We start from the raw sequence: 143,823 nt of genomic DNA, 5'->3' as shown, positions 1-143,823 counted from the left end.
TTCAAGCGCCTTACATTCATTGCCCTCCTTTGAGAACCTAGTGCCGCTGCTGATCTACAGGAGGCAGAGCTCAGTGACGTGAGTGACGGGGCGTGCATCCGGAGTGACGGGGTGTGCGTCGTGAGTGACGGGGTGTGCATCAGGAGTACAGGGCGTGCATCAGGAGTGATGGGCGTGTGCATCGTGAGTGACGGGGTGTGCATCGTGAGTGACGGGGTGTGCATCGTGAGTGACGGGGTGTGCATCGTGAGTGACAGGGCGTGCATCAGGAGTGATGGGCGTGTGCATCGTGAGTGACGGGGTCTGCATCAGGAGTGACGGGGTGTGCGTTGTGAGTGACGGGGTGTGCATCAGGAGTACAGGGCGTGCATCAGGAGTGATGGGCGTGTGCATCGTGAGTGATGGGGTGTGCATCGTGAGTGACAGGGTGAGTATCAGGAGTGACGGGCTTGTGCTCAGTCGCTCAGCCGTGTCCGACTCTTGGCGACCATTTGGACTGTAGCCCATCAGGCTCCTCTATCCATGGGATTCTCCAGGCAGGAACACTGGAGTGGGTTGCCATGTCTTCCTCCAAGGGATCTTCCCGATCTAGGGATGGAACCCGGGTCTCCTGTGCTGTAGGCAGATTCCAGCGCTGTGAGGGGTGGGGTGGCTGTAAACGCAGGTGAAGCCGGGCTCCTCTGCTATGGCTCACTTCCAGAGGGCACTCCAGTCCCTAACAGGCCACAGACAGTCCTGGTCTATGGCCGGGGGGTTGGGAACCACTGCTCTAAGCCAATCTTCAAGTTCCTTAAGTTCAAAGTGCAATAAAATGAACTACACTTGACCCCTTCTGAACGGCTCAGGTCCACTTATATTTGACTTTTTTCAATATAAATACTTCAGCACTACACAAGTCATGGTGAGTTGAATCTGCGGGTGGGGAACCAGAGATACAGAGAAAGTCTGACTGTAAAGTCACACTCGATTTTCGACTGTGCAGAGGGTGGTTGCTCTAACCCCCACATTGTTCAAGGGTCAACTGTATTTCTCCTTGTTCTATTCTGCACCTCTAAATTCCGTATCTCATATTTACTTTACTGTAGATTGGCCTTTGGTTCCACCAGCTGACTTTTTACGTTTAGTTTGCATACTGCATTAACACTGGCAAAGCAAATTCAGAAAAGCTACTCAATATTGATTTAATATGTTTTTATGACCAAGGCAACAGCAAGCCTATAGGAGTCTGGAAGGGCAGTCTGTTGCAGATAAAAGGCAAATATATCAAACCATTTGAAAGAACTGCAATTTCCTACAACTTACCTAAAGCTCACTGCCTAGTAAATTGCTTTTAGGGTCCCAGCTTTTAATGATTGGATGAGAGCTTTGTAATTAGCATATTTAGTCTAGGTAGATGAGCATAACTGAAAAGCTTAAAGCACTTTCCTTCTTAATTAAGCATTCCTCATTACGTCCTTAACTCTCCTTCCCACCCGCCCATGCTCACAGCTGGCAGAACAGTGCACTGTGATTTATCTTCCCATCAAAATGATTACAGATTCAGAACGAGTGGAGTTCAAATTAAGTTTTCAAAACCACATGACAAGGAACACTGGTTTAAAAGTTAATGGAGAAAGTGACCGTTCTATCTTGTCAAAACATAAACACTTCTTAGAAATTAATTAGCTTTTCCCCTGCAGAAGGGAAAAATCATTTGTCTCCTTGCTTGTTTGCAAAAGTTATCACACTTTGATACTCTTACATACATGATTCTGTTTTGCATTGGTCTCACCCCGACACTTGCTAACCCTCTAAATTACTCATTGGAGACACCGTTAAACTGAGGTCTAGCATTTTGCTTAACTCTCAGCTCTAGCGCTTTCTTGCTGAATCATCTATGGCCAGTTAGCTTACACGCTCTGTTCCTCAGTTTTCCCATCTGTAAGAAGAGGATAACAAGCATATCTTCTACACAGAGTAGCTATAAAGCTTAAGACACATATATATGTAATATATATTAATATATATCCCTGATACACATAAGCACGTGGAAGAGTCTTTGGCAGATAATAAATGCCATGTAAGTAGGTGACGCTAGTGGTGAGGAACGCCCTGCCCATGCAGGGTATATTAGAGACGTGGGTGTGATCCCTGGGTTGGGAAGAGCCCTGGAGGAGGGCATGGCAACCCACTCCAGTATTCTTGCCTGGAGAATCCCACGGACAGAGGAGCCCAGCGGACTATGGTCCATGGGGGCACAAAGAGCTGGCCATGACTGAAGCAACTTAGCACGCACACACAAGTATTATTACTATCACACCTACCATCGCCGCAGAGAACAGGGATAGTCCATGGGATTCCTTAAATGCTCCTTTACAAACCACTTTCTTGCTAAGTTTCTTTGGAATTAACCTATAGAAGAAACATAAGGTGGATTTTGGGTGTTGTGCCTAGAATGTCATAATTACGGCTGCATGGCAAATGTCAAGATAAGAGATTTACACATAAACATTTAAAAACAAGTAATGATTTTAAAAGTTATAGTAGGAAACCTCAGGATGATGAATGATTTACATATAGTTAATTATCTTCAAATTAGGAATGTGCTGAGACAACTTATGGCATGTTTTCTCTGTGTTGAATCAAGAATAATATTGTAAAACAAAAAGAATAATACCGTAAAAAGACACACGCCGGAACTTCCCTGGAAGCCCAGTGGCTATGACGCTGCACGTGCAAGGCAGGGGCACGAGTCTGACCCCTGGTGCCGTGACCCCATGTGCCATGTGGCCAAAAAATAAAATTTAATAAAAAAAAAGATACATGTAAAATGTCAGTCCCATCTCATCTGGTGTGACAGTCATGCTGTTATCAAGCTGATGATAAATATCACTGCATTCTTTGGCCAATCCAAAAAGAGGGCAAAAAGCTTACTTGAAAAGTTTTCATACTTTGTCTTTCATCACTCTGATGTGTCATCCAAATGCATTTGTGTAATAGTTTTACTGAGATATAATTCATACACCACATAATTCACCCACAGAGTGTACACAATTCAGTGGTTTTAAGCATATACACAGTGATGTTACCATTACCGCAGTCAAGTTGGAAACACTTCATCAGCACCCAGAGAAGCTCTACACCATCAGCAACCAGCCTCCCGCCCCCCCCCGCCCCCGGCGCCACTTTCTGCCTCCACAGACCCGCCTATTTTGGACGCGTCACGTCAGAGGCCTCAGAGGACGTGTCCTTCTGTGTCCTCTTTCACTTAGCATAAGTCAAAGTCCCTCCATGCTGTGGCTTTCATCAGTACTCCATTCCTTCTTATAGCCGAACAACACTTCTCGTACAGACACATCACACATAATTGACCCATCCATCAGCTGACAGACACTTGAGTTGTTCCTGGTTTTGACTACCAGGAAAAATGCTGCTCTGAAAACCTGTGTACAAATTTTTATACAGACGTGTGTTTTCATTTCTTTTGAATATATACCTAGGAGTAAAATTGCTGGGTCACATGGTAATCTATGTTCAGTCTTTAAGGAAATGCCAGAATGATTTCCAAAGTGGCTGCAACATTTTCTCTTTCTACCAGCAGTGTATAAGGGTGCCAATTTCCCCAAAACCTTACCAACACTTATTATCTGTCTCTCTGATCATAGCCATCCTGGGGATATGAAGTGATATCCAAATACATTTTTAATACACAAAAACATGGGGCTTCCCTGGTGGTTCAGTGGTAAAGAATCCTCCTGCCAATGCAGGAGATGCAGGTTCGATCCCTGGTCGGGGAAGATCCCACACACCACAGAGCAACTAAGCCCGTGTGCTACAAGTACTGAAGCCCATGCACTGCAACCAGAGAAGCCCCCACAGTGAGAAGCCTGCTCACAGCAACCAGAGAAAAGCCCACACAGCAAGGAAGACCTAGCACAGCCAAAAAGGAATACATATGTTAAAAAAAAATTTTTTTAAACAAACCCTACTCTTGTTAAGGTCATCACTCAAAAAAAAAAAAAAAGATATAAAAACATGCAAATACATTGGGCAAGGAAGTAAATCTTTTAGGATAAGGAAAAGCGCAAAGAGATTAGGAAAATGATTCCACAGTCAGGCTAGAAAAGAAAGCAGGATATATCTTTAAATGTTACTCAATTTCATACCCTTATGCAGCCAGCTGGCCTTACCAAAGTGTCAGGATTGTGGAGCCAGCCCCCAATTTCACATCTGGAGCTTATAATAATCACAGCAACCACTACTCTTGATTTATTGATTTATTTTGCAAAGTTCCTTCCCATGTTATGCCCGATTTGATCCAAAGCCACAAGTCTTCCTTGGAAGAGGATTATTATCCCCATTCCGCAGGCACAGTCACTGAGGCCCAGTGAGCAACTGCCTGGTAAACACAGTTAAAGTGAATACCTCATCCACATATGAAGCATCCATATATACACTCAGAACAAACGTTAAATAAAGAGCATCCAGAGAGCTGGACCTGGAAGCCAAATTCTGCATTTCCAGTCCCAATCATAGTGCGTCCTGTCCTCATTACTTATTTGCCGCGTCTTTGATGACCCAGAAAGCAACGGAAAGGAAAGACAAGGAAGACAGCAATTCTGTGTGTGTGTGTGTGTGTGTGAGTGTGTGAAGCATTAGAGGCAGGAAGCCTGGACCTCACAAAGTCCCCACAATCAGCCTGTAAGAGTGATAGTGACAGCAAGGAGCTTTGCATCCCTACTCCCTCGTGCGAGGTTCCTCTGGTAACCAAGAAGCCACTGGTGTGCACGGCCACTTAAATCCCTCAATGCTGAATATCACATTTACAATGGTACATTTAGTTACATACACTACTCATCCAAACATCTGAGGAAGTGCTGTGTACTTGGTACTCAGCACCGTGCTAAGAGGGTGGAGATTTTTAAAAGGCAACGATGACACGTTTCCAAAGTAAAATTAAACAACTAACATTTACTAAGCCTTTTACATGTAGCATCTCCTCATTCAGTCCTCACAAAATCCCTGCAAGACAAGGGAAACTGAGGCCCCGAGAAGTTAAGCAAACTGTCCCCGAGACACAGGATTAATAAATGGTGGAGCTGGAATCAGAAGCCCAGGCAAGCTGGTTCTAAACGGCCTTCTTGACCGCAAGCAGGCCTTCCTGCTAGATCCGGCTCAGCTGGAGGCACGGGGGTGGGGCAAGGCGACCAATAACCTCATTAAGTAAGTGCTAAATGCTCCCTAATACGTGAAGCCCAGAGGAAAGTCATCAGCCCTATGGGGTGCTTATCTTGCCTTTTTACAGGTGAAGAGACAAGCCCAGACAAGTGAGTTCACTTGTCCAAAGTCACAGAACCATCACACTAAGGCTGGCAGGGTGCTGACTGAGTGACAGGTACTGCTCCAAGCACCAACTCATCTATTTAACCCTCATCTCAACACCATGAGGTAGGTTCCATGATTAGCCCTCATTCCTAGTTAAGTAACTTGTCCAAGGTCTCCTTCACCAGTAAAAGTAGCAAACCCAATTCACCGGGCTTTCAAGTTTTCCTCAAAATAACTTAATGTTGACTTTTGGCAACAAAGTAGCTGCGCAGAAGTTCAAACCCAGGTCTACCTAACGGAGCGAGAGAGAGCCCTCTGTCTTCCTACACTAAACCTGCCACAGCGCAGAGGGGTGCAGGGGGAAAGGGGGAAGTGTTCCAGGGACCCCCTAAGGATGGCGCAATCACGCATGTCTGAAGGAGAAGGTGCTTTCTGGAGAGAGGCACCAAGCAATATTTCACTTTTTTTTTTTTTTATTACTTTTTTTCATTATTGAGATGATAGTTTGAGTACCCTTTGGAAAACAATCTTTCATAATGTGATATATTTTTTAAATGTCTTTTTTTATTGTGGTAAAAATCACATAATCTAGAACATACCATTTTAACCATATTTCTTAAAAGGAAGTGAAACGTATCCAATTGAGCTGATAAATTAAAATGTTAGTGTTTCAAATTGAATCAGAAAAGCTTTACTTTTTTTTTTTTTTCAATTAGAAAATCTCTTGATGGAAAAGAAGCTTTTATTCTCTTGAATTTTGGCTATACATTAAAAACCATCAAGGAATAGAAATGTGCAATTTGCCTTTCGTAACGTTAAACTCAATTAATTTTGACCTCCAATATTTGCTTCCTCAATCCAAGCGCAGCAAGCAGAGTGGTTACCAAACCTTTAGGGATCTTTGCAAGGGCGTCTCTCTCTCCTCCGTGTTCTGAAACCAGCGTTTTAGACACCAAAAAGACCCTGGAGACTCAGGCCAATAAGAAGGCAGAGGCGCGCACGCCGTCTGATGGGACTAGCGGCCCATGCAAGTGGCTCTGACGCTGAAGCCAAGGAGTTCTGTTTTTCCTGGCAAACCGATCTATGACCACAAGCCCAGCAGCTGCGGAACCGGTCAGACCGTCAGTACAACCCTCAGAGACGAATCCAAGGACCGCGATGGGATGGGAGTGATGGGGTCTGAGCCCCGGGCCCCGCCTGCGCCGGGCGCGGGGACGCAGTCGGGGCGCCGCCGCCCGGGCCGGTGCGCTCCGCCCGAGGCATGCGCGGGGACCGGGCGGGACCCGAGCCTCCACGGCCCTTGCGGACCCGGGCGCTGACCCACGCGCGCGTGCGGACGCCGGCACAGGCGCGGGGTTTGCAGCCTTCGGTTTGGCCCCATAAGGACCTTTCGGGGGGCGCCGAGGTCAGCTCCGCTTCACGGATGATGACACTGGGGCTCAGGGCAGCGACGCGAAACGTGCACCTTAAGTGACGGCGTCGCGGGCTGGCGGCTTCCACCCGGAGGAGCGCGGCCCCGGGGGGGCCGGCTGCGGGCTGCCACGCGCCCCTCGCGCCCGGGCCGGCAAGACCCCAGCGCCCGGGAAGGGGCGCGCGCGCCCACCGCCCGAGCCTGCCGCCGCTCCGGCTCCCGCCGCCCGAGCCCCCCGCCGCCCCGCGCGCTCCCGGCGCGTCCGAGAGGCGGAGGGCTGCAGGAACCGGGCTGCGGTGAGATCGGCTGCGGGCTGCCCACGCGCCCCTCGCTCCGGCCCGGGGGCCCGGCTGGCAAGACCCGTAGGCGGAAGCCCCCGCGCGCTTATTGCCCGCGGTCCCCGCTCCCGTCGCCCCGCGCGCCCACTGCCCGAGCCCCCCGCACCCACCGCTCTCGCCGCCCGAACTCCTCGCTGCCCCGCGCGTCCGAGACCCCTGGGCGTCTCAGCGGCGCAGGGCTGCAAGAACAGGGCTGCGGTGAGGCGCTGCGGGCTGCCCACGCGCCCCTCGCCCCGGCTGGCAAGATCCCGGAGCCCCCGCGCGCCCATTGCCCCAGCCCCGCGAGCCCGCGCCCGCACGGCCGCAGCGAAGCCGGGGCCAATGGAGCCGCGGGCGCGCGGGCTGGCGGCGCCCCACGAGCCGCGGCACGGCCCCCCGCCTCACCGCAGCTGCTCGCCGGTGACCAGGACCTCCGCCATGCGCTCGAGCTCGCGCTGCCGCGCCCCGCCGTCGCCGCCGCCAACCCCCTCCATGGCCCTCGCCGCGCCTTCAGTCTCCGTGGTCCGCTGTGGGCTCGGCTCGGAGCCCCAGCCTGCCCGCACTGACACCGCCCCCGCCATCTTTGCTGGGGGCGGTGCGGAGCTCACACGCCATTGGCTACCGCGGGGAGGCGGTGGGCGGTGCCCAGAGAGCCCGCCCACATGGGGGCGTGGCCGAGCCCCGCGTGGCCGGGGGCGGGGCCAAGAGGGAAACATCAACACGGGGCGGGGCGGGGCGGTTCTGAGCGCCTGCTGAGGCTGCAGGTCCGGCCCGGAGGCCTCTCCTTGACGCGCACAGCTGGTCTGCGAGGTCCTGGGCACGGGCGGGGAGGCTACTACACACGGGTGCAGGCATTTTTATTATATCGTCCACGTCCCCGACTGCCTGGGTAGAAATAATCATTTCCCTAAGCAGTGAACTGGGAAGGATGTACATACACGTCATTGCAGGGTTTCAAGAGATTAACCAAGCTTCTCGCCCAACCTTCTCACCAAAGACAGTTTACCTACCTTTGCTGTTGCTGTTCAGTCGCTCAGGCGTGTCCGACTCTTCGCGGCCCCATTGACCGCAGCACTCCAGGCCTCCCTGTCCATCACCAACTCCCAGAGTTTACTCAAACTCATGTCCATCGAGTCGGTGATGCCATCCAACCATCTCATCCTCTGTCGCCCCCTTCTCCTGCCTTCAGTCTCCAGCATCAGGGTCTTTTCCAGTGAGTCAGTTCTTCGCATCAGCTGGCCAAACAATTGGAGTTTCAGCTTCAGCATCAGTCCTTCCAATGAATATTCAGGACTGATTTGCTTTAGGATTGACTGGTTGGCTCTCCTTGCAGTCCAAGGGACTCTCAAGAGTCTTCTCCAGCACCATGGGGTCATCAATGAAGAATGCTGGGTTGGAATCAGATGGACTTGAGATCCAGTGGCATACCTATAATTTCCTAACTAAATGTGCTTAATTCCCAGTTTCTTCCTTTACAAAATAAAAATAATTGTGGCTACCACGTTGTTGACATCTGCTGCATTAAAGACGCTTCCGATAGTCGTTACTTCTTTTAATCGCAACAAATGGTAAAATGAGTATTGCCCTCTTTTTACTCAGGAAACAGGCCCAGAGAGATGAGGCAACTTGAGCCTCATTGTCCAAAAACTATGAGGATCATTTAACATAAGCATGGTGCCCAGGGTTAATTAGATCAACAGCTTGCTTTTGCTCCTGTTTTTGTTCTAAAATTGCTACAAAGAATATCAAGAGCTTGCATGGATTTCACCTTCAAACATGCAGTTTCTATCTTGATCCTGTCATTTACTAACTTTGCAACCTTGTGCTAGTTACTTAACTTCTCCAAGACTCCATTTTCCATCAATAAAGCAGGAGTAATTCCTACTTTATAGGGATGTTGTGTGACTTAAGTGAAACAACATTATGTAAAGTTTCCAGGTATATGCCATGTGTTCAATAGCTGTTCTCTTTAACATCATTGTTTTTTGAAATACTTTTATTTATTCCTTATATTTGGGTGAGCTGGATCTTCCTTGCTGCTTGGGCTTTTCTCTAGTTGAGGCCAGTGGGGACTACTCTATTGCAGGGCCTGGGCTTCCCTTTGCGGTGGCTTCTCTTACTGTGGGGCCCGCGCTTTAGGGCCCGCGGGCTTCAGCACAGGCTTAGTTGCTCTGCAGCATGGGGAATCTTCGGAGCAGAGATCAAAGCTGTGTCTCCTGCATTGGCAGGTGGATTCTTAGCCACTGGACCACCAAGGAAGGCCCTCATTATTGCTTTTAATATGAAAGAGAAGATAAAGAAGGAGAAAAAGGTGAAGAAATTCTTGCCAGATACTTTCCATTGTGTTTTTGTTTCCAGACAAATCCATTTTTCTCAAGTTATTTCTAATTAATATTTGATTATTAATAGGTCTTCAATATGAAGAAAAGAGAAAGGCAGAACAGGTCCCACTAAATCTCTTTGATTAATAGTTTTAAGCTTTTTGAAAGTGTAAAATGAAAAAAAATATTTACCTATTCCTAATTATTCATTGTTCAAACAATATTTTGTTTTATCCAAAAGCTCTAACTACATATTGTAAATCATATCACTATTATGATTGTCTTCTGGCTTTTCTCCCTTTAAATCTAGTCATGCTTTCATTTGAATTCAGACAGCTTTCTTCATCTCAAAAGTGAAAATGAAAAAAAATTATGTAAAATATTTTCCTGTTTAATAGTTTGTGATTAAAACTTCATGATAAAAACTTTATCATAAAAGTTTATGATTAAAAAAACTATTTAAAAAACACCTTAACATAAGGGGGCGGGGATCGAGTCAGTAGTATAGCTGATACCACTCCTCCAGTGAGAGGCAGTGTGGAATCTGCTGTTCATGCTCGAGGAGAAGGTTCTGTGTGTGTTTGTGTGTGTAGATGTGAACAGGATGCCAGTGGGCTATTATTGTTTTCATCTTTCTTTTCATGTAGGAAACACACCATGTTCCCCTTGGCTAGAAAACAGACCCTTTCTCCTAAGAGGAAGGTTAGTTAGCTCACCAAAGGACCTGTGTTCAGGGCACGACTGGCCCGGAACAGCATGTGACGTGCTGGTGCCCTGAATGAGAAGAGGGCGCGGACACCGCGATCCACCCCTGACCTCCGAAGGACCGAAGATTCCAGCAGATCGTGGTTTGATTCCTGTTCATTATCTTTTCTAAAATTTGTCTTCCTTTGCAAAACCAGGATAATACCACCGATCCCACGGGATTGCTGGAAGGGTGAAATAAAATGGAATGAGCCCACCTGTCACAGGCAGAATCTGTTAAACCTGAACCTTTTCCTCCTCCTCTCCCTATTCACTTGCACCATGCCTTCTTGCTGTTTCCAAGCTCTGGGACCAGTGCTCCTCAGGCTTTTGGTAGATTTGGATCAGATGTGTGCTTGCACGGGCATATGAGTGTGTGTGTTTTTAATCCATTGAAGACTGGCACTTTGGCAAAAGACAATAAAAATGAATTTTTAAAAACATACAAAGCAGAAGCCCCAATTTTTTACTGTTTGGTGAATGGACAGAAAACTGTCAAATTGCTATAAACATTTCTAAACGATTTCTCTCAATATCTGTGAGTCTCAGTGTCTCTCCATATAGGTAAGGGTTATCAGCTGGCACACCATGCTTTGAATAGTTCTGGAAAAGGGGTGAACAGCAGTGTGAGAAGATGAATAAAGTCTGTGAAAAAATACTGTCGACTATAAACTTAATAACATGTTAGCTACCATTACTGTTTGGAGAAGGAAATGGCAACCCACCCCAGTATTCTTGCCTGGAGAATTCCAAGGACAGAGGAGCCTGGCAGGCTACAGTCCATGGGGTTGCAAAAGAGTCGGACAGGATGGAGCGACTAACACACACACACACACACACACATACACACACACCATTACTGCTATTGCCTCTTCGTATACAACTGTATTATTGCCTCTTGATCTTAAAGATGAACTGAAATCCCACCTTCTTGGTGCCATGTTCCTGCACTCCCCCAGGTGGCTTGTTGTTTCTGTCTACACATTCTCATGGTATACGAAGATGTACATTACTATTAACCATTAATACAAGTCTAGAGCCTCCAGCTGCCACAATTTTTATTCTCTTTCTGGGAATGGAAGTAGATTGATGGCTTAACAATATCCTGTCCAGATCTTTCTGTTGATCCTTTAAAGAAGGGAACTTGTTTTTAAAAATTAAATGTAAAAATAGAAGAAAAATAAATTTTGATGTGTTCATCATTCACACTAGTTTCAATATTTTTGCCACTTTTTTCTACTGATAGAAATAAAACATTACCAATAAATTTGAGGTCCTCCTGTCTCAGCCCAGCTCATCCCCGAGTTCTTGACCTTGTGTCAGAAAGACTCAACCTTGGGATATGCTGCCACCGCGTGGTTTTCCTTTGAAACTACACTAAAGGACACCAGACCACTGACCTAATCAAATCCCTCAGGATTACACACTGGAAGTGACAACTAGATTCAAGGGAGACTACACCTGATAGACAGAGTGCCTGATGAACTAGGCACGGAGGTTCGTGACACTGTACAGGAGGCAGGGACCAAGACCATCCCCAATAAAAAGAAACGCAAAAAGGCAAAACGGTTGTCTGAGGAGGCCTTACAAACAGCTGAGAAAAGGCAAAGGAGAAAAGGAAAGATATACCCATCTGAATTCAGAGTTCCAAAGAATAGCAGGGAGAGACAAGAAAGCCTTCCTCAGTGATCAGTGCAAAGAAATAGAGGAAAACAACAGAATGGGAAAGACTAGAGATCTCTTCAAGAAAATCAGAGATACCAAGGGAACATTTCATGCAAAGATGAGCTCGATAAAGGACAGAAATGGTATAGACCTAACAGAATCAGAAGATATTAAGAAAAGGTGGCAAGAATACACAGAAGAACTGTACAAAAAAGATCTTCATGACACAGATAATCATGATGGTGTAATCACTCACCTAGAGCCAGACATCCTGGAGTGTGAAGTCAAGTGGGCCTTAGGAAGCATCACTATGAACAAAGCTAATGGAGGTGATGGAATTCCAGCTGAGCTATTTCAAATCCTAAAAGATGATGCTGTGAAAGTGCTGCACCCAATATGCCAGCAAATTTGGAAAACTCAGCAGTGGCCCCAGGACAAGAAAAGGTCAGTTTTCATTCCAATCCCAAAGAAAGGCAATGCCAAAGATGCTCAAACTACTGCACAATTGCACTCATCTTACATGCTAGTAAACTGATGCTCAAAATTCTCCAAGCCAGCCTTCAACAGTACATGAACCATGAACTTCCAAATGTTCAAGCTGGATTCAGAGGAACCAGAGATCAAATTGCCAACATCCACCAGATTATCAAAAAAGAGAGAGAGTTCCAGAAAAACATCTACTTTTGCTTTATTGACTATGCCAAAACCTTTGACTGTGTGGATTACAACAAACTGGAAAATTCTTAAAGAGATGGGAATACCAGACCACCTGACCTACCTCCTGAGAAACCTATATGCAGCTCAAGAAGCAACATTTAGAATTGGACATGGAACAACAGACTGGTTCCAAATAGGAAAAGGAGTACTTCAAGGCTGTATATTGTCACCCTGCTTGTTTAACTTATATGCAGATTGCATCATGAGAAACACTAGGCTGGATGAAGCTCTAGCTGGAATCAAGATTGCCAGGAGAAATATCAATAATAACCTCAGATATGCAGATGACGCCACCCTTATGGCAGAAAGTGAAGAAGAACTAAAGAGCCTCTTGATGAAAGTGAAAGAGGAGAATAAAAAGTTGGCTTAAAACTCAACATTCAGAGAACTAAGATCATGGCATCGGGTCCCATCACTTCATGGCAAATAGATGGGGAAACAATGGAAACAGTAGATGACTATTTTTCTGGGCTCCAAAATCATTGCAGATGGTGATTGCAGGCATGAAATTAAAAGACTCTTACTCCTTGGAAGAAAAGCTATGACCAACCTAGACAGCATATTAAAAAGCAGAGACATTACTTTGCCAACAAACGTCCATCGTTTGTTGGCAAAAAGCTATGGTTTTTCCAGTAGTCATGTATGGATGTGAGAGTTGGACTATAAAGAAAGCTGAGCATTGAAAAATTGATGCTTCTGAACTGTGGTGTTGGAGAAGACTCTTGAGAGTCCCTTGGGCTGCAAGGAGATCCAACCAGTCCATTCTGAAGGAGATCAGTCCTGCATATTCATTGGAAGTGAAGAAGAAAAGTTAAAATTTTACCTCCTTCTGCCTCTATAACTCACCTTCCCCTTGCAAAGTCTGGATCACGTAGGTCATGTAGTCTCAGAAAGTGGGGACTTGCAATACTAGAAACTGGAGTTTCTCTCACTCACCCTTGTCCTGCTCTTTGCAATCACCCAGCCCCTGCAAACCTGCTTAATCGTGCCTGTCCAGGCCAGGCATTCCCCTCCCCACCTTGACCACTGTTCCCAGGCACACAAAACCTCTCAGTTTAAACCAGCCTATTAACAGCTAGTGTTGCCCACTACAGTCTGTCTATAAAAACTCTGTAATCCCTTTGTTCAGGGCTCAGAGCTTAGAGTGTTAACTCCTCTGGGCCCACCGGTGTAATAAACCTGAGTTCTCCAACTCTCCGAGTGTGGTGCTTGGTTTCTTGAGCACTGGTTTCTGCAACAGAAGGACTGGTACTGAAGCTGAAACTACAATAGTTTGGCCAGCTGATGCGAAGAACTGACTCATCGGAAAAAACCCTGATGTTGGGAAAGATTGAAGTCAGGAGGAGAAGGGAACGACAGAGGATGAGATGGTTGGACGGCATCACCGACTCAGTGGACATGAGTTTGAGTAAGCCCTGGAGGTTGGTGATGGACAGGGAGGCCTGGTGTACTGCAGTCCATGGGGTCGCAGAGAGTCAGACAAGACTGACTGACTGAACTGAACTGTAGTGAAATGATACTGGGTCTCTGCAGGAAAAGGGCCACTCAAGAAAGCCTTTGGGAAACTTGGGTGGAGGTGGGGGGTGGCGGTGGTTTGTCTCCTTATTGGGCATGTTCTTGGCTTTTGGTGAGCATGGACTAGGGAAGCTAAGTATTCCCATTTTCTTGAGACAACACCTCACCATTAGGGAAATTCTACTTTTAATTCTTTAAGGAAACTCCATATTGTTTTCCATAGGGGCTGCACCAATTTACATTCCCACCAGCAACACAGGAGGTTTCCTTTTCAAGGGTGCGTATTTTAATCCCTATGACAATTACTTTAGAAATGCAAGGAGAAAGGGCTAAAATATCCGCGGATAAATTATAACTAAATTCGTTTTTAAAGATTTCAAGAAATCCACAGGACAGAAAAGGAAGGAAAGAGTTAAAAGAGGTGGAACATGGTGATCACAGCTGGCCCATAAACTACGTCTCCATAAAATTAAAATGACTGAAATCACATTGAGTATGTTCTCCATGTATAAGCCATACCATACAACATTAAAAATGAATAAATACCTGGAAAATCACATATACAAATACAGTGGGGAATACAATGCACTCCTAAATAATTCTTGGATCAAAGAAGTAATCACAAAGAAAATCAGAAAATATTTTGAACTGTGTGATAATGAAAGTTAACTTTTCAAAATGTGTACAATACTGAAGCTAAAGCAGAGCTTTGAGAACAATTTATAGTTTTAAGTGTGTATATTAGTAAAGGAGTCCTAAAATCAATGATAAGAAAATAGAAAAAGAAGAGTAAAGCAAACCCCAAGTAATTAGAAGTTAATACTAAATAAATATTTCTTGTCCTTTTTCCAGTGGGCATAAGGAAACTTTGGGGGGTACTAAGAATGTTCTGTGCATTTTTATTGTGGTGGTGGTTTCACCGGTGTGTAAATTTGTCAAATCGTTAATTTATACACTTTAAATGGATGCAATTTATTTTACTTAAATTATATATCAATAAAGTGAATTTCCCTGGAGAAGGCAATGGCAAACCACCCCAGTATCCTTGCCTGGAAAATCCCATGGGCCGAGGAGCCTGGTGGGCTGCAGTCCATGGGGTCGCAAAGAGTCGGCTCGACTGAGCGACTAACAGAAAGTTGATCTAAAAACAAAAAAGGCCTGAGGCAGGGTGCGTCCTCTAAATTTAGGAAACAGCAGGGCACCTGGGTGAGGGGGGTGGTGTGGAGATTGCATAGGGTCTTATGAGCCTTGAGAAGGACTTTAGGCTGTGGACATAAGTTAAGATCGCGAAGACAAAAGCATTACTTACCACCCTGTTCTGTATGGGTTAAATCATAACCCACTGTGGTTGACGATGGCCAGGGCAACCTGAAAGGAATTCAGGATAAAAAACTCAAGGAGGCAATCTACGCTTTGGATGAGCAGGCCCTTAGATAGTCAGATGCATATCTCAGAAGAATTTCAGTGACCCTAGACTTTTGCGTCTTCGCAGACATAGAAAAGCACTAAGATCATTAACCTGATACTCCTTTGTGTTCTCTGTGATCAGGAGAAGGCTTCTAACAAGACGTATGCAAAACTGTAGACTTCCTTAATGGCTCAGAATCTGCCTGCCAGTGCAGACGTGGGTTCGATTCCTGGGCTGGGAAGACTCCCTGGAGAAGAGAATGGCTTACCCACTCAACTATTCTTTCCTGGAGAATTCCATGGACAGAGGAGCTCGGCAGCTATGGTCCACAAGGTCACAAAGAGTCAGACACGACTGAGCAACTAACGCTAACATTAACTATGCCTGAATGCACGTATTTCCTAGCCAAAAACCAGATACAAACTGGCTTCTCCCCTACCTCCTTTATGTTGAGTGATTAACTCCCAGGCCCTAGTCTTCATAAAGACCCTGATGAAACTAAAATTCACAACTCCACACTGTGTATTTTTAAAATACCAGAATTTATTATTTTTTTTTATTATTTACTTTAATTTTATTTAGATAGCATCACCGACTCAATGGACATGAATTTGAGCAAACTCCTGGAGACAGTGAAGGACAGGGGAGCCTGGCATGCTGTAGCCTACGGGGTCCCAAAGAGTCGGATATGAATTAGCACTGAACAACAATGAAAAGACATTCTGAAAGAGATCAGAAGCCATTATTGATCAGATTATTGCAAGGACGAAGTTGGTGAAGTAAAGTGAAAGTTGCTCAGTCGTGTCCGACTCTGCGATGCCATGGGCTATACAGTCCATGAAATTCTCCAGGCCAGAATACTGGCGTGCGTAGCCTTTCCCTCCTCCAGGATAGTAGAAGATAATGTATATGAGATACACAGCTGAGTGCTTGACTCAGTAAATATTTAATAAATATTTATTCTCTTTTCTAAAGCAAAGGAGAAGAAAATGGCAAATCAGACTGCACTGTGTGACGTGAAACAGTACCTCTATCTAGTGGGGAAATTTTTAACTGCCTACCTAAAAAGTTTAATTAATAAAAGATGTGAGGTTAAACACCTAAGCTACTGTAGCTCCCACAGAATGAAATAAATCTTCTATGAATAATAACTTCCTTATCTGAGTGATTTTTAAGTAAATACAAGCTAAAGTGCTTTGCGAGACATTGCTTTACTCTGTTTCTCGTACCACGTGCAACTCTTTCCTCCAGGGAGGCATATCTGGAAAGGCTTCAGCCTCCAATATGTGGCCAGGTTTCATCTTCAGTCGGGAGAAGGAAACGGCAACCCACTCCAGTGTTCTTGCCTGGAGAATCCCAGGGACGGAGGAGCCTGGTGGGCTGCCGTCTATGGGGTCGCACAGAGTTGGACACGACTTAGCAGCAGCAGCGGCATCTTCAGTCGAATTTTCAGGTGCACATCCCACTCTCGCTGGGTGATCTTGTTATCAAACCGAACTGCTCGCCTGACGTGTAGAAAAGCCAATCCAGTGGCACCAGGCCGTGGTGAAGGAAGGCGAAATGGAGCAGGACCCTGTGGAGCTCCTGGGCAGGGAGGCCTTTCCAACAGGTGCTGACTGGGGATGGGAGCGGATGGAGACGAGAGAACAGCCAAGAAGCAACAGCGCAGCCCTGGGGCAGAGTCCCGGTTCCGCCGCAAGGGATCACCGAATCTCTGGGCTCTTTTACAGAACCGAAACGCCCAAGCAATGGAAGATGTTCGCGTTCTTCACCCCGGAGAAGGCCGCGTCTGCTGTCCTCAAGAGGCGCATCGGGAGCCCACCTGAGGCCAGAGCTGAGCAGTGTGGGCTGAGGGGCCTGGGGCCCGTCCACGGGTCACTCAGAGTCCCGCCCGGCTGAGCGGCAGCGCGCACGCGGGGAAGGTTAGGTCGGCGAGAGTCGCTCAGGCGCGTCCGACTCTGCGATCCCTTGGACTATACAGTCCACGGAATTCTCCAGGCCAGAATACTGGAGTGAGCAGCCTTTCCCTTCTCCAGGGGATCTTCCCCATCCAGGGATCGAACCCAGATCTCTAGCAATGCACGCGGATTCTTTACCAGCTGAACCACCAGGGAAGCCCTTCACGTATTGAAAGATTCATGCAACGATGCGGGCAAAACGCGTATGTCAAGGCCCGCCCGCCGCAGAGCCGACGGCCAGGAGAGCGGGGTCCCCGCGGGAAACGGGGCGCGGGGCGCAGCGGAGGGGCGGGGCCGGACCGCCCAGTCTCCCCCCGCCCCCGGGGTCTCGGGCGCGCCTGTGCCGCCGCCCCGCCCGTCCCTGGCCCGCCCCGCCCGCCCGCCGAGGCCGCGCTTCTCCCGGCGCGCTTTTCCCGCGCCGTTTCCCGCGTCGGGGGCTCGTCTCTGTCGCCCCCCGGCCCCCGGCGGCCATGGAGAGGACCCGCGCCGAGGTGGACGCGACACTGCAGACCGCCAAGCTGGACGCGGCCGAGCTGCTGCCCGCCGCGCACTGCCTGCGCTTCGGGCCCGCGGCCGCCGGCGACGTGTGCCTGCTGGAGCTGGAGCCCGCGCTGTGCGGGCGGCTGCAGGCCGGGCGCAGGTGGGGGGCCACGGGGGAGGGTGCAGAGAGGACCCGGGGGCGGAGGGCGCAGGTCGGGGGACGCCAGGGGGTGCAGAGAGGAGCCGGGGACAGGGGGCGCGCAGAGAGGAGCCCGCGCTGCGCCGGCGACTGCGGGCGGGGAGTCCGGAGAGGAGCCCGCGCGCCCCCTCGCCCCCTCGCCCCCTCGCCCCCTCGCCCGGGACCAGCGGGGCGGCCAGCCCACCCAGCTGGCGGCCCCGCCGCGCTGACCTCGCAGCCCCGCGGGCGGGCGCGAGGCCGGAAGCGGCTCCGCGGAAGTCGGGGGGTGTTCCCGAACCGCGCGCCCGGCCGAGCGCGGAGCGCCCGCGTGTCACCGTGACGCCCGGTGGGAGTGTCAAGATTTACGGAGTTCCTCTCTTCGCCTTCTTAGGTTTATTTTACCCAAGGTGTAGCCAGGACTTTGGGGGAAGTTTAAAACTTTTTTTTTTTTTTTTAACAGATTAGGTTATTGTGGAAGGCCCTCAAAAAAACAAAAACAAAAAAACTCGCTTGGGGTCAAGTACTGAGAATCTGAAGCTGTTTTCTAATGCTAGGCCCGCCACACATTTGCTGCAGGACCATGTGAAAAACATACGGAAGTCCATTCTCTGTCTCAACTTTGTGCAGTCCCGGAAGACGAGGAGTTAGGCGTTCTTGTTTAACTCTCCTCTGCACTGTTGCTCTCTGACACCTGTAGTTATTGTATAGCTGTGGCTCAGGTGGTAAAGAGTCGGCCTGCAATGCAGGAGACCCGGGTCGGGAAGATCTCCTGGAGGAGGGCATGGCAACCCATTCCAGCACTCTTGCCTGGAGAATCCCATGGACAGAGAAGCCTGGTGGGCTCCAGACCATGGAGCCTAGAAGGGTCGGACACAGCTAGAGTGGCTTTCACCTTTGTTATCTTGTAGGCTTTTAAAAATTGGGCGACTTCCCTGGTGGTCCAGTGGCTAAGACTGTGCTTCCAAGGCAGGGGGCCGGGGTTCAATCCCTGATCAGGGAGCTAGATCCTGCATGCTGAGGCTAAGAACTGGTGCAGCTAAATAAATACACTTGTTTTTAAATTATGCTGCCTTTAGACTTTCACTTCTCTTATTTTACTCATCGAACATTATTATAGTCATAGGCTAGTTTTCAGATGCTAGCAGTGAAGGATCTCTCAGGGAACTGAGGGAGAAGCATCACTGTGGGTTTTCATTTCATCTCAGCTGAGTTGGCAGGACTTTGAGAAAAGACTTCAGGTGTGAGCACCTGCTTTTTCCAGTTATAGTTAATCTAGCTGGCAAAAACCAGAATGAAAAGGTGTGTTAATTTTTTTTTTTTTTTTGTGAAGGAAGGGGTTGTTGTTTTAAAATATTTGAAAGCAGAGATGGTACAATGTGGATGTATATGTTAAGAGAAGGTACTTAGGACTATTGGATGTTGTTAGCACCAGAAAGCTTAAAAAAAAACACAAACCTATATTTTCACTTAAATGTAGGATTAGTTTTTCTAAAAAAAATTTCAGTCTTTCAGTTCGGGTTTTTTATTACTTATTTTAAAGAAGTGAATTGGGTACCAGAGGATTAAACATAGGCAAGGAGGACTGCTAGAATCAACTCCGTTTTTGTCATCTCCATTATCTTCATCATTTATTTTTCTTCTTCCCCCTTCTCGCTTTTGACCTTCCCCTCTTCTTCTTTCTTTTTTCTACCTGTGACCCTTTGTCAGAGACATCGTTTAGTTTGTAAACATAGCCATTGCACATTTTCCTTTCAGCACTGAGGCCTTCTTTTCTCAAGGTCCCAGTTTCTTTCGCGTGGGTGATGATTAGGCCAGGATGTGTTCATTTGATGGTGAGGGGTTGCTCAGGCCAAAACAGGAAGGACCACTTGGGTGGGTACCATGGCCAGCAGCATAGTCCTCGTCAGGGAGCTAATTAGTAATGCAGAATCCTATGTCCCATCCCAGACGAATTGCATCCTGACCTGCTTTTTAACAGGGTTCCCTAACACGCACACTCATAAGTTTGAAAAGTATTGCTTTAGCGATTTTAGAAAGTTGTGACATCTTGACTGCAGGCTACGGATCCTCTTCCCAGCGGTTTACACAAAGATGCCATGTGGTAACATTCGGCCTCTGGTTTTTTTTTGGCCCGTGTGGAGTTATTTTTCCTTAGTGAGTCAGTTGGCGCAGTCCTTCCCCTGTGGAGCCCATCGTTGTGGGGAGGTGGGGTGCCTGTGAGAGGAGGGGCCAGACATAGCCTCAAGACTTCATTGTAAATTCTAGAAACCTAGAGGGTTTTGGAACTGTGTGTAATGAGGCTGGGCATTGGTGTCTCAGTAAACCAAGTATTTTCTTGTTTTCCTGCAGTCTAGTGATTCGTGGTGATAAGGATGAGCAGGCGGTTCTGTGCAGTGAAGACAAAACATACGATCTGAAAGTAGCAGACACTTCCAATATGTTGCTTTTTATTCCTGGCTGTAAAATTCCGGAGCAGCTGAAGATGGAAGAAACACACGGTAACATTATTCACACTGAGGTACTGTCTTCTGTTTCCCGACTTAGGTGAAAAAGACAGCATGCCTTCAATTGGAAACTCAGGGTGTGGCCCTTCCCTGGTGGCCCAGTGGTTAAGACTGTGCTCCAGCGCAGGTGGCGTGGGTTCGGTTCCTGGTTGGAGAACTAAGATCTCCCATGCTTGAGGCAAAAAAAAAAAACCCAAAAAACTGGAGGTGTGAAATGTATAATCACAGAGAATCTGAAATTTTCTCTGATGAGACTGGAAATTTCTCAGCATTATTTTCATTTGTTTGGAGTCATGTAAAGTTGTCTCTTATTTTCCCCGTGTGATGTTTAAGTCCTAGATAAGCTGACCATTTTCTGTAATAAAGAAAATTTACTATGAGGCGACTCATTCTAAAAGTTTTGCCTACTTTCAGGGAGTTCTGCTGTGGATAGCTTTTGAAAGGTGATTCCCTCAAACTATAACTAGTGCATTAGGTGACGTAGGGAAATGAAAAAATATGTTTTTGAGGGAAGTGTGTTCCTCACCTTTGAAGTTGGTTTAGTTCATTACTATCCGTGGCCATGTATAACAAATTCTTAATTACTTTGGAGACTACTGACGGCAGATACCAAACATGTTTCTATCCTGGCTCGATAGTTACACACATACAGTCAAAGCACCTTAATTCTATTAGATTAACTTCAAACCAACTACTTCCTAAAAACAGAATTGAAATAGAAATAAGGGAAAATACTGGGACACCTGAGTGGTTCATATGTTGCTAGAACAGAGGAACTGCCAGTAAAGATGATACTTTGACTTTTGTAGAGTTACGTCTTTGATTGTGATGAGCTAGAGATTTTGACTTTCATCCTTTTGGAAAAGATGTTATTTTTTTCATCATGACCTGTCTTGTGGTTGTTTTGGAGAGGATATAAACATCTGTGAGTACCTTTGAGCTCTTCTTACCGGAGTTCTGTGTTCTGGGACCAAGTAAAACTTAACAGAGATCTGCTAGCCAGAGTTTCAGAATCTTTGGGTTGCACTTCAGATGCTTAAAAAGGCTCGGTCAGGAACGCACCTGAGCAGAGCAGGCTGGCATTGATAAATGGCAGTGGGTGCCCAGGCTCGGGGGTGATAGGGAATGGGGGTCTGTGACAGATTGGGGTGCACAGGCCTCAGGCAGGTAGGTAGGCACTTCTTGGCCTTGTGGGAAAGCAGCCCATCATTGCCAGACCTTCTGATTTCTTTTGTCCAAGTGAAGCTTAAAATCTAGTTTTTAGGGGGCAAAATCTCCTTATGTTTCAATGTTGACAACGAATTAAAAGTCCATACTGAGCTTCGTTTTCCCCCTTAACACAAAAGCACACACCAGCGTCTGTGTGTTGGGTCCAGCCCCTTTGTGAGCTGTGCCTGAGCTCAGCAGTCATTCTGTTTTGGTCCTTAAGCTTTGCTGAGACTCCGCGGCACCTCCAGTAGGCTCTGGACCTTGCCTCGTCCATCACGGCTTCTTCTGGTTTGAGAGTGGATGCGCCTCTGACCGTCCGTCTTAGGGCTGCAGTGTATCCCAGAGAGGATCCATTTCCGCCTTTTTCCAGTTCTTTCATGTGAAACAGTTACTGAGTGCCTACTAAGTGCTGGTGTTGATTGGGCAAATCCTGGAGACTGAAGAGAAGGATAACAGCGGTTTACCCGTCATTTAGCCACTATCACCTGATTTGAGTGACAGGCCTCTACTTCTCAAGTCCAGTAAGGAATTAGTTGCTCTTCTACCTAGTGGAAGCTCTTGCATTGAATAGAAGTCTTTCTTTTTTCACATCTGCTTAGTTTTAGCATCATGAGCAACACAGAGCAAGAGTGCTGCCTCTTCACTGTAACATCTATGCATAATTTGAAGACTAGGATAATGCTCTTCTTTACTTTCTGTTTTTCCGCCTAAATGTCTTCTTTCTCTGTGGTTTCTACGTGGTTTGCAGAATTGTCACCTTGCTAGTCATTCTCTTCTGGGCACACTCTTTAAGTTTCCAGAATGCACTTGAGATGTGGAAGGCAGGAGGAGGGGGCGACAAGAACAGATGGTTGGATGGCATCACCAACTCAATGGACATGAATCTGAGCAAACTTCGGGAGATAATGAAGGACAGGGAAGCCTGGTGCGCTGCAGTCCGTGAGGTTGCAGAGAGTCGGATGTGACTTAGCCACTGAACAACAATGACAACAGAAGCTTAATTATCCATTCTCATTATGTTGGCAGTGTCTTCTTGACTGAGATTTAAACAGATGTAACCTGCAGATGGGTAGCCATCTCAAGCAGATGGCTGGATGAGCACTTTCTCAGCAGAAAGCAGAATGCCTTGGCTCCCTTTCTTGCTTCTAATGGAGGACGGATGTGTTGGATGAAATTTTATGTAAACTTTTCTTTTAGAATGGCCCCTAAAAGATTATGATGTATTTTAATCCCTAGATCTTTGGTTTTTCTAACAATTACTGGGAATTAAGAAGATGCAGACCTAAACTAAAGAAGTTAAAGAAACTTTTGATGGAAAATACCTATGAAGGACCTGACAGTGAAAAAGAAAAGGATTCCAGTCACTCAAAAGTAAGACTATTATTTTCATTTTTTAATTGGAATTTTAAAAATAGAGCTATAATGACATTCTTCAATGGTAACATTCTTTTTAAAGTTCATATTATGAAAATTTCAAACATACCCCAAAGCAGAAAGACTCATGTTCACTCTGTTGGCCATTTATCAATATTTTGTCAATCTCATTTCTTCTGTCCCCCTACCGCCTCCCATCATATTTGTATTAGAAGTTCAACTAATTGACCTTTTTGCTTTGTCACGGCTTTATTGAGATCTGATTCATATACCAAGCAATGTGCTTATTTTAAAGGATGTAATTCAGCAGTTTTCAGTGCATTCACAGAGTTGTGCGATCATCAACTTGATGAAGTTTAGAATATTTTTATCACCCCTCCAAGGAAACTCTGTACCCCTTAGCTGTTCCCTCTCAATCCCGCCTTTCTCTCCTCTCTCCCACCTCAGCCCGAGGCTGCCTCTGGGCATTTTGTGTGAATAGAATCAGATAAGTGGCTTTTTCTGGCAGGCGTCTTTGGCCTAGCGTGCAGTTTTCAGGGCCCATCGGTTCCTTTTCGTTGCTGAATGATGCCCTGTCTTATGTGTGCCATATTTTATGCGTCCATTCATCAGCTGATGAACATTTGTGTAGTTGCTACTTTTTGATTGTTGTCAATTACGTGCTTATTGTGAATAACAGTGCTGTGAACACTCATGTTCAAGTGTCTAGTGAACCTGTGCTTTAATTTTTCTTGGAGATACACACACACACGAGTGAAATTGATGGGTCCTGTGGTCACTCTATATGGGCTTTATATAGAATGTTTATACAGAAACCCCTTTGCCAATTTTCAATTGGGTTACTTTATTATTGTTGGAGAGTTTTTTATGTAATCTAAACACAAGCTCTTTGACAGAGAGAATTTGCAAATATTTTCTTCTATTTTATGAGTTATCGTTTCACTTTCTTGACTTTTTTAAAAAAAACTGTGGCAAGTGAAAGTACAGAAGTTTTCGTTTTGATGAAGTGCACATGATGTGTTTGCATTTTAGTGCTTGTGTTTTCAGCATCGTATCTAAAACGATTGCCACATTCAACATCACAAAGATTCGCTCTGTTTTCTTCTAAGATGTTCTCTGACTTTGTCTAGTCATCGTTACACATAAACTAAAGAAATTCAGCTATAAATATTGCCTTATCTGTCCCTATGTTTTATCCCCTCAAAATTCAGTAAGTCTGAAAAAAATTCTTTGTCCTAAAACGCGTTTTTTTGTTTGTTTTTGTTTCAGTATACCACTGAAGATTTGCTTGATCAAATTCAGGCAAGTGAGGAAGAAATAATGACCCAGTTACAAGTTCTCAATGCCTGTGAGATTGGAGGTAGCATTACTTACTGTTATCAATAGTGGTGGGATTGGGCATCGTTTGAGAGAGAGAGGTTTTTGTACATCTCCCTCTGTTTATTGCCGCTGCATGCTGTTTTTTGAGTCCTCTTCTGGTGTTAGAGATGACGATATTTGTGTTTTGGGGAGTGGGGTAGAGACTCCATGTGATCACCTCTAACAAGGATGTCAGTCTCTGACCAGTGACTTGATTCACTCCTTACAGGCCTTTTCCTTTGGAGTACATGGTAATAGAGGAACCACGTTTGATCAGGAAAGGTCTCAGATATCAGGAATCTTTTCCCTTCATTGTCTTTAATAGGTGAGGAAGCCAAGGCCTGGGAAGGGGGACAGACTGGTCCAGGGCCCCATGTCGAGACAGTGACAGGGTGAGGCATCAAACCAGGGACTTGAACTCCTGGCTCAGAATTAACTCACTGAATTTCCAAACTGCTTGGAAGATCTATTTATTCTTGTGATCACTCAGCATGCTTTTGAGTAAGTGTGAAGTAGTTTATATAATAAACCTGTGTAAAAGCAGTAGCAGCAGTAGCCCAGCAGAACCGTCTTCAGTGTTTTTTGACTTTCTTCTGGTCCGGAGTGGGGGAGTGGGAGCTTCCCCCCAACCCCTACCCTCCCCACACGCCACCTCTGGGCCTACATTAACACTTGAGTAGATGTTTGTGTGCATTGCTCAGCCCTCTCAAACTTGCCCAGAGAAGCAGCTTAATTCTGCACCCACGTGTTAGGAAGGAGGAAATTGGCATGGTGTGGTGGATGCACTTTTCAATTTACTCACAGTCTTCCAAGCAAGATGAGCTTCTGTGGTCAATTCTGCTGAGCAAAGCAGCTGCACATGACTTTAGAACTAACTGGAAGCACTTGGTTCTTTGTTGTGGTTCCTTGAGTTTTTAATTGTGGAGGCCTGCTTCTAATTACTATGGTATAGGGATACCATGAGTATTAAGGTTAAGAATAGAAAAATGGATTTAATGCAGCCCTCTGCATTTTTTGTGTATTGCATGTTTTGTTTATTTTGGTGTGTGTGTGGTGGGGTGGGATGCATAGGTGTTTTCCCTACTATTCTTTTTCAGTTTTGCATCACACATTCCATGTTTTAACATTGCTTTTATTCAGAATAAGAATAGGAACATTCTCCCATGGAAATGATGGCTGTGCACTTGACTTGTTTCTCCAGGGATGGTGGCAGTGCCTTTGGCTATAAGATGGCGTTTCATCATCTTTCACAGGGATTGGGAAATATATCTAGACACCCAGCCTTTGTTTCGCTGCTGGTCCGCATCGTACCTGAGTCTGTTATCTCGTGAATGAACTAGACTTCTTTTTTAAAAGCATATTTATTCTTCCATTTGGCTGCCTGGCGTCTTAGTTGCTTGCGGCGTGTGGGTCTTCACTGCATCCTCGGGATCCTTCACTGTGGTGCACTGATTTTCCAGCTGTGCTGCTCGGGCCTCAGCAGTCGGCGCCCACGGGCTCTCTCGCTGTGGCGTGCAGGCTTAGTTGCTTCTCGGCGTGCGGGATCTTAGTTCCCCGACTGGTGATCCAGCCCACATCCCCTGATTGCACAGCATATTCCTGACAACTGGACCACCAGGATAGTCCTTGAGTAGACTTCTTTGTGAGCACGGGAATGGCTCTCCAAGGTGGCTGGCGGGAGGGCATTAACCACGACAGTGCCCTGCTGCAGAGGTCACCGTGTGGAGTATCCAGTCCGCGACCTCAGCTCCTTTGTGTGACCCTCTAAGAAAATGACCGGACCAGCTACCGGTTTCTCCATTTCCATTTAGAGCAACAAGATTATTATGAGATAATTGAGGATTAAAGCACTTGGAAAAAAAAGTCAAAATGTTGGTCATGTGCAAAGTACTCTTTAAAAACCACCTGACCCCCCCGACACAGTTTGCAACGATTGGGAGAAAAGCTGGAACAGAAGCATTGTTTATAAAGAAAGCTAAGACATGTCTCTTTTTTGCAGTGGGCAAGAGTATATTGCTACTATATGAGTCTTATCAGTCAATTCATTTGTTTACATTAAATTCGTTTAAAATGAATGTTCTTCAGTAAATGTAACTTTGGAATTTATAGGTTATTGGAGGATTCTCGAATTTGATTATGAGATGAAACTTCTGAATCATATAACTCAGCTTGTGGATTCTGAATCTTGGTCTTTTAGCAAAGTTCCTTTGAATACATGCCTCCAGGAACTTGGACCATTGGAGCCAGAGTAAGTATTTATTCCGCGTCCTTCCAGATTTTAAGGGAAAGAAAATTATTATCCAGGGTAGGACTAAACTCAGGGCATAGACTGTTTATATTTTAATATCATATAGAAATCTGAAAAATATACAACTAAAAAGGACTTGGGAATTTTGGTCACTGGGAAGAATAAATGTCACTTTTTTTTCCTGCCATTAAAAATATAAAGAAATAATTATATATGTTATTTTATAATAAATGTATGCTCACATGATGTGTATAAAAATATTTAACATGGGGCCTGACATATTGTAGCTTTCCAGTATATTTTAGTTTTTATTTTTTAAAGTTTCTTGGCTATACCACATAGCCTATGGGATCTTAGTTCCCTGACCAGGAATCAAACCTGTGACCAGGGAAGTCCCAGTATTTCAAATTTATATCTTAATTTATAGTTAGCAATAGTGTTTGAAAGTTAATGCATAAAATTGTGAAAACTTTTCAAATAAGTGTTTAAAATTTTTCAGGGAAATGATTGAACACTGTCTTAAATGTTACGGAAAGAAATACACAGAGGAAGGTAAGATTGGGAGAATGTTTTAACAAGTGTTTAACTCTTGGTGTGTTAAACTTGGCATGCCTTTTGAGGTGTCTTCTTGTTAAAACCGAGATCTCCATGAGGGGATGGGAGATGAGTTGTGAGTGTCCTTCTGTGAGTTTGCACTGAGGGAAGGGGGACGGTGTATAATTCAGAAGATAGTGTGCCACCATCTGCTGCCCTTTCCTTAGGCGCAGTTTATTTTGAACTGAGTGCAGATAAGATATGCAGAGCGACAGCACAGATGCTACTTCAGAACGCAGTGAAGTTCAACCTCGCTGAGTTTCAGGAAGTATGGCAACAGAGTGTTCCCGAAGGAATGACAACTAGGCTTGATCAGCTTAAGGTAAGGTGGCGACGTGATTACCTCCATAACTCAGCAGGTTATGAGGCGGAATGAAGCCTGTATTGGAACTGAATTTGGAACTGAACTGGAACTGAATTTATTTTCCTACCTTAGGGGTGCACTCTACATTCAATCCATCACAAAAACCCTTTAAAAAAACAAAACAAAAGCCCACAAAGCCCACTTAATTGAAGTATACTTCACATTTCACAGTCTGCCTGTTTGTAAAGGATTTGTAGCAAATGTAATGAGTTTCCAGCCACCGCAGTCTAGGTTCAGCACATGTGTCACCTCAGTACGATCGCTTGGGCCCATTTACAGTCGGGTTGACGCCTAGGTTTCCCTTGGGCTTCCCTGGTGGCTCAGCTGGTAAAGAACCCGCCTGCAATGCGGGAGACCTGGGTTCCATCCCTGGGTCGGGAAGATCCCCTGGAGAAGGGAAAGGCTACACACTCCAGGATTCCGGCCTGGAGAATCCCATGGCGTCGCAGAGTCGGACACGACTGAGACTTTCACCTCCTAGGTTTCCTGAGATAGTGGGACTTAGAGCAGGTTTGGGCAGCAGACACAATGAGTTCATATATAAGTTCAGCTAAAGAGGTCTGGTGCTTAGACAAGGGATTTGAGGTGAAGTCCAAATAGTACAGTCATTAGCAAGTAGTGGTGGATGGAATCACAGGTTTAGAGGAGGTTACCCAGGACAGTGACAGTGAAACAGTTAGAGGGGTGGTCTGGGGCCCAGGGAATTACATCAGGTCAGGAGAAAAGGCATGAAATCGTGATGCAGGCTTAAAGAGGAAGAGGTGATTGATACTAATGAAGTAAAGGGGGCTAGTGAGACGAGTCCAATAAAGGGCCCATGGGCTTGGTAACGACAGCTCACAGTGAGCTTTAGAACGAGAGCCTTTTCACTAAACTGGTGGCGGTAAGAGCCAGATTCTAGAAGGGAAGGGAAGTGACTGCTCAGAGGTGCTCTCTTTATGAAAAGCCTATTGTAAGCTTCTCAGCTTCATGATGCTGAGGTTTTACATACCTCGGGCTGAGCTCAACATAAGGTAAAAGAATGAGTCACTTTTTTTTTTTTTTTTTTTTAAACATTAAACTATTACTTGAGCTCTCCTTTTTCTCATTTCTTACAGGGTTTGGCCTTGGTAGACAGACAGTCAAGACCAGAAATCATATTTCTGTTGAAAGCAGAAGACTTACCTGAGGGGGATCAGGAACGTTTCAATAGTCTGTTCTCTCTGAGAGAGAAGTGGACAGAAGAAGATATTGCTCCATATATTCAGTAAGTGATTGATTACAGATGGATTTTGAGGATTGCTCTTTTGTAGCAGGTAGCAGAGGGTTTCCGTTTTGTGTTGTTTTGAGTCTTCCCTGATGGCTCTGCTTCCTTCCCAGCGCTCTCAAGTCCTGGCTGGCTCTCCTCTTACCATTCTCCATAAGTACTGATCTGGATGGTGGGGGATGTGTCATCTCTCTGCCTTTCTCCTGTGTCTAGAATCACTTCTCTGCTCTTCTTGCAAACTGCAACTCTTAGAGGAACGGTCTGCTGTGTACCCTCCTGTGACTGTAAGGCAACCACCCCCTCTGATGGCCACCTTCTTTTCTTCCCGCTGCCTTAACATTTGGGGAGAAGTCAGAATTCCTAAGAACAAGTTCACCCTAAAGTCACTACTTGCAAGACTGACCCAAAATGCACTGCTGCTGCTAAGTCGCTTCAGTCGTGTCTGACTCTGTGCAGCCCCATGGACAGCAGCCCGCCAGGCTCCCCCGTCCCTGGGATTCTCCAGGCAAGAACACTGGAGTGGGTTGCCAGTTCCTTCTCCAATGCATGCATGCATGCTAAGTCGCTTCAGTCGTGTCCGACTCTGTGCGACCCCATGGACAGCAGCCCACCAGGCTCCTCTGTCCACAGTATTCTCCAGGCAAGAACACTGCAGTGGGTTGCCATTTCCTTCTCCCAAAATCCACTAACAAACCCCATCACTTCCTCCTTGTGTCCCATGCCTCTTGGGGCCTCTCTCTTCTCTTTACCCAGCCTCAGTTTTCTCATATCTCACGTGGGGTTAAATAATACATGACTCATACTCTCACCATGAAGGTTGGAGATAATACATCCATGTAATGTATCTAGTTCAGTTATGGCTTAGTAGCCTGTCTTTACTCATCTCTCTCCCCAGAATGCATACCCCTCTGTTTGTTGGAAAGGTGGACTTAGGGGAGAGATATAAAGAACGAGTGCTGTGAATATCGTGTTATGTTCCCTAGACTATTTTTGATGTTCATTTTTTTAATTTTGTTCATTAATTTTTTTATCGTTCCCACAGAGATTTGTGTGGAGAGAAGCAAACCATTGGTGCACTGCTCACAAAATATGCTCGATCTTCAATGCAAAATGGTGTTAAAGTTTATAACTCAAGAAGACCCATTTCTTAAAAAGAACAACAGTTTTTTCTTTGGGACTAAAGTTGCTGGATATAAGAAAATGTTTTTTTATGTATTTGTATTTCAGACTTTGAAAAACCCAGTGCTTTGGGGCCTTTTCTCCTCATCTTCAGTATTTTAAAACTACTGCTCTTTTTTCTTAAAGGTGATAGGATATTTTATGTCTTTCAGGATATGTTGTTTCATGTACACAGTGTAAACAAGGACAAAAGTGTTATTTTCTATATTTAGTATATTTTGGTAGTCTATATGAGTTCATGTATACAGTAACAGGTTTGGTTTTTTTATATTGCAAATTGCATTTATTTAATTAGGATTTGGCACTCTAGTCATTAATAAATTTGAAAGTTTTCAGAGAACTAAATAGTAATAGTGTCGTAGAAGAGAATTATTTATTTACTTAAATATCATTTCCCAAGTGAGTTCCCCTCTACTTTTGACCTTCCACCAAAATAGCAAATCACGTGATGCTATCAACTATTTAAAGTAGTTGTTTGTATTGATGAAATGGGCTTGATAATGGCTCCTGTTCACCTGGCTCCTGTAGATATGATTTCAGAAAGACAACAGTGAGTGGTCCTGAAGAGAGATCTTAGTTCCCTGCCCAGGAATCAAATCTGGGTGGCCTGGATAAAAAACCGAGAATCCTAGCTGCTAGTCCACCACCAGGGGCTAGAAAGTGAAACTGAAAGTGTTAGTCGTTTAGTCGAATCCAACTCTTCGAACCCATGGACTGTAGCCCCTCCAGGCTCCTCAGTCCATGGGATTCTCCGGATGAGAACACTGGAGTCGGTTGCCACTCCCTTCTCCAGGAGATCTTCCCAACCCAGGGATTGAACCCAGGTCTCTGGCATTGCAAGTAGATTCTCTACTGTCTGAGCCATGAGGGAAGCACCAGGAGCTAGACCAAGAAGTAAAGTTCCCCTGGCTCTTGCCTCCTTTGAAAACAAAAATGTTTTGAGGAGGCAAAAACTGTAAAAACAGGTACAAAGTTTATTTTCAGAGATACAGCATAACAAGTGGGGGAGCATGGAGAGAAACAGTTTAAGACAGAATAAGGCAGAAATACACACTAGGAAAGAAAGGGTGTGGCCGTCCTCCCTAATGAGTAGGAGCACAGTAAAGATGACTTAAATCACTTCTATAGGACAGTTCTTACTGGTCTTTGTTTTCCTTTGGCCCATCTTCTTCTTTCCCCACATCTGATCTGTTCCAGGATACTCCCTAAGGTCCATGCGCAACTTTTTGCTAAAGATGGATTCCACCACAGAGACTACTGGGGTATTGGTGCCCTGCCTCCCTTTTTTACCTCCAAGGAGCCTTTTTGCACCTGTGTGGTCAGGAAGTTTCCTTGACCTCAGGAATGGTCATCTTATCTCTATTCCAGCAGAGCTCAGCTTCTGCAACTAGCTTTGTCCTTGGAGTGTGGGGAAAACAAAGCTTCAGTTTTTCTCCACTTGACAGATACCAGCTGCCCAGCCCAGGGGCCCCTCTATCTCCTACCTCAGATATGCACTTTGGGATGAAATTTGCTTCCCATTCTTTCTTTAACCCAGTGACATCTTTTTAACCCAATTGCATCTATCATGCTAAATATTCTCCATCTTCCATGCAAAATGGTATTAAAAAGTTTGTAATTCAAGAAGACCCTTTTCAATACTAATCCCCTGTGAAGAATACTAACAATAGTTTATAATCCTATAATGAAGGATACTGACACAGGTAATACTCAAAAACTACAAGTAATTTCTGGTTTTGGAATGCTTGATAAAGTTACTTTACATCTTTATTTTTCTAGTATGTTTTCCTTTAGACCAAAGTTCAAATTAATTTTAGCTAATGAACTTGTCATCAGGACAGTTGGAAGAGTTAAACCTGGTCCAAAGTTAAAAAAAAAAAAGTTAATGGATAATCCACAATTAACCAAGATTCAACTGTCACTGGAATTTACAACCGTTTTATTCCCATGCACATGAAATGCCGCCGCCGCTGCCAAGTCGCTGCAGTCGTGTCCGACTCTGTGCGACCCCACGGACTGCAGCCCACCAGGCTCCCCGGTCCCTGGGATTCTCCAGGCAAGAACGCTGGAGTGGGTTGCCATTTCCTTCTCCGATGCATGAAAGTGGAAAGTGAAAGTGAAGTCACTCAGTCGTGTCTGACTCTTAGGGACCCCATGGACTGTAGCCCACCAGGCTCCTCCATCCATGGGATTTTCCAGGCAAGAGTACTGGAGTGGGGTGCCATTGCCTTCTCCCTCATGAAATGCAGATGATTTCAAAATAGTCCGGTGTTTCAGTAATTCTGCATCTGTATAATCCACTTATTTAATTAATTAATTTTTCAATAAATACCGAGGCAGCGATGCCTAGTGAGGACCTGATTTCGAGTTAGACTCCTTAAGGTGTAATCTCGTCTTTTCCAGCCTAAGTCACAGCTCCGGTGAGTTGAGGGTTCTTTTTACACAGCGCCCGGAGGGACGCCTCCTGGTTTCCTAGGTCTCGGCCCTTGGCGCTTTGAAAACCTCGTCCCCATGCTTTTCAGTGTTTGCGCTACATCTTTATTTCTCTAAAATTTAATGTTTCGCCTTTCCGTCCTGCTGTGTTCGCGTCATCCACAAAATAACTGTCAAGTTTCCACAGCTTCAACGGTTTTCAGCCGCCGTCTGCACTTTAAATGGCAAACGCAAAGCCCGGTGCTCGCCAAGCCCCGCCCACGGACAACAAGACTTCCGGCTGCCGCCTCAGAGCCGCCCTACTTCCGCTGACGTCAGGAGTCAGAGGTTCCGAGAAAGATGTCGGCTAGCCGGCGCCGTTGGGCGCTTCTGTGGGGAGTGTTTCCGTGACAGGCGCTCGACGGAGACGACGGACGAGCCGAGTCCCCAGAGCGAGTGTGAAGGGCGGCCGCGGCGGATCGGGCAGGGCTGGGCGTGGTGCCCAGGGCGCTCCCGCCGCGGGCCGTGACTTTTGGGAGCGTGCGGGAACGGGGAGCGTCGGGTGCCCAAGGCCGGTGATGCCCCGCCGCCGCCCGGGAGGCCGGGAAGCCGAGCTCCGCGGGGCCCCTTTATGCCGCCGACTGGCTCTGACCCCGCCAGAATGAACAGGAAGAAAGGAGACAAGGGCTTTGAAAGCCCAAGGCCGTATAAATTATAAGTATTTTTTTTTCTTTATCTCCCTTTCTTCTGGGGCTTCCCGGGTGGCTCAGACGGTTAAGAATCCGCCTGCAGTGCAGGAGACCCAGGTTCGATCCCTGGATCGGGAAGATGCCCTGGGGGAGGGAAAGGCTACCCACTACAGTATTCTTGCCTGGAGCATCCCATGGACCGAGGAGCCTGGCGGGCTACCGTCCATGGGGTCACCGAATGCACACGGCTGAGCGACTAACACTTCTAGGTTTGGTTTTCGTTAGTTATGATTAATCAGTTTCAGTGATCGCTTGAAGCTGACTTAGTGGGCCTGGAAAGCCTAGTGGGAAACTGGAAGCCGCCCACAGTTTTGTAGGGCGAAAATGTCTTGAATGACAATGTAATTTCAGCAGATTTACTGCCCTTTACAGATTAATGTACCTTTTTCTTAAATTGCATTTTTGTCCAAAAAATTTTATTTTCGTGGCTGTTGCTGAATTTTAAATGAACAAGTTACGCTAATTTCTAGGGTTTTAGCATGAAAGATAAGTATGATTTTGAGCTGCTTGGAACACAGTTCTTGTTTACACTGGGATCGAAATATGCATTATTTAATAATTGAAATATTTTCTTTATTCTTTAATGTACAACCCATCAGGTCGTCTGCATCAACAACATAAACTTCCAGAGAAAATCTGTTGTGGTAAGTATGTTCTCAGCAGTTATAAGAGAGAACAACAGCATGCTTTGCAGTACTCAGAAACTTTCCGCTCCGGGTCATGGGTTTTGAGAATAGATACGAATTAGAATTCAAACTTGTATGACTTCAAGAGCCATGGCCTTACTACTATACTGGCCAACACCTCAGCTCTCCCTTTCCTTTTTTCCTGTTTTCTGATAAAAATTTATTTCTCTTAGTATGTTGTGGAATATGAAAGTCTACATTACCAAACATTTTAGATTTGCGTATGAAACAATAAGTCCACAGTGAGATTTTTTTCTGTGAAAAAATTAAGGTTGATAGACAAACTGACTTATTTAAATTGACTGTTCAGAGGCTGCTATTGTTTTTCTGATTTTTGCGTGACCTTGTTTCCCTGGCATTGCTTTGTAGTAAAGTTCTGGATAAAGGTGTTTGAAACCTAGTAATTGCACACCCCCCCCCCCCCCCCCCGCCAATTTAGATGTAGGGATTGTTATATCCATATGGATTGATAAATCTGCATATATATATCCATATATGATATATATCCAAATATCCGTGTGGATTGATATATTTGTTCTAGGAACGCCGTTGATAGCCTAAGACCCAGGGTTATGAATCTGTGGAGCTCCCTCCTCTTCTATTTTCCGTTTCCTCTTTGTGCCTCTTGTTTGACCACCCTGACCAGCAGCCGGAAGGCTAGTGCCCAGTTAATGCATCTTCTTGGATACAGAGTAGGGTTAGAGGGCAGATTAGGAAGGGCAAAAGGAAGGTATCTACAGCAGTCTAACCCCTTTTGCCCCCAGATCATCCTCTCAACGCTTCTGTTTAGATGACAGTGTTCCCAGCTTAAGGAAGTCCCATCAGCTATTGTAGCATTAGCTATGTTGTGGCATTAGCTAACTACCTGTTTTTGTAAGTAAAGTTTTATTTGAACACAGCTACACCCATTTATTTATAAACTGTCTAAGGCTGCTTTGAAGCTACAATGGCAAAGTGGAATAGCTGTGAAACTGTGAGGCCTGTAATATCTATTTAGTCTCTGGCCCTTTAAGAAAAAGTTAGCTGATCCCTGAAGTAATCCACTTGTGTGAAGAAATGGCGATTTCAGCACTTTTCCCACCTGAAATATTAGCTATCGCCTGTAATGGAAGAAAGGTGGGTAAAAGAATGTGAATATTAGTTATTATAGCCCTTGCTTTCTTCAGTTGATATCAAGGTCAAAGTTGATGTACACAGCTTTCTTCCACCTATTCCAGTTTTCTCTTTCCTTTTGACAGCATTTCTTTTGGTCTGTCATAGACCTTCATTTTGCATCCTTGCTGGTTTTGACTTCATTTGGTTTGTTGCAGTTTGCCATTGATTAGGGCTGTTCGTCAAGAGGACCTCAGAGGCCTTCCATTGAACCCCCTGAATTGCAAATGGAATTCTTGCTTCTGTTGTGTAACAGAATCGCAGTTGCTGCTAGTCTTTCAGCCAGGACAGTGACCCCTTTCTGTGCCTGTTCGTTCAATGGCATGAGGAGCCCGAAGTGGTTTAGTCTCAGCTTCCACTTTAATAAAGCCGTGGCTCTGTGCCCTGGTGGATGCGTTCCTCTTTGACCACTAGGCTTCTGAACGCCCGGAACCTGAAGTCTTCAAGACAGGAAGCAAAATCCTTTCAGTGGCTTTTTGAAGCAGTAGTGAGCATAGTCACTCCTGCTTTTGCCCCTTGGCTCCCAGGTCTGCTTGGCTGTGCAGAGATGACCTAATGTTACAACAGCGGCCACTGGTTTAGGATGGCCTCCTGTCAGAGCTCTCGGTTGGTGCTGTAGCTGAGCCTTCAGCAGTTGATCATGTTGGCCACTTCTGGATGAGAGGAAAAAATTAACTTTGCATGTAAAATTTATGTGTAAATTCTGCCACACTTTTCTATACACATGGAAGTGTGTATGGGATAGTATGTTGACACGGATGGCTTTTTGTAGGTAAATTGTATTAATAGGGAAGGAAAATCTAGAGTATGTGTTTTTATAAGGATAAATTACTGTCTCCCCTCTACAATACCAGCTGTCTAATGTAGTCATTTTACTGCTGAGTGACTGACTAACTGATCCTTCCTGGGAAGATCCCTTGTTAGAAGCTGATTTTGATCCTCTGCTGTGGGGAGGCGGGCACTCAGCACTGATGGTGACCAGATCAGGCTTTGTTGAGGGCAGAGCATGTTGTTGGGTTCCTGTGTGGCCTCTGTTCTTGCCACCGTGACAACTTTGTGTATTAGGGTGGCTAGGGAAAGAGTCTGTGGACATCTGCTGGATAGATAATTTTGCCAGTTGATTTTTGAGGGCCCCCTCCACAGTCCCTGAGGATGCCTCTGTTGGTCATTTATGTGATAACATTTTCATATTATACCTACTCTGAGAGATTCATGTGTACACTTACTTTTCCCATCACCCTCTTATTTTCAGTCCTTTAGTCTTGTTCTTTACACATTCCTAACCAGCTGGCCAACCTAGCACTGCCCCACTCCCTGTAGAAGTGTACGTGGGTCATTTCTGCTTCCGCAAACACTGTGCCACCTGTTGCGTTTGCTGGTGTCCTGCCCACAGCAGGGTTTTCTTGCACTGTTTCATGACTACGCTTCAGTGAGAGTTACCATCCATTTTCAACTGTGCTAGCCTGCTGTACAGACTTATTCATAATTCAGGCTTGTGTTTTGTCTCGTTATTAAACATAGGGAACTCTCCATGAGGTCATGGGTGTGGATTGAGAGGAAGTGGAGATTCGATGGGAGCAAGTCTCTTTGGGTTCTGAGTCAGTGGCGCACGCTGTTTGCTTTTTGTGCCTTAGGAGCCTTCCTGGGCCTGGTCCGGAGGTGGTGTTTCCATTAAAAGGTGGCAAGCTGCTGCACGCACTCAGTTCATGATAGCCATTTCAGGTTAACAAAAACTCCCTGAAATGTTTGGAGTCCCATGGTTATGTGTTCGGTCTCTACTGCAGGGTCTAGTAGCAAAGCAGTAGTTGCTTTGCACATAGAAAATAGTTGCTGGCAGAAGAGGCCCCGGGTTTCCTCTGAAACCGCGGAATGGCAGTGCAGTGTCATCCTGCGGGAGAAAGCCAGAGTCAGTGCAGCATCCCTGTCTGCTGGGCACAGCCCAGTGCTGGTGGCTCCGCTGAGTCATACGGCCTGAGGCGGGCAGCTTGGACCACAGCCTGGACCCACTGCAGAGCTCTTTGTTGTTCTGGACCTCTTCCAGAAGATGACAGTCTTAATGATTGCCTAGTAAGCGATATGCCTGAATGTATAGATTGCTTTCTGAATGCAAAGAAGCCTCCCAGTTTTCCTGCCTTCTTTTTTTCCCCCTCTTGGTGGGAAGTGCAAAGTGCAGTAACTTTCACTGTAGGTTTATTTTTGTGTGCCTCAGACCACTGGAACCTTAGAAGCTCTGTTGATGTGACAGTCCCCCGAACATCCATGAGATTTAACTCTCAGCCTTTGCCATCTGTGTGTTTTCTAGTAAGGCAGATCGAGAACTTGTTCTTCCTTTCTCACCAGGTCCAGGTATTGTAATGTTGTCAGTATAACATACCAGTGTGATTCACTTTGGGCTACCCTGCAGTCAGGACACTTTTGAACTTTGTTTTGACTGAGCAGAGAGTTGAGAGAGTTACTAGATGATAGTGATGGGGTTCTCATGTCTAGAAGACAGCCTGCTTCTGTTTTTTTTTTCCTGATGGGATTTGAGGGGGAGGGAAAAAATTGCTTGATAATTCATGGCAATATTTGCTACCAGGAGCTGTGCTGATTTGCTGCAGTCAGAGTATCACTTCTGCAAACGTGGTTGTGGTTGGCAAGTTTGTGATAGTTCACGATCATTCTGCAAGACCCACTTGGCTTTTGCACTGGCCAAATAGCTGAGTTAAATGAAGGTGGATTAGGCGTCGTCCGCGTCTCTGCGGGCGCTGATCTCTGCCGTTCTCAGAGGTGTCAGGTTGTGTTGAAGGTTGTGCTGAAGGGGGACAGGTGGCCCGTTGGTGTCCACTCAGTCCTTCCACCGTAGACCTCACTCAGAGGGAGGTCAAAGAATGACTGTGAGGTTTGCCAGTTACTCAAATGTATCCTGTATGTTTGGACTGCGTAATAAACACCAGGCCTACCCTGAGAGAGATGTGGGAACCCCTTAAACCCCTTTATTACTTGACCTCCAGAGGTCGCCAGTCTGGGGAATTCCCTAGCAGTTCAGTGGTTAGGACTCTGCCTTGTCGCTGCCAAGGGCCCAGGTTCAATCCCTGGTCAGGGAACTAAGATACCATAAGCTGCACTGCCTGGCAAAAACAACCCCCCTCCATACCCTCCCCCCAACACTCACTCTCTCACACACACACACACCCTGACTTCCAGTCTGCCTAGTGAACTGTTGTAATGTAATGGGACTCCAGGGATTACTGTCAGTTCTGAACCAAAATATAGTTAACTCCAGGAAAGGGCAAAAAATTATTTATTTGAGGTGACATAGAAGTTAAGATTTAAAAGAAAGATAGGAGAGAGTTGAACATGTTTGTAGGTGTGGGGGAAAGTCCTGTGAGAGGAGAGATTATAGTTATAGGAGAAGGTGATTAATAGAGCATGGCTTCTGAGAGCACTACAGAGTGTGGCCTCTAGCAGAGGAGTGGAAGGAACTCTTCAAAACAGGAGGAGGAGATAGGCGCGTGTAGCCAAAGGGCGAGAGACCATAGTTGACACAAGAGTGGTTCAAGGTAAGGATCTTAGACGGCCAAGGAAGATAGCAGCCCTGAAAACACCAGGGAGGGTTTTAGAGAGAGACTGGAGGAGGCCAAGGAGTGAAGTGGGCCATGGGGTCAGCAGGAGGGCTGGCGGGAGCGACAGGCATTGCGGACACTCAGGCTTAAAGTGTCCGCGCCGGGGCCATGCTGAGCGGTGATGGGGGGCCTCCCAGTGTGTGGTCTTGACTGCTGTCCCGGAAGGGCTGTGAAGGTAGGAGCTGAAATGCAGGAACGAGAAGCAGTGTTCCTGCCGGAATCAGCTGTGTCTACATCCATGGCCCAGCGTGACGGCTGAGATGGGTTAATAAGGGAACGTAGGAACTTTCAGTGCATATTGGGGAATTGGGGTGATATTAATGAACAGAGGATGGTGTTCAGTGCGGCGTGAACGCATAGGAGAAGCAGCAGAATCTAAGAAGAATAACAAAAGCTTTCACTGGATGCCAGCTGTGATTTTAAGTGCTTTCCTTGCTTTAAATTGCTCAGTTACAATAACACCAAAAGGTAGGTAGTATTGCTATTCTTGTTTTGCAGATGAGGAAACTGAGGTACGGGCTTCTCAGGTAGCTCAGTAGTATAGAATCCTCCTGTCAGTGCAGGAGACAACAAGAGACGCAGGTTTAATCCCTGGGTCAGGAAGCTCCCGTGTAGTAGGACATGGCAACCCACTGCAGTATTCTTGCCTGGAAAATTCCATGGACAGATGAACCTGGACTTGAGGAGGAGGGACTCTAGGAGGGCGTTGGGGTTGGCTGCTGGGGCGGGAGTGGGAGCAGGAAGAGGGAGCATTTAGGAGCCCTGGAGGCTGCATCCTGCTCCAGCTGGGGCTGCCCTGCCGGAGCTGCGGCTGCAGGGTTGCAGGCCAGGTGCAGATCAGGGTTCTAGGTGGTGTCAGAGACCTGATAACTCAAGGAGGCTGGGCTTTCCCTATCATGACGAAGTATACCATTCACTGTTTTATTACTGTTAACCTTAGTTTAGAAACCCAAAGCTTATTCTTCTGTCTCATGTCACTACTTCTTGACAGCAGTTCCCATAATCTTTTCTGGTTCACTTTTGATGTTATCTCAGTTTTGCTTACAGTCTTTCAGCTAATCCAGGATCATTCATGTCAATTGGTCATGATTGCTGATGAAGGGAATTTAGGTCTTTCTACAGTTGCTCACAGTTTAACACCTTTCAACTCAGAGACTTCATCAATGTTACTGCTTCTGCTTTTTTTGTTCTTATCTGCTTCCAGGCAAGTAGATCTATTCAGATGGTCTAATTTAAAGATGTATGACTGTTATTTGTCAGTTGGGGGAAAGGGGGCTCTACATGGGCTTTTGAGTGGCTGGGCTAAATTTTATCTAAAAAATAATTCTTGCATGTTATTGAAAAGCGTTGCACTGAAGACATTGTGGCATAGTGGGGACCAGTTGCGATCATGTAGATGTGGGTTTGAATCTCAGTTCTCCACGTAATGATTTAATTTTCTTAATCCTTAATCTGTATAAACTAATATTTATCTCTTGAAGTTGTTAATGGGATTAAAATATACAAAAGTATCTGGTGTAATGCGTGACATATCAGTTCAGTTCAGTCGTGTCCCACTCTTTGCGACCCCATGAATCGCAGCACGCCAGGCCTCCCTGTCCATCACCAACTCCCGGAGTTCACTCAGACTCACGTCCATCGAGTCAGTGATGCCATCCAGCCATCTCATCCTCTGTCCTCCCCTTCTCCTCCTGTCCCCAATCCCTCCCAGCATCAGAGTCTTTTCCAATGAGTCAACTCTTCCCATGAGGTGGCCAAAGAATTGGAGTTGGAGTTTGAGGATCAGTCCTTCCAGTGAACACCCAGGAGTGATCTCCTTTAGAATGGACTGGTTGGCTCTCCCTGCAGTCCGAGGGACTCTCAAGAGTCTTCTCCAACACCACAGTTCAAAAGCATCAGTTCTTCGGCACTCAGCTTTCTTCACAGTCCAATTTTCACATCCATACATGACCACTGGAAAAACCATAGCCTTGACTAGACGGACCTTTGTTGGCAAAGTGATGTCTCTGCTTTTTAATATGCTATTTCCTTCCAAGAAGTAAGCATCTTTTAATTTCATGGCTGTAATCACCATCTGCAGTGATTTTGGAGCCCAAAAAAACAAAGTCTGACACTGTTTCCACTGTTCCCCCATCTATTTCCCATGAAGTGATGGGACCAGGTGCCATGATCTTAGTTTTTCACTCTCTTCTTTTACTTTCATCAAGAGGCTTTTCAGTTCCTCTTCACTTTCTGACATAAGAATGGTGCCATCTGCATGTCTGAGGTTATTGATATTTCTCCCGGCAATCTTGATTCCAGCTTGTGCTTCTTCCAGCCCAGTGTTTCTCATGATGTACTCTGCATAGAAGTTAAATGAACAGGGTGACAATATACAGCCTTGACGTACTCCTTTTCCTATTTGGAACCAGTCTGTTGTTGGGTGTCCAGTTCTAACTGTTGCTTCCTGACCTGCATATAGGTTTCTCAGGAGGCAGGTCAGGTGGTCTGGTATTCCCATCTCTTTCAGAATTTTCCACAGTTTATTGTGATCCACACAGTCAAAGGCTTTGGCATAGCCAATAAAGCAGAAATAGATGTTTTTCTGGAACTCTCTTGCTTTTTCCATGATCCAGCGGATGTTGGCAATTTGATCTCTGGTTCCTCTGCCTTTTCTAAAACCAGCTTGAACATCTGGAAGTTCACGGTTCACGTACTGCTGAAGCCTGGCTTGGAGAATTTTGGGCATTATTTTACTAGCATGTGAGATGAGTGCAACTGTGCGGTGGTTTGAGCATTCTTTGGCATTGCCTTTCTTTGGGATTAGAATGAAAACTGACCTTTTCCAGTCCTGTGGTCACTGCTGAGTTTTCCAAATTTGCTGGCATATTGAGTGCAGCACTTTCACAGCATCACCTTTCAGGATTTGAAATAGCTCAACTGCATCTGAATGCCAAGTTCCAAAGAATAGCAAGGAGAGAGAAAAAAGCCTTCCTCAGTGATCAGTGCAAAGACATAGAGGAAAACAACAGAATGGGAAAGACTAGAGATCCCTTCAAGAAAATTAGAGATACCAGGGGAACATTTCATGCAAAGATGGGCTCGATAAAGGACAGAAATGGTATGGACCTAACAGAGGCAGAAGATATTAAGAAGAGGTGGCAAGAATACACAGAAGAACTGTACAAAAAAGATCTTCATGACCAAGATAATCAAAATGGTGTGATCACTGACCTAGAGCCAGACATCCTGGAACGTGAAGTCAAGGGGGCCTTAGAAAGCATCACCACGAACAAAGCAGGTGGAGGGGATGGAATTCCAGTGTAATACATAGTAGTGCTTAATAACAGCCCTTATAATTAAGTGTTGTAATCTTGTTCGCTATGGTTATTCCCTCAGTTGTACTTTAGATATTCCTGGGATTTTCAGCCCTTGAAATGTTACTGTTTCCTGCCCTCCCATATTTTGTGTTTTCAACCCAGAATATTAAACTCACTGGACATAAGATTCCATGTTCCACTGGTCTGTCTTTCGCATTTGATTCAGCGCAGGAGGGTAGTGGACAGTGGATGTCACTGCCTCTTGTGTCTTGTACGTGCTTCAGATCGTTGCTCAGCACCAGGCTGAGGTGGTAGAACTGTGTGGCCTTTGGGAGTGCTTGGTAGAAAATCATCCAGCACTTTGAAGTGTCTGCTGCTCTTGGAGGCTGCAGTGGATTTTTTCCTCCTTGCCTGAGTGTTTCTTGTAACTCTTGTTATATCACGTGTCCTGATTTACCTCCCGTGAGCAGAGATGCATACGTGTTAGCTTTGGTGGTGTAGTTTTTACCCTGTTTTGAGAGGCTGTTTTCTTTCTTTTTTATAAAAAATATTCATGAATTTTTGTCCGCGTCTGGTGTTTGATGGGGCACACAGGATTGTGGTGCCGGGGCTCCTTGCTGGGATCCGGGGGCTCCAAAGTGTATGCACTCAGTAGTTGGAGCTCTCAGACCTTGCTGTCCTGTGGCGTGTGGGGTCTTAGTTCCCCGGCCGGTGATTGAGCCTGAGTCCCCTGCAGTGGGAGGTGGATTGTTAACCTCTGGACCACCTGGGAGGTCGCCAGAGGCAGTTTCCTTTCACTCCCTGAACTGGTTTTGGGTCTCTTTTTGCTCTTGGATTTTTTTCCCCTTACTCCCCGTTGGGTTCCAGTCTATCTATAAATTCTTATATTTGATAATTTTGTATTATATATAAAATTCTTACATTTGAGTCATTTTACTTTTTTTCTAGCATCTGGTTTAATTTTCACTGATAGTGAATGTGAAACACCAGGATGGTAAATTCACACCCATTTAGTCACTCAGACAACCGTACTTGAGGTGAAGTTAGAGCACTTGGATGTGTATACCTATTTGAGATTCTGTCTCTGGAGTGTAGTGTGTGTTTAAGTAGTAGAAATCAAAGAAATGTGTTCTAAAGTATACCAGTATTAATTGTAATGAAATTATCATTCCTTCTCTTTACAGGGATTTGTGGAACTGACTATATTTCCCACAGTTGCAAACTTAAATAGAATCAAGTTGAACAGCAAGCAGTGTAGAATATACCGAGTGAGAATCAATGACTTAGAAGCTGCCTTCATTTATAATGATCCAACCTTGGAAGTTTGTCACAGTGAATCGAAACAGTGAGTCTCACGCTTGTGGACGTTGGTGTTTCTTAAGGGATCAGTACTCCCCTCCTCACTTTCCTAGGTTATTAGATCCTCACTCTCTTAGGTTATTAGATCACCACTCTCTTAGGTTATTAGATCACCACTCTCTTAGGTTATTAGATCACCACTCTCTTAGGTTATTAGATCACCACTCTCTCAGGTTACCATTAGGCTCTGCTCCCGGTTCAGTGTCTGTGATCACGGAGCTTCCGTTGCTTCTGCCGCTTTGCCCGTTTGATCCAGGACACTTCACGGCTCTGCTCAGCATAGTGAGGTACCAACTTTCCTTTATCGGAGAGCTGTAAATAACTTTTCTTAGCCAGTTTTCTACTTTTGTTTTTTAAAAAAATTTTGTTTCGCGGATGTTAATATAATCTTTAATGAATTAGAGGATACTGTAATCTATAGAGGAGAAACTACTTTATTCTACGAAATATTTGACAGCTTTATAAAATATAAAAAGTCTGAAATACCTAATTCCTTCACTTTAAATACTGCATCTGTCTAGGCTGCCTCTGATTTTATCATTAAACACACATTTTTAGTGATCAGCTGTATGTTCTACATTTTTCATTTAAATACTTTGTTATTTTTATGGTCAGGCAATATTCCATTTACTCAGTATACTGTGGATTGTCTGATTATTTTCTAAATTTTTTTTTCTTTTATTTTGAATTATTTCCCTAGGAAAATAGGATAGCTTATTATTCTTATGGCTCTTTTTAACATTTGACTTGATTGTGCGCCAGTAAGATTTATGCTGATTTAAATACTGTCAAGTACATTTGAAGGCAGTTGTTTTTTCAGAGTTTTGATAGCATGCATCGATAGCATTGCATTTTATCATTTGATTCTCAGTATTTGGGGGTAGAGTGCCCTAAACTATAAACTCTTGTTTTTTAGTAAATTATAAGCCCCTTTCGGTCTCGGTGCTATTTTAACCAGTCTAGGGGTGGAGAGCATCTGCGTGCTAGCTCTCTTCACGCCTTGTACAGTGTCGCACAGCTTCCCCAAACCCACCGTCCCGTGTGGTGCTCATCCCCCCGTGTGAAGCAGGAAGGCCTCATATCCCATCTGACTGACCAGCCAGGAGCTGCGCTTCATCCTGTGCTTTCCCCGCCATAACGTCAGTCACGCTCTCTGCCGGTTGCGAGTTGCGTTGTCTGAATGCGCTGCTTCCAGTGAGCTCCCCGAGAGCAAGGGTCAGACTGCAGACCTGCCTGTGCCTTGCTGTCTCCTCAGAGGCTGGCGCACCACCTGGCATTCAGCAGAGATCTGTAGAGTGAATGGATGAATGAATCGCCCCAGGGCCGCAGACCAAGATCCCAGGCCTCGTGTCCTCCCACCCAACCAGGGTTCTTAAAGAACGGTAGGACTCGGAGAGCATCGGAGGCCGCTGAAGCAGGCTGCCCCCGAGATGCTCTCTGCACGGTTTCCACGGGCAGAGCGGGCTCCTGTAGTTGATGTACAGGGTTGTGGTTCAGGGGTACAGCAGAGTGAACCCGTTACCCAGGGATCATCTCTCTCAGTTTCTTTCCCCATGTAGGCTGTTACAGAGTACTGAGGAGAGTTTAGGTCTCTGCACTTGAGGACAGCGTAAGAGCTTCTCCATCTGCTACTCACAAACACAGTGTTTGCACAGCTGCTTTCCCAGTTGTTGCTGCTCAGGTTTCAAAGAAGAAAGTCTGACAGTGCAGTGATGGGAACGGTGGGCTCCAGATCTGTTAAGGAAGCAAGCTCTACTTGGTTAATTTTGAGGTGATGATATCCCCTTAAACTTTTCTCCAGTGATAGAGAAGATGCCTCATCACTTTTAGTATGATAAAGAAAAGGGAGTCATAAAGGAGAGTATTTTCAAAGGTTCATTTGGGAGATTGAAAAGGATAGAATATATTAAACTTGTTTTTTTGAGGTGACGATATCCCCTAAAACTTTTGTCCAGTAATAGGGAAGATGCCTCATCACTTTTAGTGTGATAAAGAAAGAAAAGGGAGTCATAAAGGAGAGTATTTTCGAAGGTTAAGTTGGGAGAGTGGAAAGGATAGAATAAATTTGTCTTTTCAATGGCTCCACCACTCTTAGCCATGGTCACTGAAATACTCAGGGAACCCTGCTTTCCTGCCTGGCTCTAGAGCCCTGTTTACTTTGTAAGAGAGATGCCAGTTTTTGTTGGTGTTTGTTTATTCTCTGACTTGTTCAAAAGAGGGTTTGAGATTGGTTTTAGAATTTTATTCGACAGTAGTTTTTTAAAGTAGCTAATGAAACAATCATGAAGAGTGAAAAAGTACAGGATGGTGTGTACCACACTCAAGTTACTAGAGGAGACCTGTAGGTTTGGTTTTGAGATTTCTGGTTACCATATGAAAGAGGGAAATGCTATTGTTTGTAAGATTCCTAAAACAAGACAGAAGCATACCAGTGGTTCAGAAGAAATACAGCTTAGCAGTTAAGATGTGAAAATGATCTCTTGTAATGATGATATTTATTTTTAAAGAAGACTTTGTTCACAGGTAGTTAAGGTGTGAAAATGATCTCTTGTGATGATGTTATTTATTTTTAAAGAAGACTGTGGGAAGGACAGGTGGTTAAGATCTTTAGCATGTCCCTAGATACTTACAACACCTTTCTTGTTTACAGAGTAACTCTCATTGTTGAATGAAGCAATAAAATTTCTACTAAAGCTGAAGCAGAAACTGAATAGAGTAGATTTGAAATTGAAAATTAAACTTAAAACTCAGTGGTTAAACTTGCTCTTGAGTACATACCAGAATGTCCTAACGTTCAAAGAAATAATATGCTACTTCATCACATTTTCTTCCTATTTGTTTTACAGTTAAGGTGCCAAACCCTTCTATTTTTAATGGCAAGAGTGTGCTTACCTTGGTTGAGATGTAGCGCCTTTGAACTGCAGGGGGAATGTGAGGGAGGGAAGCATTTAGATAAGAGATTAAAAGGCATTTCTTCCTATGTTATCCAAGTCAGCATTAGCTGACACGTTAAATTACCTGTCCTAGCAATTAGAAACCCTGTTGGTTATGTAACGTGTAAGACTTCTCCCCTTCTGTCTCTCTCTGGCTTATTGTCTGCCAGGAAAATAAGCACTTGAAGTTTCTCCAAATATATTTTCTATTTGAACTTATATTGTAGATGTAGTTTGCTTCCATGGATGCTGTGTCTCTTTGGTGGCTTTTTCTTTGTTTTTTGTTTTTGCCAGAGACTGTTTCTGTGCGTGTGTGGCCTGCAGTGGCTGACATGTCCCCTCCTGGTTTTTCCCCTTCCATAGGTAGGCTTTGCTACCTTGAGAAGAGTTTGTTTATTTTACTCAAAAGGTCTCCACTTTGCTGAGTTTCAGGAATCAGTTTAGTTCCTGTCTCCTGTCTTCGTTTCCACTGAGGAGTGACAGTAGAAATAAAGCTGACTGAAGATAGAAGTGATGAGTGAGCGACTGAAGCCTTTTTTAAACTGATGAGAATTGATTTTTTAATTCCGTTTTCTAGATTTTCTAAGTCCTGTATATATTTTTTCAGTCCTGTATTTTTATATAGACATCTGTGTAGAGAGATTTTAAATGTTCCTGTTTTGCTGATATCATATGGTAGAAGTGGTTGATTCCTTTATTGATTGTTTATGGTTAGGTAATATGGATAGTTTTATATTTTAACTCATCCACAGTGCCTGACTGGCAGTTGTTGTAAGAGTATTGCTTGTAATTAAGTTGTCATAGTGGAGAGAACTTTGGGGTTTGTTTAGTCAAAACTTCAAGAGGAATTTTCCCCTATACTGTTCCACCTTCTGTTGAGCTCACTGTTTTTTAAAGCACCCCTTTCATTATTTCTGAATGTTAGAAAGTTATTTATTACATTGAGTTCGTCTGTTTTTCTACAATGTTCAGAAACTTATCCTAATTAAGAACTGTTTTCCTGTGAGTTTTCTCTTTTCCAGTCTGTCGCATGTCAGTACTCTCAGTCATTCCTCATGGAAAAAGGCAAATTTGTGAACCATTCCCTCTGCCGTTCATGAATGCTCTCGTTTGGCCTCGTGTTTTCTTACATGTGGTGACCCTGTGACTAAACAGGGCTCTTCTCATCTGGACTTCCTGTAACCACACATGCATAGCAGTAGAACCGTTTCGTTCTTACCTGTACTCAGTGTTTCTAGTGACTTGAAATTCATTAGGCTTCTCAAATTGTTGTTCGGTTGCTAAGTTGTGTCCAGCTCTTTGCGACCTCGGGGACACCAGGCTCCTCCATCCTCTACTGTTTACGGAGTTTGCTCAGATTCTTGTCCATTGAATTGGTGACGCATCTGACCGTCTTATTCTCTGCCACCTCCTCCTCCTTTTGCCTTTAGTCTGCCCCAGCATCAGGATATTTTCCAGTGAGTCATTTCTTCACATCAGGTGGCCAAAGTATTGGAACTTTAGCTTCAGCAAGAGTCCTTCCAATGAATATTCAGGGTTAATTTCCTTTAGGAGCGATTGATTTTATCTCCTTGCAGTCCAAGGGAATCAAGAGTCTTCTTCCGCACCCCAGTTCGAAAGCATCAATTCTTCGGCATGCATCCCTTTTTATGGACCAGTCTCACATCTGTACATGACTACTGGAAAAGCCATAGCTTTGACTTTACATACCTTTGTCAGCTAAGTGATGTCTCTGCTTTTTAATATGCTGTCTAGGTTTGCCATAGCTTTCCTTCCAAGGAGCAAGCATCTTTTAATTTCATGGCTTCAGTGATTTTAGAGCCAAAGAAAGTAAAAATTTGTCACTGCTTCCACTTTTTCCCCTTCTGCTTGCCATGAAGTGATGGGACTGGATGCCATGATCTTAGTTTTCCGAATGTTGAGTTTCAAGCCAGTTTTTTCACTCTTCTCTTTCACCATCATCGAGAGGCTCTTTGCTTTCTGCCATTAGAGTGGCATCATCTGCAAATCTGAGGTTGTTGATATTTTCCCCAGCAATCTTGATTCCAGTTTGTGCTTCATCCAGTCCAACATTTCTCATGATGTACTCTGCGTATAAGTTAAATAAGCAGGGTGACCATATACAGCCTTGTCATACTCCTTTCCCAGTTTTGAACCAGTCTGCTGTTCCATATCTGGTTCTAATTGTTGGTTCTTGACCTGCATACAGGTTTCTCAGGAGATAGGTGTGATAGTCTGATATTCCTGTCTCTTTAAGAATTTTCCATAATTTGGCAAAGGCTTTCGAATAATCAATGAAGCAGAAGTCAGTGTTTTCTGGAATTCTCTTGCTTTTTCTATGATCCATCCAGTGTAGGTGATTTGATCTTTGGTTCTTCTGCCTGTTGGAAACCCAACTTATACATCTGGAAGTTCTTGGTTCATGTCCTGCTGAAGCCTGACTTGGAGGGTTTTGAGCATCACCTTGCTGGCATATGAAGCAAGCGCGGCTGTACAGTAGTTTGAACACGCTTGGACATTGCCTTTTTGGGGAATAAAGTGGAAACTGGTCTTCTCTAGTTCTGTGGCCACTGCGGAGTTTTCCAAATTTGCTGACGTATCGAGTGCAACACTTTAACAACATTATCTTTTAGGGTTTGAAATAACAGCTGGAATTCTATCACCTCCACTATCTTTGTTCATAGTAATGCTTCCTAAGGCCCATTTGACTTCACACTCCAGGATGTCTGGTTTTAGGTTAGTGACCACACCATCATGATTTAGGACATTTTTTGTATAGCCACTTTAAATTCACTCAGGTTTAAACTTGTTATCAGTGGAATCCCGTAGGCCTTTTCATAGAATACCTTGTTACAGTAGAGTTTTCTCTGAACAGCCTTATTTCATGGCATCATGTCAAATGTTTTTTTGATTATTTTTAAGAAGGCATTTTAATTTTATTTTTTGGTTGTGCCATGCCACGTTCAGGATCTTAGTGTCCTGACCAGGGGTCAGACCTGTGCCCCCTGCATGGGTAGCGTGAAGTCTTAACCACCGGACCACCCGGAACGTCCCTCAGTTTTATTAATTTTGATATTGGTTCTGTTTCTGGAAAATGAATTTTTCTGTCAGTCTTTTATTTGTTTTATTTTGTCTGTGAACTGTCAAAACTAAGGACAGAGGAGAAAATTGAATGCTGACAAGAATATAGCGTAATTGATTTTCAGACACAGTTAATAGAAATGTAAACTGAGATCAGATGTGGTTGTGCTCTGTGACTGAAGAGTCTCACTCACACGCGTATACCCAACATGTCCACCACGAGAAAAACACAGCAGTGTTCTCAACAGCGTCCGTAATCATCAGAGCTGCAAATAACCTGAAAACCTGTCAGCATTAGAATGATAGATTCACTATTGGAACTCTAAAAATAATGAGAGTGAATGAGCAACAGTTAAGTGCAAAGATGTGGATGGATTTCACAAATTTAATGTCGGATAGAACAAGTCGCACACGGAGGAGGGTGTGTTGAGTTGTTGGCCTGCCCCACTGTCGTCAGAACACTGGGCTCCCCGCTGGTGAGAAGCAGAGCCCGGATAGGGAGGACGGGAGGGCTCTGGGGCTGGTGAAAGGCTCGGCCCTTGCTCTGCATTGCTGCTTCCGTTGGTTTTGTGAAAATTCATGGAGCTGAATACTTAGAGCATATACACTTTGCTGATGTAATATATTTTGCTTTCATGAATTTTTTTTTTAATGGAGATAAAGTTTATAAACAGTTGAATCTTAAGTTTTGCAGAATCTGCACATTCAGTTTTAAAAGTACATGTTCTTGAGAAAGAACAAATTATTTTAATTTAATGTAGATATTTATAAATGGTTCTTGGAGAAAATTCGTTTGATTTTACACTAATGTACTTGTTTTTCAATATCCTCTGTAGCATTACTCCTCTTTAAGCTTTGTTTCCCTAAGGAAGCCTGGGTATTGGCACTGTGGTGGTTGTAGGCCAGGGGTATGTTAGTATTTATAGTTATTATCATTCTGGAAATTGAAAACACTTACTATAATCTTGCCTTGTAATTTTTGGCTTTTATTAGGTTATTATGAAAGGAAACATGTTTGATTTGTATTATGAAAGGAAACAGTAAAATCCAAGCCATGAGAAGATTGTTCCTCAAAACTGGTTTTCCAACAGATTCCACTTATAATGACTCACCATTTTATTTGGACCACTTTACCTCTTCTCAGGAAATGAGATTAAGTGAGAATAATTTTCCATTTAAAAAAAAAACAGAGTGCTTTAATATATAATGTTTAAATTTAGCTTTTTTGTAACAATGATTTTTTTTTATTTTTAAATTTAACAAATAAATGGCTTTCAGATTTTGTGTTTTTGAAATTTTATTGAAGAGAAGTTACAACCTGTAGATGTCCGAAGTAGTCTTTAACTAGTAGAGCATGTTGACTAAGTACTGGTAAGGTATTGCTGATGGGGATGCAGAATGGTACAGCTGTTCTGGAAAACAGCTTCAGATCAGATCAGATCAGTCGCTCAGCCGTGTCCGACTCTTTGCGACCCCATGAATCGCAGCACGCCAGGCCTCCCTGTCCATCACCAACTCCCGGAGTTCACTCAGACTCACGTCCATCGAGTCAGTGATGGCCATCCAGCCATCTCATCCTCTGTCGTCCCCTTCTCCTCCTGCCCCCAATCCCTCCCAGCATCAGAGTCTTTTCCAATGAGTCAACTCTTCGCATGAGGTGGCCAAAGTACTGGAGTTTCAGCTTTAGCATCATTCCTTCCAAAGAACACCCAGGGCTGATCTCCTTTAGAATGGACTGGTTGGATCTCCTTGCAGTCCAAGGGACTCTCAAGAGTCTTCTCCAACACCACAGTTCAAAAGCATCAATTCTTCGGTGCTCAGCTTTCTTCACAGTCCAACTCTCACATCCATACATGACCACTGGAAAAACCATAGCCTTGACTAGACGAACCTTTGTTGGCAAAGTAATGTCTCTGCTTTTGAATATGCTATCTAGGTTGGTCATAACTTTCCTTCCAAGGAGTAAGTGTCTTTTAATTTCATGGCTGCATTCACCATCTGTAGTGATTTTGGAGCCCAGAAAAATAAAGTCTGACACTGTTTCCACTGTTTCCCCATTTATTTCCCATGAAGTGATGGGACCAGATGCCATGATCTTCGTTTTCTGAATGTTGAGCTTTAAGCCAACTTTTTCACTCTCCACTTTCACTTTCATCAAGAGGCTTTTGAGTTCCTCTTCACTTTCTGCCATAAGGGTGGTGTCATCTGCATATCTGAGGTTATTGATATTTCTCCCGGCAATCTTGATTCCAGCTTGTGTTTCTTCCAGTCCAGCGTTTCTCATGATGTACTCTGCATAGAAGTTAAATAAACAGGGTGACAATATACAGCCTTGACGTACTCCTTTTCCTATTTGGAACCAGTCTGTTGTTCCATGTCCAGTTCTAACTGTTGCTTCCTGACCTGCATATAGGTTTCTCAAGAGGCAGGTCAGGTGGTCTGGTATTCCCATCTCTTTCAGAGTTTTCCACAGTTTATTGTGATCCACACAGTCAAAAGCTTTGGCATAGTCAATAAAGCAGAAATAGATGTTTTTCTGGAACTCTCTTGCTTTTTCCACGATCCAGCGGATGTTGGCAGTTTGATCTCTGGTTCCTCTGCCTTTTCTAAAACCAGCTTGAACATCAGGAAGTTCACGGTTCACATATTGCTGAAGCCTGGCTTGGAGAATTTTAAGCAACACTTTAATAGCGTGTGAGATGAGTGCAATTGTGCGGTAGTTTGAGCATTCTTTAGCATTGCCTTTCTTTGGGATTAGAATGAAAACTGACCTTTTCTTGTCCTGGGGCCACTGCTGAGTTTTCCAAATTTGCTGGCATATTGAGTGCAGCACTTTCACAGCATCATCTTTCAGGATTCGGAATAGCTCAACTGGAATTCTGTCACCTCCACTAGCTTTGTTCGTAGTGATGCTTTCTAAGGCCCACTTGACTTCACATTCCAGGATGTCTGGCTCTAGGTCAGTGATCACACCATCGTGATTATCTGGGTCGTGAAGATGTTTTTTGTACAGTTCTTCTGTGTATTCTTGCCACCTCATCTTAATATCTTCTGTTCTTTTAGGTCCATACCATTTCTGTCCTTTATTGAGCCCATCTTTGCATGAAATGTTCCTTTGGTGTCTCTGATTTTCTTGAAAAGATCCCTAGTCTTTCCCATTCTGTTGTTTTCCTCTATTTCTTTGCATTGATCGCTGAAGAAGGCTTTCTTATCTCTTCTTGCTATTCTTTGGAGCTCTGCATTCAGATGTTTATATCTTTCCTTTTCTCCTTTGCTTTTCACTTCTCTTCTTTTCTCAGCTATTTGTAAGGCCTCCCCAGACAGCCATTTTGCTTTTTTGCATTTCTTTTCCATGGGGATGGTCTTGATCCCTGTCTCCTATACAATGTCATGAACCTCATTCCATAGCTCATCAGGCTCTCTATCTATCAGATCTAGGCCCTTGTATCTATTTCTCACTTCCACTGTATAATCATAAGGGATTTGATTTAGGTCATACCTGAATGGTCTAGTGGTTTTCCCTACTTTCTTCAATTTAAGTCTGAATTTGGCAATAAGGAGTTCATGGTCTGAGCCACAGTCAGCGCCTGGTCTTGTTTTTGCTGACTGTATAGAGCTTTTCCATCTTTGGCTGCAAAGAATATAATCAATCTGATTTTGGTGTTGACCATCTGGTGATGTCCATGTATAGAGTCTTCTCTTGTGTTGTTGGAAGAGGGTGTTTGCTATGACCAGCGCATTTTCTTGGCAAAACTCTATTAGTCTTTGCCTGCTTCATTCCGTATTCCAAGGCCAAATTTGCCTGTTACTCCAGGTGTTTCTTGACTTCCTACTTTTGCATTCCAGTCCCCTATAATGAAAAGGACATCTTTTTTGGGTGTTAGTTCTAAAAGGTCTTGTAGGTCTTCATAGAACCGTTCAACTTCAGCTTCTTCAGCGTTACTGGTTGGGGCATAGACTTGGATTACTGTGATATTGAATGGTTTGCCTTGGAAACGAACAGAGATCATTCTGTCGTTTTTGAGATTGCATCCAAGTACTGCATTTCGGACTCTTTTGTTGACCATGATGGCTACTCCATTTCTTCTAAGGGATTCCTGCCCACAGTAGTAGATATAATGGTCATCTGAGTTAAATTCACCCATTCCAGTCCATTTGAGTTCGCTGATTCCTAGAATGTCGACATTCACTCTTGCCATCTCTTGTTTGACCACTTCCAATTTGCCTTGATTCATGGACCTGTCATTCGAGGTTCCTATGCAATATTGCTCTTTACAGCATCGGACCTTGCTTCTATCACCAGTCACATCCACAGCTGGATATTCTTTTTGCTTTGGCTCCATCGCTTCATTCTTTCTGGAGTTATTTCTCCACTGATCTCCAGTAGCATATTGGGTACCTACTGACCTGGGGAGTTCCTCTTTCAGTATCCTGTCATTTTGCCTTTTCATACTGTTCATGGGGTTCTCAAGGCAAGAGTACGGAAGTGGTTTGCCATTCCCTTCTCCAGTGGACCACATTCTGTCAGATTTCTCCACCATGACCCGCCCATCTCGGGTTGCCCCACGGGCATGGCTTAGTTTCATTGAGTTAGACAAGGCTGTGGTCCTAGTGTGATTAGATTGACCCACGCCCAAGGTAAGAGAAACCCAAGTAAGACGGTAGGTGTTGCAAGAGGGCATCAGGGGGCAGACACACTGAAACCATACTCACAGGAAAACAGCTTAGCAGACTCTTATAAAGCTGAGCTTATAGTTGCCATATGACTCAGCAGTCCCACACTTGGCTGTTGGTACTGCAGAAATGAAAATTAAATTCACATAAAAACTGATACACGGTTGTTTGTAGCAGCTTTATTCCTAATAGCCAAAAACTGGAAAGAACCCAGCTGTCTTTCAGTGGAGGAGTAAACAAACAATAAACAATCTGTGGTACAGTCTGTACGGTGGAATACTGTTCATTATAATAAGGGACAGACTGCCGGTACATGTACACCTTAGATGAATTTCAAAGACATAGTGAGATAAAAGCCAGCCTCAAAAATGCATCCTTATGATTCCATGTGTTTGGCACAAGGGGCTCGGGGATGGCGGAGCTGTCCCGTATCCCACTCGTGGTAGCGGCTACACACACTGACATTCACAGCGCTACATACCAAAGGGAGAAAGTTACTTTTACTGCGTGATAATTAAAAGAGAAAGACGGTATGTCAAAAAACATATATTTCTTTTTTATTGTGGTCCTGGAGTTTTTATGCCATTTATTTCACACATTTATCTAACAGAAAGGCAGTGTTAAAAGTACCAAGAAATTGGCTTAACTGCTTTCAGAACCTTGTATTTTGTAGTTTTTAGAGCCGTGGTTGGTGTTACGTCCTTCCTGGTTAGTGTAGAGCTGCAGGTGGGGGACGAATGGCCTCTGTCATGTTGCGGGGGTGTAATGTTTTCTTTAATGGCTCGTCCTGGTTTATTTTCCCTACAGTCATTCTGTAGAGGACATGAAACTTGTCTTCTCACAGGTTAAAGATGTGTTCAGTTGGTGAGATGTCACCGACTGTCCTTGGTGGCTTCATCTCAGGGCATGACGACTGGCGTGCAGGTCACAGCAGCGTGTCTCACAGAATCGCGTCTGATCTTCCTTTCTTGCTCTCGCCGTTCCTTGCCCTCTTTCTTTGTTCCATTTCTTCTGTGTTACTTTCGCTGGTTGCAGTGAGGAAATGTGATCTGTGTGTGTATGAATGTATATGTATATGAGTTACTTTATGGAAAAGATAGAAAATCAGATGAGAACAGTGTTTTCATACTTCCATAAGTCTTCTGTTTATGGCTTTCATCCAGTGGGAGATAAGGCCAAGTGCCCACTGAACAGGTGCTCAGCAGGAAAGACCCTGCAGTGCAGGAGGTGTGGGCGTGACCCCTGGGCCGGGAAGACCCCCTGGAGGAGGGCATGGCAGCCCCCCGAGCTATTCCAGCCTGGAGAATCCCCTGGAGGAGGGCATGGCAGCTCCCCAAGCTATTCCAGCCTGGAGAACCCCCTGGAGGAGGGCATGGCAGCCCCCCGAGCTATTCCAGCCTGGAGAATCCCCATGGAGGAGGGCATGGCAGCCTCTCGAGGTATTCCAGTCTGGAGAATCCCCTGGAGGAGGGCATGGCAGCCTCCTCGAGCTATTCCAGTCTGGAGAATCCCCATGGACAGAGGAGCCTGGTGGGCTGTCCCCACAGAGAGTGGGACACGGCTGAGCTACTAAGCCTACCTATTGAAAGTCCCCTGGCATTTAGAGGATGTAACGGTGAACCACACAAATGCTCCCCTCCTTCATTGAGCTTATGTTGTCATGTACTCTGGAGTGAGGAGGAGCAGTGTTATATTTTGAGGAATTAATCTTGACTCGTTTTAAACATCTTGAATTTCTGTCAGATTATAAAGCTTGTTGAATCCATTCAAACTTTTGCCAGATAGATAATACTTATTTTTCAGTCCTACTGTATTCTTCACACTTGTATCAGGGAATTGTAGTGGCTTTGGCATTCTAAAATTGATGAAGGATGTGATAGTCATAATAAGCACACAGCATTGGTGAACAGACTGTTAATAGACACATACGCCACTGCGCTTGTTGTTCACTCCGTCGTGTCCGACTCTTTGCGACCCCATGGACAGCAGCATCCAGGCCTCCCTGTCCATCACCAACTCCCGGAGCTTACTCACACTCATGACCATCGAGTCAGTGATGCCATCCAACCATCTCTTCCTCTCTCATCCCCTTCTCCTCCTCAGTCTTTCTCAGCACCAGAGTCTTTTCCAGTGAGTCAGCTCTTTGCATCAGGTGGCCAAAGTGTTGGAGCGTTAGCATCAGTCCTTTCAGTGAATATTCAGGGTTGAATTCCTTTAGGTTTGACTGGTTTGGCCTTCTTAGACAAGTTTTTGTCTTGGGCAATAAATCTACAGTTAACTTGGCTAAAAAGCATTCCTGTGATTTATGTAAGATGATATAATGCTTATAAACAAGTGGTGCCAAGTATTTAAGAAAACATTTGGTGAAATACGTGTCTTATTGTTAAGCCTGGCTTTCTCTCTTCTTTCCCCTCTCCCCAGGAGAAATCTCAATTACTTTTCCAATGCTTATGCGGCTGCGGTTAGTGCTGTGGATCCTGACGCAGGGAATGGGGAGCTGTGCATTAAGGTTCCGTCAGAGTTGTGGAAACACGTCGATGGTAAAATATCAAGAACATATTGACTGTACAGTTAAATTATGTTGGTTTCAGTAACTAAAAGCTTTTCATGAAAGTTTATGGTATTGAAATTATAATCAGCTGAGATTCACAGGAGTTGAAGGTTTTTTCCTTAAAGATAACTGGCTAATAGGAAAACAGCAATCAACAAAAAGCAGCTCATTTCAATGTAGTTTTTAAAGTGAAAGTTATTTTAAAAAACAAATGGATGGAATACTTTGTCAAGATTTCAGAACTCATATGATACTAAGTCAGTTTAGAATTACAGAGTTTTGTAAAAGGAAGGATCCTAGAAAATCATCTTATTCAGTTTCTTCCTTTCGCAGAAAAGCAATCTGAAGTCTAAAGACAGTAAGTGACCTGCTGAATGTGACTGATGAGGAGAGGAGCCAAGGCTAGAACCTGGGGTTTCTAACACCCACTCTGCACACTTTTATTATTTCTAATTCTTTCTTTTCCTGTATAAAGTTACAGCTATTTTAATTATTATACATCTCTGCCTACCTTTATTTTGCTGTATAAAATTAAAATAAGGAAGTAAAGTACTTTGTTTTTGCCTTTTTGGGATAGTTTGTGTGTGTGTAGTTGGGGGAGGAGTTTATTTTTTAGAGATATTGCCTAATTTAGGGGAAAGGCATGGAAGGTCATCATTGTATATTCAGGGGTTGGAAAAAGTCCATATTGTCATGTTGGGGGAAATGAAAAGAAACATTTTTTTTTAATCTTGTGAATGATGGATATGTGTGTGTGTGTGTGTTCAGTCGTGTCCGACTCTTTACAACCCATGGACGGAAGCCCACCAGGCTCCTCTGTCTGGGATTTTCCAGACAAGAGTACTGGAGTGAGTTGCCTGTTTCCTCCTCCAGGGGATCTTCCCGACCCAAGGACTGAACCCGAGTCTTCTGTGTCTCCTGCACTGGCAGGCGGATTCTTTACCACTAAGCCACCTAGGAAGCAGCCTTGGGAATGCAGTGCATATTTATTGCTTAGAAATAAAGCATAATGAATAATGCTGCATAATGTCAGTTCTTGGGTGATCCTTCCCACCTACCCCACTCCCTGCTCCCACTCCTCAAAAGTCACAAGCAGGATTAGCAGGATATGTGGGAGCCTAGTAAGTGAACAGACTTGAAAAGTAAGTTTTGAATGGGGTCTGGAAGGCCGTCAGTGTCCTAGGTGGTCGTTTTGAACTTTTTTTTTTTTGGCAGTATAGCACTGCCAGAAATGTTGAGAGGAGAATATGGTATGATCTGTGTTTTGAGAGCCCACAGCTAGCAGTGAGTAGAATTGAGTGGAGATAAGGACACCAATCCCTAGGGGCTCAGCTGGTGAAGAACCCGCCTGCAATGCGGGAGACCTGGGTTCAGTCCCTGGGTTGGGAAGATCCCCTGGAGAAGGGAATGGCTACTCACTCCAGGATTCTGGCCTGGAGAATTCTGTGGACTGTAGTCCCTGGGGCTGCACAGAGTCGGACAGGCCTGAGCGACTTCACGCTTGCTCTAAGGACACCAGGAGAAGCAGGTTGCTGAGCTCCTGCAGGCAGAGATGGTAGCAGCCTGCATGGGGTTAGACAGTGTGGTGTTTTTAGGTAAAACTCAAGCTTCGATTCCCACTTTCTGTTCAGTGTAAGTCTTTACCCTTATTATGTCGACTGCTGTTACCTAATATATATTTATATGTCTGTGTATGTATTTATTTGTTGCAGAGTTAAAGGTCCTAAAGATACACATCAATTTTTCTTTGGATCAGCCAAAAGGAGGTCTGCATTTTGTGGTACCCAGTGTAGAGGGAAGCATGGCAGAGAGAGGTGCTCATGTGTTCTCTTGTGGGTATCAAAATTCCACAAGGTAGATTACCCATTCTTATGTATCACAGTTGATTGCATGTTTTCAGTTGTATTTTTCTCTGTACGTGTGTGTATGCAGTACAGGTATTCCATGTCGGATGAGAATTGTGAACCCGGGCCGCAGCCGCTTTCCCCTGCTGGATCTTGCCCCTTTGATGGCTCTTCCTCAGCCCTGTCCTCCCTCCGCTCCTCTTCAAGTCTGCTCTTCTAAAGTCATCTCAGTTCTTTTATTCTTTAAACTTTTGTATTGAAGTAAAACAACATACAGAAAATTAATGAATTGTAAATAGAAAGCTTGGTACCTTTTCAGACTGAACAGATTCCTGTAATTCACACTCACACCGAGAAGAAGAACGGTAGCGTTATTAGCACTGCAGTCCCCACGCCTACCCACTTCCACTCACTGCTTCTCCTGATGGCCTGAGAAATAACCTCCATCCTGAGCTCCAAAATGCCGTAGACTAGTTGCACCTGGTTTTGAACTTCAGTAGTGGAAGCACACGTATGTGCTCTGCATACCCGCCTTTCTTGTGCAACTGTGGAGTGAGATGCGCCTGCATTGTTCCACCCAACTGTAGTGCATTCTCGGAGCTCGGTAGTTAACCACGCTATTGAAATACTCTGTTTTTTCCTCAGACTGTTAACTCCTCCAAGCCAGGGATATTGTCTTATCCTTTTTATTTCAGTAACAAGTTCAGACCCTGGTACACAGTAAAACCTGATCTGAGTAGAACATTGACTAGAAATTTAATGTCTGGCTTTATCAGTGCTGTTTAAATTTATACAGTGCATCACATATTCCAGAGAAGCAGTTTCCTGATGTATGGAATGGATTCTGAATATTGTATTTTTTAAAACTTGATTGTAAGCATTTTTCGTTCCCAAAAATGAATGCTACATAAAAACTGAATATATAAGTAAAATTATTTTTAATTAAAAAATCAGAAACTCAGACTTAGTTACTTCTTTTTGGGGTTTAAACTGGAGGTACCACATGATGTATTTTATTAATATTGCCAAGTAATGTTTGGAGACAGGGCTGTATCTTAAATCACATTCTTTTAGGTTGCTCAGTAGAAAGCATTAGTGTGCAGAGATCTAAAAAAAAATTTTTGTATGCATTCTGTAAATGTTAAAATAACTTCTATGTGGGAGGAACAATGTAGGTTACATTTTCAACATTTTCTGTACTGTTGATCTTTGTTCTAGATTTTGGTTCCCATGTGTTGATTCATACTCTGAATTATGTACATGGAAGTTAGAGTTTACAGTGGATGCCGCCATGGTGGCGGTTTCCAATGGAGATTTGGTGGAGACTGTGTATACCCATGACATGAGGAAAAAGACCTTCCATTACATGCTTACCATTCCAACATCTGCATCAAACATCTCCTTGGCCATTGGACCTTTTGAAATCCTCGTAGATCCATATATGCATGAGGTAAACTGGGGCTTCTTGCTCCCTTCTCTCCTACTCTTTCAAGCCTGATCAGGGGAACATGAACAAAATACCAAGTTTTTCTTAATTCTTTTTTCAGCTACGACAGCTCTCACTAGAGAGAAAGGTTTTTTAATCTGAAATGTGTAATGACAATAAACTCTTCATAAATTTTCGTATTTTTTTCATCAGAGGGCTTAGTGTTCCAAAAGAGCTTCAAGTAACTTGGTTAGTTACTTGGTTAATATTGGTTTATTTCTATAACTGATTTTTTGTGGAACTTCTTTGAGTTTATGAATGTTCTAGTTCCCTCTCCAGAACCTGAAATATTGCAGTTTCAGAATTAAAAAGCAAGATTTATTCTAACTTCAGCAAATGTAGAGGGAAGAGAAAGGTTAAGGCAGGCAGGATTGGAGCCTGGGTCAGTGAGCTCACTGAGGTTTCCTGCAGTTCCCTCCACATGTCTGATCCTAAATCAGGGACCAGTTGATAAGCCCTGTCGTGCTGTTAGGCCTCCTTAAACATCACGTTTCTGTTGGGTATAAAGTGATTCGTTGGTTATTGACCCTCGTAGTCTCCGTGTAGGTTTAAAGTAACATTTGAATAAATCCCTTAATTCACAAGGTTTATAAAATCACTTATGGAAAATATTCAAGATATTTTATGAATGGTTTGCTTTTGGTGTCTTAACAATGACTCTTAAAAGTATTCACTGCTAAGATGCAGTGAATTTTACCATTTTTGGTAAATGATCAACTTTAAAATCAAAATTTGATTAGTACCTGGTTCATATTTTGGAAGAATTTTTCATTTCCCACTGAACCACTGGATGGGAAAAACATAAATGTCAGTCAAGAAATATTTTTCTTGAATACTTAAAGTCGGTGACTTAGTCTTTCCCTCTTAAATAAAGTTTCTCTTGTATTAGTAGATTTGCTATCCTGTAGCTTTGTTTAAAAGCGAGTCTTTTTTGATGAATAGTGTTTTCTCTTTTGTCTGTGCACCAATAAGAGTGCTCGTCACAGTGCAGTTTGGGCCCTGACACTAGTAATCCACACACGCTCGTCCTTCACTTACGGTCGTCTCTAGTCTGTTCTTTCATAATGTTGCTAGAAGAGTAGTTTTTTATTGTATGTTAGAAGCTTTCCTTGCCTCCACATCCTGCAGTCATCAGATCTCTTTAGCATGGCTTTCAAGAGCATCTAGAATTTGACCCTAATAGTCCTTTCTAGCTTTTTCCTCATTTCTTTTCTATTTATGTTTGTTCAACATAGTTTACTTATATTTTTTTCAACCAAACCATATTTTGTCCTGTCTTTGACTCCATTTGCAATGTCCTCTTTTTCTGTCCATACCTGTCAAACTTTTGTCCAGTTCAAAAAGATTAGCTGAGATCTAGTCTTCTTCATAAAGCCTTTCTGGAGCATTTTGGTCAGAGTGCCTACATGCTCAGTTGCTCAGTCTTGTCCAGTTGTTTGCGACCCCATGGTCTGTAGCCCACCAGGCTCCTCTGTCCATGGGAGTCCCTTGGCGAGAATCCTGGAGTGGGTTGCCGTGCCCTCCTCCAGGGGGTCTTTCTGATCCAGGGAGCAAACCCCCGTCTCCTGCGCTGGCAGGCCTTCTTTACCCCCGCGCCACCTGGGAAGCCTGCTGGTCAGAGTGATGATGTCGCCTTTGACGTTACTCTTACGGCACAAAGTCATAACAAGGGGCAGTGAAGCAGTAGGTGATATATGAGTGTTTGTGTCCAAAGTGGGATGTAGTGGAAGAAAGTCTGAATTATTATTTCTATTGCTGGCATTTCTTATCTCCTCACTACCAATAAGCCTTCCCTGCAGCCTTCATATTGTTCTTTGTATGTGCTGAAGATGGTCAGCTTTTAATTATGTAAGATAGTACTGTGATGTGCAATATTCACTAGGTTAGGTTTATGAGTAAAAGGCAAGTTTATAGTAAGTCTTAGAAGTTTAGATTATTTTTGTTTTGTATGCATATGTAGGAGAAACTTTTAATTTGTAACCAAAGTTATATTTTCATTGGATCTAACCTAAGCATTTCATAGACATAAAATCTATCATGAATATTCTGATGCATTGAATATTTCATAAACATAATAATAGTAGTCACTAATTTCATACCAGTGTTTTATCTCAGTGCCATGGATTTGTTGTAAAAATGAGGGGAGGGGAGGGACTTAAATGCGGCTTCATTTGTAATTGAGATATTTAGGAAATTTAAGATATAAGTTAACTCTTTATTTAATGATCTTCCCTGCTTTTTGTTTTTAGGTTACTCATTTTTGTTTACCTCAACTTCTTCCATTGCTTAAACATACCACATCATATCTTCATGAAGTTTTTGAATTTTATGAAGAAATTCTTACATGTCGATACCCATATTCCTGTTTTAAGACTGTATTCATTGATGAAGCTTATGTTGAAGTGGCTGCGTATGCTTCCATGAGCATTTTTAGGTCTGTATCCAAATTTGAAATGACTAAATTAGGTTCATGATGTGAAGGTTATTGTGATCATTTTTAAGATGCATTTTGAACTTTTTCCCTTCAGTTTAGCTATGAATGGCTTTGTAGAAATTCTGTGTTTTCAAAATGTTTAAATGTAGAAAAGCATAAAGAAAATTTCAAAATAGCCCAAGAGAGTCAATATATTATCTTTATCCAGAATTATCTGCTACTAATACTTTATGTATTTGTTTTAGTCTCTTTTCTGCTTATGCACTTAAACAAATATACAAAGTACTATATGGATATTTAGTGGAGTTTTTGTCCTAGCACCATATAAAAATTTCCTAATATCATCAGAAATTTGTATATAAAAAAATGAGGAAAAAACTTTATTTTCTTTTTTCTCTTACCCACTTTATCTCCCTCCCTTCTTTTATTCCTTGAAAAGTTCACAGTTTGGAAGTTTTATGTCTCAGGATCGGTATTTTTTTTTTCTGCATCTATTTTCTCTTCTGTAAAATGGACATAGTAGTAGTGTTCCTGCATTCTTCAGAGTGGTTAGAAGATCTGATGGGTCAGGGTATTTGAAAGTAAATATTATAGGACAAAAGTTAATAGTATTATTAGGAAAAGATTTTTGAAATTAGAAGACCCCCCTTGTAAAATTACTAGTCTCTGATGAACATATCAATTTCTGATTGCTGCTGCAACTGCCTAGCCCCCAAAAAGAATATTCATATTTTTCATGGAAATTGGTGGGGAACATTACAGCCCGTACTTCAAACAAAAGTTACTAAAATATGGATTTCAGCTAAAATTTGAAAAGATGTGAAAGCTCTTGGGGAGAGTATTCTGTTTTTTCTCTGTTATGTCTTAGTTGAATTCCATCATTTTAAAAGTGTGATTATTTTATTTTGATTGAAGAGTTATTTATTTCTTGGTTATAATTAGCTGTCTGCTCTTTGAAATTCCAGCACGAATCTGCTGCACAGTGCTATGATTATAGATGAGACACCTTTGACCAGAAGGTGTTTAGCCCAGTCTTTGGCCCAGCAGTTTTTTGGATGTTTCATATCCAGAATGTCTTGGTGAGTAATTTCAAAGTTCACAACTCCTGAGAATAATCAGAAAAGTTTATTTTTATTTTCTTTTCCTGCAGCATAAGTTGAACTTTGTTCTAACTGCAGATAATTAACAGACACTATTCTGTATATGTTTAAAGGAAAAAAATGAGTATAAATTTTATCCTAAATTTTTGGCCATTTCCTCAATATGTCAGTATAATCAGTTCTGTAATTTTCAATAAGGTAAGAATTTTGATAGTAGCAGTTCCTTAAAGAATTGAATACATACTGTGGATACGAGGACTTGAGTGTGCAGAGAACAGCGGTTAGGGTCTGATGCCGGCCTCAGTGCCCTAGCTGTTCCTACGGTGAAGCAGTGACCCTCCACAGTGCTGACAGTGCTGTAGGGGTTCCTGTGAGTGCCTGGTTTTGAACTAATTTACTTGAAAAATGTGAGAAATAAAATACTTTTTGTTTTCTTTCTGATTAACCTGAGGTAAATTTGAAGAAACAGACAAATTCCCTTAAGATTATAACCTACGATTATAACATATATTGATAGTATATAAGTCTTGATTTCTTTTTGTTTTTTCTTTCTGGAGGGTGAAGGACAGAGGGTAAGGCCTCTTAATTTATTATTTCCTAAGACACATAGTTTCGCTAAAGAATAGTCTCTGAAACATGTAGGCAGAATATTTGAATGAATGAATAGATAAACATGAATATATACCTGAATGAACAGTGTCATTGTCTTTCCTCTTAAGAAACTAAGAAATAAGTGATTAAACTTCAGGTCTTAGGGTGCCACTATAATTATGCGCGGGGCTGGCAGTGCTGGAGTGTGGGCGTTGCAGAGCTGAGCCGTGTGGTCCTGGCTGTGTGCCTGTGGTTGCCCAGAAGTGGGCGGTGTGGGTGGGCCTGGGGGAGGAGTTCTGCCAGAGGGAGCCCAGAGCAGGAGCCCCGAGACACGCGGGGGGCAGCCAGAGGGAGTGGGGGACCAAACAGTTTCAGGACTTTCATCTTCTTTAAACAGGCAGAGAAGTACTTGCTATGCTTGCTCTGTTACCCTCTTTGGCCTTATCGGAAGAATTCTTATTATTAAAATAATAAAATTTATTATATTTTATTTATATTAAAATAAATAATATATTGTTATTTGGCTTTTTGCTTAGGTCTGATGAATGGGTATTGAAAGGAATTTCTGGTTATATTTATGGTCTTTGGATGAAAAAAACTTTTGGTGTTAATGAATACCGCCACTGGATTAAAGAGGTAAAAGCAGCTGGATCCATTTATCTACATAGAAGTCAATAAGACATGTTCGTGTTCTCCAGATTTTCCTTTATTTTTAGTAACTATAAAATACTTACTGTTAATTGAAAGCCCCTGATTTTTTCTGAAAAAAATGAGAATCGTTTTATAGAGACTTATCTATTTTATCTAGTTTCTGTTGCTGTTGTTGGCCTCCAAAGACTTTTGCTAAGAATGAGAATAAGTAAGCTCCTTAAACATCAATTCAGCTATTAGATATATTCCTGCTCCTCACAGTAATTATTTTTAATGTAGTTCTGTGGCATTAATGTAATTTCTAAGGGCTTCCTAGGTGGTGCCAGAGGTAAAGAATCCTCTTGCCAGTGCAGGAGACACAAGCGATGCAGGTTCAATCCCTGGGTCGTCAGGAAGATCCCCTGAAGTAGAGAATGGCAGCCCAGTCCAGTATCCTTGCCTGGAAAATTCCTTGGACAGAGGAGCCGTACTTTCTAAATTTGTTTAGACTTAGAACCCAGATTCTGGAGCCAGTTTGCTTTCACTTTTATTCACTCCCAAGCTTTATGATTGGGGCTAATCTCTCCAAGCCTCTTGTATCAGGAGAGTAAGCAGTGGCAGCGCCCACACTGCGGGCAGGGCCTGCAGCACCCGGGTCGGAGGAGTACGCCCCGTACGCTGCCTAGTCCTGCAGGGCATTCAAGTTCTCTGTTGTTTCTGCATCTTTTCCCATTATTTAAAGATTTTGGCCAAACCAAAAAATCCATTGTATTTTGCCCAGCCCATTCTGTTCATATGTGTTTAATTATCCTGCTTATCTTCTCCCTTCTCAGTTGGAAAAAGTTTAGCCTTTAATACCCTCATTAGATGGGCCCTTTTTATTCTCCCTCTTTTCTCATTTTATGTACCTTGGTCATCTAAACCTGAACTCCAGTAAGTGAAAAAGTAATTGTCAAAACTCAAACACTGAGAATTAAGAAACAATCCATGTATCTACAACTGGACAAGTCCATTTTTGAGTTCAGAAACTGTTAATCAAGGGGGAAATGTGACATACAGCATTTATGGTATTCCAGGTACTGTTACAAACATTTTATAAGTAATAACCATCTTAAACTCCTAACTACTCTGTCATTATTTGCATTTTACAGAGAAGGAAACTGAGGCCCAGCGGACTTGCTTGGCTAAGGTTGCATAGCTAGCGAGCAGTAGATCCAGGCTCCAGACCTGGCCTTTCACTGCTTCACTGGTTTTTGCCACTTCTCTGTCCTGCTTGTGTGCTCTCTGAACCAGTCGTGGATTTTCAGCACAGTTATGGTGTCTTTCTTTTCCACTGAAACTTTTTTTTTTTCATTTTGACCTGTGTCATATTAGAGAAAAATAGAGTTTTAAAATCATAGATTCCTGATATAATTTTATCCTTATCCGTTTTTACTTGCTTAAATCCTCCACCAGAAGCAAAATACAGAGAAGGAAGAGAGAAACTTGGAGAATGGGTCAGAGAGGTTGGGAAGAGCCACTAGGAAATGTGACTGGGCTGCCGGCCGCCCTGCGGTCCCACAGGAGACATGGCTATGTGGCTCCATCTCAGCCAGCTGTGCAGTCTGCTTCGTTTATGAGAACACAACTACTCTCCAGATACATTTCATTTACTTTCGGAAATTTATGTTCTGATTCCAGGAAATTAGAAATCACAGTTTAGGTCTAAAGTTTAATATGGAAAATAATTTTCATTGGCCTCTGTTTTTACATCCTTAGGAGCTGGACAAAATAGTGGCGTATGAACTAAAAACTGGTGGAGTTTTATTACATCCTATATTTGGTGGAGGAAAAGAGAAGGATAAGTATGTTTATTGTTCAGAGATGATATTACAAACCTTGCTTTATGAGATTAGTCTTAGAATCACTTTTGTGCATAATGAGGCCCATACAGGCCACAGAAGTAGTCTATCCTGAGACCACAGATACCAGTAATATTCTCATTACTCCTTTCATTACTGTTGCATGAGGTGGCTGTAGATGGATTTAAACATTTAAAAAAACCTTTACATTAAAAAAAGAATTTTAAAAAGACAGTGCTTTTTTTTTCATGTTAATTTCCTAATGCTAATATTAATATATCATACTGTTCTCATAGAAATTTAAAAATATTGGAACAAGCATTTTGCTTATGTATCACTGATTAATTTTTTAAGTCTAAGTAGGTGGTTTCATCATCAACACAGCCTGCCTGTACCTGTTTATCTAAATGGCCAACTATCTAGACGTTTATTTGCTCTTCCCTTTTATTTCCTTCTCTTGTTTCTGTCTCTTAAGTCACTGTAAAGGAAATAGCCATTATTGCGACATAATGGTGCTAGCAGGAATTCTTCTTTGTCCTAGGATCCATGAGTTCACTAACAGAATATGAACTGAATTGGATGGGAAATTTTTTCTGTATTTTTACTATTAACTGGAATTTTATGTTTCCTTTAATTATAAATGTAGATAACAGTGCTGTGACTTTGCCAATGTAGAAATCATGAATGTCATCCTATCACATTTTAAGTGTTAGCAGATATCTTGAGATATGTTTTACTCTCAATACGTTAAAATTGCAACAGTAGGCCACTGCTGCTGCTAAGTCACTTCCTAGATCTTGCTATTTGATGCGTTAGTAAACTAGCACATATATTGGTGATGTCATAGTTTTAAAAAATATTTTGATAGCTGTTTCTCATTATAGTTGGTTTCCTTTGTAAACTTGTATATTTTCTGTGCGTTTACAAGCAGTTTTTCTCTTGTGGTCTGTAGGATTGATGAGGCTACCCAAGTGTCTAAAAGTACAACAAAGGCTAAGCGACTGGAATTTGTTCTCCAGGAGTCTTTTCTTTTGTTGAAGCATGGTCACGGAGATAAGATTAAGTCAGTGGGAAGGCATAGGAGTTTGGAGTTAGACAAACTTGGATTTTTATAGTTACTGATTTTTGTGAGCTAAAAAAATTATATAGCCTTTCTAAGTGTGTGTGTATTTTAATGTGTCAAACAGTGATGATCTGCCTTAATCATAAGGGTTACTTGAGATAAAGCTTTAAACATAGTATGCACTCATCCAAATATTAGTTCCTTTCACTTTGTTCTCTTGACCGCCTGCTATCTGGCAGTTTCCTGGCTGTAATTAGAGCCTTCCCATTGTGTGCAAGTATTATTTACACTGAATGTTTTTACGTTGTTTTGCCTGTTTATTTAGTTCTGTCTGTATGTTTGATTTTCAAAATTTATGTGTAAAAATAGCAGATGAATGCATGTTCTTTGAGGAGATGCAAAACAGTACAATTTAGAAGCTTGTGGAATAAAAAGGAAAAGATTTTGTTTAGCCCTCTTTTACCACGTCTCACTCCTACCACTTCCTCTCCTTGGAGATAACCATGATTATAAATTTGGTATATTGTCTTCCAGACCTCTTTTTTTTTTTGGCTTTTGTGTGTATATGGCAGTCACAAAATACACTTTAAGTATGCGTGTTACTGTACGCTCCTCTTTTTAAGAAGTCAGTTGTGTCTGTATCCTGGCGAGCAGTCCGCAGCTGTACACGAGCTTTGTTGTTGTTGCTCAGTGGGGTAGTTGTGTCCGACTCGTTGCGATCCTGTGTGCTACACACCAGGCTCCATGGGGTTCTCCAAGGCAAGAATCCTGGAGTGGGTTGCCATTTCCTTCTCCAGTGGATCTTCTGGACCAGGGATTGAACCCACTTTTCCTGCATTGGCAGGTGGATTTTCTACCACTGAGCCACCTGGGAAGCCATACATGAATTTACTTTGTTCTGTTTGCATGCTGTATGTACTATTCCATTATACCTTGGAGTTTATGTAACCCTTTTCATATTGCTATGCATAAGCTCAGAAGTAATAAGTTTAAAGGTAATTTTTCAAATATCAATTTAACAAATATTTTAAATTTCAAAATGCTGTATTTTTTAAGGAAGTGTAATGACTCCCTGGTGGCTCAGATGATAAAGCATCTACCTGCAACGAGGGAGACCCGGGTTTGATCCCTGGGTTGGGAAGATCCTCTGGAGAAGGAAATGGCAACCCCTCCAGTGTTCTTGCCTGGAGAATCCCATGGACGGAAGAGCCTAGTGGGCTACAGTCCATGGGGTTGCAAAGAGTCGGACACGACTGAGCGACTTCACTTCACTTCTTTCACTTTAAATGACTATTCTTACATATTGATTGTGAGACAATAACTTGGTAACACTAATTTTGAAGGGTAATTTGTTGGTACCAATCGAAATTCTAAAATGGGTTCAATTTCTGTTATCATATAGAAATTATTCTTCTAGATATTTGCCATAGAGAAGTACTTCCATATGTATTAAAAGTTAGTCACTGTAGCAGTATTTGAAATAGTAAAAAAGTGTAAACACTTCAGATTTTCATGTATGTCATAAGTCTTTCTGCTGACTGTGCCTTTCGTTTACTGATAATCTCTTTCATCATGTTAGAATTTTTCATTTTTACATGGTCAATCTGGTCTTTAAGTCCTCTGGATTTTATATTTTTCCTTATGAAGATTTTCCCCATCGCAAGATTATGAAAAGAAAAATTTTTCCTTAATTTTTTTTAGTACTTTTATCATTGTTTTTGTTTTAGATATGTGGCCCATCTTGAGTGGTTCTTTGTGTATGCTTTAACCTGGGGATATTGATTGGATTTGCATTGACTGTAGGAATGAATTTGGAGAGCATTGAATTATTTACACTAGGATGTTTCCATTTATTCAAATTTTCATTTATGTCCTTTCATAAAACTTTCTAATTTATTTATAGTTAAGTTTATTTTTAGATGTTTCCTAGTCTTCATTGGTCTCATACTAAGTAAATTTCTCAGGTATTCCCATGAAGTTTTTGACTTAGTGTCTTGATGTAGCCATGAAATGTATTATTTATTTCATTCAGATTTGTTACAAAACCTGTCTCCTCAGCCCAGCGCCCCACCCACACTTCTCCATAAAGCACCCGCACACGCTGTCCTGGGAGTACTACACTATGTTCCAGTGCAAAGCTCACCTCGTGATGAGACTGATTGAAAATAGGATCAGTATGGAATTTATGTTACAAGTAAGTAGTAAAAACTTGATAATTGTAAAGAAAGGTCTTTTCTATATGCATATAATCTGAATACTATTCTGTAGAATAGGAATCAGGGCATCTGGCTTTATAGGTGGAGTTGTTACTATTAGCTATTTGTCCAGTAAGTAAACTGTTCTTTTTTTAAAAAAATTTATTTATTGAAGGATAATTGCTTTACAGAATTTTGTTGTTTTCTGTCAAACCTACACATGAATCAGCCATAGGTACACATACCTCCCCTCCCTCTTGAACCTCTCTCTCTTCTCCCGCCCCATCCCACCCCTCTAGGTGATGCAGAGCCCCTGTTTGAGTTTCCTGAGCCATACAGCAAATTCCTGTTGCCCGTCTATTTTACATATGGCAATGGAAGTTTCCATGTGCTCTCTCCGTACATCTCAGCCTGTCCTCCCCTCTCTCATGTCCATAAGTCTGTTCTCTATGTCTATTTCTTCACTGCTGCCCTGTAAATAAATTCTTCAATACTATATTCCAAGATTCTGTATATATGTGTTAGAATACAATATTTATCTTTCTCTTTCTGACTCACTTCACTCTGTATAGTAGGTTCTAGGTTCATCCGCCTCATTAGAACTGGCTCAAATGTGTTCTTTTTTATGGCTGAGTAATATTCCGTTGTGTATATGTACCACAACTTCTTTATCCATTCATCTGTTGATGGACATCTAGGTTGATTCCATGTTCTAGTTGTTGTAAATAGTGCTGCAGTGAACGATGGGATACATGTGTCTCTTTCAGTTTTGGTTTCCTCAGGGTACATGCCTAGGAGTGGGATTGCCGGGTCATGTGGTGGTTTTATTCCTAGTTTTTAAGGAATCCCCAGACCGTCTTCCACAGTGGCTGTATCAGTTTACATTCCCACCAACAGTGCAAGGGTGTTCCCTTTCCTCCACACCCTTTCCAGCATGTATTGTTTGTAGACTTTTTGATAAGGACCTTTCTAACAGGTGTGAGATGATACCTCACTGCAGTTTTGACTTGCATTTCTCTAATAATGAGTGATGTTGAGCACCTCTTCATGTGTTGGTCAGCCATCTCTATGTCGTCTTTGGAGAAATGTCTGTTTAGGTCTTTTCCCCACTTTTTGATTGGGTTTTTTGTTTTCTGATATTGAGTTGTGTGAGCTGCTTGTATATTTTGGACATTAATCCTTTGTCAGTTGTTTCATTTGCTATTATTTTCTCTCCTTCTGAGGGTTGTCTTTTCTCCTTGCTTACCGTTTCCTTTGCTGTGCAAAAGCTTTTAAGTTTAATCAGGTCCAACTTGTTTACTTTTGTTTTTATTTCTGTTACTCTAGGAGGTGGGTCATAGAGGATCTTGCTTTGATTTATGTCATGGAGTGTTCTGCCTGTTTTCCTCTAAGACTTTTAGAGTTTCTGGTCTTATATTTAGGTCTTTAATCCATTTTGAGTTTATCTTTGTGTATGGTGTTAGGAAGTGTTATAGTTTCATTCTTTTACATGTAACTGTCCAGTTTTCCCAGCACCATTTATTGAAGCCGCTGTCTTTGTGCCATTGTATATTCTTACCTCCTTTGTCAAAAATAAGGTACCCATAGGTGTATGGAGAAGGCAATGGCACCCCACTCCAGTACTCTGCCTGGGAAATCCCATGGACGCAGGAGCCTGCTAGGCTGCAGTCCATGGGGTTGCTAAGAGTCGGACACAACTGAGCGACTTCACTTTCACTTTTCACTCTCATGGATTGGAGAAGGAAATGGCAACCTACTCCAGTGTTCTTGCCTAGAGAATCCCAGGGATGGGGGAGCCTGGTGGGCTGCCGTGTCTGGGGTCGCACAGAGTCGGACACGATTGAAGCAACTTGGCGGTAGCATAGGTGCAGCGGTTTATTTCTGGGCTTTCTGTGTTGTTGCATTGGTCTGTATTTCTGTTTTTGTGCCAGTTTTCCTGTTCTTTTTGTTTGTGTTTCCCCAGATACAGAGTGGGCATCAATACTTGACCCACACAATGCAGGATTCTTATGAAGATAAAATTAAAGTGTGAGGTTAAAAGTAAAACTTTTATGCTAGGATTTTGTTTGGCATTATTTAGAATGTTAAAGATGAAGTGCCCCATTTAGAGATATTTTCAGCAGGAAAAAGCAAATTTATCTAAAAGATGTTTATTTTTTCTGTTGCTAAGTTCTCCCTTATGTTTAAGCAAGTTTTAGTGGAACTTGCTGAGATGTTCTAGTTGAGGTAATAGAAACCACTTGTATTATAAATGCTTAGCCATTTTTTTTCCATTGGTAATATTCTTAGAGGTAAATGAAAAATAACTTTTTAGTAATCTTTTTGAAAAAACATTTTAAATTTGCCTCAAAATTAAGTTTCTTGAATCCTCTATCCTTCACCTTGCCTTTGAAGAACAAAAATATCAAGTGAGAGGTGGTCTGTAAAGAGCCAGTCCACTCTTAGAGTGGCGTAAATCCACACCAGCGTTCTCAACTTCTTACAGCTCACGGCACAGTACATTATAAATGTATATTAATATAGTTCCTAAAAACACAGTGTCACTGTCTGGCCAGGACATCATTAAAATTCAGTTATGTTTAGAAGAATAGTTTTGTAGTCTGGCTGTTTAAATATTCTCATGCTTTACTGCTCATAGTTTTTAACTAAAAACAGTCTTTGAAGTAAGATGTGAAGTTGTTGTCTTCTATGATTGTCTATAAGAAACTTACATTGCAAAGTGGGAATAGGACAGGATTGAAAGCGATGTATAATTGTGTTACACAGATATACTAAATGATACTTTCTTACAGGTTTTCAATAAACTGCTAAGTTTGGCTAGTACTGCTTCATCTCAGAAGTTCCAGTCACATATGTGGAGTCAAATGTTGGTTTCCACATCTGGATTTTTGAAATCCATCTCGAACGTCTCTGGCAAAGACATCCAGCCTTTAATAAAGCAGTGGGTGTATCCTTTTCTGTAGTAGTTGAGCAAAGGAGGGAAGACTGTTTGTATAAGGGGAAGAAGGAAGAGCTTTGGGGGATAAAAGGAGGCAATTAATGGTAGATGTTGCCAGGAACTGTAAATCATTTCCTCTGAGGTGCCAACCAGTCACTGAGGCGCACACGTCCATACACATCTGTATTCGTGAAGTTTCGCTTCCTTTAAAGTGCCTCTTAGTGTGTGAGTGCAGCAGTAGGCTTGATGATCAGGGAGGTAAATACGCGCCAGACAGGCCTGTGGGGCCACTTGTAAGATGCAGTGGTCTCATGACTTCCCACGTGGCTGGGGTTGGCGCAGCCTGCATGGTATCTGGGAACTTTTCGGTTGTTACATTTTTTCATTTCAAAGCACTTTCTATATTAATAACCCTGTAGAGTGGTTTTGCTTCTTTCAAAAAAACTAATTCCTTCATGTTTCAGGATCTTTTTTTTTAATCTGGGAAAACATTTTTCGCAGGAATTTTGAGTGCTTTGCCACCTGGTGTACAGTGGGGTATGCTCTCGAGCTCTGCACTGGCGGGAATGTGTTTGAGAATCTCACACCCTGATGAGTACTGTGTTCTGTTTAGTGCGTGTTTGTCCCAGTATGCAGATTCCTTCACAGTTCTGCAGAGACCAGAGTGGAGTGGTAAAATTTTACGGAAGTTTTGCCTTTAATAGAAAGCGAAATGTCTTGGAACTGGAAATAAAACAAGATTATACATCTCCTGGAACCCAGAAATACGTGGTAAGTTTTTTTTTCCCCAAAATGGCCTTTTTGCACCACTTTCTGCCCAGTTTAAATAAAGGAAGGGCCTGTGGGTGGCGGGAAGGAGGGCCTGCTTTTAGAGGCCTTGGGGAAGCAGTCTCCCAGTTCCACCTCCTCCTGCACCGGCTGCCCTTCTGTGTCTCCACATGCAAGTCTTATACAGTGTTGTTTAACATCGTGGTGAATATTCCTTACGTGTAAGAATACATGTGATTTGTTTTTCTTCTCCTGGCACTATCTTTGAACGGCATGTTTCTTTTTAAAGGGGCCACTTAAAGTGACAGTACAGGAATTAGACGGGTCCTTCAACCATACACTGCAGATTGAGGAGAACAGCCTGAAACATGACATACCTTGCCATTCCAAAAGCAGAAGGTAGGCGCGGCCCACAGTGAAGCCCTGGTGTGCACCTAACTTTTAGATAGAGGACATGTTATCTAGCATCTTTTTTTCCCATTTTACTTCAAGTTAGTATTACCAGATTCCTTATCTACTTTCTGTTCTTGACAACACTTTTATCCTTAGAATGAAACAATTAATTTTAAAATTTAAGTATGAGAATCCTTACTTTGTAGGAACAAGGGGAGGTGGAATGGAAGTTTGAGTTTTGGGAGCCAGGAAAAATTCAGGACAGATTGCTTAGGGTTGTACTTACTTATCTCATTGGATTAATAGGTATAGAAAATTTGGAGGAAATGAACATTGACTCTAAAGAAAGGAGCTTAGTACATACGTCATGAAAAGGCCCCTGCCTTCTCTTCCTGTGTCTGCTTTACCCCGCGTGTTCTCCGTGTCACCGTGGCCTTAAGAACACTGGAGATGCCTTTCTAAGGCACATTGCCAGCCCTGGTTCATCTTCTATTTACTATGCTTTTTCTTTACCACTCTTTTTTAACAGCCATTGGCACATACTCTGACTAATGAAAAACGAGAACGTTTTTGTTCTTTGCTGGAGGAGTGTGTAGCAATGTCAGAATTTGAGGAACAAAAGTTTTTTACTCATGACTGCACTTAGGTCATCTCAAACAAGTATCTCGGTTGATTTTGAGTCCTTTAGAGAGCTTGGTTCTAAAGTCTCCCTGTAATCATTCTCTGTGAAAATTCTTAGTTCAAAGGAGATCCTTCTTCTTTTTGCTCTGTCCACCTTTGACATTGGGAGCGTCTGATTGCTCCCCTTTCCATCACGTTTCCTTGGCTTTGTTTTCTCAGGAGTACCAGTGTGCCATCTGCTTATTATCTGGCGTGAGGAGCACAAGAAGACGGTGCTCTCTTCCTGTTTGTATTTGTCCTCGCGTGACCATGCATTTAGTGTAGTGTCCAGAAGACTTAATTATTCAGGAGTAATTTGCATGGAGGCAGTTGCTTTTGTTTCGGCTCATCATAATCTTATGCATATTAATTAATTATGCATGTTAATCCATACTGTGAGGATGTTTTGTAGTTAACTTCTTCATTTCGTATAGGACAGCACCTTGCATGTATAGCACATGTTCAGAATTATTCGTTTCTCATTTCAGGCCTATGTTGTTGTTTTTAATAAAGCATTTCTTTATTGGTAGATCTCTTATCTTCTTGTATAAAATTTCCAGGTACCAGTTCTTGGAAATATGTATATGTTTTAAGTTGACATTTAATTAGATATTTCTGACTTTTGTTAAACATTGATCAGGAAGACCTTTTAATATCATTTACTTCATTCTCTTAAGTTTCAAAGTAGACAGGTTTTGTTGTGTTTAAATTCCATTATATTGTCCCTCTCTTCCTCCTTAGCATATCTTTCAACACTACATGCGATTCTTAATTTGAACTTCAGCTGCTCTTTATCTCTTGTCAAAATTGGAAATGTCAGAATTTTCGAACTTACTTTTCATTAAATGTAGGAATAAGAAGAAAAAAATTCCACTGATGAATGGTGAAGAAGTTGACATGGATCTTTCTGCAATGGAGTAAGTTACTTAAATTCAAAGATACAGTATTTTCTGCATTCTCATTTGTTGTGTAGCATACATCTAAAAGTATGTAAATGTCCTGAAATTGGTGCTTCTAAAACTTTCAAAAGGCAAAAGAAACTTTATGTTGATAACAGATTGAACATAAAATTATAATTAATCAAACAGAGAAAAGTAAATCTAGCCTGGCCTGGATAAAATTCAGAGGAAATAGCCTTGCTTCCCCGGTGGTCTCTAGAGCAGTGCTTCTCAAGTTGAAGTGCGTGTGCAATACTTGGGGATCTCCTTAGAATTTAGTTTCTGACCCAGCATTCCAATTGAGTGCTGACGGCTTGCGTTTCCAGTGAACTCTCGGATGATACTAGTTCTCTTTGTCTTTGGACAGAGCCTCAGGGCACTTTGAGGCCTCCTGTGTTTGCAAAAAGCAATTTAAATCTCATTCTACATTTTTTGTGGTGATACTTACTGATTGACAGCATTTTATTTTTAAATATAATGTAGCTCAAACTTTATTTTGCCTGTCCATATTGTGCCTGTGTATTTTTTAATGCCTATGTATTTATAAAAATGTAAATATTTATAAAAATAGAAAATATCTGTAATTGTTTACTAACTTGGGTACCAAATATCACTGCTATTTATTACACAGCTTATATAATCTTTTCATATCAAGTGTCTCACCTGTATTAAGTATCCAGTAGTATTTGTTGAATTGTATTAATATTTCAAGTGTTATTCTTTTGTTAAAAGAGACTAGTTTTTTAAAAACTGTGTTTGAGACTTTGAGAACTACCTGAGAATAAATTTGTGCTGTGCCTCTGAACTATGATTTCAGGACTTTCTATTTGATAATGATCATCATGAGACTAGCGTTTTTAAAAAATATTGAAAGTCAGTGGAACAAGTTAATTTAGTAAATTAATAAGAAGTAACTTTAGTCATAGATTGATTTCTAATAAAGAGTGGCATTTGTAACCATTGTCAAGTGTTAAGCTTTAGGAAATAAAATGAAAAAATTTGGTCCCATTTTCCCTTTGCACACTGTGTAATCACTAATAAAGTCCCCAAATTATTATTTTCAGGTGGAGTTTTTTGTTTCAACAAGACTGATATAAGTTAGACATATTAAATATAATGGGAAAGTTGTCAGTGTGATTTATTTAAAAAAAAAAAACAAATACAGTAAAACTCCAGGCAGTTTTGAATACTGCATGGAGAAGGAAATCTGGTTAATAAATGCTGTGTGTTTGTTTTATAAATATTTGAAGTGGGAAAGAGGGAAACGCGCCTGCTCTCTGCTTTCAGTGCCGACTCCCCTCTGCTGTGGATCCGGATCGACCCGGACATGGCGGTGCTGCGGAAGGTGGACTCTGAGCAGGCGGACTTCATGTGGCAGTACCAGCTCCGCTACGAGCGGGACGTGGTCGCGCAGCAGGAGGCCATCTCGGCCCTGGAGAGGTTCCCCACCCCAGCATCCCGGCTCGCCCTCACGGACGTCCTGGAGCAGGAGCAGTGCTTCTACCGAGTGCGGATGGCCGCCTGCTTCTGCCTCGCAAAGGTGAGATTATTCGCAGTAGAGCGGGAGGAAAACGGCAGTGCAGTAAAGAAACAACCCTGAAGAGCACTAGGTGAGATTATTCGCAGTAGAGCGGGAGGAAAACGGCAGTGCAGTAAAGAAACAACCCTGAAGAGCACTGAGACTGCTCTGCAGCCGCTCCTTTACTTGGTGGGTTGGTCTTCTTTGCCACATTCTTTTAGCAAGACTGATTTGAAAGAAACATGTTTTGACCTGAAAATAAATCGTGTGTTCAAGTCTTGTGCCTGTCAAACTGAAAGTCAGGTTTTAAAACCAAAGAGAATTTTCCCCATTTTATTGAATTGCCATGCACATTGTTAAAGCAAAGAATGTAAGCAGTTCCTTGGTTTGAAGGATATTTTACCTTATGGTACATGGCATTCATTCATTCATTAATTTATCCCACTGTGGTGGCGATTTCTTGTTGGTTAGAGCTTAGTATTCAGAATAGGGATATAGAGTTTAAAATGATAGATTCTATCATTTAACATTCTACAAAAGTTAATTTATTAAGAAAAGTAAATATTTTTCTTTAGATACAAAAAAAAAGAAACATGTAACTATAGAACAAATGAAAATCAAAAAGCACTAACAGATATTCGACCAGAAATACTTACTAGGTTCCAGGTCTTTAAAAACATCTTGATGATAAGTTCATTCCCATGTATTGACTGTCTTGCTTTCCTCACTGCTATATCTACTTGTCCAGTATTTCAGCAGATTATAATGATTTATATTTGTTTCACCTTTAATGGTAAATAGTGAGTAGTTAGACTCCTTTATCTACTCAGATATGTAAGGGAAATGTGCTTTTCTTTGATAATCACCTGCTGAGGGTGTAATTTTATTGCTTCTGTAAAGTTCTTGTGATTCTCTCAGGCTAAATCCTTAGCTGCTGCTGCTAAGTCGCTTCAGTCGTGTCCGACTCTGTGTGACCCCATAGACGGCAGCCCACCAGGCTCCCCCGTCCCTGGGATTCTCCAGGCAAGAACACTGGAGTGGGTTGCCATTTCCTTCTTCAATGCATGAAAGCGAAAAGTGAAAGTGAAGTCGCTGAGTCGTGTCCGACTCCTAGCGACCCCATGGACTGCAGCCTACCAGGCTTCTCCATCCATGGGATTTTCTAGGCAAGAGTACTGGAGTGGGGTGCCATTGCCTTCTCCGTAAATCCTTAGCAAATCCGTAAAATTACAGCCTGTGTTATTTAAAGTTAATTGTAATTTCATTCTTTTCAGCTATGGTTTTTATACAGACTTAAATTAGGTTTCTTGGTGGCTCAGATGGTAAAGAATCCGCCTGTAATGCAGGAGACCTAGGTTCAGTCCCTGGGTTGGGGTGATGCCCTGGAGAAGGGTAAGGCTACCCACTCCAGTATTCTGGCCTGGAGAATTCCATGGACAGAGGAGCCTGGTGGGCTGCAGTCCATGGGGTCACAAAGAGTCAGACACAGCTGAGCAACTTTCATTTTCAAAGTATCAATAACAGAATGTATTTTCTTTGTAATGTGTTCTTACAGACTTAAGTGGTAGGACTGTATTTGCCTTATTTTTCAGTTAGGGTAGAGTTAAAAGCCTTATTTAAAGTCCATGGTGATGTTTCTACCTGATAAATTTAAAATATTAGAACTCATCTGCCTAAATGGATAAACTTAGAAGTCTTTGCAAAGAAGATTTCTTAAAACATAAAAAGAATGCTCCAATTTAGAGATTAATTAGTAGAAAATAGTTAAACGCGTACATAGAATTTTAGGAGGGGGGAGTTTATATATTTTCTTGGCAATGATACTGAGACACTGAAATATGTTAAAGTTTTAAGAATTGAAATCCTTGGGAATGAATCCAGTATATTGATAACTTTCAGAAAGCTGTTTTATTTATTTAAAAATACATTTGCCGTGGTGACGGAAATTATTCCATTTTCTAATTATTTGCAGATTGCAAATTCAATGGTGAGCACGTGGACAGGACCACCAGCTATGAAGTCGCTCTTTACTAGGATGTTTTGTTGTAAAACTTGTCCAAACATTGTGAAAACAAACAACTTTATGAGCTTTCAAAGTTACTTTCTACAGAAGGTACAGCTTCCCTTCAGGTTTTTTTATAATTATTTTATGCCAATATCAGTATATATTCGTTTACCTTGGGGACTCTCCAAATATTATTTACTTTCTTACAAATTATTTTGTCTTTTTTCTCTTTTTGCTTCTGAAATACTTTCCAAAGTTTTGCTTGTTCTTTGGTTTTATGAACTGTGTGTAAGTGACTCACTGTCCACATTAATACTGAGGTCAGTAGAGATGGGTAGTTCCTGGGGGATGGAGAGGCTTGCGAGTCCTTCTGATGGCTGTCCCTGTCGAGGTCCACGTCAATACTGAGGTCAGTAGAGATGGGTAGTTCCTGGGGGATGGAGAGGTGCTCGAGTCCTTCTGATGGCTGTCCCTGTCGAGGTCCACGTCAGTACTGAGGTCAGTAGAGATGGGTAGTTCCTGGGGGATGGAGAGGTGCGCGAGTCCTTCTGATGGCTGTCCCTGTCGAGTGTGGACAGTGTTTCTGGGCCAGAGACAGTGTGGCACACAGCTCCAGGTTAGCCCTGGCTCTGCTGCTCACTAGCAGTTTGCAAGAGGAGAAGTCTTTCAACTCTAAGCCCTGGTTTAGTCAATTGTAAAGTTTATCTTTTTGAGAATTAAATAATATCAAGCATGTGAAGGGTTTTACACTATATTTTTATCACATAGTAAGTTGTTTATAAATGGTAATTTAAAAAGTGGTGGTGTGATGAAGTCACTGTTTTAGGAAGCGGTGTGGGATTGGCGGGGTGGTCAGTGTTTGGGCAACTTGGAAATCACTTGTAAAATATTTTGAGAAACTTAATAATAACGAACGCAGAGATTAGATTAACTAGATTGAACTAGAAGGATTAAAGCTGAAGAGTATGAGAAAAGGGAGACATGTTAAGGATAAAGCAAGGCTGAGAAAGGGCATTTTAGGTTTTATTTTGTGTAGAGGGAGAAAAAGCTTGAGGCATGTTTGGCACAGACAAGAGAACCAGTGGAGGAGAGATGAAATGTTCAAGTGGAAGCAAGTAAATATGAAAAAGACAAGACAGGACAAATTCTGAAGTTGTTAGAAGTGGGCAGGACATAGTTGGAAGGTTAATGTTAGAAAAGATAAAAACATTCCATTTCCTGAGGCAGGTAGAAACCAGATTAAATGAAATGGTAGGTGTTGAGGGGGCGGTTAAGCAAGTGCAGTTTGTGTGTGGAGGAGGGAAATGTGAAAGGACTGCCCGGCCACGCTGAGACACGCGTTGGGAGTGGAAGTCATGACACAGCTATAGTGCATGTCGTCAGCAGAGCAGACTCAGGAGACCTGCGTTTGAGGAAAGCCAGTGTTGGTGTGATCAAAGAAGTCTGAGGCATTCTGTTATTTTTAGCAGCTGAGCCGTTTGTAGTCCTTGAACGTGTTGCTCGGCTCTCGGTGTGTTGCTGCTCCACTAGCGTGTGGCCTGGAAGCGAGTTACCTCCTGAGCCTGTTGAGCACGGCCCTCACTGTGCCCGTGTTCTCCCACGGGCCGTGGGCCAGTGTGCACAGTGAGGGTTGTGACCCGTTAGGCAGGCAGTCATGAAATCAACTTGTAAGCTTTTTGTTTTTAAATAAAACAATAGGCAGTATCAGAATTAACACATGTAATAAGGGTAGGTACAAGTTGTTTTGGTTTTATTTTTTAGTTTGTATATGTGACTGTGTGTGTGTGTGTGTGTGTGTTCACTTGGGATGTAAACATATTTCTTAGTGTGGTTTGCAGTCAAAAAAAATGGAGAAGCCAGTGCTTTCAGACCAGTTCACCTTTCACATAATACTTGTAGTGCCAGAAAAAAGAATGAAGATTCGTGCTTAAATTTAAGTCCTATTTCTGTGAAACAGAATCTTTCCCCCAGTTCTTCCAGCATTGGTAACACCTAGTGTTAACACTGACCGTCCTGTTGCTTCTGCGCCTTCAGCCTCGCAGAGGAGCCACGCTGCTTTTTGCCCACCAGTTTAGAGGGCATAATTACTTTAATCAGAAGAGAGTATGGTCCAGTCTCTCTGTACTGGGGACTGTGATGTCCATTGTCTGTGGTTCTGCCTTGAGTTGGAATAGCTTTGCTCTGCTGTTGTTCTGGTAGAGGTTACCTCTGTGGGTCAGGCTTCCACCTCCTTAGAAAAGTTGTCTATGAAAACTTGAAAAGGGGAAAGTTGGATTTCAGGTAATTTACCGTTTTTCCTTAGGCTGAGAAAGATGGTACTGGAGAGTCTGTGTCTCTTGAGACAAGTAGTTGAATTCTGCTGTCCGCCTGTGCCTCTAGCCACTGTATCTGTGAGCCCTGAAAGTGGTGCTCAGCAAGCAGCTAGCTAAAATAACCCACTGTAGATGGCAGTGGAGTACAGACTGAATAGTGGTCTGTCTAATGCTAAAGCCCACACATCCCTTTTCCTCTGTAAATCACAGAGCTGGATCTGCATGACATGTCCCTCTTCCAGCAGGTGGGCTGCCCAGTGCCTCCAGCTCGGCAGCTCTCCCCTGGGGTTCCTGCTTAGTGCTCTTGCCAGAGTGTTTGAGGCCTGTTCCCATGGGAGGAGTAGGAGCCAGGGGGGCTGGGCGCCTGGACTCCCCCCAGATACTGTGTCAGCCCCAGGGCAACCCTTTTTCAGCGTGCACTGCATTGAATTATAGTGATGAAAATTGAAAACAAGTTTTTTTTTTGTGTAGACTATGCCAGTTGCGATGGCCTTATTGAGAGATGTTCACAACCTTTGTCCCAAAGAAGTCTTAACATTTATTTTAGACCTAATCAAGTACAATGACAACAGAAAAAATAAGGTACGTTACTTTAATGTTAATAAAACTAGCCAGTGGTATTTTGTTTTCAGAGAAATATTTAGACTGTGAAATCATTGTTGTGTCCATGGGACTTGAAATTTCTAGAGATAGAAACATACAAATATGATTTATTATAATAACCAGATATCTGAAAACCAAGATTAGTTGATTTTTAAATGTTCCTTATACCTGTTATAAGGTGCAGAGAGTAGCACATCAAATTTTGGAAACTCACCTGACATCGATTTTGGTGAAGTCTGACAGCCCAATTTTATTCTTATTCCTTTTTTCTTCTGTCAGAAAACAGTTCCTCTTGGATAACTTGTTCATTGATGAATTTGGCTCGTTTCTTTTTTTTAACCATAATGTGTGTTTTATCCACAGTTTAGTAAATAGCTGTTGAATGCCATGCTTCAAAAGTTATTTCACCTTACTCATTATCATTCTAGCAATCGGCAAGTGTTTTTGAGAATATATGCTGTGCCAGGCAGTGTACCACGTTAAATAGAAAAAGAAAGGCATGGTGGTTGCCATCTCACATTTCATTTAAAGTAAACATGTATTTGGGACTTACCTGAAGGTCCAGTGGTTAAGACTCCTCGGTTCCACTACAGCGGGTGTGGGTTCAGGGCCGGCCTGGGGAGCTAAGAACCAACATGCTGCACAGAGCAGCCAGAAACAAACAGAAGAACTGTGGAAGAACTGCTGTATGTATGACAGTCTGATTCTGGGCCCTCAAGGTTTCAGCCTAATGAGAAAATCCAGCAAGTCAGCAGCTAGGCCTCTTACTGCTGTAGTGCAGGAATGGAGGAGCGGTGGGGCACTAACAGTGCTCTGGTGAGGCGCGTGTGCGCAGACTTCTGGAGAGAAGGTGGTTGTCCACAGGAACAATGGAGCTGCAAATGTTCTTGCAGAAAACTTACAAACATTATTTAAGTAATCTCTGAATACAAATGACCCTGCTGATAGAATTAATTTTCTTGCTCCATGTTCAAATTTCTAGGCCAGTACATCTGATTTCCTGAGTTTAAATCAAGTCAGCTGGGATTGCTTTCGATTAAATTAGTCTTCTGGGAATTGACTGGGATATGGATTTAGAAATTTCATTCATTTCGGGGGATAGTTTCCTCCATTTTCTCTGCTTCTTTTGCTACAACTCCTATTCTCTTCTACACCAGCCCTCCAGCTTCCTTGTGCATTCTTTCCTATTTTTTAACTTTTTTGCTCAAAATTTCAAGTTTTTTTTTTTTTCCATTTTATATTCCAATTTAATTTTGATTCTGATTGCCTGCATATTTCTTTCTTTTAAACATGTATTATGCTGTTGGAAGGCATATCATTGGTTATTTCTCAGACTATGTTAATGATAACTTTTGAACTTTTTTCCCTCTACTGGTTTTCGTTTCTTTGCACATTCTTATTTCCTCCAAGCTGCTTTCCCCGCTTTGTTCTGGTCTCTATGTTGATGCTTTCTGCACATATCTGGTGACCCTTGGTTAGATGTCTTAGTTGAGAGTGGAACACAGAAATAGCTGATTCGAAACTCTGTATTACCAGCACGATTTGTGAACTGCAGTCTTCCTTTTAGACGTATCTGGCTAGATCACTATGAGCGTGCCTTACATGTAGTAAACATTCGTCAACAAGCTAGTGTCTTCAGTTCCATTCTTCAGTCGCTCAGTCGTGTCCGACTCCTTGAGACCCCATGAACCACAGCACGCCAGGCCTCCCTGTCCATCAGCAGCTCCTGGAGTGCACCCAAACCCATGTCCATCGAGTCGGTGATGCCATCCAGCCATCTCATCCTCTGTCATCCCCTTCTCCTCCTGCCCCCAATCCCTCCCAGCATCAGAGTCTTTTCCAATGAGTCAACTCTTCCCATCAGGTGGCCAAAGTACTGGAGTTTCAGCTTCAACATCAGTCCTTCCAGTGAACACCCAGGACTGATCTCCTTCAGAATGGACTGGTTGGATCTCCTTGCAGTCCAAGGGACTTTCAGAGTCTTCTCCAACACCACAGTTAAAGAGCATCAATTCTTCAGCGCTCAGCTTTCTTCACAGTCCAACTCTCACATCCATACATGACCACTGGAAAAACCATAGCCTTGACTAGACAGACCTTTGTTGGCAAAATAATGTCTCTGCTTTTCAATATGCTATCTAGGTTGGTCATAGCTTTTCTTCCAAAGAGCAAGTGTCTTTTAATTTCTTGGCTTCAGTCACCGTCTGCAGTGATTTTGGAGCCCAGAAAAATAAAGTCTGACACTGTTTCCACTGTTTGCCCATCTATTTCCCATGAAGTGATGGGACCGGATGCCATGATCTTAGTTTTCTGAATGCTGAGCTTTAAGCCAACTTTTTCACGCTCCTCTTTCACTTTCATCAAGATGCTCTTTAGCTTCTCTTCACTTTCTGCCATAAGGGTGGTGTCATCTGCATATCTGAGGTGATTAATATTTCTCCCGTCAGTCTTGATTCCAGCTTGTGCTTCTTCCAGCCCAGTGTTTCTCATGATGTGCTCTGCGTATAAGTTAAATGAGCAGGGTGACAGCACACGGCCTGGACACTCTCCTTCCTGTTGGGCGCAGTCTGTTGCTCCCTGCCCTAGTGGCTAGTGTGTTACTATTAAGTAAGTCTCTCTCACTCTTTTTTCCGATATGTGACTCTACGCCAAAGGACAGTGTTGAATACTTACCTGAAAACTTGCTTGTCTTTGCAGATAAATTATGTTTTTAAAGTTATATTTTATTTCATTCACTTTTGAAAAGAAGTGTAAATTTATCATCGTCTCATAATTGTTTCTTGGCTTAGTTTTCAGATAACTATTATCGTGCAGAGATGATTGATGCCCTTGCCAACTCTGTTACGCCGGCAGTCAGTGTGAATAATGAAGTTCGAACTTTGGATAACTTAAATCCGGACGTGCGGCTCATTCTTGAAGAAATCACTAGGTTTTTGAACATGGAAAAACTTCTTCCAAGTTACAGGCACACCATCACTGTCAGGTATAATGATTCTTCATATTTGCTTCTTAAAGTTACTTGCTTTTATAATTATTAGAGAAATTTATTTTCATAAAAAATAGAGAAAGTAAAAAAAAAATCTAATATGAGTCTACCATCCATGGGTAAATTATTACTCTTTTGGAGAAAGCCTTCTAAATTTTTTCCTGTGATAACTATATCAATTTTTAATTTTTGACATATATATATTTTTTATATTCTACTTATGTCATGAACACTTCCTCATGTCATCGGAAATTATTCATAAGCATCTGCATAAGCTTTTATCCCATTGGATATAGTTTAAACATCCCTCTATTATTAGGCTTCTTTTAAAATTTTTTGCTTCTCTCATATTTTTTGTAACATGACTATCAACAGGTTTTATCTGTTTCATTAGGAATTTGCTAAAAACAATTGATGATTTACTGATTCAGCAATATAAAGTCTTAGCTTTCCATATATGTTAGTGAATAAACTATGTTTGTATCACTAAAATTTTTAGAAAGAGTACTTTATTTAAGTTATATTTTATGCTAAATACATTTTTCTGTAGTGTGTTCCTGTTATAAATATAATACCTGAAATTAGATTTCCAAAGTTTTGAAATGTGTTTTCTTTTAATAGAGTTTTTTAGAGTCATTATAAAAGCCGAGTGTTAAAGAATTAAAAAGAGGATTCAGATTACATCAATTTTTCAGTTTATTGTTACAGATTATTTTAAATTCCTAGGAAATAAGTTTAATTCAAAATACTTTAACAAAAGTATTTAACTATAAATCCTATTTTCCTAGTTGTTTGAGAGCCATACGAGTGCTTCAGAAGAACGGACATGTGCCCAGTGATCCATCTCTTTTTAAGTCTTACGCAGAATATGGCCATTTTGTGGACATTAGGATAGCAGCTTTGGAAGCGGTGGTTGATTACACTAAAGGTGATGCTTTAGAAATATATGCTTATATCATTTTAGAAAGAATTGTTTACCATTTACTATTTAGTCATTAGCATTTTCATAGTATGTGCATACAGATATCTTGATTTTTAATTAACTCACTGATTTAGAATTTTTGGTAAATATAGAATTCATATAAGAATTTGTAAATGGGAGAAAAGAATAAAATTATAGATAGATACCTTTGGTCTTTCCAAAAAGTCTGTGCATCATTCTGTAGCCTTAATGAACATGTTATTTCAAGATATCTTGGAAGAAATTTCTAATTATATAAGAATTCAAGAAAACATTTTGTACCTGTCAGAAGTTTTCTCTGCAAAAGTCGAAGAAGAGCTAACAGTCGGGGACTTCCCGCACGGTCCAGAGGCTGAGACCCCATGCTCCTAGCACAGGAGCCTGGCTTCCATCCCTGCTCAGGAAGCTGGGTCTCACATGCCACAGCGGGGACCCAGCACAGCCAATAAATACATACTGAGGGGGAACAGGTGTGAGTGGGGACTTCAGGAGAGGGGTAAACAAGGCTTCATGAAGCTGGAAAAAAAAAGAAGGAAAAAAGTGAATAAGGGAATATTACATATTCAGAACATTGTCAGAAATACAGAGGGGAAAGTACGTTGAGATAAAATATTAAAAAAAAAAATTGTCTTGAAGAATAATAGGCGGAAGAAATAATAGGATGTATCCTATTATCCAAGAAATAATAGGATACTTTGAAAGAGTGTAAATGAGACTGACCTAAGCTAGACTCTTATGAAGTTTAAAATTTTAAAATTAAGGAAAAGTCTGTAAATTTCTAACTATTCCTAGAAGCGTCAGAACCCATTTATTGTACAAGGTAAAAAAATAATGTAGCCTATAAATTCTTCAGAGTATGAAGAATTCGAAAGACAGCACAGGCCAACATGATGTTTAGGGGAAATTACGATCTAAGATTCTCTGCTTTGCTAAATTGTTGTTCATGTATCCTTGAAGACCTAGAAGACCATATCCTATATGTAATATTTTTAAAAACAAAATTCCTGGTCTTATTCAGTGGTCCCCATCCATGCTTTCAGTGCAGGGGGCACAGGTTTGACCCCTGGCTGGGGAAGTTCTGCATACCATGGAGTGCTGAAAAAATTTTTTCCCAAGAAAATTTTCAGCTGATCTGGAGGTGAACCAAAATAATAACTCAAGATTGATGAAAGTGTGATATGAAATTCCCAGTGAAATGCCAGGCATCTGTTCCTATAAACTAAAGAGCTAAGCTTAAATACTTGTTAACATGTAAAATTTAATGCAAATTTCAAAACATAGTCTTAAAAAATAATATGCAAATATAAGAAATGTATAAATCTAAAGTTCCAGATGATACTAAAATGTGGGGAATAAAGAAGTTATGGTAATTTCTTATCTAACTGTGTAAAGAGAGGATTGCTTAAATTTTACATATTAAGTAGAAGAAAATATACGCAAATCCTTATATTTTTGTGTAAATTTCAGTAGGAATACTGCTTCTCAAAAGAAATTATAACAGGGTAAGGCAGAAAGTGAAGAGGAGCTAAAAAGCCTCTTGATGAAAGTGAAAGAGGAGAGTGAAAAAGTTGGCTTAAAGCTCAACATTCAGAAAACCAAGATCATGGCATCCGGTCCCATCACTTCATGGGAAATAGATGGGGAAACAGTGGAAACAGTGTCAGACTTTATTTTGGGGGGCTCCAGAATCACTGCAGATGGTGATTGCAGCCATGAAATTAAAAGATGCTTACTCCTTGGAAGGAAAGTTATGACCAACCTAGATAGCATATTCAAAAGCAGAGACATTACTTTGCCAACAAAGGTCTGTCTAGTCAAGGCTGTGGTTTTTCCTGTGGTTGTGTATGGATGTGAGAGTTGGACTGTGAAGAAAGCTGAGCACCGAAGAATTGATGCTTTTGAACTGTGGTGTTGGAGAAGACTCTTGAGAGTCCCTTGGACTGCAAGGAGATCCAACCAGTCCATCCTAAAGGAGATCAGCCCTGGGATTTCTTTGGAAGGAATAATGCTAAAGCTGAAACTCCAGTACTTTGGCCACCTCATGCGAAGAGTTGACTCATTGGAAAAGACTCTGATGCTAGGAGGGATTGGGGGCATGAGGAGAAGGGGACCTCAGAGGATGAGATGGTTGGATGGCATCACTGACTCAATGGACGTGAGTTTGAGTGAACTCTGGGAGTTGGTGATGGACAGGGAGGCCTGGCGTGCTGCAAGTCATTGGGTCACAAAGAGAGGAAAAGAATGGAAAATATTAGAAATTAAATCCTGAAAATAAAGGTTTTCAAATCATAAATATAATACTTTTTTAAAAGGTAAATGGAAATAGTGAATTTTGTTAAAGTTAATCATAGTACTGGTTTTTATAGCTGTTTTTTATGTTGTACTGAAAAGTTAAGGCTGCTCTTAAATAAACCACTTGGGCAGCAGCGGTTCACTGTGTGATTCAACTGAGACACCGTTGAATAGCAAACCTCTGTAATTTGATCTGAGCATCTAGAAACACACTTCGATTTAAACACATTTCCATTTAGAGTTATTCATCTCTGATTTAGGGCTCTAATAAATTACACTTTTGTCTTATGTTGTATTCGCCATTGATTTGAACCTAAGTGGAAAATACATGGTTGGTCCTGTTTTTGATGCTTTGACTGCATAGATGGCACAGCTGTAGATGGCACAGATGCAAGTTGTAAAACTTGCAAAGTAGCCTCTTGCATTAAAAATGTAAGAAATTGCCTACATCCTTCATTTCTGATCAGAGACCTGGCTGAGACAGAGCCCTACATAGTAAGTGTGAGCTCCTTGCTTGTCACGTGTTTAATGTGTGACAATTACCACAAGTACGTTTCCTTGTTTTTGTTTTCAGTGGACAGGAGTTATGAAGAATTGCAGTGGCTACTTACCATGGTTCAGAATGACCCTGTACCCTATGTAAGGTTAGTGTTTTTGTGCTATAATATTTTGTTTTTATAAATCATGAAGTAAGTAATTTCAGAAAATTATACATGGAGTTAAGTCTTAGTTTTTGAAAATACAGGAGTACCTTATTCAGGTACTCATGCCGTTTTTTATTTGGTTTGCCTTTGGAAAGATACTTTAAAAGATATATTAATTCCCTGAATTTTACACATGATTTCTATTGTAATTTAAAGAAGAGCTTATGTAACCCTTTTTAGTACACATGGGAAAATCCCTTATGTATCAAAAAAATCATAAAACCTCTTTATCAATTGATACACTGTATTTTGAAAGTAAATAAGAACAGTGTCTTGTTGTGTCCCATTTGTTCCATTTCTTGCTCATATAAAATCCTAATTTTTAATAAATGCATTTAGGATCAAAAAATGTAACACAACATTGTTAAAAATTTAGAAAATAAGGGAAATTAAAATTCCAGTCCTGACTTAGTAACTATTTTCATTTTTGTATTCTCTTCATTTTGTTCATTTCTGCTGCTTGCTTTTGCAAAGTAGGATGCTTATAGTGTATTTAAGCAGGATTAAAACTTTTTACTATATCTGTTTTCCTTTCTTTATACCTAATAGACTCAAATTTGTGTTCATTTGTTGTAATAATTCAGTTTCATAAAATGAAATTTGAAAGCTGGAAAATAATTTAGATTTTAGCCATTCCAACTGGAAACGAGAACATAGACCCAGAAGCCTCGTCTTGCTCAAGTTTGCACATCACTTGGCGGGTATTTTCTTCTGAAAAGGCAGACAGATCCACTCTGCCTTTTAACCTCACTGGAGCGCGTCGCGCTGTGAGGCACACGTAGGTGATCTCAGCTCCTAACGGGGAAACCTTTGAGCAGCAGTTGTTTTTCAGGTTAGTTGTAGCAGGTTCCTGGTTAAGCCACCTTGTGTATTTCAGTGTTTTAAGCAATGGTTATTAAAAAATATTCTTTGTACAGTTTTGCTGTTTTTATTTCATGGTTCTTGATTTGTGATCTGAATTTTATTATAAATAATTTGTCCTTGGATTGATATATATATGAAGGACCAGGTTGATGTGGACAAAAATCTCATAATCACCCGTTCTGAAGTGCATGTTTACATGAAAGAGAGTCGGCAGGAAGCCAGCCTCGTCTGTTTTCTGGTAGAGCTCATGCATTTGAAAGTTTATAAGATGCTGCTGATGGCAAGTAGGACAGAAATTATAAATGTAGCTTGTCATGTGTTCATTTATGTTTTCAAGTCACATCAAGAACTAACATTAAGGCACATACTTCTGACATCTCAAAACTGCGTTTTGAAGACCATTTTATATAATATTTGAAGTTGTATTTCTAAATTAGATACTATACAGTCTGATTGCTTTTGAAATGTTGTGGAGCTCATGATATTCAAGTTTCAAGAACATTTATTTATACTGTGAACTGAAAATCTATTTAAAGATACATTCGTGATTGTATTTGACATGTTTACTTCATAATTGATACGGTTTATTTCTATCACCAATAGGGAACCTCTTAGGCTTTACTTCATATCATCCAGCTCATAGTTACAGTTAAAAAAGGTCAGCACGTCTTTAAAAAGCTTTAATAGCAGTGAATGATTACAGGATAGGAGTGTTACCACATTAATGGCATTGTATGTGTGTTACTTGGTGTCTTGGGACATCAGTCGCTATATTTTTTGTGGGTTTTCCCCCCTCTGGTTTTTATACTTTGAATAGAAACTTCGTCCTTTTCTCTGTCATCGTTACCTTCTCTTTCCTCCCTCCCTTCCTCTCTGTCTCTGTTGAGGTATAATTGACAGTTTCAGGCACACAGCATATTGATTCTCTATTTGTATAGTTTGAAAAATGATCACCATCATAAGTTTGGTTAACATCCATTACCATACATAATTACAAGTATTTTTTCTTATAGGAACTTTCAAGATCTGTTCTCTTAGCATCTTTCAAATATGCAACACAGTTGTTACTAACTGTAGTCACCACGTTATCCCCTCATGACTTACTGTATAAGATGAGCGGGGATTTGTACCCCTTGATCCCGTCCACCTGTGTCACCCACCCCCACCCCTGCCTCTGACAGCCTCCGATCTGTTCTAGTATTTACACTCCCGGAGTACCCAGCATATAGAACTGCTGTGTTCTGCTGTTAACGGGATGGGATTCTTAGTCTTAAAGATAGGCAAACATTTCTATTTCTGCTATTTCTGTCTCTCTTAACATCAGTGACATTCATCTCTCCTGCCTCAAATATAGCATTTTATTTTTATGGCTTTTGGTTGATTTTTAAACTCCTAATAGTAAAATGGCCTTTAATAAGAACTGATTCTTTTAAAAAGTACAGATTTTTAAAATTTCTCTCTTTTAACATTAAAAATTCTTTGTTATTGTATATATCAGGATTACTGATTTAGATAGATCACTAGAGTTAGATAAAGCTCTGCAGAATTGGGGGACTGAAACCTTAAAATTTGGAGGAAAAGAAACTAACTACGTGTAATTACCCCTTTATGCTTTAGAGCTACGTTGAACATCATCTCTATAAGGTACTTTCTTGAGTCCCTGCTCCAGGTTAGGTTCATCAAGTAATAATTGTCCATAAAATCCTACAGTTGTTCCTTTACCCCGGTATATACACACTACCCATGTATATAAATATTAATTTATAGTTTAAATTTTTTAGCCTGTGTCTCCCCCATGGGAACATAAATTTTAAAAAGACAGAGACTGTTGTCTTTTGCCACTGCATCATAGCGTTTAGTATGACACCTGTATATGGTTAATCACATGTGTGTTAAGCAGGTGGTGGTCATGTGTATTACATGTATTGTACTTTCCCCTTCTAATCATATATATGTTTAACTTAATTCATATGTTAAAGAAAAGTGATTTTATCTCTGTAGTGACAACTGTATGTAGAAAAAAACTTCAAGCTGTTGAATAATTTTTAAATGTTTGTGAAAGTTCTTAGTCTAAGAAGAGAGGTGATAAAATAAGATGGAGAAACTTGAGATAGTTTTCAAATGTTTTTATTTCACAGTTAGCAAAAATTTGATTTTTCTTTATCTTTCAGACATAAAATTCTAAATATGTTGACTAAAAACCCACCCTTTACTAAGAGCATGGAGTCTCCCTTATGCAATGAAGCGTTGGTAGATCAACTTTGGAAACTTATGAATTCTGGTAAGAGAGCAGTGGCTTTTAAAAAAGCTTTTTATTATTGGAGTTTTTTCATTTTATTTTTTTTAAGGAGACTGCTTACCGTACTTACCTTCACAGTGGTGGCTGCAGTAACATGTGCTCAGGGCATAGCCACACACTTTGCCCCACAGGGTAGTTGAGGAAACAGAAATACTAATTTAGTGAGAGTGTCTCAGATGTTTAAAGATCTATAAACATGAACTTGCACAGTCTTACTGTTATGTTTATTTCAGAAGGTCACAGAGGGTGGAAAAATAAGTCTTCTTTCTCTTTTCGGTAGTCCTCCTGGTGGCCTTTCCCAGAGGTAACCAATTCCTCGCGTACCCTTTTCAGGGCGGTATACAGTGTTAGCTTTCTACACCGTAGAGACCATGGCATCTCATCGTCACAGTTTTAATTTACATTATCTGAGTGCAGTCAGGAGGCGGTCAGTGCTCCCAGGCATGAGCTCTGGAACCAGTTTGCTGAGGATTAAACCTCAGCTGAATGACTTGCTCTCAGTGTGACTTGTCTAAGCCCATGAATTTCTCATTTTAAAATAGAGGTACTTCTGCAAACTGAAAATTAAATGAGTTATTATTTGTAAAATGCAGTAACTAGTTCATATTAAGTGCTTGAAAGGTTGTTACGCTAACATACTAATGATACTATGTTGAGTACTTCTCATATATGTGAGCTATCTAGTTTCTGTTTTGTAAAGTGTTTATATTCTTTGACATTTTTGTTTAATTGAATCACTGATCTTTTCCTGTAGGATTGTAACTGTAATATATATGTAAAGAAAATTTGCTTTATGTCTCCGATATGTTGAAATTGTAATATTGGCTTTGATTTAAAATTCAATCTAAAGCTAGACTGAAAGTGTTTGGCTTAGAGAGAAGTTGCTACAGATAGATGGTGAGGGAGCAGTGGGTATTTATTTTAATAAATATGTTGCTTTACCTTCTCTCTAAAGTATTGGAAGATAACTTGCTTGCCTATCTCATTAGTGACTACTTCATGAACTTGTACAGGATCATTCAGCAGTTAAAATGTGACATGACAACCCCCTCCAGTACTCTTCCTTGGAAAATCCCATGGGTAGAGGAGCCTGGTGGGCTGCAGTCCATGGGGTCGTGAAGAGTAGGACACGACTGAGCAACTTCACTTTCACTTTTCACTTTCATGCACTGGAGAAGGAAATGGCAACCCAGTCCAATGTTGTTGCCTGGAGAATCCCAGGGACGGGGGAGCTTGGTGGGCTGCCGTCTATGGGGTTGCACAGAGTCGGGCACGACTGAAGCGGCTTAGCAGCAGCATGTGACATGAACTGTACTGTGTTGAGTATATTCTTAGCAAGAATGCATGATTCCATGATTGTGAGGGAGTGCAACTTGACAGACAGTCATAATGAAGTACGAAGTCACATGTCACTTCTTAGGGAAGGTTTCATGGGCAAAATAAATGTGTGTTTAAGGTTAATGGGGCAATCTCTATTAAAACGTTTGAACTCCATTGGAAGATGGTGGTTATACAAATTCAAGCTCTGATTGATGTTTAGTATTTATTTTTGCTAGTGTTCAGAATAAAGTACAGTTACTGCTTTGGTTTGGAATTCTCTGTGCTAATAATCTAAACAGAACAGATCCGTGAAGCCATCGGCATAAACAGTTTTTGCTCTTGCTCTTCAGATGTGTAAATAAAGGGGACAGAACAGTATGAACAGTGGGAATGGCTCAGATAACGGAGAAGGTTTTTTGTTTTTTTCTTTTTAATGTTTTTGGAGAACATTGGGCATTAGACAGGGAAGACTGATTGCCTAGAGAATTCTGGTTTTTACTCAGCAGCAGCATTCTGAAGACTTGTTATTTAATCTGCCATCTACCCCTCCCAACTCAAATCACTTAAATGGCAAGGAACACTCATGTATCCCTCCCCCGTGATCCTTCCCTCAGGTAGCAGCTGCCCTTGGATTATCATTTGCAGTTATGCTTTGGGACCCGCCCTGCTGGCCTGAGCCAGAGAGGCAGTGCTCAGGGTGGATGGTCTCTGCTCAAATCAGAAAGTATCTGAAGACAAATCCCTCAGATCACAAATCTGATCTTAGAAAAGATCATTCCTTCATTTTCTGAGGTGATTGCTTTTAACGCTGATCAAGGCACCGTTTTCAGGACGTTTTTCTTTTCCTTGGTCGTGCTTATAAAATCTTGATTCCCTGACAAGGGATTGAGCCCATGAACCCTGCAGTGGAAGCTTAGAGTCCTAACACTGGACCGCCAGGGAAGTCCCGAGGATATTTTGCAGTAAACTCGTCATTTTGATGACAGAAGCCTAGAAATGTGTACAGTTAGGCGCCACAAGCATGACTGTCGTGTGGTCAGTCTGATCTTCCCATCCATCCTTTCTGACTCTGCCACTTAATGCCACTGTAAAGTGACAACCATTTTAAGATTTTATTCCATGGTTTTAAAATACAATGTTCTCATTTTTTTCCTGTTTTATAATTTTAACAGAAGCACTGCTTATTTTTTAACTCCATCCTATCAGCCTTAAGTTGTAATATTTATAACTCAGATTTTTGAGGAGGGGAAACAGTCAAGGTCCCCCCATAAGAATAGAGCAGTGCTGCCTCCTCCATCCAGATTGAAGGCCCTGAAGCGTTACCGACCCAGACCCAAAGCCACACGGAAACACACAGGAGCGGCGTGCCTGCTCTAGGGGCTGGGGACTCTCAGCAGCCTTCATGCCCCGTGCCGTCTCGCAGTCCTCAGCTGACCCTCAGGAACAGGATGCCCCGGCTCATCAGAATATACATTTCCCACCTGCTTTTTAAAACTGAGATAATGCTTCTTTAAAAAAAACTTTTTAAGAGTTCCTACTCCGTTTCATGACTGGCTTCAACGTCGTCTACAGTGTATAAAGATTCCAGAATCGTTATTTGCAGTTGACGTAATTGGGCAACACTCCCCTCCAAGCTTTAGCCTTATTCCAGTCGTAAGTGCGCCCTAAGCCGTTCTGGTTTCCTTACTGACAGAACGTCTGAGGTGGGCGTCTTTTCCTGCTCTACCCCGAGTGGCAGACACGGAGGGCTCGCTGTTTCGGCAGCCTTCATTCTGTTCTTCAGAGGGCTGATTTCCTCCAGCCTCTGTGATGAAGGTCCAGGAATCCGATCCCTGTCCTCTGTGGAACCTTTCCATGTGTGAAAAGCATGGAGGAGGACAGTAATGAGGGCCCCCAAAACATGGGGCAATTTCAGTCCAGTAAAGTGTCCAGGTATGGATATTCCAGAGAAAGAAATGGATTTCCAGTGTAAAATCCTTACCTTCTCTCTGTACTGTTCCCATTTCTGGTTTCTCTCATGCTTCTCAGAGCTCTTGAGCAGTATTGTGCATCTGCTGTTACCTTACCACATGGTAGCAAAATCGAAGATGTCTCAAGTAAGACTGACAGTTGTTTCCTGATGTGCAAAGTGCCTAATACAGAGGAGTATATATAGTATGAGCTCTGTAAAATTGTGACTCCTCTGACGATTGAAAGTACACACCCATGTTAATGTCATAGTTACTTACGTGTTATGGTTGCTGTTCAGTTGCTAAATCAGGTCTGACTCTTCTGCCATCTCACAGACTGTAGCCCGCCAGGCTCCTCTTTCCATGGGATTTTCCTGGCAGGAATACTGCAGTGGGTTGCCATTTCCTTCTCCAGAGGATCTTCCTGACCCAGGGTCTGTTAGAGTATATCTCATGAAAATCATTACTTGATTGCAATTTATTTACTTATTCTAATATTTGTTGTTGAAAACCACAAAACTTAAAATTATTAACTGTCATGAATTTACTGTAGCAATGTCTTTCCTTTTTGTGCCTCTTTTTTAAAACATTGTGGTACTCTTCTGAAACCCTCGTTCTTGGCCAAAATTATTTATGTGGTTTATTTTTCTTGTCTAGAAGAATATTTCTTCTCAGCTGTTTTGAATTCTCTAGGTCATTTTAAATTCTGGCTAGAAACCATAGTCATTATCTGACCCTAGGTGATAATCTCATCCTGGCAGCTCTGTGTGGTGGCAGTGCCCACCTGGAATGCTCCACTGGGACTGAAAGGCGAGCGGGAGGAGTTCTGGCGTTCCCGGGCTCTGGTCCGCCATTGTTGTGGGGTGAGGTATACTCTGAGACCACAACCCCGATTTCAGAGGTGGAAACACGGATACTCATCAGAGAAGCTGAGAAGTCTCTCAGCCGCCTTAGACTGAGTTTCTGCAGATGCAGCTTTCCTCTGGCCAATACAAGTTACCATCTCTGTTACCAGCCTGTAGCCATCTCTGCTGTTTGCTGGTTTGTTTGTTTTTTTTTAACACGTTCCTAGTAGAACAGCACAAATATGTAGGTATTGAACAGACACTTCTACAATAAATCTGAGATTAGACTTGTGTTGTTTCAAATAGTCGTAGGGTTTCTTACCATATTTAAAATCTGAAAGTAGTAAATTTGAGCATTAGAATTTGTTTCCAGTGTGGGGTTCAGTGGGGTTCATGAAGGTTCTTGGTGTACCATCTTCCTAACATGCTATTAAAGAAGAAAATCGGACAAGGTGAACAGAGAATGAATGAATGTGGACCAGTTCTGACTCTTTGCGACCCCGTGGACTGTAGCCCACCAGGCTCCTCTGTCCATGGAATTCTCCAGCCAGAATACTGGAGTGGGTTGCCATTCCCTTCTCCAGGGGATCTTCCCAACCCAGTGATCAAACGCAGGTCTCCTGAATTGCAGGCAGATTCTTTATCATCTGAGCCACCAGAAAAGCCCAGTATAAGTCTAATACTCCAAAAATAGTATTTTTTTTTTCTGGCTTTAAATCTTCCTTTTAATTCCTCCTCCTTGGTTAACTGCTCCACGTTCATTCATTCCCTGTTCACCTTGTCTGATTTTCATCTTTAATAGCATGTTAGGAAGATGGTACACCAAGAGCCTCATGAATGCTACTCCTGGAAACAAATTCTAATGCTCAAATTTATTACTTTCAGATTTTAAATATAGTAGGTGTCTAATTTTTATTTCGTAGGAGAATGAAAGAATTAGATTTTTTTCAGTTGTAAAATTCAGTATTTCCTTAGAACATTTATGGTTTCTGTGACTGTGTAGGTACCTGGTATTAAGGTAGGAAGCATCTTTACAGTAGAGGGCTTGCCACTGGGGCCTAGGGCAGTAGGCAGCTCCTTTTAGGCATCATAACCCTCTGTTCCCTTCCGTTTGTACAGGTTCTGGACATCTACACGTGTGGATAGATGTGCACGCTGACCTTTTGTTATTGCTGTTGTTTGTTTCCTAGGCACTTCACACGACTGGAGGTTGCGGTGTGGCGCTGTGGACTTGTACTTCACGCTTTTTGGCCTCAGTAGACCTTCCTGCTTACCCTTGCCAGAACTTGGCTTGGTCCTTAATTTGAAAGAGAAAAAAGCTGTCTTGAATCCAACCATCATTCCAGAGGCCATAGCAGGCAACCAAGAAGCTGCGGTGAATCCAAGTAGTCACACACAGCTAGTTGGATTTCAGAACCCTGTAAGAATCACATGTGATACGGAAAAAGTATCAATAGTTTTATTATTTAGAGCTCCAAAGAAGAGAATTGTTTCTTTAGAACTAGAGGATTTGAGAGCCACTAACAGCTTCTCGCACCATTTTAAAAAGTGCTGGCTGACACTGTCTCAGCACTTGACAGTCTCTAAAGAGCTGCTGACAGCTGCCTACGGCAGCGCAGCAGGTGCTGTGATGCCAGTCCACCCACTGCTCGTGATGACAGTGACTTTCTGTGCTGGAGCCTAAAGTGTCTCCTTTGAGTAGTAGAAAATTGAACATTTAACCAATTACATATTAACCGAACTTGTCTGTACACAGGACCTTGACTTTTCTCTTTTTTTTGCTACTTTGCATTAATAGCGTCATTCTAAACATTTGAGAAGTGCCTGATGACTGCTTATTGAATCATTAGTAAATAAGTAGATAATATGAATGGTCCAGTGAACATGTAATCTGCTGATTGGGGGAGGAGAAATGCATTATGTTTTTTTTTAGTTTATGTATATGTATATGTGTTTGCTTTTACAAAAACTTTTATTTCCAACTATGCATTATGAAATTATGAGACTTTATTGTAGAAAGACCTTCAGGATCCATATCAATTATTTTACTGTAATTTAAAGAAAGTTTTCCAGAAGCCTCTTGCTCATTGGTGACACAATGTCCCCAGTGCTTCAAGCTTCATTTTTCACCAATATTTAGACCAGATTACTTGCCTGGCAATACCCTACTGGTGTTTTGACACTTTAAAACGTGAATTTCTCTTTATGCTAGTTAGTAATAGTCATTTAAAAGAAGTTATTCACCTAGATTTCTGAAATATAATCATACTTATTTTTGTAAATTTAAAATGTATCCTAGAGTTCAGGTTATATAAAGTAACACAAATCTTTTCATAGAAAAAAAAAAAGTCTCGTTAAAGAGCTCTTTTGTATCTGACTATAAGCCAGTGGAAATGAATGTTTCTAATTCTTGTCCATGTATGTTGATTGATCCACTTTCATACTTGGAGTCTTCCAGATAAGAGGGGAAAATAACACCAAAATGTGTATGCTCTGGGGAAAGTTGAAAAGTTCCCTTTCATACCTCCCTTCTCCTCCCAGAAAGACCAGCAGACGGGGAGGGGAGGTTCGTTTCTAGCCCGTTGCTGACAACTTTCAGGCACTGGGCGTGTGCTAATCTGCATGGTTGCTGTAGGTCTTAGTTTTCAGCTATAACATGAGCTACTTGTCTTCAGGAATCTAATTTTAATCTTGAATATTGCCACAGGAAGATGATCACCTTGCCAAGGAAGCCTCATGTAATATGTCAGCTCATCAGCAGGGAGTGAAGAGGAAGGCTGACACACCACTGGGGTCCCCACTAGAGCCTGGTCAAATACTGGAGAAGAATGAGGATAGCAGTAAAGTCAAACTCAAAATCAGAGTAAGACATACAGGCTACACCTGTATGAGCAGCGTAGGGCGCTCACCTTCTTGTACACCCTTGTGACTACTCGCAGTGGTTTTCCCTTCGCAGGAACAGGTGGGACAGCCTAAATCGTAAAAGAACTCAAGTGTCCATCTAAGACACTGCAGCCGATGGTCAGACTTCTGTTGCCACACGTGTCTTCTCTGTCTGGGGGAGGAGCTCTGTGTGCACAGCCTGCGCAGCTCGCTGCTTCTCGCCACGGCGCAGGGCAGACCTCAGCCGCTCGTGCACGTCCAGTCGTCCCCAGTCAGCTTCTGTGGAGGCTGGGCTGCGTCATCTTCTCTTTCTCTTAATGCTTTCTGGGAAGGAGACCACTTTTCCTTTTAAATGTTTTGGGGCTATATCCTGCGGCTTTTCTGCTGCCTCTCCTGAGAGCAGAAATCCAGACATAAAGTGAAACAATGGCTCCTTTCCTCCTTTGTTTTGTTTGTGTTGTAGTTTTCAAGTTCTCAAGACGAGGAAGAGATTGATATGGATACTGTTCATGATAGCCAGGCATTCATCTCCCATCATTTAAACATGCTGGAAAGGCCGTCAACTCCAGGTAAGACGGTGCACTGCGCTCACTGGGCTGGTGGAGCGGCCGCGTGACACCACTGTGGAGGTGTGCTGCCTTATTGTCGAGAGTAGCTGCACAGCTCAGAGGCGGCCAGGATGAAACACAGGCTAAAATACAGTATAAAATACAGGCTGTACCAGCTGCCTTATTGTCGAGAGTAGCTGCACAGTTCAGAGGCGGCCAGGATAAAATACAGGCTGTACCAGATAACACATAGCGGCAAAGGGATACGATTGTTTCAAGTATTTCTTTTGATTTTCTACTTTGTTTTGGTTCTTTTTAAATATTTGGCTTACTTCTAGATTTGTTTTTTCAAAAATCCATTCATCAGATTCCTTCCAGTAGCTTTAATTTCTGTTTTTTGTTTCTTTGTTTTTTGAGGTTTAGACTTAACCTCAAAATAAAATAAGAGATCAATTTTTTTTTTAATAATGTGACTGTAATTATATATAAAACTTCTTGACTACAACTAATGCAGCCCGTAACACAACTACTTTATTTTCTTGACTGCTTGTTCCATGTAACATGTCATATTATATTTTTGCATACATCTCTCAAACATCACAATCTTTTCTATGGAAAACATTACCTGAGGCAGTACCGAGCTGATACGTTCTAATTTACCTGTTATTTCCCTGTGGGCAGCTATTTGTTTCAGACTTTAATTTTATGCAAGTGATTCTCTCTGAGTGTCTTCATACAGAAGTTTCTGTTTCTTTTTTTGTCAAATTATGCTTAGGATAAATCCCTTAAAATATATTTTTGGTAAAAAGATGAATTTTAGCTTTATTGTAAGGTGCTTGTCTTTAGAAGATTTTCGTGCTCTTGGTGTTATTGCCATAATGCTTTTTGAAGAGATTACACCTAGTTCATGTCATCAACATTTCTAAGTTTTCAGAAATAAAGCTTTGTGTAACTTGCTTGTAGTTGTGAAGTACAGTAAGTAATAAAGCCGGCCTTGGTGAGCCCGCCACCCCCCATTAACCTGTGTGGCGTTCTCCATTCTGTGGCCGTTCTCTCTGTGCTTCTCTCCTGATTCTGTTCACCTTCTTTGCATTGCGAGTAAGTAAATGGTATCTCAGCTGTTTTTCCTTCAACATTCTGTTGCTTTTCTGTACAGTGTACCACACAGATATATGATCTATATGTTTACTTTGCCTAGTTTTTGGATTACGTGAAAACTGTGTGATACTCAACATGACTTAGCTTTTTTTCACTCAACGTTATGCTGCTGAAACTCACCCATATTGATACATAAAGATGTAATTCATCAATATTTATCACCATGCTCTGTGCTTCACATACTGTTTTATTGTCATTGTGATAAAGGATACTTAACTATAATTACCATTTTAAATGATTATTAATTATTATCATTATAATTCAAGTTTATGATATATTTCTTTATAAATATGACTGTTTTTCTTTTTTTGGTACTATTCCTGTTTGTTTGTTTTTTTTTACTGGAAAATCCTATTTATACTTCATGCTCGATGTGGTTATCTTTTATGATCTTTGTGTTTGAATGGCTTTTTTTAAAACATGTTATATTTGTACAACTCTCCCTTACCCACCTTGGTTGCGTTTTGTTTGGTTTTTTGTTTAGTTTTGTTTGTAAGACCTTTTTTACTATCTAGTAAAATCTGGGATGAACTAGTAGAATTTGAGAATTGGCATCAAAAAGAATATGAACCTAATTATATTTGAAAACGGAAAGGTCATGAATTCTTTGGCTTTCATAACCATAAGCAGTCTTAACAATTATTTTTCTATTCTGTCCATTTTATGGATAAGTAAATTTAACCAGAGATATATTAAATAATTTGCCCTCAATGACATACCCAGGTAATAGCCAACTCAGTGCTAGATCCCAATCCTAGACTTTTCGTGTGACGCATGAAAGTGAGACACAAGCAGAGGACTGTTGGTCTGATCTGGATGATTGGACTTAGAGCCTGGGTCTCCTGGTATGACAGCACTCTTCATGGCTTACCACTGGAACATTCCATGTTTCAAATATCTGTACAATCCCTAAATTATTTTGATCTGTCAGTTAAATATTATAATGGAATTTATTAATAAATTTTGGGGAGAACAGGCATGCTTAACTGGATGCAAAGTTCCACATAAATAATAAAAACCGTGACATGACATGGTTCTGCTCCAGAATATAAACTCCAGTTTATGTGTGCAGCAGTTCATTCAGGTGAACTGTCTTTCTTGAACGTTTATTTTTCTCAAACTTAAGTATATTAGAACCATGACAAAGAATTAAATCAAGTGGGATTTTTCAGTAGTTTTAAAAAATAATATCCTTTTTATTATTAGAGTTTTACTGTTGAACTGATAACTGGTTTTAAGGTAGACTGTTTTCTTCTTTTTGGAAGTAAAGAAATAAATCCCCGGTTTCCTCTTTTTGCATCTTAGGGCTCTCCAAATATCGGCCAGCTAACTCTCGATCTGCTCTGATACCCCAGCACTCAGCAGGCTGTGATGGCACGCCCACCACAAAGCCCCAGTGGAATATGGAACTCCCACGGAAGGGAACAGGTAAAGTACTATGACTGTCGTCGTTATTTTGCTCAAGAACGAATCTATAAACTTCATAAAGTTTCTCCCATCAATGTAAAGAATACATTAAAAACTATAGACCTGAGGACTTGCTTTTCATTACTATATTATCTAACAGACTTCTTTTTTCAAACACAAGCTGCATGTATATTTTTTTGAATTATTTTTGATTCACAGTGTTGTGTTAGCTTCAGAGACGTACAGCACAGTGACTCTGTTAAGTGTATGCGCGTTCCTTTTCGGATCACATGGTTATTACAGAGTGCGGAGCGCTGGTCCCTGCGCTGTGTGTGTAGCAGGCCCGTGCTGGTCATCTGTCTCCTGTACAGTAGTGTGTCTGTTCATCCCACGCTCTAGTCTGCGCCTTCCCCCATTTCCCCTGTGGTAACCACAGATTTGTTTTCTGTGTCTATGGGTCTGTTTCTGTTCTGTAAATAAGTTCATTGGTGTATATATATATATATAGCATATATAAATAATATCATACATTTGTCTTTCTCGGACCTTTTCTCAGTGTGATGATCTCTGGGCCATCCGTGTTGCTGCAGATGGCATTATTTTGTTCTTTTTTATGGCTGAGTAATAGTCCAAGGTAGTCCACATCTTTATCCATTCATTTGTCCCTGGATATTTGGGTTGCTTCCGTGTCTTGGCCATTTGTAAATAGTGTTGCTAATGAACGCTGGAGTGTATGTATCTTTTGGAATTATGCTTTTCTCCAGATATATGCCCAGGAGTGGGATTGCTGCTGAATCATATGATAACTCTGTGTTTAGTTTTCTAAGGAACCTTCATACTGTTCTCCATAGTAGTTCTACTAATTTGTAGTCTCATCAGTACTGTGGGAGGGTTCTTTTTTCTCCACACCCTCTCTAGCATTTAATGTAAGTAGACTTTTGATGGAGAAGGCAATGGCACCCCACTCCAGTACTCTTGCCTGGAAACTCCCATGGATGGAGGAGCCTGGTGGGCTGCAGTCCATGGGGTCGCTGAGGGTCGGACACGACTGAGCGACTTGACTTTCACTTTTCACTTTCATGCATTGGAGAAGGAAATGGCAACCCACCCCAGTGTTCTTGCCTGGAGAATCCCAGGGACGGGGGAGCCAGGTGGGCTGCCATCTATGGGGTCGCACGGAGTCGGACACAACTGAAGTGACTTAGCAGCAGCAGCAGTAGCAGACTTTTGATGATGGTTATTCCCACTGGACGGAGGAGCCTGTTAGGCTGCAATCCATGGGGTCGCTAAGAGTCGGACACGACTGAGCGACTTCATTTTCACTTTCCACTTTGATGCATTGGAGAAGGAAATGGCAACCCACTCCAGTGTTCTTGCCTGGAGAATCCCAGGGACGGGGGAGCCTGGTGGGCTGCCGTCTATGGGATCGCACAGAGTCGGAAACAGCATAGCATAGCATTTCCACTGGTGGCTGAGACGGTAAAGCGTCTGCCTACAATGCAGAAGACCCGGGTTCGATCCCTGGGTCGGGAAGGTCCTCTGGAGAAGGAAATGGCAATCCACTCCAGTACTCTTGCCTGGAAAATCCCATGGATGGAGGAGCGTGGTAGGCTACAGTCCATGGGGTCGCAAAGAGTCAGACACGATTGAGCGACTTCACTTGATTCCGACTAGAGTGGGGTGATACCTCATTTTAGTTTTGATTTACATGTCTCTAATAATTAGTGATGTTGAGCATTTTTCGTGTGCCTGTTGGCTATCTGTATGTCTTTTTTGCACAGGTGTCTATTTAGATTTTATGCCCAGTTTTTTAATTGAATTGTTTGTTTTTTTGACACTGATCTATGTGAGCTGTTTGTATATTTGGGAAATTAATCCCTTATCACATAGTTTGCAGATATTTTCTCCCATTCTGTAGGTTGTCTTTTCATTTGCTGTGCAAAAGCTTTTAAGGTCCATTTGTTTATTTTTGGTTTTATTTCCATTACTCTAGGATAGGATACAAAAAGATATTGCTGTGATTTATGTCATAGAGTGTTCTGTCTAGGATCATTCTATCATTTTCTTTGAGGAGTTTTATAGTATCTGGTCTTACATTTAAATCCTTAATCCATTTTGAGTTTGCTGTTGTATTTGGTATTAGACAATGGTTTAATTTCATTCTTTTCTAGGGAGCCCAGTTTTCTCAGCACCACTTACTAAAAAGACTGTCTTTTCTCCATTGTATATTCTGGCCTCCTTTGTAAGAGGTTAATTGACTGTAGGCGCAAGGGTTTATTTCTGGATGTTTATCCTGTTCCAATGATTTCTATTTCTGTCTTTGTGCCAGCACCATACTATTTCGTTTACTGTGGCTTTGGAGTATAGTCTGAAGTCACAGAGCCTGATTTCTCCAGCTTCACATTTCTTCCTTAAAATTGCTTTGACTTAAAGACTTTTAAATTACACTTTTTGCTATTTCAAAAATAATATGCTCCTATTATATAAAACTTTGAAATCGTAGAAGAGAGGGGTAAAAATTGTCCCCTCTTATGCCATTTCAGCTCAGTTCAGTTCAGTCACTCAGTTGTGTCCAGCTCTTTGCAACCCCATGGACTGCCGCACGCCAGGCCTCCCTGTCCATCACCAACTCCCAAGAGTCCACCCAAATTCATGTCCATCGAATCAGTGATGCCATCCAACCATCTCATCCTCTGTCATCCCCTTCTCCTCCCACCTTCAATCTTTCCCAGCATCAGGGTCCTTTCAAATGAGTCAGCTTTTCGCATCAGGTGGCCAAAGTATTGGACTTTCAGCTTCAACATCAGTCCTTCCAAAGAACACACAGGGCTGATCTCCTTTAGGATGGAGTGGTTGGATCTCCTTGCAGTCCAAGGGACTCTCAAGAGTCTTCTCCAACACCACAGTTCAAAAGCATCAGTTCTTTGGCACTCAGCTTTCTTCACAGTCCAACTCTCACATCCATACATGACCACTGGAAAAACCACAGCCTTGACTAGACAGACCTTTGTTGGCAAAATAATGTCTCTGCTTTTTAATATGCTGTCAAGGTTGGTCAAGGCTTCCCTGGTGGCTCAGAGGTTAAAGCATCTGCCTGCAATGCGGGAGACCTGGGTTCGATTCCTGGGTTGGAAAGATCCCCTGGAGAAAGAAATGGCAACCCACTCCAGTATTCTTGCCTGGAGAATCCCATGGACGGAGGAGCCTGGTGGGCTATAGTCCATGGGATGGCAAAGATTCTGACAGGACTGAGTGACTTTACTCACTCACTAGGTTGGTCATAACTTTCCTTCCAAGGAGTAAGCGTCTTTTAATTTCATGGCTGCACTCACCATCTGCAGTGATTTTGGAGCCCCCAAAAATAAAGTCTGACACTGTTTCCACTGTTTCCCCATCTATTTCCCATGAAGTGATGGGACTGGATGCCATGATCTTAGTTTTCTGAATGTTGAGCTTTAAGCCCGCTTTTTCACTGTCCTCTTTCACTTTCATCAAGAGGCTCTTTATTTCTTCTTCGCTTTTTGCCATCAGGGTGGTGTCATCTGCATATCTGAGGTTATTGATATTTCTCCCGGCAATCTTGATTCCAGCTAGTGCTTCATCCAGCCCAGCGTTTCTCATGATGTACTCTGCATAGAAGTTAAATAAGCAGGGTGACAATATGCAGCCTTGATGTCCTCCTTTTCTTATTTGGAACCAGTCTGTTGTTCCATGTCCAGTTCTAACTGTTGCTTCCTGACCTGCATACAGATTCTCAAGAGGCAGGTCAGGTGGTCTGGTATTCCCATCTGTTTCAGAATTTTCCACAGTTTGTTGTGATGCACACAGTCAAAGGCTTTGGCATAGTCAGTAAAGCAGAAATAGATGCTTTTCTGGAACTCTCTTGCCTTTTCAGTGATCCATCGGGTGTTGGCAACTTAATCTCTGGTTCCTCTGCCTTTTCTAAATCCAGCTTGAACATCTGGAAGCTCACAGTTCACGTACTGTTGAAGCCTGGCTTGGAGAATTTTGAGCATTACTTTACTAGCATGTGAGATGAGTGCAATTGTGTGGTAGTTTGAGCATTCTTTGGCATTGCCTTTCTTTGGGATTGGAATGAAAATTGACCTTTTCTAGTCCTCGGGCCACTGCTGAGTGTTCCAAATTTGCTGGTATATTGAGTGCAGCACTTTCACAGCAGCATCTTTTAGGATTTGAAATAGCTCAACTGGAATTCCATCACCTCCACTAGCTTTGTTCGTAGTGATGCTTTCTAAGGCCCACTTGACTTCCCATTCCAGGATGTCTGGCTGTAGGTGAGTGATCACACTATCGTGATTATCTTGGTCGTGAAGATCTTTTTTGTACAGTTCTTCCATGTATTCTTGCCACCTCTTCTTAATATCTTCTGCTTCTGTTAGGTCCATACCATTTTTGTCCTTTATTGAGCCCATCCTTGCATGAAATGTTCCCTTGGTATCTCTGATTTTCTTGAAGAGATCTCTCGTCTTTCTTAGTCTGTTGTTTTCCTCTATTTCTTTGCATGATCGCTGAGGAAGGCTTTCTTATCTCTCCTTGCTGTTCTTTGGAACTCTGCATTCAGATGCTTATATCTTTCCTTTTTTCCTTTGCTTTTCACTTCTGTTCTTTTCACAGCTATTTGTAATTCCTCCTCAGATAGGCATTTTGCCTTTTTGCATTTCTTTTTCTTGGGGTTGGTCTTGATCCCTGTCTCCTGTATAATATCACAAACCTCCGTCCATAGTTCATCAGGCACTCTGTCTATATCAGATCTATTTCCTTAAATCTATTTCTCACTTCCACTGTATAATCGTTAGGGATTTGATTTAGGTCATACCTGAATGGTCTAGTGGTTTTCCCTACTTTCTTCAATTTAAGTCTGAATTTGGCAATAAGGAGTTCATGATCTGAGCCACAGTCAGCTCCCGGTCTTGTTTTTGCTGACTGTATACAGCTTCTCAATCTTTGGCTGCGAAGAATATAATCAGTCTGATTTCTCTGTTGACCATCTGGTGATGTCCCTGTATAGAGTCTTCTCTTGAGTTGTTGGAACAGGGTGTTTGCTATGACCAGTGTGTTCTCTTGGCAAAACTCTGTGAGCCTTTTCCCTGCTTCATTCTGTACTCCAAGGCCAAATTTGTCTGTTACTCCAGGTGTTTCTTGACTTCCTACTTTTGCATTCCAGTCCCCTATAATGAAAAGGATATCTTTTTTGGGTGTTCTAAAAGGACTTGTAGGTCTTCATAGAACCATCCAACTTCAGCTTCTTCAGAGTTACTGGTCGGGGCATAGACTTGGATTACTGTGATATTGAATGGTTTGCCTTGGAAACGAACAGAGATCATTCTGTCATTTCTGAGATTGCATCCAAGTACTGCATTTCGGATTCTTTTGTTGACCATGATGGCCACTCCGTTTCTTCTAAGGGATTCCTGCCCACAGTAGTAGATAAAATGGTCACCTGAGTTAAATTCACCCATTCCAGTCCATCTTAGTTCACCGATTCCTAGAATGTTGACATTCACTCTTGCCATCTCTTGTTTGACCACTTCCAGTTTGCCTTGATTCATGGACCTGACATTCCAGGTTCCTGTGCAATATTGCTCTTTAGAGCATCGGATGTTGCTTCTGTCACCAGTCACATCCACAACTGGGTGTTGTTTTGCTTTGGCTCCATCGCTTCATTCTTTCTGGAGTTATTTCTCCACTGATCTCCAGTAGCATATTGGGCACCTCCCGACCTGAGGAGTTCATCTTTCAGGGTCCTATCTTCTTGCCTTTTCACACTGCTCATGGGGTTCTCAAGGCAGGAATACTGAAGTGGTTTGCCATTCTCTTCTCCATAGACTGCGTTCTGTCAGAACTCTCCACCATGACCCGTCTGTCTTGGGTGGCCCTAAAGGGCATGGCTCATAGTTTGATTGAGTTAGACAAGCTGTGGTCCGTGTGATCAGATTGGCTAGTTGTCTGTGACTGTGGTTTCTGTCTGTCTGCTCTCTAATGCCCTCTGTCAGCGTCTGCCGTCTTACTGGGGTGTCTCTGACCTTGGACGTGGGTATTTCCTCTTGGCCACTTGCCGCTCCAGCTCTGCATTATGCCGTTTAAAGATACCTATGATGTAACATTTTACTCCTTCCTTGCAGTGCTTTCTCTAAGAATATTCTAGTTTGAAAAATGTCAGCTTCCCTAGAAACTATCAGATCTATACCTTTATAATTTTATAAAATAGTCAACTTATCTCTCCTCTCACCCTCCCCATGACGGTTTTTACAGTTCATCATTCATGATCAGTCATGGAGACTTGATGCTGTATATACCTAGAAGACTAACGTATTTTGTCTTTTAAATTATTTCATACTTACTGGACTTAGGTTTACGAAAGAATTGCGTTCAGGTGTGAGTGTTACCTACTTTGACTGTTTTACATTGTCTTCTGTTTACTCTGTTCTTATTCTTACAAAATGAAGATTGTCGTCCAAATAGGGTAAACAAATGATGCTGATGAAGGGAGACTCAGCCTTCAGGTTTTGGAGGGACGGGGAGTAAAACCAAGATACACAAGCAAAAGCGTTTGTAAAGAATGCTTTTTCCAAAAGTCATTAGTCAGGCTTCCCAGTGCCAACTGATGGATTTTGCTCACATAAACCATGTTTTTATCATATAAACAGAAGAGTAACTGTTTATTGCCTTGAGGAGCTTAGGGGCCAGCTGTGATGAGTAGGAGACTTTAACAGAAGCTGCACCTCAAAGTACTTTGGTGTCTGAGGCCTGGACTGCTGGTTGCCGTCTCTGTGTGTGCATCTGAGGCCTGGACTGCTGGTTGCCGTGTCTCTCTGTGTGCTGTTGTCATTTGTTGTAACAGTTGCTCACGGAGTGTGTTTCAGAAGGAAGTCAGCTGGAGACTTTAGCACTTAGCTTTAATGCATGAATCTTGACGTTGCTTGGCCCTCCCTTGCCAATTTTGTATTCTCTGGTTTTGTTTTGGGGTTTGGAATAATTGTGCTTTGTTATCCTTATACTTACTAAGATTTTATCAGACATGAAAAATTTTCTACATCTTTTAAAATGACAACGCTTAGGGCATTTCAAACCTCAATCTGATATGATTGGAGAGTGACACTTCCACCTACCTTCCATGCCTTTAAAAAAATAAATTCCGTCTAATAAATTCTTACTCTAGTGAGAAATCTGAGTGAGTTTGTTTGGTTTTTCCTAGTGATATGCATACTAGCCTATGTACAGGAGCAAATCTTACCACCGTTTTGTGTCCACCAGTGTACCTGTGTATCGTTGTTTTACAGTGCTTTAAAAATACCTTTTTACCTATTGTGGAACCTCTTGGCATTTTCAGTCCTCGTAGCATCATATGGGACGCCTGGAGAGGAGAGGAGAGCGCTGTGGTGAGGAGCACGAAGGCGCTGACACTTTGGCCTTGGTTGCCTCAGTGTGGGGTCCTCGTACGTCACCAGTGTGTTATATGGACTGATCTGTAAAATTTAGTTTTGAATATATTCTTTAATTTGCCTTTGTAATTTCCCTTAAATATATTTCTGCTGTACCCTGTGACCACTGAAGTGGTTAGTCGTTCAGTCATGATTCATTCTTTTCGACCCCATGGGCTGTAGCTTGCCAGGCTCCTCTGTCCATGGAATTCTTAAGGCAAGAATAATGGAGTCGGTAGCCGTTCCCTCCTTTAGGGATTCTTCCTGACCCAGGGATCAAACCAGGGTCTCCCCTGCAATGCAAGCATATTCTTTACCATCTGAGCCACCAGGGAAGCACCAGTGACCACTGAGCAAGTCTTAAAATTCATCAGTGACGTTATAAGAATTTAGAAAACATTCATATTACAAATGATAGTGTTCCAAAAGTTTAACTCATACCTGTATTTTACTTTGGAATTCTAAAAACAGGTTTCCGGTAGACATGTTGTTGTATTTGATAGGTAACTTTCCCAAACGAGCCAACAAAAACCCTTTTTACCTTACACTATACAGAAGAATAGAAGTATCAAACCCAGCCACTGTGTGTTAACAGTGTTTCTAAGAGAAAGGGCACTCAGTTCAGTTCAGTCGCTCAGTCGTGTCCGACTCTTTGCGACCCCGTGAATCACAGCACGCCAGGCCTCCCTGTCCATCACCAACTCCCGGAGTTCACTCAGACTCAAGGCCATTGAGTCGGTGATGCCATCCAGCCGTCTCATCCTCTGTCGTCCCCTTCTCCTCCTGCCCCCAATCCCTCCCAGCAAGAGTCTTTTCCAGTGACTCAACTCTTCGCATGAGGTGGCCAAAGTACTGGAGTTTCAGCTTTAGCATCATTCCTTCCAAAGAATACCCAGGGCTGATCTTTAGAATGGACTGGTTGGATCTCCTTGCAGTCCAAGGGACTCTCAAGAGTCTTATCCAACACCACAGTTCAAAAGCATCAGTTCTTTGGCACTTAGCTTTCTTCACAGTCCAACTCTCACATCCATACGTGACCACTGGAAAAACCATAGCCTTGACTAGACAGACCTTTGTTGGCAAAGTAATGTCTCTGCTTTTGAATATGCTATCTAGGTTGGTCATAACTTTCCTTCCAAGGAGTAAGCTTGGAAGTAAGTAAGTTATTTCATGGCTGCAATCACCATCTGCAGTGATTTTGGAACCCCAAAAAATAAAGTCTGACACTGTTTCCACTGTTTCCCCATCTATTTCCCATGAAGTGATAGGACCAGACGCCATGATCTTAGTTTTCTGAATGTTGAGCTTTAAGCCAACTTTTACACTCTCACTGTCATCAAGAGGTTTTTTAGTTCCTCTTCACTTTCTGCCATAAGGGTGGTTGTCATCTGCATATCTGAGGTTATTGATATTTCTCCCGGCAATCTTGATTCCAGCTTGTGCTTCATCCAGCCCAGCGTTTCTCATGATGTACTCTGCATAGAAGTTAAATAAGCAGGGTGACAATATACAGCCTTGACGTACTCCGTTTCCTATTTGGAACCAGTCTGTTGTTCCATGTCCAGTTCTAACTGTTGCCTCCTGACCTGCATATAGGTTTCTCAAGAGGCAGGTCAGGTGGTCTGGTATTCCCATCTCTTAAAGAATTTTCCACAGTTGATTGTGATCCACACAGTCAAAGGCTTTGGCATAGTCAATATAAGCAGAAATAGATGTTTTTCTGGAACTCTCTTGCTTTTTCCATGATCCAGCAGATGTTGGCACTTTGGTCTCTGGTTCCTCTGCCTTTTCTAAAACCAGCTTGAACATCAGGAAGTTCACAGTTCACGTATTGCTGAAGCCTGGCTTGGAGAATTTTGAGCATTACTTTACTAGCGTGTGAGATGAGTGCAATTGTGTGGTAGTGTGAGCATTCTTTGGCATTGCCCTTCTTTGGGATTGGAATGAAAACTGACCTTTTCCAGTCCTGTGGCCACTGCTGAGTGTTCCACATTTGCTGGCATATTGAGTGCAGCACTTTCACAGCATCATCTTTCAGGATTTGAAATAGCTCAACTGGGATTCCATCACCTCCACTAGCTTTGTTCATAGTGATGCTTTCTAAGGCCCACTTGACTTCACATTTCAAGATGTCTGGCTCTAGGTGAGTGATCACACCACCGTGATTATCTTGGTTGTGAAGATCTTTTGTATTTTGGAATGTTAGAAGCACAGCTTTAACCCAGCCCAGATGATGATGGCAGTAAAAGAGGAACAGAAGCTGGGGGTCTCCTGCTGTGGTAGCGACCTTGGCCTGGGGTTCTGGCAGGGAGGCTCATAGTGTTGGTGAGGGGCACAGTGAGCTCTCTCAGATCGCTGGTGATTCTAGATAAAAGTTCACAAGTAGGTTTGCAGGGCCTTATTCAAGCTCATCCAACTAAAGCACCTTTTATTTGACTATAGAATTCTTAAAAAATTTTTGAAGTAGTTGACTAAAAATGAAGAGATTACAGATAAAGATTTACATTTCCAGCTTCTCTTAGAAAAAGAGTTAACTGAGGTGCTTTAGGCTGGGATGTGCTTTCCACTCCATTGGTCCCTTTTGTGTTCCACTGGGCAGTCTGCTTCCTCATTTACGGTGTCTCCTTGGGCTCCAGGCTTGGCGCTCGCTGTTTCTGAGCTGGCTGCCCTAGGGCGGGCCCGCCGGATGTCCGCTGAGAGCTGGGATGTGTGCAGGCATCATCTGGGAGGGATGGACCCTGCCAAGGAGAGCAGAGGTCACCATGTGCTCTCCAACCCCTCCCCCTTGCACTCACTGCTGCTGCTGCTGCTGCTGCTGCTAAGTCACTCCAATCGTGTCGGACTCTGTGCAACCCAGTCCAACCCCATAGACGGCAGCCCACCAGGCTCCCCCGTCCCTGGAAGGGATTGTTTTAGGGCAGGGGTAGAGTATGTTTGGTGAGTTCAGCCACTTGGGGTAAGAACAGAGGAGCAGCAGGAGTGTTCATCGTCATTTTACTTGACCTTCTCCCGAGCTGGGGAGGGAAGCGGCGGCGGCGGCGGGCTGCGGGGCTGGGTGCGCTGTGCGCGCCTCTCCTCGGCCCGGCGCCCCCTCCCCTCCCCTCCCCCCGCCATGCCCACGCCTGGGGCTGCACTGGGAGCAAGGGAGGGGCGTGACAGGAGGGGCTGAGGGGAACCAACCCCTGGGGTTGCTTTCTGCCGGAAGGGAGGAGCAGACCTCCTGCAGTGCTGAGAAGGGGTTGCTGGTTACCTAACAGTCAGAAAGGCACTGTCATGGTACAGAAATCCTGTGGGTTTTTTTTGGCGGGTGGGGGCGGGGGGGGCGGGGGGAAGACTAGAGTTCTTTCCTGAAACTAAAAAAAGACTTGGATTTTTTTCTTTAAATTATAATGACACAATTCTACACTTTTTTTTTAAATTTGAAGAGCCCGAAAAACAGACTTCAGACTTTTCCTAACAGAAACTGCAGGTTTTATGTTAAATATAAACATATACCCAATGTGATGAACTTAATGGAATTAGCAGGGTACTCACTGTTATCAGCACTTTTATCAAATGGGCTGGAAAGCTTCTACATTAAGATTGTCTTAAACACCTCTTCTGTTTGTTTTGCATTTGTTAAATTGACTGCAGCTAACCCTTATCCACAGTGAACTCGCAGGCCTCTAGGAAAGACTTTATGTTAGATGGACAACAAAACTGAACGTCTGTTGTGTTCTTTCTCTGTAACTTGAAATGGGCAAATTACAGTGTTGTGAATTACTTGTATCTTCTTTTCCTGAAGTCTCTTCTGTCTGCAATAGAGACATATGTTTTGAGTCACTAAAAGTGCTGTCATTAACTTTATTTTTTAATTTTTGTTTTATTTTGGAGTTTAGTCAGTTTACAGTGTTGTGTTAGTTTCAGGTGAATAGCACAGGGCTTTAGTTTAAAAGGGCTTTCATTAGCTTTTAAGTGAGTATTGCCTAACCGTGAGTGGACAAGTGCTGAGGCATCTTGTAAACCCCTAAAATGATTGGTATGTGGAGTTGTGCATGTTACTGTTCATATCATGGGGATGGTAATAGACACATTTTTTCCAATAGAGATTCTGTGGAATAACACATCATGATGCTAGTATGAAAGTAAGCTCACATCTGACTGTTAGAACCGGTTCACATGAGAGAGAAGTTGTACTTTCTTACCATGTTGAATTAGACCTGGTAAAAATTATTCAGAAAAGAAATTAAACAAAAAATATATATTGTCTATATAAATGAAAACTTAAAAGAGCTGAAGGTTAGTATGATGATAGAGTAATTCTAGGTTTTATCTGATCTAGTCTAATGAGTATTTTTGTATATATTTCTTTGCACTTATGCATGAGCACATCTGTAGGATATGTTTCTAGGAATGAACTTTCTAAATTAAAAATATAAGCATTTAATCATTTTTACAGATAGTGCTAATTTGTGTTGTTCTTTTTAAAAAATGATTTTATTGGAACTGTGAAGTTGTCAGAGTAGTATAAAGAACCTCCTCTAACCTTTACTTAGCTACAGAAATGATCAGTCTTGTTTAATCTATAGCCACCCTGTTTCTACCCTTCTCAATAATTTTGAAACAAATCTCACATTTTATGCATAAATAATTCTGTGTGTGTCTGTAAAAGATAAGGACTTTAAAAACTGATAACCATGATAATATTCTTGTACTTTAAAATATAAAGGTTTTTTGTATCATTAAATATTCAGTCATTGTGTACATTTCAGTTGAGTTATAAATGCCATTATTTTTAATGCTTTATTTGTTTGAATCCTTGTCCACATAAGCAGTTGGCAGATACATCCTTTACATCTTTAAAATTAAACGTTTCCAGTCCATCTTTTTTTTCTTTTTCCCCCTTTACAATGTATTTGTTGTAAACACCAGAGTTTTGATCTGTAGTTTTCAAGTCTGTGTTTTGCTAATTGTATACCTGTGGTATAATTAAAATGTTAGAGTCCTCTGTATTTCCTTTAAATTTGTAGTTGTATCTGGAAGCTTAATTGGATTCAGGTTTTCGGATGGTGGTGTGTTCTTCCATCTGGAAGTGCACCATGTCTAGTTGACTTTTTATATGAGATTAGCCACTAATACATTCAAAGCATCCGTCCATTAATTCAGTAAGGATTGCAAGATTGTGATATTCTAATTCATCTTTCTGTTTTTATTTATAAGTTGATTATTTCTGTGAAGCTGGGTGATCTGTGTTATCCATTGGGATAGCTCATATAGCCAAGGAAAGAAAAGACTTGATTCTCTTTGTGTATTTCAGTTCAGTTCAGTCGCTCAGTCGTGTCCGACTCTTTGCGACCCCATGAATCGCAGCACGCCAGGCCTCCCTGTTTGTGTATTTAGTCAGTTTCAAAATAGTAAATTGGCTAACATCCTCCAGTGGTGATCAGTCACTTCTAGTCATTAGAAGTTATTATCTTTATCAGTATTCAAATTTTTCCAACTTCAATTGGTGAGAACCCCTTAAGTTGACTCTTACGTTTTCGAGTAGACGTTTAACTTCCTTTCTACTATTACACCTGATGTGTCAGGCTCATCTTGTAAATATTCTATCCAGACCTGCAAGCGGCCATTTGTCCTGGGAGCCCTAGTCCCTAACACCTTTATCCTTGGATCTAGCTAATCCATTGTCTTCTTAGTAGACTTTATGCTAATCAAGAGAAATGCAGGATTTATTTAATTTCTTTAACTTCTTATTTCCTGTTAGAGGATAGTTGATTGACAGTGTTGTAGTAGTTTCAGATGTCCAGCAGAGTGACGCGCTCACACACACACACGTATCTGTTCTTCTTCACTTCTTACACGGTGTTTGGCAGAGTTCCTGTGCTGCACAGCTGGACCCTTGTTAGCTGTCTACTTCAAACACAGCAGGATCGACTTTCCAATCCCAGAGTCCCCAGCTGTCGTCCCCACTCCCCACCTACCCCAGCGACCAGAAGCTTGTTCTCCAAGTCTCTCCGTCTATTTCTGCGTTGTAAATAAGTTCATTTTGTATCATCCCTTTTAGACTCTTCAAATAAGCTGCATCATACAGTTATTTCCTTTCTCTGACCTACTTCACTCAGTATGACAGTCTCCAGGCCCATCCACGTTGCTGCAAATGGCATTACGACTCTCTTCTCAGTTTAGTTCAGTTCAGCCGCTCAGTCGTGTCCGACTCTTTGTGACTCCATGAATCTCAGCACGCCAGGCCTCCCTGTCCATCACCAACTCCCGGAGTTCATTCAGACACACGTCCATCGAGTCAGTGATGCCATCCAGCCATCTCATCCTCTGTCGTGGTTGAGTGGTATTCCATTGTATAGATGTACCACATCTTTATTTGTTCCTCTGTCAATAGGACATTTAGGTTGCTTCCCTCGTCTTGGCTGTTGCAAACATTGCTGCAGTGATTGTTGGGGTGCTCATATCCTTTCAGACCATGTTTTCCTGTGGATGTGTGCCCAGGAGTGGGTGTGCTATATGTTTAGATTTTTAAAGAGCATTCATACTGTTTTCCATAGTGACTGTACCAGTTTATGTTCCCATCAACAAGGTAAGAGGGTTCCTACCTTGTGCCCATCCTGTCTAGCGTTTATTGTTGGTAGATGTTTTTATGATGGCCATTTTGACTGATAATGAGATGATATCTGGTAGTTTTGATATGCAAGAAATGTAAGATTTATAGTCAGTATGTCTTGAATGCAGGTTGTAAGACCTCCAAACAAGAGATTGACTTTACTTTTGAAGTGGTTAATAGTATCCCCTGGAAAAGAAGACACTCAGTTGTGTGCTTGGCAGTTGCCTCTACTGGGAAGTGCAGTTTCCTGTATAATCATTGGCTTTTCTGCAATCCAAGTAGCTTGGCAGGTGTTAGGATGGGATGATAAAACTTCTCTCGGTGAAGAAAAGGACCTCAGCCTTCAAGCAGTGCAGACTGCCAGTTGGGAAGCTTTGCAGTCTGTTGATGTAGCCTGACTAAATAATGGATAGGGCTGAAAGGAATCTGTGAGGCTTTATTACTTCCCTTGTCACTTGGCTATGTGTATTCTGTTAGGTAGGGACTTGTATTCCCATATTTATAGAATTGAGAATACAGTTATGTAGTTCATTTGAAATGAAAATTTAAATTATATAGTAGCATATTTAACTGTAAATCAGATATCTCTCAAATTTTTTCTTTTTCTGGGCACTAATTATTGCAAAAGATGCCAGGTCCCCAAACTAGCTCCTGTATATAATCTCTCTATCCTTTTTTTGTGTTAGTGTTAGCGTTCAAAAAATCATGACTATAATCCTGTAATTCTGTGGTAGTACGGTGTGGATAATCTCTGAGGACAGGAGTGTAAGCACGCACACTTGTCCCAAAACGCTGGAGTAGTGCCTGGCACGAGGCACAGTCGCCAGTACCGGTTTAATGAACGGCCGGTAACAGTTTCTGTTTCTAAACTAATAGTTTCAGTTTATTCCTCTCCCTTCAAAATCAGTGGCCTTTAAATTGCATTTAGTTCAACTGAGTTCACCTGACATCCTGTTTAAAAAGAAATGCAACAGTTACATGAATTTGTGACACTAATTCCTTCATTGAGCAAGTTGTGGGGAAGTGGAGGATGCTGGATACTGTGCGGTACCCTGGGAGGCAGAGGTGAGGCCGGTCCTCCAGGAGCCGAGTCTCGTGAGAGGGGCCAGAGACAGGCGAGCGTGCGCAGTGTGCCCGCCGTGTGCACGCGGGTGGAGTGGTCCCGAGAGTGGCTCTGCCTTCGGGCTGTTAGGTTTTGTGGCTCAGATTTCCCAGCACCACTTTGGGCGAGTTGCTTACTTTCTCTGGTCTTAATTTCCTCGTCTGTATTATGTTGTAGAAGCTAATTCTTTTGGGGAAGTTTGGTGAAAACTTTCTTCCAAAATGACATTTGAGCTGTTGTAGATTATTGAAGAACCTAAATGTTTTTTTCCTCTCCTTCCTCCTCCTTCAGATTACAGTTTAAATGTTACTTCCTTGCAGCGGTTCTCTCTGATTCACACTGGCAGCCCTAACTGCTAACTAAGTCTCCAGCTGCGTGCCTGTTTCACTCTGTGTTTTGTCTTTTTGCTCATATTATCCGGGGATACTTGTTTCTCTTTGCTAGTCTGTAAACTCCAGGAGAGCTGAGATCGGTCCAGTTCACCACCACTTTCCCAGTTCCCATGTAGTTCCTGATACTTTTTAAATGAACATGCAGGTCAGGCCAGAAATAAGGGAAGGCCATTCCAAGCCTAGGAATAACATTTACAAATAAATACACAGAGTTGTGAAAGGGCTGTTCTAGAGCATGTAGAAAGGAATGGTGAAAGATAAGATAAATTCAAGATTCAGATTATAAGCTGTCAGTAAAATTAGTGCTAAGAGTTGATCTTTAGAAAAATTCTCTGGTGATGCTTCTTTTGGTGAAAAAAAAAAAAACAACCCATGGCTTGAGGCTGGATTGGATCAAAATTAGCTCTGAGAATTTATGCTTTAAAAAAGAAAAGAAACTACTGCATTAGAGTCCATTTTAGTGAAACACTTGGTCTAGTTTGGGTAAATACACGTATGTGTGTGTGTACATATGTATATACATATTAAAGTAGATACATATACACATACGCACAGAAATTGATGCACTGAAGTCTTAAGGATTTTCTTCTGCCAGTAGAACTATGTGAGTCTTTAAACAGGTGATCATGGTCAGGGTTTTTAGGAACATAGCTGTGCAGCAGGGTCTCTGAACCCCAGCTCTATTGACGTTTTGGGCCCTGAGAATTATTTGCAGTTGGGGGCTGTCCCACTCTAATTCTGACAACCAAAGTGTCTCCAGACGTTGTCAGACAACCCCTGGGGAGAAAAGTTGCCCCTGGTTTGGAACCACTGCTGTGCAGCTGTGTAAGGTGTGGATCCAAGTGTAAGGCACTCCAGGCGAAGAACCAGTTAATAGGTTCGTACTCTGATCCGAGTGAGATGAGGCGGTCTGAATTAGTACAGATAGGATAGAGGGGCAGATTTAAGAGATTCTGGTAAGTAAGAATAAACGAGACTTGGTAACCAACTAGATCTACAAGGGAGAGGCTCTGAGATGATTCTTAGGCGTTTTTTTCCTGGTGGTAGTAGTTTAGTTGCTAAGTCGCATCTTACTCTTGGGACCCTGTGGGCTGGAGCCTGCCAGGCTCCTCTGTCCCTGGAGTGGTTGCCATTTCCTCCTCCAAGGGATTTCCCAACCCAGGGATCAAACACGCATCTCCTGCATTGCGGGCAGATTCTTTACCACTGAGCTACCAGGGAAGACCTTTTTCTTAGTTGGCTGCATGTAGAATGATACCATTAACGAGGATAACACACAGAAAGAGGATTCTGTGGGTATGGCCCCAGGATTGTACGGTCTGGAGAAGCAAGAAATTCTGTACACTACTCGCTATTATAGATCCCCAGATTGATAGAACATTGGAAATAGAAAGAGCCTTCAAAGACATGTGCTCCATTTTTAGGTGAGGTAAAATACATGCTTGAATGTTTTTCCATTTCATCTGAAAGTTATGTTTATATTATACTGTTGTCTGTTAAGTGTGCACTGGGGTTGTATCTTTCAAAGTGTACATACCTCAGTCAAAAAATGCTAACCACCATCTGAGCCCTCAGCAAGTCAGTCTTTTCACTGATGGAAATATTTTGAAATATTGTAAAAATTACCAAAACGTGACAGTGACACAAAGTGAGCGAATGCTGGTGGGGACACGGCTGCCCTGGCCTTGCTGAAGGCAGGGTTGCCTCAGCTTCGTTTGTGCTTCATGTGTAGCAGCTCTGTGTCTGCGGAGTGCGGGGAGACCAAGGATGCCTGTAGAGCTGCCTTCCCCGCCCTGGCAGCCAGCAGAGCTGCGGTTAAGGAGCCGTGTTTCCATCGACAGTGCTGGTCTTAATCTGTAACATACACATCTCGTCACTGTTGTTTCATAGTACTTTAAACTATTAAATGTTAATTTTCAGAAGATGGTTTGATAGCACACTGGTCTATATCATAATTTGTATAGACTGCAAGGAATTGAAATATTGACCTCTCGGTCACAGTGCTGAAAAGTTACCTTTGTGTAACTAATTGTATGTCTCAGTTGGATTCTTCTCCCATTCCTAGTTTTCTCTATGGACACGATGAACCGTCGTCTTTTCTGTCCTGCCACCAGCTCCCTTTGAGTTCCCCTTCCTTGTCACCAACAGGAATTCATGTGAGTGTTTCTCACCTTGAAGGTAAGGAGCAGCCCCCTCTGGAGATGAGTGTGCACGCGGCCGCGGCAGCTCCACTGTCGGTGTTCGGGAAGGAGCCCGCGTCCTCCAAGCACAGCGAGCACCACCACCACCACCACCACGAGCACAAGAAGAAGAAGAAGAAGCACAAGCACAAGCACAAGCACAAGCACCGGCGGGACGGCCGAGAGCGCGGCCGGGGGCCGCTCGCCTTCCCCAGCCCCGCCGGCGGCAGGTCCGCGCGCTCCCCGTCCCTGTCAGACTGAGCCGGGCCGGGGGACCGGCCCCTGCGTGCAGAGCAGCATACAGAACCAGCACTTCGTCAGCTGGGAACATGATAGAAAGAAAGAAGAAGTCACCAAGTTCTAAACATTTGGTTTATATTATTTATACAATTGAAACCTAATTAGGAAAATGTGTTTTATCGTCCTGAGTAAACCATCTCATCCGGTTTCTTCCTGGAAACACGCACACAGAGCAGACGCTTCACCAGGCCCTCATTTGCACGGGCAGCCCCCGTCACATCATGGTCTCCATGTGTACTGCCAAAGTCAATTATGTTTTAAAGCCTTTGATTGATACTATGGTACAAAGTTATGTTTTAAACAGAAGCTACTGCCAAACCTGTGGTAAAACCACTATTGCCAGTGAAATACTGTGTGGCACCATTTGGAACTACTGAAGGCTAGAGGCTTTTCTAGAGGGCTCTTCTATTGCATGTTTTTGTATGTATCTGTTAACCGTAGAAACTAATGCTGAAGTTTTCAGAGGCAGCTTTAAAAAAAAAAAGGCTTTTTTGATAGCACATTTGGTCATTATGTTGTTGGAACTTAACAAAACTACCAAATCCACAGTTCTCAAATCAAGATGTTTAAATTATCACTTCCTTTTTCATTAAGTATAAGTGAATACATTCATATGTAGAACATGTTTACCAAATGTGCATAATTAATACACCCAATACATATTCTAAAATTATTTATCTAAGGATGGTACCTTAAAAAGGTGTTTATATGCTGTTCATAAGCGTAAATGTAGACATTTTGACCCTCAGCGTGAGTATACCAGCAGTATTTAAAAACATACAAAACATTTTGGTTTGATACTTCAATAGTTTGTATATTTGTGTGTTTTTTTTTATTTCTAAATTTACCATGTGCTTTATTGTTTGCCTAAAATGTTACTGTTCTATTTTTATCATTTCCCTTATCATTTAGAAAGTTTGACAGAATACTTCTTCCCAGAATAGATGTTTCAAAGGGATTTGGCAATATTGGACTTTTAAATATACTTGTTTAATAAATAACTTTTTAAATTGATCATTTTGCCGTTGTATTTTCTCATAGCTTTTGTTGCCTTTCTCTTTCTGTGTGTATATAATACACCTGTTCACAAGTTTGAGGAGAGCTTTTGGATAGGTAGGATTTGAGATGGCCCTGTTAGGAAGAATGGTTTCAGTAGGCAGAGGCGACAGAGTCCTCTCAGCAGAAGAGACGTATTTTCAGATGATTGGAGGATACATTTCAGATAATTATGTGAGGTATGAAGTCAGTGATGAGTAATAGCTACCTATGTAATGTAAGGGCCTCTTACATAGCAAGCGCGGTGCTAGGAGCTGCTTGCTATACATATCTCTAAATTGGTTATCTACATTGGATATTTCTCATCAGGAACATTTTTTATGGTGAGCTTTCCGTTCTTTAACCTGGTGGATAGATACAAACAATGAAAAAAATTCATTTTTATAGTTAACTACACGTAAATAATAAAACTTCTAGTGTAAGTTTCTTTAGTCTTCTCCCCCAGAGGCAGTTAGTGTGGCCAGTATCACATGTATAGAGTTAGTTTATACAGGTATATAGCGTATGTGGTTTTAAAATGATTGATACTTGCAGCAATGTTTATCTTTGTATAGTTTTTATATAGGTTTTTGTGTGTTTTTTTTTAATTTATTTGGCTGCAGCAGTTCTTAGTTGCCGCATGCAGGGTCTTTGGTCTTTGACCTTGGTTGGGGCAAGTAGGACCTTGCTCCCTGGCCAGGGGCCGAACCCTGCGTCGGGACCCTGGGGTCCAGCCCTGAGCCACCAGGGAAGTCCCTGTAGGTCTCCAATAGTCACTATGACTACTGCATTTTGTGTTGTACCAACAAAGGTCTTTCTTATTCCGTAATTATAAAATAATTCCCCCAGTTTTTTCTGTTGGTTTTAAAGTCTTAAATTTCAGATTTCTGTCCCTTATCCAAGTAGAGTCAATCTGGAATTTATTTTGATAGAAGGTAGGAGGTAAGTTGGAGAAGGCAATGGCACTCCACTCCAATACTCTTGCCTGGAAAATCCCATGGGTGGAGGAGCCTGGTGGGCTGCAGTCCATGGGGTCACGAAGAGTCGGACAGGACTGAGCGACTTCACTTTCACTTTTCGCTTTCATTCATTGGAGAAGGAAATGGCAACCCACTCCAGTGTTCTTGCCTGGAGAATCCCAGGGACGGGGGAGCCTGGTGGGCTGCCGTCTGTGGGGTCACACAGAGTCGGACACAACTGAAGCGACTTAGCAGCAGCAGCAGCAGCAGGAGGTAAGGACCCACTTTTTATTTCCTTCCAGTATGCTATGCCCAATACCATGTGTTTAAAACTCCAGATTTACTCTCTAACTTGCAGGTGTTGTATATATTTGGGTTCACTTTTGGGCTTTGTAGCTGGTTTCATGGGTTTCTTCCCTTTCTGCCTATACCACACTGTTCAGATTATTGTAACACTGTGATATGTTTTGATGTACTGTCTCCTCATTACTTTTCTCTTACAGAGTTTCTTGGCTGTTCTTGTGGGTTGTGCGTTTTTTTCTGGTTGACTTATTTATATACAGTAGAACTCATTCCTTGTGTGTACATTTCTGTGGATTTTGACAAATGTTTGAAATTGTGTATCTAGCCACCATGGCCCATGACTCCAAACTCCCTCAGGTCGCTCTTTTGTAGTCCGCTCTCCCATCTCCCACCCCCTGGCTTCCACTGATTGATTTTCCATTCCTGTAATTTTGCCATTGTTGTGGATTTATGTTTCTGTGTTAATATTTGAGTCTTCCTGGCCTTTCCCTGAAATTGCATTTGTAGGTTGATATTGGCTGTGTTTTAAATCAGGAGTTAACTTAGAATTGATATCTTAGGGTTGATTATTCTTATTAGGGATATCAGTGTAACTGTCTATTAATATTAATATACTATTTATTTTTAGCTTTATTATAAAGTACTTTTTTTCATTTGGTATTCTGTAAGTGGTGTTTTTTTTCATTATAAGGTTATCTAGTCTTTTATGCTAATTTTGTGCCTTGTTACTGTATTAATCAATTCCAGAGAAACAACATATATCTGTTTAAAAAGTATTTACTCAGATGATCATGGAGGCTAAGAAGTTGTGTAACCTGTTATCTTCTAGACAGGGACCCAGGAAAGCTAGTGGTGTAGTTCAAAGACCAGAATGACAAAGGGTCCATGGTGTAGAGTGCAGTCCAGTGTGGAGGCCTGAGAACCAGGACTGCAGGGGCAGATGGTCAGTGCCAGACCTCGTACACGCAGAAGGCAGTCAGTCAGTGCCAGACCTCGTACACGCAGGGGGCAGACGGTCAGTGCCAGACCTCGTACACGCAGAGGGCAGACAGTCAGTGCCAGACCTCGTACACTCAGGGGCAGATGGTCAGTGCCAGACCTCGTACACGCAGGGGGCAGACGGTCAGTGCCAGACTGGTCGTGCCAGCCCTCGTACACACGGGGCAGACAGTCAGTGCCAGACCTCGTACACACACGGGCAGACGGTCGTGCCAGACCTCGTACACGCAGGAGCAGACAGTCGTGCCAGCCCTCGTACATGCACGGGGCAGGCGGTCAGTGCCAGACCTCATACACGCAGGGGCAGACGGTCGTGCCAGCCCTCGTACACACGGGGGGCAGACGGTCAGTGCCAGACCTTGTACATGCGGGGGGCAGATGGTCGGTGCCAGCCCTCGTACATGCAGGTGGAGTGGGCATTTAACCTCCCTCCCCGTCGTCCTCTGCTCAGGCCTCACCGGCTTGGATGACGCCCACCAACACTGAAGGGCCTTCTGCTTCGATGAGTCCAGCAATTCACATGCTGGTCTCTTCCTGAGCCCCCTCAGACACAGCCAGAAATAATGTTTAACCAGTTATTCATGCATCTCTTGGCATCTCTCATCAAGTTGACATGTAAAATTAACCATCACAGCCACATTACTAAATACTCAGCATTTTTTTCTTAATTTTTCTTAATTTTTTTCTTTTTATTTGAAGGATAATTAGAAGATTGTTTTGGTTTGTGCCATACAGCAATGGGTCATGTTCTAAATGCATTACTTGGGTTTCACTTGAAAATAATCCTGTTTGTAAAGGATGGCTAATTGTATTACCTCTTTTCTAAAATGTCTGTGCACTAAATTTTCTGACGTCTCCTTTTGTCTGACTTCTTTTTCTTGCCAAGTTTGCCTGAGAGCTGCAGGGGAGGGTGTCTTTGTCAACATCTCTTGCCCCACGCTTCACCCTGCGTTTGGTCGTTCTTCATGTGTTGTGGATTTGTGCTCCTAATTTCTTCTCCTTTCTTAGAAGTTGACGTTTACAGTTCGTTTCACAGTCTCCTTACTACTTTTGGATGATTCTTGAGAGAACAGAGCAGCTGTTTGACTACCCAAGTCTTGTAAACTCCTAAAAAGACATTTTGATCAAAGTATCCTTCTTACAGTGAAATCCTTGTCTGGTGAATAGCGGAAAGTGCCTTTGTTTTCCCATCCTCTTCTCCTGACTCTTCGGTTTCCACTTTACTGTAAACGAAACTTTTCGTGTCAAATGTGCTCCAGTCCTAGCAGAACTGGCTTTCAAAGTTCTCGACCCTAGCACCCCTGCCCTTGAGTATAGACTGGTCTTACTGACTCATCTCTAAAGAACAGATTATGGAAACAGGACAGTGGTCGCTTTACAGCGAGGAAGGCTGACCAACACTGCCTTCACCAAGCAACCCTGGCAAACCCAGTGCTAAGGCACACCCACATCATGTTCTGTGATGAGATACACTTCCTGTGATCTAAAGGCCACAGTCCCAGTCTACATATGAGGGAAGGAAAATAATCAGACAAACCCAAACTGAGGGACACACTTACTACTCCTCAAAATGATTAAACTTATGAAAAATAATTATGATAGACTGTCACATCTGGATCATTGCTGGATCATCGAAAAAACAAGAGGATTCCAGAAAAACATCTATTTCTGCTTTATTGACTATGCCAAAGCCTTTGACTGTGTGGATCACAGCAAACTGGAAAATTCTGAAACAGATGGGACTACCAGACCACCTGACCTGCGTCTTGAGAAACCTCTATGCAGGTCAGGAGGCAACGGTTAGAACTGGACGTGGAACAACAGACTGGTTCCAAGGAAAAGGAGGACGTCAAGGCTGCATATTGTCACCCCGCTTATTTAACTTATATGCAGAGTACATCATGAGAAGCGCTGGGCTGGATGAAGCACAAGCTGGAATCAAGATTGCCGGGAGAAATATCAATAACCTCAGATATGCAGATGACACCACCCTTATGACAAAAAGTGAAGAAGAACTAAAGAGCCTCTTGATGAAAGTGAAAGAGGAGAGTGAAAAACTTGGCTTAAAACTCAACATTCAGAAAACTAAGATCATAGCATCCAGTCCTGTCACTTCATGGGAAATAGATGGAGAAACAGTGGCTAACTTTATTTTTTTGGGCTCCAAAATCACTGCAGATGGTGATTGCAGCCATGAAATTAAAAGACGCTTGTTCCTTAGAAGAAAAGTTATAAACAACCTAAACAGCATATTAAAAAGCAGAGATATCACTTTGCCAACAAAGGTCTGTCTAGTCAAGGCTATGGTTTTTCCAGTACTCATGTATGGATGTGAGAGTTGGACTATAAAGAAAGCTGAGCACCGAAGAATTGATGCTTTTGAACTGTGGTGTTGGAGAAGACTCTTGAGAGTCCCTTGGACCCCAAGGAGATCCAACCAGTCCATCCTAAAGGAAATCAGTCCTGAATATTCATTAAAAGGACTGATGCTGAAGCTGAAACTCCAATACTTTGGCCACCTGATGCAAAGAGCTGACTCATTTGAAAAGACCCTGATGCTGGGAAAGATTGAAGGCGGGAGGAGAAGGTGACGACAGAGGATGAGATGGCTGGATGGCATCACCGACTCAATGGACATGAGTTTGGGTTAACTCCAGGAGTTGGTGATGGACAGGGAGGCCTGGTGTGCTGCAGTCCATGGTGTCACAAAGAATTGGACACGACTTAGTGAATGAACTGATGGACGGACTGTCATGGACCAGAGGAGACCAAGGAAATACGATGATCATGCAGTGGAATTTCCTGGATTGGATCCTGCAACAGGAAAGACATTAGTGAAAATGCTAGGGAAATCTAAATACATTCTGGCGTTCTGTTCACGTAACAATGTTGACTTCTTGGTTTTGACGATGTACAGTGGTGATTTAGGATGCTGACAATGGGGTAACTGAGTGAAGGACAGATGGGACTGCTTGCTAAGAGGGAAAATTTACTGATCCAATTGTAATCCTAAACTGTGAGTGTGTTTTGATCACTTCTTTAACCTTAATTATTTACTTCATGAAGAGCTATAAAAGTTTATTTTCCACACCTTATGATTTTAGAAGAAAATGCATGCACTTCACGGAGGGATATTTGAGAGGTCAAAGACCCAGAGACTGAAAACTGTGAAACACACAAGGAGGAATACTGTTTTTTAAAAAAAATCCTTCTAAAGAAGAGAAGGCTGAGGAGCTAGCCTTTGAAAAAGATTTTTTTTTTTTTTAATTTATTTGTGTATCTGTTTGGCTGTGCTTGGTCTTGCTTGCAGCATGTGGGGTCTGCAGTCTTTGTTGTGGCGTGCAGAGTTGAGTTCCCTGGTCAAGGGCTGAACCGGGCTCCTTGTGTTGGCATTGTAGAGTCTTTGCCACCAAGGAAGTCCCAAAAAGCAGATTTTTTTAAGTTTCCAATTAGATGCTATAAGAAAATGGAGATTTTATGATTGGTTACAGTTGAGAAACTACTTATTTCCTCTGAGAGTCACTATGACCCTCAGTTCCTTATCACAAGATCCAAGAAGTCTTGTCGTAAAGAAATGTGTTTAACACTGTCCTTTCCCAAACTTACTGGACTGTGGATATTTTTCCTGTGAATTTTGGAAAGTTTATTTATTCCATAGGTATTTTCAGTGTTACCCTGATATTTTTACTGTGTGAACTATTTTGACACCAAAATAGGCTTTTCACAACCAGCTATTCTAGAAAATTTGTCAGTTAATATTGAGGTTTTATTTAATTAAAAACATCGTTACTGTTTAACAAAGCAAAATCTAATTATTTAGATTCTCCTCTCTTTATCACACTGGAGTATTGTGACTTTTGAAGTTGCTTGGCCAATGGTAGCTCCCCACGTCCAAGGTAAGGAGCAGTGGCTATGCTGTGCTGGAGCAGCTGTGAGGAGACACCCCACGTCCAAGGTAAGAGAAGACCAAGTAAGACAGCAGGCGCTGAGAGAGGGCATCAGAGGGCAGACAGACTGAAACCACAGTCACAACAACTAGCCGATCTGATCACACGACCACAGCTCGTTTAGGTCAGTGAAACTAAGCCATGCCGTGTGGGGCCACCCAAGGTGGGCAGGTCATGGTGGAGAGGTCTCACAGAATGTGGTCCACTGGAAAAGGGAACGGCAAACCACGTCGGTATTCTTGCCTTGAGAACCCCGTGAACAGTATGAAAAGGCAAAAAGATATGACACTGAAGATGAACTCCTCAGGTTGGGAGGTGCCCAACATGCTACTGGAAATCAGTGGAGAAATAACTCCAGAAAGAATGAAGGGATGGAGCCAAAGCAAAAACAATACCCAGTTGTGGATGTGACTGGTGTTAGAAGCAAGGTCCAATGCTGTAAAGAGCAATATTGCATAGGAACCTGGAATGTTAGGTCCATCCATGAATCAAGGCAAATTGGAAGTGGTTAAACAGGAAATGGCAAGAGTGAATCTAGGAATCAGCAAACTAAGATGGACTGGACTGGGTGAATTTACCTCAGGTGACCATTATATCTACTACGGTGGGCAGGAAGCCCTTAGAAGAAATGGAGTGGCCATCATGGTCAACAAAAGAGTCTAAAATGCAGTACTTGGATGCAATCTCAGAAATGACAGAATGATCTCCGTTTATTTCCAAGGCAAACCATTCAATATCACAGTAATCCAAGTCTATTCCCCAACTAGTAACGCTGAAGAAGCTGAACAGTTCTATGAAGACCTACAAGACCTTCTAGAACTAACACCCAAAAGAGATGTCCCTTTCATTATAGGGGAATGGAATGCAAAAGTAGGAAGTCAAGAAACACCTGGAGAAACAGGCAAATTTGGCCTTGGAGTACAGAATGAAGCAGGGCAAAGGCTGATAGAGTTCTGTCAAGAGAACGCACTGGTCATAGCAAACACCCTCCTCCAACAACTCAAGAGAAGACTCTATACATGGACATCACCAGATGATCAGTACCGAGATCAGATTGAGTGTATTCTTTGCTGCCAAAGATGGAGAAGCTCTATACAGTCAGCAAAAACAAGACCAGGCGCTGACTGTGGCTTAGATCCTTATTGCCAAATTCAGACTTAAATTGAAGAAAGCGGAGAAAACCACTAGACCATTCAGGTATGACCTAAGTCAAATCCCTTATGACTACAGTGGAAGTGAGAAATAGATTTAAGGGACTAGATCTGATAGAGTGCCTGATGAACTATGGACGGAGGTTCATGACATTGTACAGGAGACAGGGATCAAGACCATCCCCAAGAAAAAGAAATGCAAAAAGGCAAAATGGCTGTCTAAGGAAGCCTTACAAATAGCTGTAAAAAGAAGGGAAGTGAAAAGCAAAGGAGAAAAGGAAAGATATACCCATTTGAATGCAGAGTTCCAAAGAACAGCAAGGAGAGATAAGAAAGTCTTCCTCAGCGATCAATGCAAAGAAATAGAGGAAAACAACAGAATGGGAAAGACTAGAGATCTCTTCAAGAAAATTAGAGATACCAAGGGAACATTTCATGCAAAGATGGGCTTGATAAAGGACAGAAATGGTATGGACCTAACAGAAGCATAAGATATTAAGAAGAGGTGGCAAGAATACACAGAAGAACTGTACAAAAAAGATCTTCATGACCAAGATAATCACAATGGTGTGATCACTGACCTAGAGCCAGACATCCTGGAATGTGAAGTCAAGTGGGCCTTAGAAAGCATCACTACGAACAAAGCTAGTGGAGGGGATGGAATTCCAGTTGAGCTATTTCAAATCCTAAAAGATGATGCTGTGAAAGTGCTGCATTCAATATGCCAGCAAATTTGGAAAATTCAGCAGTGGCCATAGGACTGAAAAAGGTCAGTTTTCATTCCAATCCCAAAGAAAGGCAATGCCAAAGAATGCTCAGACTACCGCACAATTGCACTCATCTTACACGCTATTAAAGTGTTGCTTAAAATTCTCCAAGCCAGGCTTCAGCAATATGTGAAACATGAACTTCCAAGTTCTATAACCAGTTCAAGCTGGTTATAGAAAAGGCAGAGGAACCAGAGATCAAATTTCCAACATCCACTGATCGTTGAAAAAACAAGGGAGTTCCAGAAAAACATCTCTTTCTGCTTTATTGACTATGCCAAAGCCTTTGACTATGTGGATCACAACAAACTGGAAAATTGTGAAAGAGATGGGAATACCAGACCACCTGACCTGCCTCTTGAGAAATGTGTATGCAGGTCAGGAAGCAACAGGCAGAACTGGACGTGGAACAACAGACTGGTTCCAAATAGAAAAAGAGTACGTCAAGGCTGTATATTGTCACCCTGCTTATTTAACTTATATGCAGAGTACACCATGTGAAACGCTGGGCTGGAGGAAGCACAAGCTGGAATCAAGATTGCCGGGAGAGATATCAATAACCTCATATGCAGATGACACCACCCTTATGGCAGAAAGTGAAGAAGAACTAAAGAGCCTGTTGATGAAAGTGAAAGAGGAGAGTGAAAAAATTGGCTTAAAGCTCAACATTCAGAAAACTAAGATCATGGCATCTGGTCCCATCACTTCATGGCAAATAGATGGGGAAACAGTGACTGACTTCATTTTTCTGGGCTCCAAAATCACTGCAGATGGTGATTGCAGCCATGAAATTAAAGGACGCTTACTCATTGGAAGGAAAGTTATGACCAACCTAGACAGCGTGTTAAAAAGCAGAGACATTACTTTGCCAACAAAGGTCCGTCTAGTCAAGGCTGTGGTTTTTCCAGTGGTCATGTATGGATGTGAGAGTTGGACTGTGAAGAAGGCTGAGTGCCAAAGAACTGATGCTTTTGAACTGTGGTGTTGGATAAGACTCTTGAGAGTCCCTTGGACTGCAAGGAGATCCAACCAGTCCATCCTAAAGGAGATCAGTCCTGGGTGTTCTTTGGAAGGACTGATGCTGAAGCTGAAACTCCAATACTATGGCCACCTGATGCGAAGAGCTGACTTATTTGAAAAGACTCTGATGCTGAGAAAGATTGAGGGCGGGAGGAGAAGGTGACGACAGAGGATGAGATGGCTGAATAGCTTCACCGACTCGATGCACATGGGTTTGGGTGGACTCCGGGAGTTGGTGATGGACAGGGAGTCCTGGAGTGCTCCTGTTCATGGGGTCGCAAAGAGTCGAACAGGACTGAGCGACTGAACTGAACTGGCAAACAGTGGTCTTTATTTTTATTAAGAAAGTTTTTTTTTAAACAGTTGATTTACAATATGTGTAAATTCCAGGTATGTCGCACAGCAATTCCGAAACACACGTTTGTTATTAGTGTTCAGTCGCTGTGTCTTACCTGACTCTTTGTGACCCCAAGCGCGCCAGGCTTCGCTGTCCTTCACTCTCCCTGGAGTTTGCTCAGACTCCTGTCCGTTGAGTCAGTGACGCCATCCGGCCGTCCCATCCTCTCCTCCTGCCCTCCTCTTACTCTCAGCTTCTTTTCCTTACAGGTTGTTGCATAATACTGAGTATCGTTCCCTGTGCTGTGCAGCAGGTCCTCGCTGGTCATCTGTTTTATACAAAGTAGTTTGTGTATGTTAGTCCTAGCCTTCCCCCAGCCTCCCCTGTGCCTTTTGGTAAACATAAGTTTGTTTTCTGTGTCTGTGAGTCAGTTCCTGTTTTGGAAGTAAGTTCATTTGTGTGTCTTTTTCCCCTTTAAATTCCACATATAAAGGATAACATGTCATCTTTGTCTTTCTCTGTCCAGCTTACTTCACTTAGCATGGTAATCTCTAGAGCCGTCCATATTGCCGCAAATGGCATTAGTTTATTCTTGTGCTTTCGTTACTTGACTTAATAATTATGTGTGTGACTTACGCACAATAATTAAATGCCTATACACTCATTTTTTTTTTTTTTTTGGCTAAAATGAATATATTTCTTCTGGTTTAGCCGAGAGCTCTCTAAACATTTTTGTTACTCCATTATTTTATTTTTTAGAAGATATGGCTTATATACTTTCACTGCACTAACTTGAAAAGAAATTGAGTGCATATATCTAACATATACATATTTGTTTATATAGTAATAACTAGCATAGTTCCGGAGAAGGCAATGGCGACCCACTCCAGTACTCTTGCCTAGAAAATCCCATGGGCGGAGGAGCCTGGTAGGCTGCAGTCCATGGGGTCACGAAGAGTCGGACATGACAAGTGACTTCACTTTCACTTTTCACTTTCATGCATTGGAGAAGGAAATGGCAACCCACTCCAGTGTTCTTGCCTGGAGAATCCCAGGGACGGGGGAGCCTGGTGGGCTGCCGTCTATGGGGTCGCACAGCGTCGGACACGACTGAAGTGACTTAGCAGCAGCAGCGTAGTTCAGTCTGGTTGGTGATTTCTTTTTTTAATTCATGCTGACAGTCTTTGTCTTTTCAATAGTGTATTTATGTCATTGCCAAAGAAATTATATAGTTTATATAGTAGTACTGATATCTACAATGTTCATTATAAGATGTATACAAGAATGCATAAGATAACAATGAGATAAAATTTTCGTAGATGTCCCACAACTTGCGGTAGCCTTGTACGAACTACTTAACATCTCAAAGCCCAATGTAAGCTTTGTTCAAGTTTCATTAGCGAGAAGTATTTGTTTCTCCATTTTTCAAATTAATAATTTTTTTCTTCTCTAATCTGCTTAGGAGATAATAAAGTTTCTATATTCTATGCCGTTGTCTAAGTACTTTCTGTGCATTAGTTTAATTTTAACCATATGAGATAGTTGTTATGATTATGATGAAGAAATAGAGGCATAGAAACATTAAGCCAGAGGTCACAGTTTGTAAGGGAGAGCATTTGGACCCCAGCCTGAGTGTGTTCTCTCTTAGACTTGCGCTGTCCGTGCAGTAGCCACCAGGCACGTGTGAGGATTTAAAGTAGGTGTGAAAAATTCAAGTGCAGCTTCTCAGCCACACTAGCTGCGCTTCAGGCGTCCGGTAGTTCCTGTGAGAGACGACCGTGCTGGGCACGCCCGCCTGGAGCGCCTCCGTCGTCACCGTGAGCTGTGCTGACAGCCCTGACCGACGCGGTCGCCGCGTCTTCATCCGGTGGTGTGGCGTGGGAAGAGCTCGTGCTGGGGACAGGCGTGGGCACAGCTCCTTCAGTCGTTGGTGCTTATGTTGTGTGCATTGCTTCAGTCCACCTGGTAGGACTCTTCAAGGAGCAGACAGTTGTCTACTTTGTGGTGTCTGGTTTAGCGAAACCCAGGTGATATAACCATCAGTCCATTTAACTGAACACAAACTGCAGTATGTCAAAACACAGGAATCAGTGAGGGCCGGAATGACCACTGTCCCCAGCCCCTTGCTGCTGGGACGCCCTCACGTGTCTGACACAGGATTCAAGTGAGAGCCTCTGTCGTTCGTGCGCAGATCCGCAGAAGCAGCGGCTTAACGAGTCTTCTCCGGTCTCGCACGTGCCTTGCAGTACAGAGGCGCCCTCCTTGAAAGGCCTCTGCTGTCCACCTTTGACCTTGTACTTTTGACTTGCTTATCCCTCTTCTTCAGCGCCTTCCTTTATTTTATTAAATTTTTTTTCATTTATCTTTGATGACATAGCATGTGAACTTCCCCAGCCAGGGGACTGAACCAGTGCTTCACGCAGGGGAAAAAAGGAGTCTGAGCTACTGGACCGACTGCCAGGGAAGTCCTGGTGCCTTGCTGTTTAAATTATCGTTCCTCTGGCCTCCTCTTTGCAAAAGAATAAGCAAACTGTGAAGCTGGAAACCAGCGGGCCTCTGGCTCAGCAGGGGAGCTGGGATCTTAAGGGGACACAGATGTTTACTGTGGGATACAGGGCCAGAGGAGACAATAAATAAAAGGGTAAGAAGAAGCGTTCTGCAGAGTTGCTTTCTTTGATTCTTTTAAGAAAAATTGTGGTTGCTTCTTTGACAAGATAAAAATCCTTTCTTCTCAAGGCTTCTTGCAAACACATTTCCTGCTTTTAGTGCCGCATTTTTGGGGGGATGGCTAATGACACTTTTAACTTCTTTTGCACTGAAGTGTAGTTGATGTGCAACATTATAAGTTACAAGTGTATGATATATAGTGATTCACAATGTTCAAAGGTCGTGCTCCATTTATAAGGGTGTTGGCTGTATTCTTTGTATTGTACCGTATACCCTTATAACTGGCTTTGTACCTAATAGTTTGTATTGTACTTAATCCCCCACCCCACGTCCCTCCCCTCCTCCTTCCCTGACTGTTGCTGCTCAGCCGCCAAGACCATCCGACTCTCTGCAGTGCCATGGACTGCAGCCCGCCAGGCCTCCCTGTCCCTCACCATCGCCTGGAGTTTGCCCAAGTTCCTGTCCATTGAGTCGGTGATGCCATCCAGCCATCTCATCCTCTGTCGCCCTCTTCTTTATTCCATAGTTCAAAGGGCCTGATATACCTTTGTTTTTTTAATGTGGATGACAGAAAATCAGGATAAATGTAATTCCTTTGCAGATACTTTTCAAATAGTCATCTGTGTCGTGTTTTAAAGTGAATCAACCCACCTGCTTCTCTCCCTTCCTTCCTTCCTTCATTTCACTCTTTAGACAGCATTTTTGTAATTATATGTATCTCTCCTCCCTCTTGAGCCTCCCTTCCCCCTCCCAGCCACCCGTCCAGGTTGTCGTGGAGCACCGAGCTGAGCTCCCCGGGGTACACAGCAGCTCCCCCTAGTTACCTGTTTTACAGTATTACTGTGGCAGACAGTATTTTTGAGTACCCACTCCTTTCCCACGCTCTAGGCTTGTGATAATATTGTCGATAAGACGGACAGTCCTTGTCCTCAAAGGTCACAGCACTCAGAACTAACCCTCACCCCCACCTTTCTCTTGGATGTAAACCTCACAGTGCTTGTGGGTCATGGGCTACTAGTGTATCCGTCAGCGCTTCACGATGACGGCATCTCTTTGGAACATTGTCGAGAGTGACTCTGATGGGTGTCCCCTTAGGTGACTTCCTTATTTTGATTGGCGTGATGGTTACAAGCTCGCACGCCAGCATATAGGCTGATGTGCAAGGGTTGGTCCAAAGGAGAACTGCATAAAATACACTCCTTCATTTTCTTTCAAGCATCAAGAAATAGGCTCTAGAGGGCTTTGTGTTTTCAGCCAGTTGACTGTACAGATATTCTCTGTAACAGGCACACGTTAGTTACTATGAACACAGTGGAGAGACAGGTAAGTGCTCAGCAGATGGGACGGGCTGAAAGGTTTGAAAAAAACATGTATTTCTCAAGATACACTTTTACCTCTAAAACGTGTTCCCTGGCCATGCGAGGTCCTTCCCATCGGACGGTGAGTCAGAGGGCGGCGGTCACGGCACTGTCCTGCGTATGACGCTTATTCCCTCTTAACCATCTACTGTCACTGCAAGTCGCTGTCGGCACTTCACAGGGGCTCACGTTGTACTGAACTGGCCGTGAAAGCAGAAGGTGATTTCATCAGCCAGAGAGTGAGTAATATTGTGCAGGGATCCTGGTTCTAGAAAACTGGGAGCCTGGGTTCTGAATCCCAACTAGAGTATCTAGTGTTGGGGCCTCAAATGTATCACCCAGCCGCAGCGGGGCCATTTTCTTGAAAAATGAGAAGTCTGGATAAGACTGTCTGCTGGCACTCCTGTGATTACTGTGTTACTACTGCCCTAGTAGCTCAGCTGGTGAAGCATCTGCCTGCAGTGCTGGAGACACAGGTTCAGTCCCTGGGCTGGGAAGATCCCCTGGAGAAGGGAATGAATGGCTACCCGCTCCAGTATCCTTGCTGGGAAATCCCTTGGCCAGAGGAGCCTGGCAGAGGCAGGCTACAGTCCATGGGATCACAAACAGTCGGACACGACTGAGCGACTGACACTTTTACTGTACAGTAAATGCACATTTACACATTGTGTGAGAAATCCAGGTTATAAAGTCCTTATTTCCGTTCTTGAAATAAACAGCCTTGATTAGTTTTATCTGAACTTTCTAAAAAGAACTTATGTTTCAACTTTAGACTCTCTGCATCCGCTCAGACATATGCATTAGACGTTATGTAGTTAGAGGTGCGAACATGAACATTCTCAGTTGACTGTAAACTCTTGTCTCTTTGGACAGACTCATCTTTTTCCTACGATCAGCTCCCTGTGATGCTCATCAGCCACTGTGATTCATTTCTGAACTTTTACAGACTCTATAGTCATCAGGGTCTCGTCAAGTCAGCCAGTACCACTGGATGCCCGCTGGGCACGAGATCCCGTGGAGTAAAGAAGGCCCCTGCTCTCAGGGTGGCTCAGTTCTGTAAGTAGAGTTGCAATAAATACCCAAATGGAATAATAGGCACTTCAACCTGGAGTCTAAAGCTAAACTACTGAGACAGACTTTACTTGATTTACTATGGCCTATGTCCCAGTAAACCCATAGTTAAGTTGAAAATATTATAGGCACAAATGGATTTAACTTACTGAACATCATAGCCTACCTGTCTTAAACATTCTCAGAACAGTTAACATTAGCCTACAGTTTGGCAAAATCATCTGACACAAGCCTATTTCAGAATAAAGTATTGAATAACTCGTGTAGTTTACTGAAGGATGAACTGAAAGTGAAAACAAGTGTGGTCACCTGAGCTCAGAGTGCTGGTGAGTGTCTGGGTCGTTCACCACCATGGTCACGTGGCTGACGCTGAGTCAAGGCTCCCTGCCGGCCCGGCGTCCTGAGGGCGCCTCACCACGTCTCACTGGCCAGAGATGAGATCAAAACGCAGGTGCGATTTCTACTGAATGCTTAAGAGTTTTGCACCATCATAAAGTTGAAAAAAACGGTTGAACGATTGAAGGTTGGGGACTGTCTGTATTTTAAAGCAGGCCATGAGGGGACTAGGGGACGCCTTGCCAAGTTCTCTAACTACAGATCTGCTCTAAAATCTGATGAAGATTTTTGAGTGCATGCTGCTGAAGCACTTGGCCCTGGCCTGTAACCCTGTACCAGAGAGCGGTCTTACCATCGAAACCCAGGGACAGAACAACGCCGGACTGACCCTATGGCTCATCAGTGTGATCAGTGCATATGAGCTGAGAGAGTGAAATCTTAATAAAACTCATTCCTTTTAGGCTTGGAGGGTGTGTCCATCCTAGTATCTTGGCGATAAAAAGTCCTTTTTCAAAATGCTGTTGACCACAGTAGGTGGTTTGTTGGTTGGCCGATAGATCGTTGTTATGATTGTCATCTTAAGGTTCCTACTTGTCAAGGTCAAAGCCGACAGTCCTTCAGGTTCCCGAGGGTAGCAGCCGCGGCCGCCAGTGCCTGGCAGACGTAGATGGTGCCTCCATGGATCTCATCTTCTGCTCTTCCACGCGGTCTAGGAGGTAAAGCCAGCGAGTCTCTGCTCGTTTTGTGTTTGAGCAAACAGACGTGCGAGTGTATGTTCTACATTTTCTGCTAATGTAATACAGGCGTGTCCTGGCGTGGATTAACAATCTGCTCTCCAGACACCTCTGTTCACAGTCGTTTATGCAGAGTTACCCTATGTGAGGTCACCAGGGCTCACATGTCCCTCACACCTTGCAGATACAGGACCAGCTCCTTTCATGCGGTAGGGGAGGCCTCATTTCCAAATACTGTGGTTTTAATTAGCAATGGTAAGTTTTTGTCTTAACTGAAAAAATAGAGATGTCTGTTTTCCTGGCGAAAACTTCTAACATCTTTTGACTATCTTGCTTTGAGGGGACACTTCACACATCAGGTTTTGATTCTCATGCAGTTGTTTTCCATTCCAAGAGAAGCCAACTATTATCCTAAAAGGTCAGCATTTAGTTTCCATGCTTAATCAAACAATGGAGCTTCATGACTGGTTTTCTATTGAAGACAGAGGGGTTTTTTGTTAAAACAGATGTCCTTCAGCTGCATCTTAGGTGACTGCCTGATGATTCAGAAGACTTAACACAAGAGCTGGCTACTTCTTCACTTCTTTTTCCAGTTATTCCTGCAGGGGCTCCAGCTGAGGCGTGCCTTAGCACGTCTATAAAGGAAAAAAGGACGTGAATCTTAAGGAGTGTACAAAAGTAGTCCGGGAGCAAAGGAGCCGGTTAAACATCTCTGCCCAGCTGTCCTAATGGCTCCTTGCATTGTTACTGCGCAGGCTTTGGGGTCCACAAGGCTGTCTGTGAATCTTGTCACTATGATGTATTGGGTTAGCCACGAAATTCGTTTGAGTTTTTCTGTAAGATGCTGCGGAAAAACCCAAATAACCTTTTTGGCCAACCCAATACAACACTGGTTAGGCGCCCACCCAGTAATACCCCCATCCTCCGCGTCTCCGGCGCACAGAACTTTACTTCGTGCGGGTGAAACTGTCTCCCGTGTTTCCTTTTCAGGCGTGGCCTGCGGCTCGTGTGGCCGTACGTGAGAGTCCCGGCCTCCCAAGCAGGGCGCGGGACCCCTAGTCCCGCCAGCTTCCGGTCAGAGCTCGGCCCCTGGGAGGGGGCGCGGGTGCAGCGCAGCTGCGGCTCCTCCCCACCCCACCCCCACCCCCGGAGTAAAGGTGGGAGCTTCAGCCTGAGCCGGCAGCCTGAGGACAGATCCTGCAGCACCAATTGTTGCCACCCCAGCTAGCTCATCGGATGAAGACCATGCCAGGAGAGGCGAGCTGAGGCCAGGGGCTGCTACCCTTCCCCAGCCTCCGCTCGCAAAGCAGAGGTGTCCCTCTCAGAGAAGCAGACCAGTCCCCGTCCCACACCTAGAACAGTGCTTCGGAGATTTTGCCCAGGGCGAATAAGAACAAAGAGCCCTGAAGCGCCCCCGTAAAGGAGTTGACTTTATTTGAAACAGAACAAGGGGAAATTCAAGCCCAAGGGCATTTTCTAAAACAGTGGAGACTTAGGAAGTTAAGTGTCTCAGTGTGTCCCCACTCTTGTGACCCCATGGACTGCAGCTTGCCAGGCTCGGCTGTCCATGGGATTTTCCAGGCAGGACTGGAGTGGGTGCCATGTCCTTCTCCAGGAATGGAGACTTGGTGGTGAGAAATTAAGAGGGGCTGGTAGCTCTGAGAGTATCAAGTTCACCGGTGGGCCAGCTGGTTTATTCGAAGGAATCAGAGAAAGAGCTTCTAAGAGCCTTCCTGATGTCAGAAAAACACCTCAAAGCCTTGCCTCAAACTATCCATGGTATTTAATTAGATGAAACTGAGGAGCAGTTTATGTCCCAGGGTATTGTCAAAAAGAAGAGAACAATCCCATGTAATTAGCGGAGCCTAACAGCCAACTGTGGTATAAAAAGAGACAGCTACACAGAGAGAGAGAGGAAAAGAAGGTCAAAGAGACCCTGCGAAAACCATGGCCACCCCAGGATGGCTGTGCTCGTGCCAAAGCCTCACATGGGAGTGGGGCTGGGAAAGGAGAAACAGATTCATTAAAAGAGTACAGCCAAGCCACTACACAAATGCATGCATCACGCACACACAAAGCCCCAGGAGGACAGGAAGGAAAGCCACATCCAGAATCGCTGCCCTGTATTACCTAGGATGTCCCATTAAAAAAAACACAAGCCGTGGGAAGAAACAGAAGTATGACTCACACATAGAAGAAAATCGGTGTGCATAAACTGAGCGGGTTAGATACCAAATTTCATAAAGTCACCTATGCAGCCATTATAAATATGTTCAAAGAACTGAAGAAACTATACTTAAGGAAATAGAGGAAGCTATGATGACAATATCTCATCACACAATATCAATAAAGATGCAGAAGTTATAAAAAATAAGCAAATGGAAACTCTGGAATTGAAAAGTGTTACTGAAATGAAAAGTTCACTAGAGGGGCCAACACATGTGAAAGGATCAGGGACGTGGAAGTGAGATTGACAGAGGCTTTGCAACCCAAAGGACAGAAAGCAAAGCGAACGAAGAAAAACGGACAGTGTCAGAGAAGTACGCACCGTTATGCGTAAATGTCCATGTAACGGGCGTCCCAGAAGAAGAGGGAGGGGAACAAAATAATACCGGAAGAACTAGTGGCTGGAAACAACACCCCAAGTTTGACGAAAGTCCGTCTGCATCTCAGGAGCTCAGTGACCTGCAAGCAGGAAACGCAGGCCCACAAGAGGCACGTCGCAGGAGAGACGGCGGAACAGAGGCGCAGGGCGGACCTGAAAGCAGCAGGAGAGGAAGGGCGCATCACGGGGAGGGATCCCGCTAAGACGACACCTGACTTCTCAGAAACAGCGGCGGCGAGAAGACAGTGGTGGGACATAGTCGGAGTGCTGAAGAGAAACTATCAGAGTAATCTTAAGTTCAGCAAAGCTTTCACAAATGAAGGCAAATAAAGGCAGTTTTCAGTAAAAGCTGAGGGAATGTGTTGCTAGCAGACTCACCGTACTAGAAACAGTAAAGGGAGTTCTTAAGGCAGCCGGTAATATGAACCCCCTTCACGAAAAAACAAAGAACACTGGTAAAAGTGACTATGTAATTATAAAAGAAAACATAAATGGATATTTCCCCTCGTTTCTACTCTTGATTTACAAAAGCAATTATCAGGCCTAAAACATAAGAAATGTAATCCATCTAACAAACAGGGCAAAGTAGGTGGGAATACAGCTGGACTGAGATAAGAAAAAGTAGATCACAATTTGAATCCACAGGAACAAATAAAGAGAACCAGAAGCGGTAAATAAGAACGTGACCGTATCAAACTCTGTACGCATATGCTTTCTTTCATTTCCGTTTTTTATTTATTATTAATAAAACTTTAATTGTATTGGTTTTGCCATATATCAACAGGAATCTGCCACGGATGTACACGTGTTCCGCATCCTAAAGCCCCCTCCCTCCTCCCTCCCCATACCATCCCTCTGGGTCGTCCCAGTGCACCAGCCCCAAGCATGCAGTATCGTGCATCGAACCTGGACTGGCGACTCGTTTCATATATGATATCATACATGTTTCAGTGCCATTCTCCCAAATCATCCCACCCTCTCCCTCTCCCACAGTTTCTTTAATAGACATAAAATTATATTATGGCACACATATAACACTATATTGTTGGTTTTGTAGTAATATATAGATGTAATATGTACAACAATAAAAGTCCCCAAAAGGGAATAAGAACATAGACATGTTAAGAATAATGTTTCTATATCTCACTGAAATTAAGTTAATATCCTAGGTTTTGATAAGATATATATGATAAACCCTAGAGAAACCACTAAGAAAATAACTCATAAAAATATGGTGAAAGCAATTAAAGGAAACAAAATGTTACATGTAATGCAAAAGGAAACCTTAAAGGAGGAATAAAGAAAAAAAAAGATGAGAAAACAAAAATTAAAATGACAGATGTACATCTAACTATATCAGTAACAAAAACTATAACAAAAATATCAGTAACAAATGTGAATGAATTAAACAGTCCAGTCAAAAGCAGAGATGTCAAACTGGATCAAAAGTAAAACCACAAGATTGACTGCGCGCTGCCCAGAGGAGACGCAGTTTACACGGAGAGTCAGAAATATGGTGACAGTGAAAGGCGGGATAAAGTACCAGGTGGGGACTTCCCGTCAGTTCAGTGGCCGAGACTCTGCCTTTCAACGCAGGAGGCGCGGGTTCAGTTCCTGGTCAGGGAGCCAAGATCCCTGGTGCCTCAGGGCCAACGAACCAAAACATGAAAGCAGAAACAATATTGTAATAAATTCAATAAAGACTTTAAAAATGGCCCATATCAAAAATTCTTTTAAAAAATGCCATGCAAAACAGGAAGCTGGAGTCAATTTAAAAAGCTGAGTGGCTGTACAAATATCAGGCAAAAGAGATTTTAAAGCAAAAGTTTCTGTTACTAGAGATAGAGACATTTTATAATGATAAAGGGCTCAATCCATCAGAAAGATATAATGGTTACAAGTGTATATGTATCGAACAGCAAAGCCCCGAGCTACATGAAGCACAGTGGAGAACCGAACGAGAAACGGACAGCTCAGTGGCAACGTTGGAGATGTCCACACCACGTTCAGTAATGCACGGAGCCATCAGGCGAAAGACCAAGAAGTGAAGACAAGACTTGAACAGCACTGTAAACCTCCCGGATCTAATGGCCGTCCACGGAGCCCCGCTGAAAAGTAAAAGCCATGTTGTCCTCAGTGCACATGAGGCGTTCTTCAGGATAGACCATATGTTCAACCATAAAACAGTTACAATAAATTTATAGGGGTGGAATTCACAGTTTTCTGAATGCAGTAAAATTAGAAGTCAGTAAACACGAAGTTTCCACAAATAGTGGAGATTAAATAACAGACTCATAAATAATGGAAATTAGAAAATACTGCAAGATAAATGAAAATGGAGGCTCACATACCAAAACTTACAGGATACAGCTAAATATTGCTTACGGGATAATTTACATCTATAAATGCCTGCATAGGAAAGAAGAAAGATCTCATGTTAATATCTCACCTTCTAAACCCAAATCAAGCATAAGGAAGGAAAGAGTAAACACTAGAGCACAAATAAAGTGGAAAATAGAACCAAAAAAAAAAAAAAAATAGAGAAAATCAAAAAAATTAGAAGTTGGCTCTTTGAAAAGGTCAACAAAGTTAACAAGTCTTTATCTAGATGAACCAAGGGGAAGGAACTCAAGTGACTAACCAAATAACCAAGGGGGAGAAACTCAAGTGACTAACCAAATAACCAAGGGGGAGAAACTCAAGTGACTAATATCAGGAATAAAGAAGAGACATTACTAGTAAGCTTCCAGAAACACGAAGGATTGTGAACACTGAAAACATTGTGCTACATGGAAGAAGCTGTTCGCAAAATCCCAGCTCCCAGTTTACCCTCCCACCGCCACCCCCCCCCCCCCCCCACTTGGTGACCACGTTTCTGCGTCTGTGACTCTTCCCTGTTCTGTAAACAGGTTCACTGGTACCGTTTTTTTTTAAGATTCCACATATAAGCGATATCATGCATCTGTCTTTCTCTGACTTACTTCACTCAAGGACAGTCTCTAGGCCTTTCAAATGCAAAGGACAGAGAGTCAACCAGAACCAGCTTTAGCAAAAGAGGAACCTGAGACGAGACGTCAGGCTTCAGGCATCGCGGATCAAAGCACTCAAATGGCCTCATCTCTCCACCTTCCGGGCTCCCCTAGTGGTTCACACGGGAAAGAGTCTGCCTGAGATGCAGGAGACACAGGAGACGCGGGTCCGATCCCTGGGTGGGGCAGATCCCCTGGAGAAGGGAAAGGCAGCCCACTCCAGTGTTCTTGCCCGGGGAATCCCATGGACAGGGGAGCCTAGAGGGCTGCAGTCCCTGGGGTCACAGCGAGCTGGACACGACTTGGCGACTAACACTCACTCACTCCACCCCGTGGGGCTGTTTGCCTCGGGTCAGCCTCGTTTCTCCCTTCTGCAGACGGGACATAGTAGCCAGGGCAAAGGGGATGTTGGCAGCCCTGGATTCACCAATCCCAGCTCAGCAACCCCAGGACAAAAACCTTTCCTCTTCTACCACGCATCTGTGATTCTCTGCCCTGCCTGGCCACGTGCTCACCTCTGCCCAGTCCAGGGGCTGAAGGGGCAGGGCATGCGGACTCTGCCCGCCTGAGGCGCGTTTCCACGTCCGGTGAAGGAAGCACTGTCTAGACCAATTTGCTGCAAGAAATGCTGTAGGGTGAGGGCGCTTCCTAACGGTAAAGGAGGAGCTCCTTTTCCAGAAGAAGAGGGCAGACGAGAGCAATAGCTTGGAGAAGGGAATGGCAACCCCTTCCAGTGTTCTTGCCTGGAAACCCCGTGGACAGAGGAGCCTGACAGGCTGCAGTCCATGGGGTCCCAAACGGTTGGACACGACTGAGCCACTGAGCAACAACAAAAGCAACAGCTACCTGTAGCAGAGACTAATGGTCCCCCAAGTATCTATTCTTCCCCTTCTATTTATTTTAAAACATTTCTGTTTCTTTATTTGGCTATGCTGGGCCTCAGTTGAGGCATGTGGGGTCTGGTTCCCTGAGCAGGGGTTGAGCCCGGGACCCTGTGTGGGGAGCACGGAGTCCCAGCCCCGGGACCCCCAGGGGGAGTCCCACTGCCCTTTCTCTGTGCCCCAGAGATTTAGCTGTGTGTCTGTCCACCCAGATGAAAGGCATATTTCTCAGGCTCATTTGCAACCAGGTATGGCCATTTGACTAAAGCTGGAAAATGAATGTATGTAGAATTCTTATACGACACTTCTGAAAATCTTTTTTTTTAAGTATCTGTTATGTACTCTTTGCCTCACTTTTTTAAAATTATTTTTTTGTTGAAGGATAATTGCTTTACAGGATTTTGCTGTTTTCTGTCAAACCTCACCGTGAATCAGCCATAGGTACACATTCATCCCCTCCCTCTTGAACCTCCCTCCCTCC

At 42.6% G+C, this 143,823-nt stretch overlaps 3 protein-coding genes across 21 annotated transcripts in view; 2 read left to right on the top strand and 1 right to left on the bottom strand.

The window, feature by feature from the left end:
* The window catches only part of DEPTOR (DEP domain containing MTOR interacting protein), a 199,406-nt gene extending 191,753 nt beyond the window's left edge, over window positions 1-7,653 (bottom strand). For 6 of the 13 annotated variants that reach the window (XR_003514531.1, XR_003514532.1, XM_027561692.1 and 3 more), the window contains exon 1: window positions 7,438-7,647. Coding sequence is in view for 10 of the 13 variants with exons in the window: in XM_027561692.1 (XP_027417493.1) it covers window positions 7,438-7,613 (176 nt within the window). In the remaining 3 variants the exon portion in view is untranslated. Of the gene's footprint in view, window positions 1-7,437 lie in introns of all 13 variants that reach the window. The other 7 variants (XR_003514533.1, XM_027561699.1, XM_027561698.1 and 4 more) reach the window with 5 other exon arrangements.
* Window positions 7,654-17,707: 10,054 nt separating this feature from the next.
* On the top strand, window positions 17,708-30,446 carry DSCC1 (DNA replication and sister chromatid cohesion 1). Its single transcript, XM_027561686.1, has 9 exons — window positions 17,708-18,000; window positions 20,368-20,536; window positions 22,968-23,102; window positions 24,375-24,465; window positions 26,574-26,712; window positions 27,212-27,264; window positions 27,474-27,628; window positions 28,768-28,916; window positions 29,959-30,446. Exons 1-9 carry the CDS (start codon window positions 17,831-17,833, stop codon window positions 30,065-30,067), a joined length of 1,170 nt encoding a protein of 389 aa, XP_027417487.1. The 5' UTR covers window positions 17,708-17,830; the 3' UTR covers window positions 30,068-30,446.
* Window positions 30,447-32,837: 2,391 nt separating this feature from the next.
* On the top strand, window positions 32,838-121,157 carry TAF2 (TATA-box binding protein associated factor 2). 7 transcript variants are annotated; one of them, XM_027561680.1, is made up of 27 exons: window positions 32,838-33,221; window positions 33,846-33,900; window positions 43,183-43,343; window positions 56,467-56,585; window positions 58,309-58,450; window positions 59,659-59,890; window positions 62,176-62,360; window positions 63,326-63,439; window positions 64,588-64,687; window positions 66,440-66,525; window positions 69,644-69,779; window positions 72,573-72,727; window positions 73,375-73,489; window positions 73,776-73,885; window positions 75,391-75,456; window positions 76,765-77,017; window positions 78,969-79,109; window positions 81,785-81,895; window positions 84,706-84,899; window positions 85,691-85,830; window positions 88,730-88,799; window positions 91,895-92,004; window positions 97,327-97,556; window positions 98,844-98,999; window positions 99,483-99,588; window positions 102,031-102,153; window positions 119,842-121,157. In XM_027561680.1, the coding sequence occupies exons 1-27, from the start codon at window positions 33,139-33,141 to the stop codon at window positions 120,102-120,104; spliced, it is 3,756 nt and encodes a 1,251-aa protein (XP_027417481.1). In that variant the 5' UTR covers window positions 32,838-33,138; the 3' UTR covers window positions 120,105-121,157. The 7 variants fall into 7 exon arrangements, with proteins under 7 accessions (XP_027417481.1, XP_027417480.1, XP_027417482.1 ...); XM_027561679.1 differs by having other exon boundaries at window positions 119,812-121,157; XM_027561681.1 differs by lacking the exon at window positions 98,844-98,999 and having other exon boundaries at window positions 119,812-121,157.
* Window positions 121,158-143,823: the final 22,666 nt, after the last annotated feature.

Source organism: Bos indicus x Bos taurus, chromosome 14 (assembly GCF_003369695.1).
Source record: "Bos indicus x Bos taurus breed Angus x Brahman F1 hybrid chromosome 14, Bos_hybrid_MaternalHap_v2.0, whole genome shotgun sequence".
Classification (NCBI taxonomy): domain Eukaryota; kingdom Metazoa; phylum Chordata; class Mammalia; order Artiodactyla; family Bovidae; genus Bos; species Bos indicus x Bos taurus.
The sequence above is the reverse complement of the archived record's forward strand: the minus strand, read 5'-3'. Positions and strand labels throughout refer to the sequence as shown.

Excerpts from the sequence above, each read along its gene's own strand:
- DSCC1 (XM_027561686.1), top strand. The coding sequence starts at position 17,831 with ATGGAGAGGACCCGCGCCGAGGTGGACGCGACACTGCAGACCGCCAAG. Across the intron at positions 20,537-22,967 it reads GTAACATTATTCACACTGAG|ATCTTTGGTTTTTCTAACAA; the intron begins GTACTGTCTTCT and ends TTTAATCCCTAG. Across the intron at positions 24,466-26,573 it reads CAATGCCTGTGAGATTGGAG|GTTATTGGAGGATTCTCGAA; the intron begins GTAGCATTACTT and ends TGGAATTTATAG.
- TAF2 (XM_027561679.1), top strand. The coding sequence starts at position 33,139 with ATGCCGCCGACTGGCTCTGACCCCGCCAGAATGAACAGGAAGAAAGGA. Across the intron at positions 56,586-58,308 it reads GTTGTGGAAACACGTCGATG|AGTTAAAGGTCCTAAAGATA; the intron begins GTAAAATATCAA and ends TATTTGTTGCAG. Across the intron at positions 62,361-63,325 it reads GCTTCCATGAGCATTTTTAG|CACGAATCTGCTGCACAGTG; the intron begins GTCTGTATCCAA and ends TTGAAATTCCAG.